The sequence below is a fragment of the Centropristis striata genome, chromosome 13, assembly GCF_030273125.1.
Source record: "Centropristis striata isolate RG_2023a ecotype Rhode Island chromosome 13, C.striata_1.0, whole genome shotgun sequence".
NCBI lineage: Eukaryota > Metazoa > Chordata > Actinopteri > Perciformes > Serranidae > Centropristis > Centropristis striata.
In genome coordinates, this window is record NC_081529.1 from 30526234 (window position 1) to 30647250 (window position 121017).

Genomic DNA, 121017 nt, shown 5'->3' on the forward strand with positions numbered 1-121017 from the left:
ACAACTCACCAACTTGTTTTTGAGCAGACAACTGGCTTCCTTTGTTGTGCTAACTTACATTATTGCCCTAAATGTCAATAATTTATATTTCCAAGTTTTACCAACTTAAATCACTGTTTTAGGGCAAAAAAAACAAGTTGGCTTTTTTGCAGTGCAGTCATCATGTTTTTTCAAGCTCCTGACGATGTACATTGCGCTTACAGTCACCCACACTTTTCAGACTGCTGGAAGCGCTCTAACGACTCCTGCACCAAGGAAAGACTGCTGTAATTTGCTCCTAATTAACATGTTGAAATGATGTGATTTGATGCATTCTTCACAGCTGAATCACACAGTTGATTTACGGTGCATGACACTGGGGGGGGAAAAAGCTTTAATTTGATCACTGCCTTGTTAGTTTAAGCAACAAAAAAAACTACATTTGCTTGATTAGATTTCTCTCAGCTGCCTCCGCAGTTTGTATTCATGGACCGCTTTCTAGTGCTGCCATATATGCTTGTTGGCACAGAGCATATGGTACAGAAGTACACATTATAGCCTCGCACTGTACAGTACACGCATCAGGCATATTTAACTCATCTTGACAAGGCTGTTAATTTCTCTGAAATCAGGCACCGATTCCAACGGCTCTCTCTATCCTCGTCCCCTCTTCCCTCCAAAATGCCCAGCTGTTGCCACAGTAGACAGCTGCTTTCGGGGTAGAACGAATCTCAGCTGTCGAGCGGAGTTGTGCAAGGGGGTTGGTTGATTTTGGGGGGTTGTATCCCCTCAAACCGATGACACTCCTCTCCCTACTCTGAGTTTGGGTGGAGTGTGGAAAAATGCTGACAGATAGCAGATTTAGGGAGAGAAACCAGAGGCTACAGCTGTCTGTGTGTTTACAACCAGAACTGCTCAGAAAACGGTGAACTTGGGCGCTCTCGGGTCAAATAACATACCCAAAAAGTCCACGTAGAATAATTTCTATAATATTTGGCAGTTGGTAAATAAAAGAGGAATAGCATATGCTTGGTACTTTCATGTTAGATTGAGCTAAGCATTCATTTTTGCATTAAAAGCTCACCACAAATAATATTTACCACAAAAGAGTCAGTCGCCAAATCAGTAAGAGGTGAACATACTGTCAGATTTTATCCACTGCTCATAAACTGCCTCAAACATGACTCAGAGGCTGTTTATTGCTCTGCTGTTTCTCTCTGGATTAGCTTTCAATCTGTTTAACTTGTATATATTAAACGGAGCTGCCTCTGGAGAGCCTGGTATTATCCACGCTACAAACTGTAAAGGTCAGAGGTAATACAAGCTCACTCCAGTCTCCTGTTGTGGGGAGCAAACGAGGTCTCTGGGCTATGATCTTTGAGAATATTCTAATGAGGCCGGACAGCCTGGCGCTTGATCAGAAAGCCAGTTGTATCAAACACAAATTTCATATTGCATAACAAACTAGATTACAGAGGAGGGGAATAACAGCATCCCATTACTGGCCACAGAGGATCAGGGTTTAACCAGAATATGCTGCTGTTCTTTGTTGCAAATGTAGACAACATGTGGACCCCGCTGAAGACTGACATCGTCCATGTTATAGAGAGACGTTTGAATTATGTTGTAAATTATAACGGGTGTGTGTAAGAGTCACAGAGAGGCCAGTGGCCATGTTTTGGACTGTTTTGCTTTGATTACAAACAGCTTATTGGTGGAGGGAGCTGAACTGTAGCCTGTGCAGTGGCCAACCACTAATAATAAAGACCTACTGTAAATGTATATTACGGTAATTATGAATATCGTCACACTGTTAAAATAATCGCCCTTTCATTTTTTGTCAAAATTGGGTTTTTTTGCCTAAATCATCTCCTCATAGCCACCTATGGTAAAATCACCTCCATCCTCAGTTGATCAGATCATGTGATTTTACCCCTTTAAGATAATGGCCTATGTCAAGTGTGTGACTTAAGCGGATTTATTATGTTTAAGTCGAAATAAAATGTGACTTAGGCAATTTTTTGAACATGCCTCTGTGACTTAAGCAAGATATGGTAACACTTTATTTTGAAGCTGTCTACATAAGAGTGACATGAGTGTGTCATAAACATGACATGGGATATGTCATGAACATTAATGACACTTTGAAGTAACATTAATGCTCATGATACTTGTCATGTCATGTTTCTGACAGGCTTGTGTGACTCTTATGTAGACACCTTCAAAATAAAGTGTTACCATATCTTGCTTAAGTCACAAAGGCATGTTCAAAAAAATTGCCTAAGTCATTTATTTCCCTTAAGTTACATAATTTACACACAGTGTTATTACTATGCCAATAGCCATCCTTTGTTACATCCTTTTTTGAGTGAAATGATCAATAAATGTCATATGTTACACTTTTGGTGAAGTTTTTTGTGTTTCCAGCAAAACTTGATAAAATGAGTTAGCTGATTATTTTAACAGGGTGACGATATGAGATGTGCATCTAACAGCAGAACTAGATACATGTGACATAATTTGTTGTTATTGCCTCCAATTGTTTCCTTTCTGTTGAAAACAGTGACCTAATCCATGCTTATTTCTGATTTAACACTAATAGTTCTATAATAATTCATTTTATTTATTTTAGGGAACACAAATCGTCAACACTGTGACTAACTTATACCATAGACTGTATATAAATAAGACTTATACTCTAATATGCTGTTCTAGCTGTGGCTTTCTATCTTATATTCTTATATCGCCCTCTTGTGGTGCGTAATTGAAATCACATCCCCAGCACGTTCCACAGGTGGCTGCTCGGTTTTTTTTCTCTTCCATTTCCGCTATGTTTCTGCACATTATATAAATAATGCTCATACTGATGTAAACAGATTACTTAATGGCTTATATCAGCCACATATGTGACAATTTCTTCTCTTTTAATTACAAATGAATGGACGGCACCTCATATTATAGGTATATAATGTATATAATAATACCTTTTTTTAGTCTTCGTCTACAGCTGCGGCTCATACCTGCTTAATACCACCTAATAAGTTAACCCTTTATTTATTTTACACAAACACATTTTTAAGTATCTAATTATTATTTCATTCAAATGAATATGCGCAAAAGTGGCTATTATGTGGCAATCACCATAGTAATGCGTTAAAATCTTTAAAGTATGTGTTTTATTGGAAAAAGATGTCGCTCTAAATGCATCATATGCATCTGGTTTTCAAGGTTTATGACACACTGATTGAACGAAACACACATGAAGAAAAATATAAATGAGAATAAATCGCTACTTTTATACTATGAGATAAACGCAGCTGTTTTGCAGCGTCCCCCCCCCCCCCCCCTTTTTTTTTTCTTTATTGATATCAAACAGCAAAATAATGAGTTACAGAAAAATAAACAATGCAAAAAATGAAATAGAAATAAATAAGATAAAAAATAGAGGAGTAATTAAATGGAAAAGAATGAAGCAAAAACAAATAAATAAATAATAATAAAATAAATAGACGCAAGATTACATGTTAGTTAAAGACATTGAACGCAATAAGTGCATATGTTGGTAGTCTTCACAGCTTTTTTGTTTTGAAGACAGGAGAGTTGAGATATACTGTTCAAACTCTGACTTCAACAAAAAAAAAATTTTTTACTTGCATTTTTGATATGTGTTATTTGGCAAAAAGAAAAATTAAATGTATAAGAAAATATGCATCATCATCCTTCTTTTTGTGATCAGAACAGCCAAAGCTTTTTTTTTTTTATTTTTTTTTAGCGTCCTGTGCCCTCTATCGCCCTCACACAGGTCATACAGTTACCTTGTCAACAGATAAGTCACGTGGTCAAAGTTGGCTCTGTCTCCACTCTTTAATAACGTGAAGCTGAAGGGCTGAGGCTGTTTCTTACCAGGCGCCTCGGAGCTTTACGCAGTGCAAAGTGCAGCGCCTCTGTGTCCTGATTGTTGCGCTCAAGGTGGAGTTTTCTGCCACATCACGTCTAATTGCTGCCGCTACAGCGCGCAGTGCTGAGGCTGTTGTCCTGAAAAGAGCAAGCTGTCAGCAGCAGGAAGCGGCTAAAAAACAACGGAAGCTAGAGTGGTTGTTGATTTTTTTTTTTTTTTCCATTTCGGGACAATTTCACGTGTACTCTGAGTGGAGAAGGTGTGGAGGAACATGCATTCAACGCGTAGGTGAAAGAAAAAAATAACCTGCTAATTTAATTTCTTCGCTGCCGCAACTTTTAAGCCCACGGGAGAACTGTAACTAAGATTAATTGGAAATTAGTTTTGAAATTAAAAAAAAAAAAATGTCTCGCAAGAAGGCTGCCAAAGGCAAAGCCGCGACTAGCAGCCCGTCTGCAGGCAGCCCCACCGGGAAAGGGACCGGGAAAGCTGCGAAGAGTAGCCCGGGGATTGTTCAGATGAACGGCGTGGTCCATCCCAGCAGACCCTCCATCAGCAACAGCAGCGAGTTTTATGACATCGCTTTCAAGGTAGGCTGTCCAATGCATGCATAACAAACAATAACTCACATAAAAGTAGGCTGTCATTTCTATCATTTTTCCACCAAGTGGTAACACAGAAATAGTGACAGATTGATATGGAACAACCCAAAGAGGTCATTATAGGCTACACATGCATATTAATAAATCATCATATGGACACTTTTTGGCTTTTGTTTCGACAATGCATGTATAAAAAGAACAATGCAAATAGTAAATCTGTTTGTCGTCTACTTTATTGTTTGCCGGTGTCGTTTTCCTGTCCATTGTCGCTCGCTTTACAACCTTTATTCATTAAACAGCAGCGAGCTCCTGACACCAGCTGTGTCAATAGACGATCGATAACCTGGAAAGGTGCACACAGCCGTGCAACAGCCAGCAAACACATCATCGGGCAACTGGTTGGATGCTTGTTTGCCCCTGCAACATATATTAATGGGGTTTGCATGTACAGAGAGAGATTTGTGTGCTTTTTTTTTCAACCTCTTAATGCAATGTGAGTAGAGAACTGTCACCTCGCCACAACACAAACACAGAATCACACCCACAGATTCTCAGTGTGTACTCCCAACATAGCTTCAAGGGACTTGTGCCACCTACTCTGTGTTTTTGAAGCAGCTGTTTGATGTCAGTGCATGATATCTTTGTATTGCTCTTTTTGCAGAACAATTTGAGTGATTGTTGCATCCAATCTAGGGCTGGGCGATATGGACCAAAAGTCATATCCCGATATATTTAGGCTGAATATCGATATGCGATATATATCCCGATATTTTTATCTGTAAAGTGAAAGCAAATGCTCAGTCAAAGTCACATATGACATGTCACAAGTAGTTTTAATAAAACTGTTTATTTAAGTGGACATAAATACTGTAGAACAACAGGAGTACCTTTTAAAAAACAAAAAAAAAATCAAAGCTCCATAAAGTGCAGATTTAAATAAAAAAATCTTAAAGAAAAATAGCCTATGAAATTTAATAGGCTGATCTTTTTCTGAAATAAATGTATTTATATGAGAAAAGAATAACAAATATTACAAATAACTAAATATGACAAACCCTAGTAAGATGCAGCATTTATATATAAAAGAAAAAAATACTGAACTATGTATGAACTATATAGATATATGCAATATGGTCTAATTCCATATCACATTTAAAAATATATAGCGATATATCTTTCATATCGATATATCGCCCAGCCCTAATCCAATCTACTGTGAACTGTAGTCAATCTTTTTTTTTATTACTGTTTGTTGTGATTGGACTACCAGCCAATAAATTAACGGTTGCAGAAGAAAACAACTTCCTCCACCATGAGCCTGGGGTGAAGCAAGATATACTGCTACATACCTAATGTAACTTTATTTAGTTATGTAATCTAATGAGTAGGAACATTTTCAGATAGCAATCCAATAATATTCCTTTCACATTCTCTCTAGATCCAGCTGTAATATTTAATTAGATGTTGCAAGGCTGGATCAAAAAGATCCCACCTGTAGCTTTTAGGGCACCTTATTACAAATGGAGCTTTGCCGATATTAACCTAGGCTGCATAAGAGCTGCAATGATTTTAATTAATTAGTTGTCGATTATTTTGATATTTTATCAATTGCTTTGACTGCGTTTTTAAGGAAAGTCAAAAGTCAAAATTCTATCTTATCTTAATTGTGTATATTTGATGGGGTTTTTTTCTCCATAATAATAATTTAAAAAAAATATTTGTTCGGCCCTGTTCAAGCTAGGAGCACAAAGTGATTCACATATATGCAGAAAGAAATCAAACAAACACATGAAAAATACTTTAAAAAACAGCATAATATACAAGCACACAGTTAAGATTGTATGTAAGACATTTACATATAAATCTTCCAAAATAAAACAACAGAGCTGTATTTTGTAAGACAAATAAGACTAGTTGTATGACAGTAAATATACATTATATAAAAAATTATATTAATAAAAATTGGGATTTAACCAGTTTTTGCCTTTTTTTTTCTCCGATTCACATATATGCAGAAAGAAATCAAACAAACAAAGCAAAAAAAATAATACTTTAAAAAAATAGCATAATACAAGCACACAGTTAAGTCTGTATATAAGACTTTTACATATAAATCTTCCAAAATAAAACAACAGAGCTGTATTTTGTAAGACAAATAAGACTAGTTGTCAGGCGAAATGACAGTATGACAGTAAATATATATTATATAAAAAATAATATAAATTGGGATTCAACCATTTTTTGCCTTTTTTATTCGACCAAACAACTCGATTCATCTGGAAAATAATCACGAGATAAACCAACAATAAAAATAATGGTTGGTTGCAGCTACATACTGTATCCCTCTTTCACATTTCTTTGTGCCATGTAACAGCATTTACTCTTCCCTCTGATCGCTATTCTGCATTGAGTCAGTCAGGAAATTGATTGCATTTTATTTATAAAACCCTAAGGGCAGAGAGAGACCAGGTGCCTCCTCCTGCACACAGAAAACATTTAGCTCACGTAGGGCGGATTCATGGAGAAAGAATGAGAGAAAAGATAGATCAACAAAAGGAGCATTGGGAAACAGAGAGTGAGATCATCCATTTTACTCTTAGCTATATTTTTTGTATCTGACCCCGTTACATCCCTTCATTCCTCTGTCTTTCACCTCCTCTCTGCTTCCTCTGTGCACCCAAGGGACGCTTGTGATTTCCAGAGTTTGGGGCATCAGAGTCCCTCAGTTAACCTGATAATAGTAATCACATCAATCCTTTAACTGCATCACAGCTCAGAATGGGAAAAAAACCCAGAAGGAATGAAGCCCAAGTGTTTTGTATATGGGCACACATGCATGAATGTGCATATAAGATGGTTGTATGTGGACCTTTTTTTAAGCCCATTAATTGCAAATATTCCACTCAAGCAATTGTACCACATGCTGTGTGTAATTGCATGTATATGCATATGAACAAATAGGTATGTGCATATATTGTTTCTATGTTTTTGTCCTCTCCTGACTAGGGTTGTCACGATACTAAAATTTTCAACTCCGATACCAATACCATTTTTGATACCACAAGGATAAAAACAAAGACAGTAAAATTTAACAGAAATATTTTTTATTAACAAGAAAAATGCAACATGTAAAAATTAACAGAACCACAGGTTAACCCTCTGGAGTCTCCAAAAGCGTCAAAGCATGACTTCTTCATCACATCCAGACTAGAAAACAAAGCAGTCCAAAAAAATACACAAGAAGACACAAAATGACAAAAAAAAGACACAAAATGAGAAGACAGAATAACCAAAAAACCCCACAGAAGACAAAATGACCAAAAAAGACACAAAAAGACTTACAAAGACACGAAAAGACATGAAAAGGATTCAAAAATGGACAAAACAGCCCTATAAGACTCCATAGAGTTAAATACTTATAATAAAAAACAGTTGTGCAAAAAGAAACTGCAACTATGATAACAAGCTTCAGATACTCGATACTTTTGAAAATGAGTATTGTATCTGGATACAACGTTTTAGTATCGATACTTTTTTGAGTATCGATACTTTTGACAACCCTACTCCTGACCTCATGCTCCCAATATTTGTCTGTATGTATGTTTGTGAATGTATGTATATATTCTTAAACTGTAAAAAAAAAAAAAAAAAAAAAGATGGTTGTATGCGTTCACACTCTCACTGAAAGACTGAGAGGACATCCACTGGTGGCCATAATGAGCAGTCACACACTCATTCACTGGCCAGGCACCAGGATACCAGGACTAATTTAGCTGAATGATTCAAATGTCCTCGATTTTTTTTCCTGAGGACAAATAACCAGACACTGATATAAAATTAAACATATGAGCAAAAGCTCCTTCTTCTTCACGTTCCATCATGTGTTTTGCTAGTTATTCCAGTGTTGTCTGACAGTTACCTTCATCGATCAGTCAGTCTGAAGTTTTGTCCCTCGCACCTTTTTGGTTGTACATTTTTTGTGCTTCTTACTTTAGCCCTCCAGGCATTCCTGTCTGAGTTTCCCCCTCCTGTATTCCTGTGCAGGTGATGCTGGTTGGAGACTCTGGTGTGGGGAAAACGTGTCTACTGGTGCGTTTTAAAGACGGAGCTTTCCTGGCTGGCAGCTTCATCTCCACTGTTGGCATTGACTTCAGGGTGAGTTTAAATCAATGCAACTAAAAACAAACAAGCAAAAAAACAAGAAATCACCCACGTGCATGCAAACACCCTGTCAGGTTTAGTACCTTTCTGTAGAACGGGGCCATAAGTACTAATGGGATCTTTTCAAATTACGTGTCTTTAAATGCCCCAGAGCTACCAGTGGTTCCTGTATTATAAGTCTTACAAGATAGGATATTGATTTCTTAAATTAGTATGACATGCTTTAGTTTTTTAGTCTCCCTGGGTGATAATGGTGTCTCTCGTGTGCCAGTTTTGCGATCCCACATGGGCAGCCAGGAAAGAACGTGTCCGTCTTTTCTAATGATCACACTCAGGTGTCCGAGAGACGGAGACAAGTGACCGCTCAGAGCAATACTCTGACCCAGAGCAGCACAAGAGACAGTCGCCCCCTTGAGGCTCTCCAGTGACCTCATCCTCACCTCATGTCAGCAACAGCCCTGGGTGTCCGCTGAACTACTGCTGTCTAGTCACTAGAAGGCTATTTTTATCTCTCTGTCTAGCAAACCTTACTCTTATTAAGTTGTTTTTTACCTCCACCAAGGAGGTTATATTTGTGATTTGGGAGTTTGTTGGTGTGTTTCTGATTGCGGAAAAACACATTTTCATGATATATGGTAGTAGGGTGTAGCATGGGCCAAGGCAGAAGCATAGACTAATAGTATAAAATATGGATTCTCTGATTGGCTCAGAGTGGTGGCTCAGTTTGTGTTACCCCTTTTGCAGAAACATTTGAATCATTGTTCATCCAACCCTCTTCCAATTCTCTTAAATTTAATTAACTGTTAACTGTCGTGTGTGGGGACTACCAGTTCTACAGTACACAACATCCCTGCAGCCAATGAATTAAAAAAAATGCAGAAAAAGCCACTTCCTCCAGTTTCAACCAGGGCTAAAGCATGATATATTGCCACATAAGGGGTGTTTCCATTACAGTCCAATACCCGGAATGAGGTGGGTCTCACTTGCCGAAATGCCCCTAATTTGAATATAAGCCGTCCTAATCGGTCGTTTGACAGGACTTTTTTTGGCACTATCGAAGAGCAGGGCCATTTTTCTCCCCTGAAAAAAGCCTGGTTGCTGATTGGATAGAATGCTAAGCAGGATGTGACATAGTACTCGGCGCCAAAACAACACGCACCATTTGTAAAATCAAGCAGTGTTGTCGCTATATTTAGCGAATTTTCAGACCACCCTAGCGACTATTTTTCCAAAAAGTGACTAGCGACAAATTTAGGGACTTTTTCTGGTATTATTGGAGACTTTTGGAGACTCGTTCTTACTCTTCTTAACGGGCCGCGGGGCCGTCGGCTCGTTGAGAAGACTAAGAACGAGTCAAAGTGGCACAGTCCTGCAGTCACAGAGCCGGAGGGGATGTTGACCCCTTAGCGTCACAGTAACAGTTAGCTCTGTAGTAGTACAGTGTGCATGTGCTGCTGCTGCAGGAGGTGTTCACTTAGCGATCTCTGTTTGTTTGCAATAAGCACCGGACACTCTGTGCACAGTTAGGTTAATTCACGATCACGATTTTTATGATCAGCGGAATCGCTGTGCATAATTAGCCATGCTGGTTTGTTTATGATCAGCGGTGAATGTTGTGCACAGTTATCGACGGCGGCCACAGTTGCGTCTCCCGTGTTTAATCTGTCGCATATGTGATCACGGATCACAGTCGAAACTGTCGCTAAGCAATTACCCGACAATCGAAAACCATACGTCACCTCCAGAGTCTCGTAAATCCCTCAGGGGCTTTTTTTTGTAATGTAGACACACAGAGTGAGCGGTCATTTGAGAGGGCGTGGCCTGAGACTTTCCCGGCGGCCACTCTTCCCCCTAAAGGAAACACGGCTATAGAATCGTGCATTATAATATCCTAAACTTTTCACCTTTCACATTTGGCCCAGACAAGCAATCAAATCAATTTAGAGGTGGGTTTTACTACTTTACAACTTTTTTCCTCTTTTCATGCCAGTAGATGTGCTCTACTAAGTTGTTTTGAAGCCTATTAGGAGCCTTTTGGTATGTAATAGCGAGGCAGTTTTGCTTTAACTAACCCCTGAGGTCATTTTAAAGTGCCATAATGCTGCCATTCTTTCTGCTCAATGGGAACTCTTAATGTAAGTTTATCTTGACTTGTCCCTCCACCTATCATGGTAAATTAACTTGTTTTTAAATGCTTTTAAAAGTTTTGGAGTAAACACCATTACATAAAGTGTAAGTGCAACATTAGATCCTTTATTCTCTTGGGAGGCAGACTCTCATGAGCTGCCACTGTGTGTGTCTGTGTCTGTGTGTGTGTGTGTGTGTGTGTGTGTGTGTGTGTGTGTCTGTGTTAAACTAAAGTAACCAACCATTGTATAGCCCTGTGAGTGGGCTGGATGAGTTTGTGGGTGGATGAGCAGTTGATTTATTTACTTATGTAACGTCTCTTATAACACTGTGTCTGTGGTCCCGATGTACATTTAGGCCTATCTAAGCAAAGCAGAGGCCTTCATCAGCTATATTTGCCCGCTGCATTTACTACTAATGGAGGAAGAAGTACAAAACTCATAAAGTTTGGTGCTTAGTCTGCTCTTTTGTCATATTGACTTATTATTGAATTGCAGTGTGGCACAGAGCTGCGTGTCATAAATAATATCATTATCATCCCATTCTCTTCTGCATGGTTTCTTGTTGAATGGTGGTGTTCACAAGTGCAGAATGAACCCAAAAAGCCATGAGCACATTCTTAGAACCAGACGTAACGCACAGTTTATGAATAAATACACGCTACATTGCGCTTTATGTGACTGCACAAATCCTATAAACAGAGTGTTTGAGAAGTTGAGAGACCAGTTGAGTAGGAAAACATGAAGAGGCTCTGTGTTTGTCTTCCCATGGAGGATGAACAGAGAGAGAGAGAGACAGGGAGTGATTATTATTTTTAGCAGGAGACAGTTTTGATCCCTTTTTAGTTGGTGGGAAAGACGGACAATTTGCTTCATATGGGGATTTGATCCGGTTCCCACTTCAAAGCTGCAGCGAGATGCGAGATGTTTTCTTCCCTCTCTTGTTTATTGTAGTCTCATCTAGTTTAAGCCTCAGCATGTTCTCAGGATTACAGCTCTGCACTGGTGCCTTGTTAGGCTTAAAATACATGGAGGCAGAATAGGAAGTATAAAGGCAGAATAGGAAGTATAAAAAGACATATATTCATAGAAAAGGAGAAAAACAAGACAGGTGAAGGTGAGATTTTGTAATATCTTTCTCAATCTCATTCTGATTTATAGTTACTGCTAAACCCTTATAGTAAAATAACTTGATTCTATGTGGCTATTTGGCCCATTATTGCACATATATAGACCAAATTTGGTTAATTGAAACTAGGGCTGGGCGATATGGACCAAAAGTCATATCCCGATATATTTAGGCTGAATATCGATATACGATATATATCCTGATATTTTTATCGCAAAGTGAGAGCAAATGTTCAGTCAAAGTCAAAGCCAAATATGACATGTCAGAAGTAGTTTTATTGAAACTGTTTATTTAAGTGAACATAAATACTATATAACAACAGGAGTACCTTTTTTTTTTTTTTTTAATCAAAGCTCCATAAAGTGCACATTTAAATAAAAAAAATATCTTAAATAAAAATAGCCTATGAAATAAAATAGGCCAATCTTTTTCTGAAATAAATATATTTATATGATAAAAGAATAACAAACATTACAAAATAACTAAATATGACAAACCCTTGTAAGGGGCAGCATTTATATATAAAGAAAGAAAAAAATGGAACTATTTTTTTATATCAATATATCGCCCTGCCCTAGTTGAAACTAATTTCACCTCTGTAGCTTGCTAGTAATCCAACATAGAAGCAGCTCTGAATCTTTTTCTGCTTGATAACAAAAAATGCCCAATTTGCATAAAAATGGTGAAAGCCATGACGTTCAGGATTTTGCTGAAACCAAATATCACCAAAAAGAACTAAAAGCACACTTTCAAAAACTAAGCTGCAGCATGTCTAGGTCATCAGTTGCCCAGTCACCACATGGGCAAGTTGACTGGGATCTTTGTGCTTTATTGTGCAGCTCATAAAGTTTTCTGCCTGAGTGCAGGTGATTTCTTCTTCTTCAATCAGGAGTTCATAGGCCGTATGTGGAAGGCGTCATGTGGGTGTAAAGGACTCAAAATATGGCTTTTTGCTCTCTGAGTGAAAAGGACTTCTGATGTGTTCTTCAAGCTCCAGTTCACTGTTTACATTCTCATGGACTAGTGCAGAGCCCATATGAAGTATGTGTTCCTATAGTGGGAGATTAAGTAGATTTTTCAATTATGGCCAAATTAAGTTGTGTGTGAAAGTGGGATGTACAATGAGGTGTAATACTCTTGTGTAGTGTTAATATACAAAGTGTATATTGGGTAATACATGGATGTACTTTAAGATATAAAGAGACACAGAAATAGTTTTGAATTAATTTTGAGAAAAAGAAACTTAATCATTCAACATGGTTAGACATATATACACACACAGATATAGGAGGGTTTACATGCAGCACAAACAGATGGATGTGAATAACAGAATTTGCACATTACATGTAGACCACTACAACATCTGCAAATCCATAAAACACTTACTTTTCATAAGGTACCACACCATCCAGCACATACACATTGAACATTGATATTCGCTGGAAACTATTAGAATATTATTGGAAAATCGAACCTTGTAGCGCACTTTTAAACTCTGAAAGATAGGTAGGCTAAATAGACTTACAGATGAGATGATTCCAGCGTCAGCGAGATATGCCCTAGACCAGGGGTCTCAAACTCAAATTAACTGGGGGCCGATGGAGGCAGTATCAAAATGACCAAAAAAAGACACAAAATTACAAAAAAAAAGACACAACATGACTGAAAAAACACTAAATTACTTAAAAAAGGCACATAATGACAAAAAAAGACACAAAAGACCAAAAAATACGCAGAATTACCAAAATAGACACAAAATGACCCAAAAAAGATACAAAATGACCAAAAAAGATACAAAATGACAGGAAAAAACTATATTACTTAATGAAGAAACAAATTTACCAAAAAAAGTAATTAAAGGGACCTTTCACACACAACATGGTAAAGTGCCATTCATATAAAACTCACATTAAACTTTCATATCAAGGTGAGGACCACAAAATATCGTCACAAGAGCCACAAGTTTGAGACCCATGCTGTAGACACACACACACACACGCACGAACGCACGCTTCTTGCTTTTATAGATAGATATTGATTTGTAACATGCATGGACACACAGGGCACAGCAATCTCATGGCACTTGAATGTTATGAGGAAATTTTCTTCTCTGCTTTCTCCGTTTCTTTCTGCAACATAACACATCTAAATATCTTATGTCACCTGTAGGTCCATGCCCTGTTAGTAGAAGACAGCTGTGTAAAATGAATAAGGAATAGCTCTACAGGGCTTTCTAAAGTGTAACCAGCAATGACCTATTAAAAGCCTCCTCTAAGCTTATCTTTTGTATCTAGGTCTGATGCAGCAGAGCTCAGATCCACAGATTCAAGTCAGACAGCATAGAAACAAACTGCACATTTACACTTATTGACTGGGATTTTTCTACATTTAGTTGTTTAATTCATTGCTATCAGACATGAAGACATTAAACCCATTAACACAAAGTTATTTAGAATTATATTAGACATTTATATGTACTTAGCTTTCATAATATGCAATGTCAAATCTTTCCAATCTGAAAAATTAGAGGCTAACACCAACAGCTTGATGCTCGTGAAGACAGATTCAAAGCTTTTTCTTGGTGTCATTTCAGAGCCCTTTTTTCCCATTAGTCTGACAGGAGAATGGAACCATAATTCTGTTTTTTGGCTCAAAGTTGACAACATACTTTGGTCTATAATCATCATGAATACACATTGTGTCATTTAAAAATGGTCCCTTCTTTCAACAAATCCCATGAAAAGACCAAAACCAACATTGCATTGACACGCTCAGCTCATTGATTTATACGACTATTTTCTTAAACCACAGATTAAACCACACTTTGTGTTTAAATGAGTATTCACAGCAGCATTGCAGTGTATGTGGGAGTCAAAATAAATATGATATATTAAAATAAATGTCATTGCCCATGTTTAGCCTGATGTGTGTCTAACCATTCTGCATATTCTCTGCATTGTGTTCAATAAATGAAGAATTAGGAGATCCAGGATTTCCACAAAAGGCACTTTACTGCAGAAAAGAAACAAAAAACAGCATACAATGTGATGATTGGCGTGGTGTGTTCTCTCAGCTCTCTGGTCAAACAGAAGACAGATTTTCCTTTTACATATTAACAACATTTCAACCTACACAGAAAACAATTTCAATCAAAACAATTGAAGCACAAACAGTCCACACATATTATTACACAAACATAACAAACTAATCTCCATACCTGCAGTGGCACAAAAAACAAAAAACAGCATACAGTGTGATGAGTGGTGTGCCCCCTGACCCTAGATGGCTATTTTTATTGTTTGTTTTATTGTTTTTATTGTTTGCTAAGAGTCAAGAGTAATTTTTTTGTATTTGGCAACTGTTGAGATTTGCAATTCACACTTCATTTTGGATTTATGATTGATTTTTAATTTGTTGTACGTTTATTTATTTATTTATTTATTTATTTAAAAGACTAAAAAATCATAATTTCTATATATTTTTCAGTATTTTGTAAAATCATCAAGAATATTGTTAAGACAAAAATACCCTGAAATATCACAATATTCTTTTAGGGCCATATCGCCCACCCCTAGTCTATTTAGATAATTCTTGTTAGTAAGAACCATTCACTGTTGTTTTTGGTCTTTTTGATGGGATTTATTAATAAAAGGAAAAAGTAGACTTACCCTCTAACAAGCACTGTATGTTTGAGTACTGAGCATTTATATTGAGATTTAGACTAATTGACAACTATTTCTGTTTGAAAAAAACCCTCTTTGACATACAGCTACAGTGTTTGGCTGGAATTGTCCATGGTGCTGAACTCTTCCTGCAGGAGGGTGTTCAGCTAGATCTACATAAAGTGCACCAGGTCTAACAGTCTGTGACCAAACACTTGAGATATTTAACATGTCAGCCAGTTATCTTAATCTACTGCAATCATATTTTCAAACACCAAGTGGGACCAATTTCAGTCTTCTATGTTGTAATTGTCTACATCAATCATACTTTTCGTTTCCTTCATTTTTTTTCCTGCCACTTTCCTCCATGATATGTTATTTGCTAAAAATAATGTTCGATGTGTTGTTTATTCTTTTAAATGTTGTCGCCTGAAGGCAAACATCTTTTTCTCAAGTAAGTCCCACAGTTACAAAGAGTGGCAGGGAAGTTGGAGAATTTATCTTAGCTGTTAACATAATGAGTCCCAAATGTTGTTTACTGAAAAACTATTTTGGCAGCTTCAGAGAGGATTCTTTCTGCTTTCTTTTGGTTTGAAATGTCTTTGTTTTGATCAACAAAGCTTAAGAGAGCTATTTCTTTGAGAGTCAAACAGAGCGTTAATAAGAGACAGAAAAGGAGAAGGAAGGAAATCACACCAGGGAGACGAAGAAATTAAAGCTGCTCAGAGAGGAAGCCAATTAATAATATTACTCCAACAAGCTCTCCTCATTTCCGATGTGGTGGGAAAAACAACATTTCTTTCTTTGTTCCTCTTTACAATTCACCCCACTCATGACACCAGAAAGCTGTAATTCTGTAGTCCTTCAGTTGACGTAAATGCCTCGTTGGGAGAAGAGCGGCACTTCTCACCTCGGCTGAGAGGCGAGGGAGCTGCTCCCAGCTGTCAGTTATGTCTGCTGCACCCCGAGTGACAGACCTCTTATGCAACCACAGATTTCACCTCCCTGCACCCGGGAAAACATGGCTTGTAAGACTCAGGAAGACATTCTGAATGATGCTTGTGAGGATGGATCATCAAAATTTGAGCTTTTCAGCCTCAGAGGGTTGGCGGTTTTAGTCAGTTGTTTGGTTCAACCATTTGTGTTCTGACTATTCGATGGATTACCATGAAATTCATGGTTCCCAGACACTTAAGACTTAGTGATCCTCTGACTTTGAGCACATTGGCACCACTGTGAGGTTTGTAAGTACGTTTGGGCCGGAGTAAAACTTCTAAAAAAAATGTTTTGATATCAAGCAAAACACAAGAACAGACCAGTATACCATATCTTAGCACTAGGTGTCACACTTGACTCAGCAGCCGCTCTTGAGTGAAACATAATGAGACTGAGAGAGGCCATAAATGAGAGTGTAGCGACTCCATTCCAAATCAAATCAAATCAAATCAATTTTATTTATATAGCCCAAAATCACAAATCACAGATTTGCCTCAAAGGGCTTTACAGACTGTACATGGTATGACATCATCTGTCCTTAGACCCTCACAGCGGCCAGGGAAAAACTCCTCAAAAAACTCTTTTAAAAGGGGAAAAAGAAGAAGTGACCTCAGGGAGAGTGACAGAGGAGGGATCCATCTCCCAGGACGGACATACGTGCAATAGATGTCGTTGCACAGGGCAGATCAACAGAGTAGAATAGAGCAGATAGAGGTTGAAGGGGGAGAGTCATCATTCCACCTGATGACTGTAATGCACCTCTAGGTTGGGTCGCCAAGCACTAATAAGCAGAAGATAAAGAAGCAGACAGTGAAGCTCACCACTTTCACCCAAAACATTTTCCATATAGGTGCAGTTTTAGGTTTCTTTGAGACAAAGTCTGTCATGTCTCGTCTCGTCACCACAAAAAACACATTAACTTTCTAGTAAACCATACACACTTAGCTTCTTTCCACCTCCTAACGCTACTGATTCATGTTAATGGCTTCAGCTTTGCAGTAAATTGCACATGGCCTGTCAGACACTGGAAGCTACATGATATCATGTAAATCATGTTGTCATATTGCACTGTGTCCATGTCTTCTCCTGAATGGGTTAAAAAAAAGTAAAAGTTGAAAAATTGCTTAAATTAGCCAGATAAACTTTGTGGCTTAAACTGGTTTACGCTTGTACATCAGACTGGGTCAACAACTAGAGTGAGTTATGAGTGAAATGACTATGAAGAAAAAGCCTCTTATTTATCATCGTGTTTGCTTTATTCTCTGACTATGTTCTTGGCTACTCTCCAAGGTTTCCAAAAGTCCTTCATTGTGACTGTGTCTCAGGTGATATTCACTTGCTCTGTCTTCTTGTTATTGTCAGTTCAAGCTGAAAAACAGCTTTTTCTGTCTCTCTTTGTGTCGCTCCGGGGCTTTAGTGCTTGACCGTGTGTGTGAATTTACATGACACCCTCCTTGATTAAGATGCATGACCATCCTTGACCTCAGTGACAGTCTCTCCCCTGCTACTGCTTGATGTATGAACAAAATGTGCAATATCTCATCTTCTATTGGCATGTGCTGTGCACGGCAATATGAAAATTTACCCAATAAGTTAGTCATGGATAATTTTCCCCCTGAGGAAGAACAGATATCTTGCATTCTGGGGATATAGTCAGTTATCACAGACCACACTCTGCAGCCCGGGACATATGAGACAGCACAACACTACCTCCTTCTCCAGTGATTTACTTCAAGCACTCTTATCTGGGAGTGGTCCATAAAATGACCCTGACAGGTTTAAGAGACATGGATCACACCTGGCATACTAATTCATCTCACCCTGTTTGTAGTCTGTATTGTACACAAGACCTTTATCTTAATGATTCACCCTTGCAGCGCTACATCACTCGAGTTCATCACTGTGTAGAGTTGGCAGAAGCAAAATCTGAGAGCAACTGTGCTTCACATGCAAGGTTCAGGCTGGGGTGAGGATTGTTTTTTTTAGCCATGCTAGGGGCATGGCTCGAGGGATGTCAATATCAGTTGGTTGGTCGATGCAGTACTGTGGTCCAGACTCAATATCTCAACAACTACTGGATGGATTGGTCCGGTCTGTACATTCATGGTCCCCAAAAGATGAATCTTTATATACCTGCCACAGTACTCTGACCCCCATGTGTCACAAGCATGGATTGTTAAGTGTAGTAGAGGTAACCACACTGACATCACCAATTGGTTTGTAGACTACTGTTTTGAAGCCTTGTGTTTGGCATTTTCTGTCGCCATCTTGTTTTTTTGGAGCCAGGACTGACCATATTTGGACAAGAGGGTTATTGGGCATGGTCATTTTTGGCTATGGAAAACAAGCTTAAAACAATACACACACCGGAAAAAAATTACCAGCTGACTCCTTATTGTCTTTAAGTACAACCGAAAGCCGAACAAGACATTTTTAGGCGACCAAAATGTTGCTATTAACTTTCATGAACTGAACTGTAAAAGGGTCGAAGTTCTAAGACAGAAAAACACCTAAAACAAGTTCATAGATATCTGAATGTAGACGGTGCCATGTATGCAGTGCTCCACCGCTATCCTGACTGGTAGTGCTTTATTATCTGTTTTACTCTAAACCAGACCATAATTGATGTCATGCTGTATTGAAGATAACAGGAAACTACACTATAAACTCATTAGGAAAATGTTTGCTTAGGTAATAAATCAAGTGAGAAATGGAGTCATTTTCTACATATGGCGTGTTTCCACTGAGTACTTTCTGAGTACTTTTTTGAAAGCGGTAGAGGCAGTGTTTTGGCTCCGCCCACTATTGAGTTCCCCTCAGCTTCTTTTCCCATACAGGTACATTTGTAGCGGCTAACCAACGGAGTTCAAATGTGACAACAGACCGACGCGGCAAGCAGTGTTGCCAACTTAGTGACTTTGTTGCTATATTTAGTGGCGTTTCAGACTCCTCTAGTGACTCTTTTTCCAAAAAAGCGACAAATCTAGCAACTTTTTCTGGTGTTATTGGAGACTTTTGAAGACTCGTTCCTACTCTTCTTACTGAGTTGTAGGTGCCGTCCCAAAGCACTCACAAGCGGCCCAGTCCTCCCGCAGCAGTCTCTTCCAGCTGAAGTCAGCAGAGCAGGAGCTGTTAACCTTTCAGCGTCCAGTTTGAACCAGTCTGCAAATGAGTCACGCATGCACGAAATCGCCACTCAGTAGCGGCTCAGTAGCGGCAAACTGAGCCACTAACCGATGAAGTTTGGCGGATCCTCTCTCCCAAGCCACACCCATAGCGGCCCACTAGGGGGAAAAGTACCTAATGGAAGCGCATATACACGTCTATACGTACAATCAAACTCCTTTTTCCAACCTGTGGAGTCGCTCCTTACTGGCCAGTAGCAAGAATGCAGGTTGAAGGCACTTTCTCCTTGGCTTCACTTTTATGGTTACAAGTTAGACCAGAAGTTTCACACCTCAGAGTTAAAACTTACAAAACCAAGTTTCCGTTTTTAAGTGCAGCATGAGAGTTTCACACATAACAGACAGCCCCATTGATTCAGATTTCACTTCTCTCTGATGTTATTTTTGGGTGTAATTAGTATGTATGTGGGGGTGGGGGCTATGAATCAGGCAACTGCAGAGTCTTCACTAACATTTTAGCTGTCTGATTTTAAGATAACCTGGAGCGGGTTTGCATTTCACCACTGTGCTCCTGTATTTAGGAACATCACAGCCTTAAAAGTGAGTTTGGAATAAATCTTCGACCTTCAGTTTGCAGTATTCAAGACAACATGCTCCCCCCCATCCTAATTAACCAGGATCAAAGCCAAATAATGCTGATAGGAGGATTCTCCAAAAATAGAGCACCTGCTCTTAATTCACTTATGTATCTTTGCACATTAATGAGGAATAAAGCTAAAAACAGGAGCTACAGAGGGATATGTGTTGCATTATATGTGTCCAGTGACCTTCATTCTCTGAGATGAACTGACCAGTTTTTGTGCACCAGCCATGAGCAATGACTGATTTATAATTTATCTATTTATTAAGAGAATAGACTGTTGAATAATTTAAATACGTCCAGTCTTATTATGCAGGCAGTGCTCAAGTTTGGCTTGATAAGTGTGTGTGTGTATTTCCATGGCAGTGAGGATGGGTGTGTTCCTCCTGCCAGGGCAAAGGGAAAGAAGATGAGACAGAGGCAGCAGCAGGGAGGTGGCAGGAAGGGTTAATCGAGTCACAAAGGGGACGAATCAGCTGTAAATCTTACAGTCGAATAACCACAGAGAAGAAAACACCCACCAATACATGGTAACCTCACATACTACATGAAGGCATAATGAGGTGTCGAAGGTGTTCAGACTATTCTTGCATATATTGTGTTATAATGAGGAACCCAGTCACCTTAAAGGATATATTATATACATGGAAGGTAGCAGGCCTTTTTCTATGTATCTCATTTACGGGAGATTGTAATTTGGCTGTGAGATTGCTTTGAGCCATCACCACAGCAGAGATAGAGAGACTCCCTCATCCAATGGCACATTGCAGTGACTGTGAATTCTCCACTCTCTTGGTCTGCAGTTGATTTTAGACGTACAGGTACATCTAAAAAAATTTGAATATCATGAAAAAGTTCCATATTTTTTGTCAATCATTTCAGAAAGTGAAACTCATACATTATATAGATTCATTGCGCATAGAAGGAAATATTTCAAGCCTTTTTTTCTTGTAATTTTGATGATTCTCGCTTAGAGATAATGAAAACCCAAAACTCCAGTCAGTGGTGGCCAGAAAATTACATTTTGAGTGATTTTTTTTTGTGGTGCAAAATGGCAAAGCTGTTTCCTTTTGAAAAATCTGCAAAAAAGGGTTTCAATATGGCCTCCTGGAGGTCATGTGACAAATAAAGCATTGCTATTGGTTCCCTATACTCTTCCCTCTTTTTTTAAGTATTGCATCACTCAAAAACATGCATGGTAGAAATTCGACAGGCCAAAAATGGGTGTGTTGTCTGAGGGCAACACCGTACCATAGAGGGTTAAAATCTAAAGTCTAATTGTGGATCTGGAGAATCGTCACACCCCTAGTTTCCTTTTCTTTAGGAACATTCACAAAACAAGTCATGCATTTAATGTTCAAGGAGGCAACAAATGTCTGTCTGCGGCTGTTTCTCCAACATTGTTGATGTTCTTTGTCAAAGCACCTGAAATTAAAGCTGTAAACATTGATTTCTTGCCTGACCTCTGACCCCCATAATGCCAAGCCAATCATCCCACCTGGACATGCCATTCATCACGGAGGCTGTATTTTCTGTGTCGGTCAACCTCTGGTGAACTGTGTTCTGGTGGTTTCACTGGAAGACTGAGCTCTTGTTGTGTGGTCAATAGCATTGATAACAGTTTAGTGGCTAAATGGGCTGAAAATGAAGAGAGATTATCTCATTTTTATTGACTATCCAGGGAGATGATGATCAAAAGCACACATGGAGAAAAAAAAAATGTCTGCAGCTTCAGATACTTCGTGTGATGTTTGCTAGGTGAAGACATTAAATATGAATCTTTCCATCAATAGATTATTGATGGCGGATGGGGATCTGTCTCACTTGTGTGAAACCGTGAAGTGAGATGCTGTTGTGGTTTCCGTTCGGTTGCATTCAGTCACACATTCAGCGGCACATTGAGTGGCTGTCAATGACACATATGCACACACACTATACAAACCCACACTGATAACAGTGCTCAACAGATGTGGCAACTGTTAATGAACCAGGGGAGATCCAAGCAGGCAGCTCTTGTTATGCATCTGTTGCTCTGTTTTGGCATTGTTAGCTGTCGCTCTTACATCACTGTTGGCAAATAATGTTCGTGGAATCTGGCACGGTCTGCTGACGAGTCACCATGTTTTGGGATGCAGGCGATCTGTTTGAACGCAGGCAGTTTCTCTGTTAAGCTCAGAAGTCATTTGCTCTGATGCAAACAGTGAGCAAAAGGCTTTAAAAATACACTGAAGAGGAGAAACGAGCTGATAGCTTAGCGTAAGCTTTTACCAGGATGGGTTCATATGTGGAATTAGTCGATTCATTCTGTAACTTTTTTTAAAAGACTAATGGTCGGTCAATTGCTGCAGTTGATGGTTGCAGGTTCTTAAAATTTACCTTACAATAAATTGCAGTCCTGCAAAGTAGCCTACCTACATTTACTCAAGTACTGTACTTTTCAGGTACTTGTACTGCCATAAAGAGCAAATGAAATACATTTTTGTAGGCCGACCCCGACGTTAGCATCACCATGGGGTCTACTGAGAATTCGCCTATGGGATTTCTGCATTGGATTTTGGATCATTGCAGAAAATGAGCTCTGTGGCAAGCAAACGTTTCTGATGCTTACTTTTTTTTGTTAAGCAGGATAATCTTCACAAATGAACACCACTTTTATGATGTTTGAAGCGTTAATGCAGAGGACAGAAGTCAAAAGCTAACATGCTAAATCGAACTACTCCGCAGCCGCATGACTTGAACATCACTACCATTATGCTTCAGACGGTCTCTGACAAGCTAACCAGCGGTTTTTCGCAAGCTAGCATAAACCCTTTCTTAATAAATTGATTATCTATCTATGAAAGCAAGAAGTGTGTGTGTGTGTGTGTGTGTGTGCGTGTGTGCGTGTGCATGCGTGTGTGTCTAGGGCATATCTCGTTGACCGTTAGTCAGACTGACCTAAGATTTCGTTTGTGGCTTGCGCATGGCACGAAGGTGTGCATCCTCAATTTTGAAGATTTTTGAATTCATTTTTCAAAATATTATATTACGTAGGAGGTGTTGCGGCATTGCACTGTTTCTGATCGGACGCCCTTTAGGGGAGCTCCGCCCCCTTTTAGGGGAGCACCGCCCCATTGTGTGATAGGCCTACACCTGGTCAGTAACACAATTCACTCTGGATTTCCACCCTGACTCATCTCATCTGTAAGTCTATTTAGCCTACCTATCTTTCAGAATTTTAAAGTGCGCTACAAGGTTCGATTTTCCAATAATATACAAATAGTTTCCAGCGAATATCGATGTTCAATGTGTATGTGCTGGGTAGTGTGCGTACCTTATGAAAAGTAAGTGTTTTATGGAGTTGCAGACGTTGTGGTGTGGCATGTAATGTGCAAATTCTGTTATTCGCGATTAGCATGCTAAACGAAGATTTAGCTTTATTCACTTCTTATGTTGCATTACTATGTAATTCAGGGATGACATTCATGTTGCTTGGCATAATGCCAATAATCATTTGATATGAGAAACTTACATGCAATATAGTTTATCAGCTATTTGGGTTCATGTTAATGTAGTTTTTGTGCAGCACACTGCGTATTGTGCTATCTCACGATTAGCATGCTAACAAATACAAACTTCCTACGGGCACTGCACTAGTTAACCTAATCTACAATCTACGAGAGTTTGAAAGAGCACTGAAAAGCACCACTTGAGGCTGTAAGGTTGACTAGTGATAGAGTTCCCATTCGTGTCTGCTAAAAAATGCTAACTTACTTGCGCGTTAAGAACTCATTCCTGTAGCGCCCTATATTTCCATTTTAAACTGCAAGTTGCAAATTTACTGAGATGAGGATTTGTAATGGAGCAGTGGAGAAGTACAAATCATGGGGAGCCTGCTGCTAAATGAATACAGTTTAACAACTTAATGCTTCATCTACACACTCTTTCTACACTAATCACAGTGTCGAAAAAGCACATTGCCATTGCCTACTGTTTACATCATGTCGTTGCTATATTTCCTTCAGTAAAGGATCTGAATGCTTCTTCCACTACTGGTAAAATTAATATTTTGGGGGGAGTTGGACATAATCCATTTGACAGTTAGATGACATTTGATGACGTCGCCTTATGCTGTATGCTAGTGTGGAACTCAGCAGATACAACTCCAAACACATGCGCATGAACACAGGGACGCACTAATGCAGGCTGAGTAAGACATCGTCCTTTGCACCATTGACTCATGAGCCAGTCCATCCTTAGCGATGGCACTCTGAAATAGATTAAATTAGGGCGAGCGTGATATGAATCACTTTCTCTTTACTTTCATCTCTGACTGGAAAAGACTCAACTTGTGTGTGCATGTGTGTATCTGTGTTTGTGTGTGTGTGTGTGTGTGTGTACATTATACACCCCCTAACACTCACTGCAGGTTGTTCTTTGCATCATAGCTGATGTGTGACTTTCAAGACGTTTTTAGAGTACATTATCATACAATGCATTTAAAAGTGTTCGCTAAGTGGCTGAAAATGTCTTTGTTCACACAAACATGAGGTCATCATCTTTAGACAACATGTTTTTGAGAGTGTGAGTCATGCAACAAGTGGATGTTAGTCATCACATAATAACTGCAGCTCAGTTGGAAAACTTGATTCACTTAAGTCCAAGTGCTTTTGATTTCCTTCTGTACAAAAATAACGTTGATTTTGCAGCTTTTTTGGAGTCACAGTCGAAGTAGAGAGGTCAAGCTTGTTTTGACAAGTTGAAGGATGCTGGTAGTGTGTGAGAGTCCCTCCACCTGTTGACCAAAGGGTGGTCCAATGATCAAAGAGGAGTATTTCTGATGCAGAGGACACAGAAAAGCTGTGACTGTATCATAGAATGTATAAATAATGGACGTAGTGACCGTGGCGTCACCCGTTGGTTTGTGGCCCGTTGGAAGCATCAAGTTCAGCGTTACACTCGTCGCCATCTTGTTTCCGATACGGGGAGCAGACCATATTTAGACTTTGGAGGAGCGAGAGGGATCTGATCACTGACTACAGCCTCTCTACACCTCAACCTGACTGAGGGAAGCCGCTGCTAATCCATGTTAGCATTAACTGGAGCATTAACTGGGATGTTAAAAAAAACAAAATGTATGTTTTTTACCTGAGAAAAATGAACAGTGAGTCCTTGGAGTGTCTGTTAGTCCAACCAAACGCTGAACAAGACATTTTTACTGAACACAACGTTCAAATAAACTGTCATTAACCCTATAAAGCCAAGTGTATCATATTAGATACAATTATTTTTGAGACCTCTACATCATCAAAAACCTGATGTATACATGTGTTGAAGATAAACAAACTGAGTAACAAATTGCACAAAAATACCAGATGTAGCAAAAATGATATGCAGGTTCCACGAATGGATCAGTCATTGCTGCATTAAAAAACTTCATATCAGCAGATGTATGATGTTGTGTTATATGGAAAAAAATATGTATTTTGCATGGTTGAGGAAAAAGGAAAAGTCAAAGTCTTAATAAGTTAAAAATGTTAGGGTTTATATGTTTTTGTTAGTTCGAGAAAAACAAACTGTGAGCAACAAATTGCACAAAAAGACCTGATGTATCAAATATGATACAAATTAGAATTCATATATGCAATTTATTTATTTCTCAAAATTCGTCAGCAGGTTAATAAGTACTCAGTTTTTACAAAAATTGAATTTTCTGGCAATTATTTCATGGTTCAGGCTTTATAGGGTTAAGTGAAAATACAGTGAAAGGGTCAAAGTTATGAGACAAAACCGGTAAATGTCCTTTTTTATATCTATATAATGTTATCAAAGTTAGATACGTCCCAAATCATATGATTCTTTATCTTCTATTTTCTTCTAAATGAGGCCATTATTTTAAACTAAATTGTCTTGAAGACGATTTTTTACTAGCGATTGAGACCATAGTCTTGTCCTAAAAAAAATTCTTTAATAAATCAAGTGAGAAGTTTTATCATTTTGCATTTAAAATGAATGGACAGAAATGTTTTTGCAGCCACACTTAGCGCCCCCTGCTGGAATTTTCGGTAGAATGCAGCTTAAGGCACTTCCTGGTTTGCCTCCCTGCTCAAACCCAGATGTTGTCGCCTGGACTGAATGTTTAGATATTGTACCTGTGGTTAATTTTAGGGCTTTAAAGAATGTCCTTAGCACTGTAAGTTATCCATATCGAGACAAGATTTACTCACTGCACACCGCATGTTGAGTCCACAGATATAAAACACCAGATGTGACTTTCCATAATGACTTTTCATTCTGGCACGGAGCCATATGGCAGCTGTCTTCCCTGGGTTTAGTTGTAAACTTGCTATAATTGGAAAGAGGTTCATGTGGTCTTTATAACCCTTGTATTTTTCTATTAATGCACCTCATAATAATTTTTAATGACAACTGCTATTCATTCATAGTAGATGAATTCAAGATAGTTGTGCCTGTCTATAATTAACCAAAAAAACTGATTTTGATTATTATTTATAGCTCAAAAAGAACAAATCATGCATATTATCTCATAATTGTTCATTTTTATTTCAGACAGTGATTTTATTTATTTTTTCAATTTTGCCTAAACTTAATATTGAAGTACTGTCTTTGGTATTATATCATACTGAATGACTAATACACTACATGAAGCAATATTTCTTTTTTTTTATGTAGAACTCCATAATAGATTCAGTATTATGACCTAAAGGCAGCCAAATATTGTAACACACACAAGAGAGAAACACACCTACTGTAATAATAATATTTATTAATGTCATAAATTGTACAAGATGTATATCTTCATCACTCTGCCTTTTAAGTTGCATGTATTCATGTAAAGCCTTTATTATTTTATCCTTTAATATCACTGATATAACTACCATATTCATGTGATGTATTTCGAAATCTAGTCCTATTTTTATCTCATCTAAAACAGCAGATTTCCCATAAACCCTGTCACTCTCTGTTCAGTTCTATATCTGTGGTTGAGTCTTTCCTTGAGAGAAAAGTTTCAGATACCATCACGTGAGTCTGTATGTGTCTGTGATGCACATTTTCGAGAGCAAGCAGTGAAAAGAGGTGGAAAATAGACAGCAGGGAGAGAGGCAGCTCTGGCATGTGAGAGCACGATAACGGACCCATCATAAAAATAAAGCTCTGACTCGATGATTACATCTCCCTCTGAAAGCTTCCGCTCCTCTTTGATACTTCCTCTGTCACTGTGCATGTCACTGACAGTCCATCGCCCCACAGTTGACTGTCTTTATGCATCCGTCTCTCACTTGTCTCCTGTGTCTATACATTTTTTTTTTATAGTTATAGTTTGTATAGTTGATGGCTGACTGATTTCTCCATTATCTACTCAGTCCCGCCTGCCAGCCTGTCTGCACGCCTGCCTTCTCTGAGTGGGTGCAATTAAAGTGCCAAGCTTCACCATGCCATCAAGTGGCAGTAATGTTTGCTATTTTTTTTTCTTAAAAAATTTAATTAAGAAGAGACTACAATGAGAGCTAGAGGCGCAGTTTGACACCAAAGACAGGCTGCACGTACTGTATATGTGACCTTAACTTTAGAGAGATTTTCATAGTCCCAGACTAAAAACTGAAAGTCTTTAGTAAATCTAGGAGTTTTACTGTAGTCATGACACACTCCCGTCATATTCATGGTTAAGTTTAAGGTAGTAATCTGCTCTGTTTCATATCAGTCTTTTCCTAGTCTTGGGTTTGGATTTAAACATATTAAACGTGTTTGATATTATCGCAAGTCGCAGTGACGTAACACAATCACCAACCAATAGATGAGCGGGGGAAAGGTCCCCGGTTCCAGACCGGCCAGTAAAACCACTTCCACAGGAAAAAGGAACATCACAACAATGCCTCAATAAAAATATAGTGATGTATAAATAAATGTATACATAAATAAGTAATAAATAATCAGTGATTAATGTATGATTAACTAAATGAAAGTTGATAGAGCTGATAAATATAATTATTCAATTAAACACATTATAATTAAATAGGACATAAATGTATATCATGAATTCATTTCTAAATGTTCCTTTCCTTTATTCTTCCTTGAATCTATTTTTACTGTAAAATAGTCAATTTTTCATGTCAGAAAAACAGAAACCCTTTTTCAGCTCTGTGAGGGGGCATTTTGTGGTGTCTTCTCTTCTTTTTTATTCTTTTTTATTTTTATTTTTTTCAACACAAACCAATGCACACACTAGAGCAGCTGGAGCCAAAAGCTGCTTTTCCTCCATTTTGTAAGTTTTTACTAAGAGCATGATGAGGAAAAAATTGCATGGTAGGAAAAAAATGCTAAAAGAATCTAGTTGTAGTCTTGTAAATAGTTACCCTGCAAGATGCACACTTGCAGTCTGTCTAAAACCTCAGTGTGAGACTAAAAACTCTAAACACTTGTCTTTAGACGTGAGCAGGTGTGAGCTGATCGTTTTCCAGGAGTCTTTTACAAATCTTTTCAGAGTCTTCTGATGTATAGGTAGCATTAAAGTTTAATTTCCTGTCTCTTATTCTATAATTTGCTGTTGTGTTGTATTGTGTTTTGTTGTGTTGTGTTGTGTTGTGTTGTGTTGTGTTGTGTTGTGTTGTGTTGTGTTGTGTTGTGTTGTGTATACAAGCCCCAGCCTTTATTAAAAGTTGTCAAGCATTCAGATTCAATCATCTGTTTGTCCGTGTTTGTACATGCATGTGTGAATTTGTGTGTGTATGTGTGTGTGGGGCTCACTTCTGCCCAGGGAGATGTTTGTAATTAATGAAAAGCAGCTTTGCCACCTGCCGCTCTAATGTCACTGGGACCCAGAGAGGCGAGCCCTGAGGAGCACCATGAATATTTAACCACGGTATGAAAGAGGTGGGAAGTGACTTGTTGGAATATGGGAGCATGGCTGGATGGTGCAGAAGCATAAAGCAAGAAGAGATGGATGTTGTTCAACAGAGAAACGAGGATAAGATGGAGGAAATATAGATCTGGACATTAGGTAATGATATTTAGGACTTAACTCAAGTCTGATCCTGTAAGCTGATCTTATGAAGCCATTTGCAATTCTCTGCATTGAATTATTGGTTTTAATATCATCTGAGAAACTCATTTCACTGCTGCAACTGTGAAAGGCAATAATAATTATAACTAAATGATGATGATGATAGTCGATAATAAGCAGATGAAAATGAAGGGGAATATATATTTTATACCTTTAATTATGCAACAAATGACTCTCAAATCATTTATTTAAAACAATAAAAAGACACATTTCCCCAAATTGGAAACAAACTCACAGTTTAATGGAGTTTCACATACAGTTTTTCTTTTTTGGTTTAACATTTTGGGGCAAATGCTTTCATAAAGCACATTATGCACAAAATGCTTGTTAAAGGTGCCATACACTCGGTGTTATAAAGGAAACATGCTTTTTGGTTGCATTCTTAGCATTTGTCAAGTTTTTTCATTAAAAAAATAAATCAGTGCTTGAACTGTGTTAAAGCTGTATTTATGCCACACAGGTACATCTAAAAAAAAATTATTACAAATATTTTTTGTCGATTATTTCAGAAAGTGAAACTCACACATTATATAGATTCATTACGTGTAGAGTGAAATATTTCAAGCCTGTTTTTCTTGTTATTTTGACGATTCTGGCTTAGAGATAATGAAAACACAAAACTCAGTGTGTCAGTATAAAATGAGAATATTGATCATCAGTGTAATGTGATGGTCCTGGGTCAGTGGTGGTTTGGGGCCATGTCCTCTGCTGCTGTTGGTCCACTGTGTTTTCTGAAGTCCACAGTCAACATAGCAGCCATCTAGCAGGACATTTTAGAGTCTTCATGCTTCCACAAGCTCTTTGGAGATGCTGCTTTCATTTTCCAGCAGGACTTGGCACCTGCCCACACTGGCAAAGGTACCAAAAGCTGCTTCAATGACCATGGTGTTACTGGGCTGGACTGGCCAGCAAACTGGGCTGAACTCAACCCCATAGGAGTCTATGGGCTGTTGTCAAGAGGAAGGTGAGAGACACCAGATGAGCTGAAGGCTGCTATAAAAGCAACATGGTGCTGTAGGCTGATCTCCTCCATGCCACCAAGTATTAATGCACTAATTCATGCAAAAGGAGCCCAACCAAGTATTGATGTATAGAAATGAAGATACTTTTCAGAAGCATGACATTTGTGTTTAAAATATCCTTTTTTTTATTGATCTTATGTAATATTCTAATATTCTGAGACACTGAATTATGGGTTTTCATTATCTGTAAGCCAGAATCATTATTACAAGAAATACAGGCTTGAAATATTTCACTCTGTGTAATGAATCTATATAATATGAGTTTCACTTTTTTGAAATAATTGACAAAAAATATTGAACTTTTTCACAATATTCAAATTTTTTGACCTGTATTACGTTCTAAACTTTGCAAAACTGGAGAGAATAGCAGTGCCGATTTGCTAACATATATTAAACAAAAAATAGGCTTTACCATATTATGTCATATAGACTATTGATCCATTTGATGACCAGAGAACATGCTATATGTGAGATATATTACGACCTTTGCTGAGATGGCAGATCTTAGCCCAGCCCTAAAACGCGGTTAATGATTTCAGAAAATGTGTCTCATCAGTTGAGAAAAACTGTAATAAATCTGAGCAACATAAGCAGTGACAGATTTGCTTTGTAGAAGTCTGTGATGATGCTGGACCAAAATAAATAAAACCGCTTCTCTGAGAAGACGAGGACGGTGAAGACAGAGGATGAAGCATTTTGAATTTGGCCAGGCTTACAGTCGCTGTGTTTGCATGCACCGTGTGTGTGAAATGTGCTGCATACTGCATGTGTGTTCATATATTCATGTCTGAGTGCCAGGGGATGAAAAAACTGAAGATTTCATGAATCTGAAGGACAAGAAATGCTGGATTTCCAGCCAACAGCCTGCACCGCAACCTGTGATTCAGAACCACACATGGTCACGGCAAACACACAAGCATACTGTACACTGTTGTGATGCTGTTTGACTTGCATCATGCCAGTGTGTGAAAAGATCCTGGAGAAGAGTATCAGAGAGGTCAAGGCTCCCCCTCATGGCATTCAGCTGAAAAATGGATCTGTGTTACTGCTGCATGTGTGTGTATGTACAGCCTAAAGGCGCGATTCGGTCAAGTGTTACAGGTAAAAGATCAAATATAAACCAGGCAGCTTTAATCTGAAGCATGGTTGATGTAAAAGAGAAAAAAATCTATTTGATCCATGTAAATCAGGAGCCCTGACTTTTTGAAAAGATCTCTGAGTCTTAAAGTTAAAGGCTTTACTCGCTTTGTTGCACGAATCTGGAAAGTTTGCCAGTGAAAACAATGCCGACAGGTACACACTACAAGGTGTTCTCCGTGGTTTGTATTTTTACATCCATAATAATGAGGCGCCAGGTAATATTTCAATCCTTGAGTTTTTGTTTTGAGCCCCCTGCAGCAGCCCTCTCGCTCTTGAGTTTCGTTCTCATAGGAATGAATGAGGAAGGTTTTTTTTGCAGCAGCGCAGTTGTTCTTGTGAAAGAGCCCTAAGGCCCACTGCTTTTTTCAATTAGTCTGTTTTTTCGACTTCACCGGGTCACCCGAGTGAAAAAGTCAATAACAAGAAGGTTCCGGCTGTTACACTCAAGGCACAGTCAGAAGTGTTTTTGAGGAAGCAGACTTTTGCTTTTTCAGTCACAGTTGGGGCTGAAGAGAACAAAATTGTAATTTTTTGTACCCAGCATAACCTCCCAGAATTCCTGAAATTCAATCAACATTAAACTATAGTGGTAAAATAATATAAAATAAAAAACAGCATATATTTTAAAACTCCTACTTGAGCACTCTTTTGTGCAGAAGAAAAGAACTAAATAAAAATAAAATATTATTTCTAAAGTTTCCTGCAAATTGAGCAGACAGGCAATTATCACCAGTTGAAATCATTGTTACCACATGAGCTAAGGTCAGCGAGTATAACCCGTCAATGAATGAATCCCATAGTGTATATAGGTTTTGTGTGTGACTGGTGTAAAGTGATTTATTGTGCTGTCTGTGTCTCCAGGAGAATACCCTGTGCATCTTAATTGAAACTATTTGTAAAAAAAAAAAAAAAGTGTCTTGTGGTTTGAAAATGCTGACGAAGCGGTTACCAGGACACAGGAGAGGAGAAGAGAGGAGGCCCATAGAGTATCATGTATCAATAGCAGGATGTTACTACCAACTCCTATAGTGACAAAGTGTATGCTTTAATTAAAGGGACAGTTCACCCCAACAACAATTTTTTTTTTCTCTCTAACCTTTAGTGCTATTTACCAATCTAAGTTCTTTTTGTGTGAGTTGCTGAGTGTTGGAGCTAATTTTGAAATCATGCATTAAAGAAAATGCGAAATAGGGACATTTCCATCAACTGGTTTAGAGCAAATAAACAAAGCTGCAGTGATGGACTTTTGTCAGAAGATGGCGGTGTAATGTATTTCTGTAGTAATCCGTCAGTAAACAGAAGAAGTAGAGATTGCGTGAGAGAGAGAAAAAACTACGAAAAAGAGGTTGCTAATCCATATGGCAACCTCCGGGTCTGAGCAGGGAGGCAAACCAGGAAGTGCCTTAAGCTGCATTCTACCAAAAATTCCAGCAGGGGGTGCCACTTGTGGCTGCAAAAGCAAAATGAGAACTTCTCACTTGATTTATTACCTCAGAATTTTTTTTAGGGTGACACTATGGTCTCAATCACTAGTAAAAAATATTCAAGACAATTTGATCTTAGTAGTTCAAATAATGGCCACATTTAGAAGAAAATAGAAGATAAAGAATCGTATGATTTGGGGCGTGGCTACCTTTGACTGCCACTAGCAAGGCGAGCCGTCATCAGGAGGGAAGCAAAACAATGCATATCCACGGCAACATGTCAATAAATTTAGCGGTTTGGTCTCATAACTTTGACCCTTTCACTGTACATGTATTTTCACTTAATGACAGTTTATTTGAACGTTTTGTTCATTAAAATGTCTTGTTCAGCGTTTGGTTGGACTAACAGACAATCCAAGGAGTCGCTGTTCATGTTTCTGAGGGGTCAGTAACATACATTTTGTTTTTGTTTTTTACTAGCCAAAACCATGTCTATGTGCTAATCAGACAACTTCCCACGAGAAGTCTATAGGAGTTGGATTCAATTAGAAAACTTAGAATTGCTCTTTTTTTTAAGTCAGCCTGTCTTGACCGGCAAAGCGTAAACAGCTGATGAATCATGTGAGTTAAAGGTTCGCTACAACAAAACTTATTCGGAAACGGCGTTTCCTTCTCCCATTTAGCACATTAACTATTTTTCAAAAAAGACAATTACCACCTCAAGCAAACGTTAAAACTTCTATTTGGTGTTTCCATCCAGCTTTTCTCAAGAAAATCTTCAAAATGTGCTCAGAAATGTGTTGATGGAAACACTACTACAGTCTCTTTTCAGAAAGCATGACCCTGCTCGTCAAGGCAATCCACAGACCTTGTTGTGAGCAGATTCATGTGGGAACTATTTCCTTTCTTCCAAACTACACCTGCTAATTTGTCTCCTCCAAGCCCCCACCAAGAGCAATGTGCATTGAAGCCAATGTTTGTGGTACCCAACAGTGGAATAACAATTTCCAGTTCCAATTTACACTACCTCCAGCACGGCGATATAGCTGGCGGGTGTTATTCGGTAGAAAGAAAATAGTTCCCACATGAAACTGCTTACAACAAGGTCTGTGATCATCTTGAGTAAGCGGGTCAGGATTTCTGCTTTTGAGTTTTTTAGATGTATTTTTTTGGCACTTTAGAGCAGTGGTTCCCAACCTTTTTCTTGAGGGAGCCACATTTGTAAACTTTGGCAACCCCCCATTGTCCATTGCTTCTATGAAGCCGAACTCAATGTAAGTTTCCTGGTACCCTCTCTTTTTCTTTTTGACATATTCAGCATTTTAGTCTCCCTGACGCTTCGCCATTTTTCCATTAGCTCTGTGTTTCTGTTGTCAGGTGAGGTTAACCGCTAGGTGAGGTTACCGCTAGGTGAGGTTACCATTAGGTGAGGTTACCGCCAGGTGAGGTTACCACTAGGTGAGGTTACCGCTAGGTGAGGTTACCGCTAGGTGAGGTTACCATTAGGTGAGGTTACCGCCAGGTGAGGTTACCGCCAGGTGAGGTTACCACTAGGTGAGGTTACCACTAGGTGAGGTTACCGCTAGGTGAGGTTACCGCTAGGTGAGGTTACCGCCAGGTGAGGTTACCACTAGGTGAGGTTACCGCTAGGTGAGGTTACCACTAGGTGAGGTTACCGCTAGGTGAGGTTACCTGTGTATACTGCAGTAGGGAAGTTACACATGTACTTATTCTCACGATATAGTCTTCATTTTTAAACTTTCCTATAGGGATTTTTCTGTTTAAATAAATGAATAAATGTTTATTGTAGCTCTTATTTACTTGTTTTTGTCCCACTAATGAATTAAATCCTGACTCATCTAATTTAACACATTAGATTTATTACATCCCTTAAAATCAAGGGGGCTTCGCGAACCCCAGTGGATCTTTGGCCCCCACTGTTGGGAATCACTGCTTTAGAGCACCAACCACCTAGTCCCATTATATTCTACAGAAGGCAGACATCTTTCGGCCTAAATCTCCAAAAATCAAAAAACTCACACCAAAAATTTTTAGTAGGACTAGAGGAAAAACATTTAAAATTTTGCATTTTAACATGTATTTTTAGATTGGGGGTTGAACTGTCCCTTTTAAATGTAAATTTATTTACATTTTGCCATCACATTACAAAGATAACAACTCTCATATTGTTTCTGACTATAATAATAACTTATTCCAATACAATAAAGGGTCACATATGGCCATGAATTATTACTGTGAGCTACTTGAACAACTATTCCTCCTTTGATAAATACTGGAGAGGATCTTTTGGCCCGATTTAAAAATTTCCTGACATCAAATAATATGTCCACTTGATGTTGAGGCGTGACTATACAACAGTATGCTGATTATGATTTGAATCAGGGCTGGAGATTACAGAAGCAAGCCTGCCTGGAAATGGCTGTGTCAGGAAAGAAGTGCTTCTGCGAATCAGTATTTGGCCCTTTTCTGCATGAGATTAAATGAAAGAAAAAGTAGGATGGAGAAGAAGGAAATGAGACAGGATGATGAGGATTGGTCATGCTTTAATTGGTGTAAAATGGGTTTAAGCAACATGAAAATATAAACCTCCGAAATGTTGGGTTTACAGGATTTTAACAGCAATGTGAAAACATACCAATGCCATGCCAATTGCGGCCCTCGTGACGATATTTTGTGGCCCTCATCTTGATATGAAAGTTTAATGTGAGTTTTATATGAATGGCACTGTACCGTGTTGTTGTGTGGAAGGTCCCTTTAATTATGTTTTTTGGTAATTTTGTGTCTTTTTTGGTAAGTCTGTGTCATTTTTTTGTCATTTTGTCTTTTTTAAGTAATTTAGTGTTCTTTCAGTCATTTTGTGTCTTTTTTGGTATTTTTTTGTCTTTTTTTTGTCATTTTGTGTCTTTTTTTGTCATTTTGTGTCTTTTTTAAGTAATTTAGTGTTTTTTCAGTCATTTTGTGTCTTTTTTAAAGTAATTACATTTTTTTTCTGTCATTTTGATACTGCCTCGAGCGGCCCCCAGGTAATTTGAGTTTGAGACCCCTGATCTATCAGGTATTTATTCACTGGATAAGGAAAAATAGACATTCCCATCTTGTTTGATCTGCAAAAGATTCTCCAATTGAGAAAATATATTGATATTGTGATATAAATGGAAATAAACTTCAACGCCCACCACTTATTGTGAACCGGGCAATTTTCTCATCATCCGGCTGATAAAATCCAATGATAATATGAGTGTCTTTCTGTTAACAGGGAGGGTGAAGGGGTTGATTGTGTTTGTTGGTACAATGTGTGCATACGTCTGTGTCAGCATAGCTTAGAAAAGTTGACAGCTGGGAGTTGAGTGCAGAGTCGTGCTTCTCTCTCTGCCCTCAGTTCTTAACTTATTCCCCTCATTGCTTTGATTTCTGACTGTGTGTGTTGAGGCCAGGCAGCCTTATGCACCACTGAGCTCTGAGTGCAAAAGAAAAGAAATCGAGGAACACTGTCACCAAACTTCTCTCTCATTATTTTTCATCAGTACAGTGAATTTGTCTTGTACACAACGTTTTTGTGGCCATCAGAACCTGGTCTCACAGGAATCCGTGAAATAGCCACAGATTCGCTTAACTCAAAATCCGTGGAATAGCCACGGAATCACTCAAATTTCCGTGAAACTGACACGGATTTCGCTACAATGCAAGTTAATGACAGTCATATCCCGTGGCTATTCGTGGTCCAAGTCACGTCACTTTTAAGGTCCCGGTGGTCAGAACAAAAAATGGCGGACAGTTCTCTCATTTTTAGTGAAAAAAAACAATATTTTGACTTAGTTTCTGCATAAAAATGGATTTTGATCACATTTCTAGCGAGAAATATAGGTTTTATTTTCTAAATATTCACTCAGTGAATGTACATAATCACTTTGTATGTTGGAATAGCCACGGGATATGACTGTCATTAACTTGCATTGTAGCGAAATCCGTGTCAGTTTCACGGAAATTTGAGTGATTCCGTGGCTATTTCACGGATCCCTGTGAGACCATGTTGGCCATCATGCTGCTGTTCTTTACATCACGCCGCTGCTATTAATGTTTTATTGGCTCACACTTCACGGGCCGCTCTGAAAGCTCCTCGCGCATTTGTAATTTATGATTCCTGTGAAGTGGTGTTAGTCATTCTGTACTGACTGTACCTTCTCACTTAAATGGCTAACATCCAGTGTCTGACTTTTAAATAGAGCAGTTTGTATTTGAAGATGGGTCCTGTTTGTAATTTTTGCTCAGGAAATTAAATTGACCTGAAAATGGTGCAAGCATCCCAGCCGTCCCTCTGTAAAGTGAAACTACAGAGAGCTGAGTTGTTGAAACTTTGAAAGTAAAGTGTTGCTGGAAGTGTGATTGACAGCCTGTAATCTCCAACACCTCAATACTCCGTCTGACTACAGTAGACTTGGTCGTATAAGCTGCTCAGAGACTTTTTTTTTTTTTTATCCCGCTCGGTCCATACTCTCTGTATTCATTACATTCTGTTCTGGCTGATTTCAAGTAATTCCTCTTAACAAATCCGACATAATTATCAGTGCAATCAAGCCAGACTAACTACTCAAAATCCTCACAACGGTGCTATCATGAGCCTTCTTTTTCTGGGTCACTAAATATTTATGAAGCCTCCGAGCACATTGTGGGTTGTTTTTAGTGACAACAACAACAGGGAGGAAGTCTTTTGAGACTCTGATTCCTATCAGAGCACATTTACAAACTACGGGCTCGACTGCTTCGTGAATATGTATGAGATTCCTCCTCTGCAACTCTCAGGGAGGTAAATCAACCGAACGAGTCAACAAAGACCGTATCTATGTCTAAGTGCTCTGCTGGCAGATTAGCAGCATCTTGTCAGGGTTGACTATCTTCTGTTTCTCCTCGGGGATCAGGGGATAAGAAGGTCAGCAGCGGCTCTCAGGAACAACTTAGAGGGGGTTATGGTGGGGGGGGCTTTCAGCGTTGCCGTGGCACCAGGTGATGTAATCCAAATTGGTGTACGAGGAGGCCTGTATGTGGGTCGCTGAAAAACATCTTGACCTCATATTTTCTACAGCAGTGACCAGCTCTTAGAAAATGGGAATAGATTTGTTGGTGATGTGAATGTTCAGGATCTGGAGCCATAATCTGATCGATTATATTGAGCGATTCTTCCAGTAAGTTTTTGCCTCCCTCTGTTCGCCACTTATTAAAATATATCTCAACAGCCATTGGATTTATTTTATGTTTATGGGCCCCAGAGGGTGACTCCGACTGACTTTAATGATCCACCTACTTTTCCTCTATAACCACCACATTTTAGTTTTTTTTTATTCTGTGAAATATTTCAACTATTGCATGGACTGCAATAAAGTTTAGTCCAAATATCCATTGTGTTTAAGGATGAGGATAATTCAATTCAGTTGTATTTATGTAGCCCAAATCTGATTGGTTTATTCATACATGTGACACCTAAAGCAAACCTATGAATACTGAAGATTTAATACAACCCGTTTGTCCACTGCACCCAAATGGTAACACTTTAGATAAGGGGAACACATATTCAACAATAATTAGCTGCTTATTACCATGCAAATAAGTAACATATTGGCTCTTAATTAGTCATTATTAAGTACTTATTAATACCTAATTCTGCATGGCCTTATTATACAACCAGTAAGCCATTAACTAAGAGAATTTGCATGCTAATAAGCAACTAATTAATGCTGAATATGTGTACCTACCTACCAAATTCTGCACTATTTAAGTAGCTCAATTGGAGCTGGACACCCTATATTCGCCATGCACTTTAGACCGTACATTATAGATATTATCATTTAAATAGGGTCCTAAGTCTTGTCTCAGCAAAAATGTCAATCACCCTCTTATTGCTGCTTCGCAGGAGTGACAATTTGAATAAAAACAAAATCTTTTTGAACTGATGTTTGGATTAAACAAAGATTCTGAAGACACTACATTAGAGTCAGGGAAATTAAAATAAGCATTTCTCACAATTTTCTCATATTCTATAAAAAGGTGTTGAATCAAGAAAACTAGTGCAGTGCCCGTAGGAAGTATATATTTGTACATTACATGCCAATCTACAACATCTGCAACTCCATAAAACTATTACTTTTCATGAGGTACGCACACCAAACAGCACATACACACTGAACATTTATATTCACTGGAAACTATTTGAACCTTTAAAACTCCGAAAGATATTATTTCAATACAATAAAGGGTCACATATGGCCATGAATGATTACTGTGAGCTACTTCAACAACTATTCCTCCTTTGATAAATACTCGAGAGGATCTTCTGGCCTGATCAAAATTTCCTGTCATCAAATAATATGTCCACTTGATGTTGAGGCGTGACTATACAACAGTATGCTGATTATGATTTGAATCAGGGCTGGAGATTACAGAAGCAAGCCTGCCTGGAAATGGTTGTGTCAGGAAAGAAGTGCTTGTGTGAATCAGTATTTGGCCCTTTTCTGCATGAGATTAAATGTAAGAAAAAGTAGATAAGTAGGTAGTAGTAAGTACTTTAAAACTCCGAAAGATAGGTAGGCTGAATAGACTTACAGATGAGATGGGTCAGGCGTGGAAATCCAGAGTGAATTGTGTTACTGACCAGATGTAGGCCTATCACACAATGGGGCGGAGCTCCCCTAAAAGGCGTCCGATCGGAAACAGTGCAATGCCGCAACACAACCTACGTAATAAATATTTTAGAAAATGAATTCAAAAATCTTCAAAATCGAGGATGCACACCTTCGTGCTGTGCGCAAGCCACATACGAAATCTTAGGTCAGTCTGACTAACGGTCAGCGCACACACACACACACACACACACACACACACACACGCTTCTTGCTGTATAGATAGATAATAGATAATCTGCAGATCAATGAATATTGAAAATATGTATTAGATGCTTTCCTAATTTTCTCCACAAACTGTGGAAGTGTAGCATCAGTCTCACAGTGTGGATCAATAACATGTAATGGTCCTCCAGGTGTTAAAACAGGAGTGATGTTGATCAATGAGGTGAAGGGCAGAGGGCACAAAGCAGGCCACACCTCTCCTCACAGGGTTACAGGTCAATATGTGTGCTCAGGGAAGTCGGACCCAATTTGTGCTGTAATGATAGATAACAATCATTTTTAGAGTCTTACAACAGATTTAAATTCTCAGCTGAGCCCAAAGGCATAAGGCACATTTGATCGTGGGCAGCCGCACTATACATTTATTACTCAAGTTATTTTTGACTTGAGCTGACTACTGCCATCATTTAGACTGAATTTAATTTGATGGCAGGTTGTTCAACCTTTGTGCATCTGGCTCTGAAGAGGAAGTCATCCTGTGACCTGAGAAACTGCATGTCCATTGGGCTAAGCCTCTCTCTGCTCCGCTGTGTGCTGGAGCGGATCGAAGCCGAGATCAGAGGAAAGTCTCTATAAGATGGCGAGACGGAGGGAGACGAGGAGGGCAGAGGGGGTTAATCCTCTGGAGGAAAGAGGCAAAGGCTTCATCAAAAGGGGCCAAAGTGAGGTGGAGACATGCAATATTGATGGAGAGAGGAGAGAGTGGATGAGAGGAAGAGACGGTTCAGCCAGGTGTCTGACCACAAACTGACACGCACAAACCTGAGCTTGTTTCTTGTTTGACGGTTGAAATACGTGTTTAAATTTAGGCACTGTCACTTATGATTTCTTGCTTTCATTTCCAGAATAAAGTCCTCAACATTGATGGAGTCAAGGTGAAGCTCCAGGTAAGAACTAAGAATTCATCCTGACCATCATCTAACTATTTCTACACAGTTTCAATTAGAGCTGTCGCCGAAAGAAAGGTTCCAACCAAATAAGAATCAGGCTCTAACCCAGGGGTGGGCAATTCATTTTCGAACCAAAACTGAACTTAATTCTGCTCAAAATTAATTTCATTGCTTTATAAAATGCAGTGAATTAAATGGGTTTTGAGCTGCTACTGGTAAGAATACATGTTAATGTGGAGTAAATCAAATATAGCAGTAAAAAAATTGTAAAAACTCCAATCATTATCTCACTTTCTCATTTATTTTAAACACAACATGCATTCAAACCACAAACACAATACAGAGTCTGTATGTTATGCAGTAAACCAGGAATTTAATAACTATATGCAAAAAGCAAAACAAGGTGTTTTTTGTGGAACACGTTTTTGTGCAGGTGCCAGTGCATGCACAGATATATGTACACCCCCTTCAAAATAAAAGCACTGCAGTTGTATTAACTGCTAATTTTCCGGGTAGCATCATGCGGGCCAGCAGGGACAGCACGATGTGGCCCCCGGGCCGCCCGATGTGGCCCCCCGCCTGATTCCTAGGTCTGCTCTAACCCCTCTGGTCACCTGTCAAATCCTTTTCTCCAACACCACCTGTCCCCAAGAAAAAAAAACATTTTAGCTTAATTTAGAGAACTCGTACCCATACGGAGAACAACTCAGCATCGTGGTATGTTTGATATTTCTCACAGAGCAAGTAATTATGTGAATCATCCTTAATGATCATAATTAGTGGTTGATGGAGGCTGGTGTAGTGGGCCTTTGCTCTGTAATGTATTCACTTGAGGTTAATTGGCTCAAAGTCAGTTTGCAGAGCACCCTGTAGCCTGTAAACACGGTGAGGTAGAGTTATTTTTCCTCCACTAATTGCCGTTCTTCATCACCGCCACTTGGATCCTTCAAGTGACGGTTGCCGCGGGCGGCAATCAGGAGCCACAGAGCTGACACGTGTCAGAGAGAGAAATAAGAAGAGAGGGTCCAGAAAACAGGCTGAAGAATATCTACAAAAGGGAAGTGAGGGGTGCAGTCAACCTGCACAGGTCTGCTCCAGGGAGAGACAGAAAGCAATCGCATTGGAGCCAAATTGTGATGAGACACAGCAGTGACTGATGGACTTAATAAGCCGTAGTCCACTGATGTTGGACAAACAGACGGACCACAATATTCTAAATCAAGACCCAGACTGAACTAAAGATTTGGAATGATGTGAAAAATAATAATTACACTGTGCTGTGACCTTAAATTTACACTAAATAATACTATCTAATAGGGCTGGGCGACATGACCTCAAATCAATATAGTAATTTTTTTATTTTACCTCAATTATAATTAATGAATGATTATTTTTTGTTGTTTTTTGCCCTCTTTGTTCACTGACATGGTCTCTATTGTAAATATGGTCAACTATTAAAGCTGGGATGTTTTTTTTTCTACTGAAAGAGAGCATATCTTTGTGATTTTAAAGAAATTAAGGAAACACAGACTTACTAGATTTACTACAACTATTTTGTGGTTATTTTTTTAAGATTTCAAACTGAAATCAAAGCATCGATTGAAATTAAAAAGACACATTTTAGTTTTAAAGTAGAAATCAACTTCTATTAACAGTTTAAAAAAAAAAGAAAAGAAATAACTTGCACTTCTTGAAAACAGTTTTTCCGCAGTGTTTACATTTGACTTCCTTTTGTTATGTGTCGTCTTCCCTAAAGCCTAGATGTGTCCAAACAACGGACATGGCATTTTTCTGGAGTCATATGACTACACGTGACTCCGCCCCAAAAATAATTGAATCAATCGTCATGAGCAAGATTGCGTTGGTTAGAGGTGCTGAATGTCTGTTTCGATACATTTTCTATTATTTCCCAGCCTTAGTATTTGTTACATATAAACAATGTAATGAATGACTCTCTGTAATGGAAATCAACCAGTCAATCCAACTTTATTTGAATAGCACCTTTTGAACAGGTGAGTGCTGTTCCAAGTGTTTCACAGGCGACTAACTAGCTGTTAATAAAACAGAAAAAGTGACAGTAAAAACCATAAAAAAGACAAAAAACTGTTTAATCATTTTAAACAAATGCTTGCAAAACAACAAAAACAATGACATTGAAATAAAATGGGCCGTAATAATTATAATATTGAAAAATAAAATGAAGAAGAAGAAAAAAAAGAAGAAGAAATATGAAGATTAAAAAAAAAAACAGCTTTGATAAACCCGCTGTATGCTTCCTGCTCAGCACTAATTGGCAGAAAATATATAAAACTTTTTCCAAACCATTAATCAGGTGGAATATGACTCCCAATTAATTCTACCATCACAGATGAATATATAGGTATCTGTTTTATGTTGCTATGTCAATGTTGTGTTTACAGCTTGCTACGCTTCCTCCAAGTGACCAAAAAAAAAATCAATGAATGCAGCCAGTAGAGATCTTTTTCAGTGCTGATTTCATAAGACAATGGGCTATTCAATAGTCCTGCGCATCTCATTTCCATATTCCAGACTTATCCAGCAAGACCAAATTGAATGAGGGTTTGACAATGAGCTCCATCGGGATGGCTGAGCAAACACAGAACTTATTAAAAAGATAGAAACTTCTTTATCTATTCAGTGATTATCTTCCCCTCTTATTCTCTGCAGATCTGGGACACAGCTGGACAGGAGCGGTTCCGCAGCGTCACTCATGCCTACTACCGTGACGCCCACGGTGAGTCACTCACACACAGATACACACTTGTATAGATTGTTGTACAACAGAGGAGTTTGAAAGTAATCTCTGTTTACCGTTAACCCCTTCAAACACTTGACATGTGACCAAGGGCTGGGCGATATGGACCAAAAGTCATATCCCGATATATTTAGGCTGAATATCGATATGTACAATATATATCCTGATATTTTTATTGCAAAGTGAAAGCAAATGTTCAGTCAAAGCCAAATATGACATGTCACCAGTAGTTTTATTGAAACTGTTTATTTAACTAAACATAAATACTGAATATATATATAAAGACATTTTTTTAAAATTAATAATTAATTAATTATCATTATTTTATTTTTTTTAACAAATTGATATATGCGATATGGTCTAATTGCATATCACATTTAAAAATATATCAATATATTTTTTATATCGATATATCGCCCAGCCCTAATGTGACCTCATATGCAGATTATGGCTTCATAATAGTGCAATTTTAGTGTTATATTTTTTTTTTTTTTTTTTTTTTTTTTTTTTACCACCTGATGCATGGAGTTTACAGTAGATTACAGGTCATAGCAGATGGAGAGACATCATACATACATTTAACAAACTTCCTGTGCACACAAAACATGCCAACTCGATTATCTATAACGTTAACGATCGATTAATCGCTGCATGCATACATGGTCAAAATAAAAGATACATATTCAGTACTGTGCAAAAGCCTGTTTTGATAATGGACGCTTTTATTTTGAAAGGACGAAAAGAGACTAGATCCTGCCAATCGTAAAACTAACTCAACGTAGATTAAACTGTAAAGATAACGTCAAGGAGTTTGATGTTTTTATGTTTTAGCCCCCGAAGAGGCATGAGGTTAGTTTTCACAGTAATTTTGCATATTTAAATGTGTTTTGTGTTTAAGCCTCTGAAGTCCAGGAGATTTTGGTTCAAATTTCTCAACTTCCTATGCATTCATTTCTGTCTCTGTTTAGCATCCTTACATCACATGCATGGCTCCTTTTTCACGACACAAACTTGGCTATCAGTCAGATTTTTCATTTTATTTTAATTAACAAAGTATAAAGCTGTCAGGAACCTAAAATACAAACAAAAGACACAGGTGTCTATCGAAATGTACCATTTTTTTAACCATTTATACACACAAAAACAGCAAAAATAATAATAATAATAAAACTACAAAACAGTCTATTTGCATGTAAATTAAAAATAGTAATAGTTTTCATTGTAGAAAGAAAATTCACATTTTAAAAATGGTCTAGAAACATAAACGTCACACTGTGAAAGCTCCTATGATTGAACTTTAACTGGCTTTCTCAGCTTGTCTACATATCATATATAAATAAAGTTATTACTGTAAATAAAACATGTGTAATTTCAATAAATAGATGGACTCCAGAGGGTTAAATAAGTTTTGGAACAAATTAAACCTAGTAATTCATGCTAGCAAGGTTTGATACAGTAAGGTAGTTTTGCTCAAATTAATACTCTTGTATTTCTGTGTGTTTTACAATTGTTATTCCAACTTTCAGTTTGCAAACTGTAGCTTTATCCAACTTAATTCACCGCAGAACTGAACGCTCGGTCGTGTTTCTGTTGAGTGAGCACTGATTTCTTAACGACCATTAACCGATCATAGATTAATTATTCCCATCCTTAACAGGTACAATAAAAAGTGAGTTTTTGGAGAACTCTTGTTCAGACCTGCTGTATTGCCTTTAAAAATATAGTTTTCTAGCAGTGACAGTTCACTGCTGGGTTAGTGTCGAGGTGTAGATTGTTTTTCTTTCACTGTGCAGTATAATCAATTGAGGTTTTATAACCTCTCTCCTGGATGGAAGGACAACATGTTCTTGATTCATGGGACTCTTTTGATGATCTGTAATCAGTAATCAAAGATGGTGGTGTGTCTGTGTGCACGTGTCTATGTCTACTTTTTATTCATCAACATTTTTTTATTACCCATGCAAGTTCATTTAGAAAGCTCTTAGTGGCAACACGCCATTGGTTTCTCACAAAGCTGGTAATCAAAGCAGAGCTGCTTCTGGGAAATTGCTTCAATCAAATTCACATCACCTGGTGTACAAGGCACAAAAACATGAACCTTGAGCAATAAAAAAAGAACCATTAAGGTCTGATTAGTCATGTTCCACCTTTCTTTAACGGTGCAGGTTTAATTATGTCAGGATAGTCACACAAACAGTGTCTGTTATCAACAGTTGGGATGGGGATGGCATTATTTGCACCCCAAAGTCTGTTTTCTCATGATGTTATTCCCAACACACACACACACACACATACACACATCACTGTGAAATATCATAAACACACCAGGCTTAATTAAAACGATCTGTAGTGCATGGTCTTAACTGCCTGCCACAAGTGCATTTACGGTGTGTGCAACTCCACTTTTGCTAGTGAAATGGTGCATAATCTGAATGCAAAGTAAGGTGCAAGGAGCAAAGGGGTTGTATTGCGTTTTGGGCATAGCATAAATAAAACCAAGTGTCATCTCCCATTCTCTTTAAAAGCCAGATTTGCCTGCACCTGGCGCATCGCTATGTAAATAGTGGATTCAGCAAATTGGAGAAGCAAGTGGTTTTCTGGCTCAATATCTCCCAATCCTCTGTCCCATTGAGCAAATGCACAGATATCTCTTTTACCTGAGGAGCAGGAGCGCTGCTGCACATCCCTGTGTGTGTGTGTGTGTGTGTGTGTGTGTGTGTGTGTCTGTGTGTGTGTCTGTGGCCAATGTTTTCTCATAGAAGTTTCTTATGATTTCCCTATGAAAAGTAACGCACATTAATTGGTATGATATCTTTTGAAATATGGTCGCAGTTTTAAACATGTTGTTAATGTTTTGAAATGCAACTTCCATAACTTTCAGCACCAGAACAACTTAATTATGTTTTTTTTTATATCTATATAACGTTATATATAACTTTATTTTCAAGTTGCCGTGGATACGCGTTGTTCTGCTTCTCTCCTCATGACGACTCACCTTGTTAGTGGCCTGTCAATCAAAGGTAGCCACGCCCCAAATCATACGATTCTTTATCTTCTATTTTCTTCTAAATCAACATCAAATTGTCTTGAAGAAGATTTTTTACTAGTGATTGAGACCATAGTGTTGTCCTAAAAAAAATGCCTGAGGTAATAAATCAAGTGAAAAGTTTACTCATTTTGTAATTGAAATGAATGGACTGAAATCTTTCTGCAGCTGACGTCATCACCCCCTGCTGGCATTTTCGGTAGAATGCAGCTTAAGGCACTTCCTGGTTTGCCTCCCTGCTCAGACCAGGAGGTTGCCGCCTGCTTGAAAGCCAGGGTTTGTTTGATCCGTCCTCCTCCGGAGGCAGTCTTGCCTGCCCTATATGGCTTTTACACTAGGTGGCTGGATCAAATTTTATAGATAAGCGATGAAATTTTAGTGCCTTGGTGTAGTGAACCTGCCTCAGTAGACATATCTTACTATAAAAATGTGCCCTTTAAATATCGGAAAATACTGCGCCATTGACTTTAGACCGGGATTTTGTCTTGACACTATATTTAAACTAAGAAGGGGTTGGGTGTCATAAATGACAACTGTGTGGCTTTGCACTTGGTTTACAATAGGGCTGTATGTGTTTAAGTGAGAAGCAGCTTGATAAGAGATTAAATGTGTCTGGAAGAACTGAAGGATTTTATCTTTAGACACACAACAGCTTTCAAGCAGGACTGACTTTTCTCCAAGGGAGCTCTACTTAATATGCACACAATGTTGCAGTGTGTATTTGTCATTCTCCTCATACGTATGGAAAATGCATCACCTGCTTTGGTCTTGTAATCTCTGGGCGGTCGGGGTTCCCTGTGCGATCAAAGGGAAGTGTTACTGTGCTACCAGATCTGTGTGACTGTGTAATCTATCCAAATGTACACAATTTATGCGGGGAAGAGTTGCGTTTGCATGATTAGGTGAGTGTAAATGATCTGTGTTTGTGCATTATCTACATTATGCATGTCATGAGTTGCCGGTTAGCCTGCATAATTATACCAAGATTTATTGGTAACGCTTTATAATAAGGTCCTTAATAACCATTAATTAACAAGTAATAAGGCATTGTTCTCGCTTTAGATCCGGTAGTTGCAAAAAGCATAGTTAACTTATAGTTAACTTATAATAGATGAGCAATAAAGTATATTTTAATATCAATAAGCAAACAAAATAAGATTAATAAAGGCATGGCAAAGACATAATGGGTGGGTCATGGGTGTTTGTAATGCCATTATTAACACTTATATAAGCTTATAAACACACAATAATCTTAATAAGCATCTTGGAAGGACTTACAAGGGCCTTATTACTTGTTAATTAATGGTTATTACAAGGACCTTAATATAAAGCGTTATCGATTTATTTGTCTATGTCTCCTGGAAGAAAGAGACCATTAAGGACTTTTAGCAGGTCCAGTTTCAGACGTGACACCTGGTATCTTGCCTTCCTCTGAAAACCAAATCTTTGGAGTGCAGCCTTAGACAGCTCAGTGTCAGGATTTTCAATTACTTTTTCCATCACTACCATGAAGCATATCACAGAATAAGCTCACAAAGCTGCACTGTCTATACCACAGAACAAAGTGTAACATCAAGGATCTCCACACATCATATCAGATCGGACACTTTTTTAAAAATGCTGATCACCTTCTCACCTGTGTGTTCCACGAGCTGGAGTGAGAAAATAATTACAAATAGCCTCTGGCATCTCCAGGATAGGATCTGAACATCAAACTTTATTGGTGGCCCTTGTAGGATTTATGAGAGCTTGGCAGGCTCATGTAAATGAACATCTTTTGTGCCGACAGCAAAACCACAGCAAAAAGCACTCCGCTCAACACTTGAACACCCATAGATACCGAGTCTATAAATGTTGCTGACTGTGATTCACAGCAACTTTGTCTAACCTGAACAAACTCCTGTTTCAGCAACAGACTGTCAGTGAGCTTTTGAAGTCTCTGAAGTGTTGTACAAAAGGCTCAGCTACTTTGGTTCCCCCGCCTTTCAGCATTGTGTTGAAACATGAGCACGTACATTTTGATCTGACTGCTTACCTTCACACTGTGTGTAAACTCTCGACTGTCAGTCTCTGTGCGCGTCTCATAAACTCTGAGAGCAAACTCAAGTTTCTTTCTGCAAAGTGTACTTTTGTCCTTGCTTGCATCACAAGCAGTTATTGCAGGTTTGAGGGTGAGCACATTCACTTTTACCTGTTTTAAGCTGTATTACACTGTACATCCGTCTACATCAGTGTCTCTGTGAAACACCAGCCAAAGCTTAGCCTTAAATAGTTATAGCATAAAAAAAATAGTATAGCATAGTATGTATCTCTAGCCCTTTGAGACCAACGGGAGCGCAGGCAATCCTAGGAGACATTATTATCTTTGAGTGGCTGTAGTAGCTTAAATAATGCTCCAAATTTAGGCAAAATTTTGGTGAGGGGAAAACTGGCATGGCCATTTAAAAAAGGGACTTCTCACCTCAAGATATCTGAGGGAAAATTGGTTCCATGGGTATCCGAGAGTCTCATTACATGCATAATCATTTTAATCCTGTGCCATTCGGAGCAAAAAACTTTTTTGCACATTTTTTGCATGCATCTTCCTGCTATTCTAAAAATGGTGGATTTTATCATTTCTGCATATTGGGGTGAGATTGCATGGAAAACTGGAAAGCTGCAACTGTTGTGGATTACTAAACTCAATTATATTAATGTGTGATGATGTTGGTGCCCATAGTAGCCATTTCATTGTAGTGAGAGCTATTTGGTCACCTGGTGTGACCTCTAGGATATTTACAGCCTCATGAAACTTTACAACCACAAACTAGAGACATAGAGCTTTCTGAAGATGTATAGCTGTTGCAGGTATACTGACGTTAAGGGGTTTCTGAGCAATTCCCCGAACAAAAGTGCTTGCCATCCAACTGCTGGAAATTGCAATTTTTACAGAAATCTCCAACATGTCAGACATTTTTTATATCATGTCACAGCATGGATTTTTTCCGATGTTTTGAGGTGTTACTCAGGATCTTCATGTGGTATTTTGGAGGGATTTTTGGTAGTTTTTATCAGTTCTTAAGTGGTCAAAAATTTGGTGAATTTAACAGTGTTTTCCCAGTAGTTTCCCAGTCCCAGTAGGATAGATAATATTTTATGTCCCATAGATAGCACTTGATTCCTACTGAACATAATGTAATTTTTACTTGTTAACTAGCACTAACAGCACAATATATGCAGTGAAATTATCAAGATTATTGTCTTAATTCTTCATAACTACACCTGCTGATCTCTGATGGATAGTTTGACATCTTCTGCACAAGAAAATACTTTCTTGCTTGCTCAATATAAATGCCCACTGTTGGAGAACTTTACCAGAATCTAGCACCATTTTGACAAATTTAGAAACACTAGTGCATGATGCAAGTCTGACAACAACAACTTAAGCTTTAAATAATAAATGATGATAACTTGAGGCCAGGAAGCTGCACTATGTTTAATGCCAACGGCTACAAATCAGATTCTGCTCACGGGTCTGAAAAACACCTGAGCTAGCCATGTGTTTATGTACTGCTGTAACAGCAACAACACTGATGTTTAAGCCAATGTCAGTGACATTATGAAGCTCTGAAGGATTTGAAGATTGAGCAGAAGACTGCCATGAGAACTTTTATTAGCTTAATCTAGGGCTGGGCGATATGGACGAAAAGTCATATCCCGATACATTTAGGCTGAATATCGATATACGATATATATCCCGATATTTTTATCGCAAGTATTACAAGTGAGAGCAAATGTTCAGTCAAAGTCAAGCCAAATATGACATGTCATAAGTAGTTTTATTGAAACCGTTGATATAAGTGAACATAAATACTGTATAACAACAGGAGTACTTTTTTTTTTCAAATCAAAGCTCCAATATTTTTCTAAAATAAATATATTTATTAGGGCCAGGACTCGATTAAAAAAAAATCTAATTAATTAGAGGCTTTGTAATTAATTAATCGAAATTAATCGCATTTTAATCGCATATAAATATTTGACCTGAGAACAGGGAGAAGTAATTTTTTTCACATGGATTTTTAGTATACCATTGAATAATGACTGAATACATAAGCTTAAGCAACAAAAATATTGTTTATTTTTGTTCAAGTCCAACAGACCAGTGCAATTTTTGCCATTAAGTGTAGCAATAGCATATTTAGAAATATAGTTAATTAACGCGTTAAAGTCCCGGCCCTAATATTTATATGAGAAAAGAATAGCGAACATTACAAAAGAACTAAATATGACAAACCCTAGTAAGGGGCAGCATTTATATATAAAGAAAGGGGGGGGAAATAACTATATTGATATATGTGATACAGTCTAATTCCATATTACATATAAAAATATATCAATATAATTTTTATATCGCCCAGCCCTACCTTAAACACGTTGAATCCAAGATGAACTATCATGAATGAATGAATGAACTCAAAGCAGAGCTGAAGATAATTGAAGAGTGTGGGAGGGTGGAGGGACTCTGTGAGTTAGGAGAGGCTCTGGAAGAAGAACCAGAGAGAGGGAGAGGATTATTTTCGATGTTGGAGAATATGCATTGTATGCGCTGTGTGGGAGAAAAAGTGTAGACAGCCATCAGATATTTTTCAGCCTTTTTTGTTTGAAAATTCACTAGTCTACTCTCATCTAGTTTCAGTTTCGAGGATGTTTTTCTTTAAAAAAGTTTTTATGATTATGTTTGTTTTGCTTGTTTATGTGTTCTGCAATAGAAAAAAAAGGAGGATGTTGGATAGAAAACATTCTGCAAAACATTTCCCATCAGTAAATGCATCTAATTACCTGAGGTACAAAGGAAACAATGTGATGCTACCTGTTCTGTTTATATCCCCACATAGGTCTCATTTCACACTGTTTTGCACAATCATTTATTTGTCCCATCCCAGATTAATGGAGGGCTCTCTGCCCGGGGACAACAGGGCATGTGTTATATTTTTGATCACAATATAAAGAGAAAATATCCTTCTTTTGCTCGGCTCAAATGAAATTAAAATCAGACACCCACAGTGCAATCTTTTTTTTAAATGCTCCTTCTTTCACTCTTTGATTTGTTTGTTTTCACCTCTCCTGTAGAAAGTAGTCCTTTAAAAGCTGCTTCGTCAGCAGCACCTGAATGCTGATCTACAGAAATGAACTATTTAGAATATTAAAGACATTTATAAACGCATTTATAAGTGCAATTACTGCTTGGTTTTGAGTTGGATTTTGTGGTTTTTATATCATAATTTCTTTGAAATAAAGCAAAATTGAAATCTAAAACTTTGTCACAAGATAAAACAAACATCAAGGGGTTCTTTTTTGGTTATAACTCAATTTTGACCAAAAATGTAGCTGCAGTTAGGCTTTGTAGGGCAGAACATTATAAAGACCTTTACCAGGGAGACAAGTGGGACTGGGCTTGTGTTACAGTAAAAAAAAATAAAAATTAATGTATGCTGTATATCTGAGAGAAACTAACTATATTAACATCCAATCAATCTGTATCAGTAGGACGTCTAAAATTTGACAGTTTATGATTATTTAGCTTAGAAATCTTTCTTTAATATTTCCTAGTTTCCCTTGATTATGATTTTGTTTTATAAAGAACTACAGGCTTGTGTTATTTATACAAATCAGTTAATCAAAAATCTGATTCAAATGGTAAAGTGTTTTAACCTTTAATGTTTTAATTTGAACTTAATTATCTGGTTTTTTTTAACAAGCAGCACATTTGTATTTGCTTGAGGCTGACTTATAAAAACGATTTGGAAACTTTCCGTAAACGCTTAATTTCATAATGTTTGATGATGTACTCACACGTTCTGCTTCATAATACAATATCATTTAATGCAAATCACTGAAGCTCAGACCGATAATTAAATTTAAATAAAGATTTATCCAACCCATGGTGCACGAGGGAAACCAAAAATGAGAACAAATTAAAGAGTTACAAGGAATGTAAATGAAATCACGGTTATGAGATTGAAAATGAACCATTTGTGTGAGTGAGTGTGAGGAAAAGACACACAAACTGTTTTCTGCAATTCCCATTACTGCTATTTCATCTTTGTTTTTAATCTTTCCTCTTCATTTCTGTCATTGTTTTCACCTTTAAAGTGTCGAACACATTTAGTCTTTTTTCCCGTTGTTGTTGTATTGCTTTTCATTCCCTTTCGTTCCTCCTCGTCTCATCAAGTCTGCACTGACAATCTTTGTTTGTCTCGTCCTTCAAACCTCAATTTCCCTTCTCCCGTTTGCCAGTAAATGTTGCGTATAATGAGACTTCTTGATTGAGCCCCTTGTTTCCAGCACTCAAAAGAAAACAGAGTTTCTGTGTATTTTGCACAAAAATATGCAGAAATGACTGATTTGGTTTCACTAATAACAATTGAGGCTGACCTTTACAGATGCTGGAGCATTATTAATAGAAAACAGCTGAATGCTTAGCACACCAGCACTGCAAAAAAAGAAAAGTTGAGTGAACTCAAAATTTCAAGGCAACAAACTTCGATAAAATTTTAAGTTGGACAATTAAACTAAATATTTTAAGTTTTGTTTTTGAGTCTGCTCAACTCTGAATTTAGATTTTTGTCAACTCAACTGTAAGTTGTACTAACTTATAATTTTACATTGTAATAACTTTTAATCCTTACTTCTGCTAACTTCTGCAATGTGCTGAATTGGCACGATTGTAACGCCGCTATGAAATGTCAGCTAAAGTTGCGAGCACAATTTTGAGTTAGCATTGCTACGCTAATGTCTACTCTTGTAGCTGTAACAAGCAGTGCCGCTAGCATCAGTTAGCCACTAGCATCAGTTAGCCGCTAGCATCAGTTAGCCGCTAGCTTTCGCTAATGACCAAATTTCACCGATTTCCCGCATTTCACAACAAAGAAATAAGAGTTAGCAGAACTATTGTCCCTTGTTTTGAACCCCAACTTAAAGATATAAGTAACAACAACTCACAAACTTGTTTTTGAGCAGACAACTGGCTTCCTTTGTTGTGCTAACTTACTTTATTGCCCTAAATGTCAATACTTTATATTTCCAAGTTTTACCAATTTAAATCACTGTTTTAGGCCAAAAAATACAAGTTGGTTCTTTGCAGTGTGGCAGAGAGCCGTGCATGAAACATTTGCAGCAGTTAATGATTGTCTGTGTCCTGAGTTCAACTGTTGAGTGATAACTGATAGCAGAAGCGTTAGAAACACCTCCAGGACAAGTCTCGCAGACTCAGCTTTATTACATAGCTGTCAGTCTGCATCATGCTCAGCTGCACAGTCGCTCGCTGCCTCTCAAATACCTGCACGCTCTGGGCAAACTGCTCCGTAGACAGATAGCAGGGAGTAGACTGAGACATAGTTGCCATTAAAAGGCTCTTTCATTCATATTTTCACATTTTTGTGTCATTAATGTTGTTAGATTAAATACTTGGAAAAACAGACATGTATATTACTACGACATACTATCATAATAATATATTAAAAAAATATTTAAACAATTTGTAATATTTGTAATGTGAATATAATCCAATCCACTTTATTTATATAGTACAATTTTAGCAAACACAAGGTTTTCAAAGTGCTGCACAAACAATACATAGATAACACATTACAAAGAGATGTAGAAAACAATAGAACAGTAAAATGCAATAAGATGAAATAAATTAGAAATAAATTAAATAAAATCTAAAATGCACAAAATAAAATGTGCATGTATACAAATAAAAACAAAAATTCATAAAATCATAAAATTAACACTAGGAGTGGTTTTATTTTTGCCAGCTGCCGTAGCTGGAAGAAACTGGACATCGTGGAACGAGGTACACAGTAGCACAGCGCTAATAGGCTAACAGTTAGCTCTGTAGCAGTACAGTTTGTTTACAACAAGCACATGACACTCTGTGCACAGTTAGTGATGCGGGTTAATTCATGATCACGATGTTTATGATCAGCAGAGATGATGTGCATAATTAGCCATGCTGGTTTGTTTATGATCAGCAGCGGACGTTGTGCACAGTTAGCGACGGCGGCCACAGTTGCGTCTCCCATGTTTAATCCGTCACATATGTGATCACGGATCACGGCCGAAACTGTTGCTATTCGATTACGCGACGATCAAAAACCATACGTCACCTCCGGAGTCTCGTAAATCCCTCTGGGGCCTTTTTTTGTAATGGAGACACGCTGAGTGAGCGGACATTTGAGAGGGCGTGGCCTGAGACTTTTCCTGTGGCAACTCTTCCCCCTAAAGGAAACACAGCTAATGTGAGCTACTTGTATAACACACTTTAAGTTGAAAACATCTTTTTTGTTTAATCCCTGATGCTTTCATCCAGCAGGGCCATCAGCCGTACAAACACTGGCATTAACCTTGCTGAGTCAGTGCCTTGCTCAAAGCCATTTCAACAGGGTGTAAAACAAGTTGTACAACTGAAGAACAAACTGAGCCTGTCAGCACTCTGCTGCTGCTGCTACCAGCCTTCACTCAGGATGATTGACACTGTCAACATATGAGTCCTGTTGGAGCAGCCATGTTGGCAAACACTGTTAATGATGTGTGGAAAAAACAAAGCTGTTTTATCAAATTTAGCCAGTGTCCCCAGCTTAGCCTTTTGGCTTCAGATTTTCTTTACAGTGCAATAAATTCACCACCTAAAGTCTTAAATCTGGTCTGGCTGATTGTGATGCAGGACTTTGCCAGGCCCGAGAGAGAAGACTCAAATTAATCAGCCTGGGGCACAGAGTGAAAATGAACTCTTTCATAATTTAATTTGAAGGGGGGTTGAGACATCAAGGTAAAATATTGAATTAATCATTCGCTGAGAATTATTTCCACCAAACTGTTTCACAATATAAAATGATTTGCAGTCAATGAATTTTATACGCTTTTCTCTGTTTCCCTTCAGCTCTGCTTCTGCTGTATGATGTCACCAACAAAACATCCTTTGACAACATCCAGGTAGGTGACTGTTTGCTGCTGTTTCTTCTATGAAAAAAATCTGTTGTTGCACTTAAAAACCTCCTGAATGTTTAGTGTCAGAGCCAGAAGCTCTCAATTTCATTCTCACTTCTTTTTTTTTGACTTTGCATGAACAGATATAATTATTCTGTCATAAATGTGCAAATGCCAAGCCTGACATGGTGAATTTTAATTAATCCCACCAGAATACTTTTATAGATTGAAAGGCTGTGGCTGCGGCCACCAGTGCTGCCCTGAAGGGCTCAGTAACATCTGATGGGGCTTCGTAATGCCAAAGTCCTGAGCTTCATTTTCAGTGCCATTTCTGGCAACATCATTAAACCTTGTTTTTATCAAAGTCAGGCCATGTGACAGATGGTTGAACAAGGAGAGAGTGATCTGAAGAAAAGGGGGAGGGAAAAACAGCAGAACAAATGGGAACAAGAGGAATGAGGGAGATTGAGTTTGATGAAGAAGAGCCCGGTCAGCTTTTAGCTTCCATTCTGTGAACCACAGGGATTTACCAACGCTCCTGTGTCCATCTTTCTCTTTCTCTCTCCACTGAACTCTGCTGAAGAATATACGATGCTGAATGTGACTTGGCATGGCTGCTCTCTCTTTTAAGATCAAATATTGGAAGTCAGAGCCATCCACACGTATAGGTGTGAAACAAACTGATCGTTTTAATGCTGATTAACATGCTGATAAGATTATAGAGAAGATTAGAGTTATAAAATCTGTGATGAATGCTATTTTTCAAAGTCTAAGATGATGTCATTAAATGTCTTGTTTGGTCAGTCCACAAAATCCCAAAGATACTGGGTCTCTCTCATATGATATAAAACATAGAAAAGTAGGAAATCTCCATATTTGTGAGAATGAAAACAGAATTTTCTGCCATTTTTGCACAAAAAAATTGATTAATTATCAAAATCGTTATTTTTCTGTTGATTGACAAATGGATTAGTTGACTAATCATTTCAGTTTTAAACATGAATGATAGTAAATTTGTTAGTGCTCATGTAAATCGTGGTTGGAAAGAGTGGGTGGGTGATATCTGCCCTCTCTTAAGCTGTGCCTCCTCTGCTGTTTTTCCCAGAGCGCCTAACCTCCAAGTTTATTGAACTGAAAATGATTCTCTTCTGCTTTTGACCCATCCAACTATTACAGACTCATCAGAGCCCAGAGACCGTCTCCAGGCGTGAGGAGAGGTTTTGGGTTTTTATTTTATTTATTTTTTTAAATTGACTAAAGGATAGTATACAAAAGATGGCACATGCAGATGCAAATATAATTGAAAAAATATATAAACTACATAAAATGAGACTATTAAGGACAATTCAATTAAAATTTCCAAAAAATAGGAGAATATATTAGCCTGGCTAACGTCAGACTAATCACAAATGAGATTATCGAGCGCGCAAGGCAGTATGGGTATACCCAGGCTAAGAATATATATAAATTATAAAAAAATAAATATTCAGGAAAAAATTAAAAAAGTTAAGTTTTTTTTATGTTTCATAACTGGGTGATTTGGAAAATGTGTGCTGCGAATAAAAAAATGAGCTTATAGAATAATGAAATGAATCAAGTATTATCTTATCTGAAAAATCACAGTTAGAAACAATATATTTATGGTTAAAAGAACAGACAGAGGTACTAGCTTAAAAAAATGTGACTGCAGATCTGCAAATTTTGGGTGGATATTTAACAATGAGAAAAACCTTTCTGTAATATGTTTACAAAAGTACATTAAAAATCAATTTCAGTGAATGTGCCAATAAGATAATAAGCAGGGAATATTCCATGTAAGGTCTTGAAATGTATTTCTTTAGCTTTGCATGATGTAATTCAAAAGCCAAGCCCTTCTCCAGTTTATGTCCTCAATTTCAAAACCTTTTAAACATTATTTTAAATATGCTTAATATTACATTTTATATCTGTTAGTTCACTTCTATCCAACATGAGTAAAGACTGTGTTATATTATGCTCATCATTACTTCAGTTGCTTTTCATAAGATGAAAGTCCAGAGTGCAGTGTCTCGGCAGTAGCAGTAAGATGAAATTTTGGAGGAAACAAAGTGGATAAAAAATGCAAATTTGAGTCCCAGTCAGCCCTGGTGGGGTCCACTCAGAGCTCTCCACTGAGTCCCTGTGGCGCCGCCTGTCCTGCTCGTTGGCACAGACTGTTAAATGTTGTTGCTGTATGCACTCTGACAGCAGCACTGGAAAAAACAGATCAGATCATGAAGGATGAACCTGATAAGAATCACCTAAGCACTCACGCAAAGGAAAACAATCATTAGTGCAGAGGACAGGAGTTTATTTCCTACAAGACCAAATATAAATACACTGAAAGTTAACATGCATGCATAGAAACTTTTAGATAAATAAAGGGGACATGCCAGACAAAATACCAATTTTTTTCCAAATCCATCATCATAAGTTTAAATTTTTGGTGGGAGCCACTTCATCAAGATTGTGGATATGGCAGGATATGGCATATGGCAGCCATATAAAGTCTATGAGAACCAATTTATCTTCCAAGCCACTTAGAAGGTCAATCTTGGTGTGAAAATATACATTTTCTAGGTCAAAGTATAATTTAAAGCTATTGAAAATACCACTAGATGATTATTATAATAGGTCATATACAGTGCATGTATTCTAAAAAAATTTATAACATGCACTAAAGGTGCAAGTGGCTGTGGTGCTCATGCATGAAGGCTCACTGGAATAGCAAAGATCTTTGTGATTGTAAATGTAATAAATGATAAAAGTGAAGCTAATAAAGTTTAAATGTATTCATGTTATCAATTTTTCAGAATACATGCACTGAACATGAACATATCTATTTAATCAAATAATCATCTAGTGGTCTTTTTTTAATAGCTTTAGACGATTCATTGACTCCAAAAAAATGTATATTTTGACACTAAAATTGACCTTCGAAGTGGCTTGTAAGATATATTCGTTCTCATATATTTTATATGGCTGCCATCTCCGATCCGCAATCTTGATGAAGTGGCTCCTACCAAAAATTGAAACCTATGGTGATAGAAAAAATGTGGTGCTTTTGTCCGGCATGTCCCCTTTCTTCTAAAATCTGGTCCTAAGCTGCCTGATATTTGAGCATAGAGCTTTTTTAAAGGTGTTTGATGCAGTCTGACCTACAGAACACAGCGGTTCACAAATCAAATCAGAATCTAGTGTTGGCCACCCAGATATATTCCCTTTATTGATTCAGCTAATTATAAGACAATGAAAATTCAATAGAAAAGGGCAAATGGTCAGCCTGGAACAGGTTTTATTTTTTATCTTTGTGCATATAGACTAGGGGTGCAGCAAAATATTGATACAGGAATATATTGTTGCCAAACTAGCGCCAATTACCTATATTTTTTATCAAAACATGCAGATGCTCCAAGCCAATTTCAGTCACTAGTTTGGGAGTGAATTAGTTTTGTATCTTGACTTACTCTGTTATTCCCACCTGCAGTAGAAAAGGAACATTACAGGATGCATTTGCTGCTATAATGGCTTTTTATTATTGTGTTTTATCCAAATAGGTTTGTGTTAAGTTTGCCACTGAGATGGTTCCCTGGAGTTCTCTTATTTTTCATTTGCTTTGTTTTGTTTATCCACAAAAATTCAAAAGCAAGCTGTGAAAGTATGGAAACAAACAGATAACACCTTGAAGCAAGAGAGGAAATAAAAAGAAATGCAGCAACAAAGCGATTTGAAATGATACAGAGGTGAAGCCAAACATCCTTCCGATCAATAAAACAAATGATTAATACCTTATTCAGTGGTGAAAATCATGTTTTAACAGTCCTGTTCTATTGGAGATAAAATATTTGGGTTTTTTTGCATGGAAAAGCCAGGCGGCAACCTCTGGGTCTGAGCAGGGAGGCAAACTAGGAAGTGCCTTAAGCTGCATTCTACCAAAAATTCCAGCAGGGGGCGCTAAGTTTGGCTGCAAAAACATCTCTGTCCATTAATTCCAATGGAAAACTTCTCACTTGATTTATTACCTCGGAATTTTTTTTTCGGACAACACTATGATCTCAATCGCTAGTAAAAAATCTTCTTCAAGACAATTTGGTGTCAATAGTGTAAATAATGGCCCCATTTAGAAGAAAATTGAAGATAAAGAATCTTATGATTTGGGGCGTGGCTACCTTTGTTTGACAGGTCACTAACAAGGCAATCATCAGGAGAGAAGCAGAACAATTCGTATCCACGGCAACGTGTCAATAAAGTTATATATAATGTTATATATAGATATAAAAAAGGATGTTTACCGGTTTGGTCTCATAGCTTTGACCCTTTCACTGTATTTTCACTTAAAGGAGGATTCGCTGTTCATTTTTCTTAGGTAAGTAAGTTAGATTTGTTTTTTGCTAGCCAAAACCAACATCCCAGTTAATGCTCCAGTTAGTGCTAACATGAATTAGCAGCGATTATTTATCCATTATTTATATACAGTCTATGGGGAAAAACCAACTAAACAGCAGCACCTCTTGTCTGATTTTATGCCCCATATTTATAATTTTCCACCTGTAAAAGTCAATAGCAGTTAGCACCACAAAACAGCAGCTTTTCAGCAACCTCTTCTCCATTACCTCCATGGTGTCACGATGTCATCATACCTGCTGTTTCCCTCTGTGCAGTAAATGTGCCCTGCAGCAGGAGGGGAGGCAATTTTCACCCGCTTTAATTGACACAGGCCATCAGAAAAAAAATGTCTCCTTTTCTCCGAGCAGCACAGGGGCCGTTAAAGAAAGGAGAGAGAGTTTCTCACCAGTCTCCGCCAGACAAATATGATGTGCCCCTGTGGGAGATCTAAGAGGTCATTAAAACAGAGAAAGGTTCTTCTTTAGCTCCAGATGTGAACAGCAGCTCAAGGACACAAGGAGGGGGGTGTGAGTGGACAGGAAGGACATTCATATAAGAGAAGGGAGGACGAGTCACTGTCAACTGTCTGAAATAAAGACTCCAGATCCGGGGAGCAGGTGCTGCAGAGGACATTCACTCTTATGTCTTTATGGTCGGAAACACAGTGTTTTAGGCTCTGTTTCTCTCCAAAAGCCTCCACTTCAGCCATCTGGGAGGACAGACTGTCCCTCACACTGTTGTTGGACCATTCAGTCTAGCTTGCACTGTTTACTGTAATGTGTATGTTGCACCAGTCAGATGGTGAATGTAATGTGATTGTTATTTTCATTGTCAGTTAACCCTCTGGGCCCACTTACATTTACTACCCTTCCAGACCCTTCGGGCTGGAAATGTCCACTTCGAAAGAAAATGCGATAAAAACTTTACAGGTTAATATTTTTTTCTACTTTTTTCTGCATAAACCTCCTAAACAACTTCAGCCCTGCTCAAAACTACCAAACATTCAAATATTTTGAGGATTTAGAGGATAACCCTTTAAATGCCAATTTGATTGCACAATGTCACTGATGTTTTTTATGAAAAAAACACAAAACTGTAGTTATTTTCCACATAATAAATCATTTTTGGCTGGTTCACTGGTTTTTATCAGATCCTGTATATATCAAAGATTAAGAACTAAATTGATTTTAGTTTTTGTTTAGTGCCAGATTTAAAATTTACTATCCTTTCAGACCCTTGGGGCTGAAAATGTCCACTTCCTTAAAAAGACGCGATAAAAACTTTACAGATTAATATTTTTTTCTTTTATTTTTTTTGCATAAACCTCTTAGACTACTTCTGCCCTGCTCAAAACTACCAAATGTTTAAACATTTTTTGGGCATTTTAACCCTTTAAATGCCAGTTTGATTGCACAATGTCACTGATGTTTTTAATGAAAAAACAAACAAACACAAAAATGTAGTTATTTTTCATATAATAAAAAAATTTTGGCTGGGGCATTGCTTTTTATCAGAGCCTTGGATATGTCAGAGATTGACCTACAACCAAGATATATTCAAAACCATGGTTTATTCACTTTTTGGTACATATATTGTGAAAGTATTTCCATTTTATGCTGCTTTATATTTCTACTCCACCATAATACACTAAATGATATTGATTTTAAAGCTTTAGTTACTACACGGCCGCCCATAAAGTTTTATTTAATAATAAATAAAACTTATAAACTGATAATTTTATTTTCAGACACAACCCTCTGTTAATTGTGGTTTCACATTCAAAGTGAAATGTTTAAAAGAGTTTGATTAATAAAGTTTTGAGAAGATAAACATTTTATCTGCCAATAATAAATCACATTGTCACAATCATTCCATGGAAAGAGATTAAAAAAAATACTTTATTCCAACTTCATGGGCAACAATGTGTTTACTTCGCAGATTTTTTTAGATAATCATTACAAAATATAAATAAATTAGGGCCATCAAAGTTGGTTTTAAATAGGCAGACAGTCCTGTATGTTGTTAACTGATTTCCAATAATAAATGTACATACATTTGCATAAGGGAAGTGTATCAGTCCACTCCCATATTGATAAAAGTATTAATTACTTGAAAAATGTCCCCTTTAAAGTACATTGTGAATGATAAAAAAATTGCAATTAATTTGCAATTAACTGTGAACAATCAAACGATTAATCGCAATTCAATAGATGACATGACATCTACAAATTACTGCCACTTAAGATTTCCAAGTAATAACTATATATAACAGAGAAAAGATCCCAAACTATTAAAGTCTTAGCATTTTTGCTTGATAAATGACGAGGTAATTACTGCTGATTGAGTAACTGATTGACAAATCATGACTGCACTAATGCAATGTTACCCAATAGTTTCTACTGTCTCATCCTGACATACTTAATGTGTTCTAGTTCTAGTTATTGCCAGTTATTTGTGGAAAAAATGACACTTTGTTTTTAGATTTCCTGCAGCAGTCTATCTTGTCTACAACTTGAGAATCTGGCCCTTGATATTGCAACTTTTACGTGAAGATCTTCCTGTCTGTCCTCAGTGAATTGGTTTCTTTTCCTGCCCTGAGGCGGTTCATGCCAATCTCTTCCGATACACACTCTAATATACCAAAAGACTTATCACAGCCTTCTCTATTCTGACTTAAAATCTCTGTTTCCTGAGTCTTACACTTCATTGCTGCATTGGCTCAGTTTCACCTCGGGCTGTGGAGGTTTGTTCTTTGAAATGTCTTTTTAATCTCCCAGAGATAAATTTGGGGTAATCTTCGGAGACGCCGTTTGACAAGTCCTTCCCCGGCCTCCTTAGCCTTCCGTCCTTCCGTCCTCAACTCCACATCCACGTTCAGTCAGTGTCTATTACAGTGAGGAGATATGCTGGCGGGAGTGCTACAGATGCCTGCTGGCACACCGTTGCCTAACGAGCACTAACTCATGTTAATGAAGGCTAATGGTGATGAATGCCACTCTGAAGGAGAGGGAGAAGCGAGAGGGCAAATCATTCTCTCCTCCTCCGCCCTCAGGCCCGCTCCTCTCTGCGGAGTATTATTGTCTTCCCAGCTAGGAGACATTTAGGCAAGCAAAGCATTAACGTCATAGCAGCTGTCCATCATCTCGGGGAGAAAGACTAAAGGCGAGAGTCAAAACAATTCATCTTATGCTCTGACCTGCTACATCTGAAATATTAGCTGCTGTCATTAATGTAGTATAATTATAATATAAGTGCTTTAAAGAAGTGTTATCTAACTATAAAAGCAAGAAGTGTGTGTGTGTGTGTGCATGTGGATGTGTGTCTAGGGCAGCGGTCTCAAACTTAAATTACCTGGGGGACACTGGAGGCAGTGTCAAAATGACCAAAAAAAGTCAAAAAATCACAAAAAAAAGACACAAAATGACAGAAAAAAAACTAAATTACTTTAAAAAGACACTAAATGACCAAAAAAAGACACAAAATGATTTTAAAAAGACACAAAATGACCAAAAAATACACAGAATTACCAAAAAAGACACAAAATGACAAAAAAATACACAGAATTACCAAAAAAGACACAAAATGATTTTTTTAAAAGACACAAAATTACTAAAAAAAGACACAGAATTACCAAAAAAGACACACAATTATTTTTTAAAAAGACACAAAATGACACAAAATGACCAAAAAAAGACACAAAACGACAGGAAAAAAAAGAATTACTTAAAAGAGAAAAAAATTACCAAAAAAGCACAAAATTACTCAAAAAAGGCCCAAAATTATTTAAAAAAGACACAAAATTACCCCAAAAAGACACAAAATTACAAAAAAAGACAAAAAATTATTTAAAAAAGACACACAATTATTTAAAAAGACACAATTATTTAAAAAAGACACAAAATTATTTTAAAAAAGACACAAAATTACCAAAAAAGTAATTTAAGCCATTCATGTAAAACTTACATTAAACTTTCATATCATGGTGGGGGCCACAAAATATCGTCACGAGGGCCGCAATTGGCCCGCGGGCCGCGAGTTTGAGACCCCTGGTCTAGGGCATATCTCCCTGACCGTTAATCAGACTGACCTCAGATTTCGTATGTGGCTTGTGCATGGCACGAAGGTGTGCATCCTTGATTTTGAAGATTTTTGAATTAATTTTTCAAAATATAATTATTTAAGTAGAACGTGTTGCAGCATTGCACTGTTTCTGATTGGACGCCTTTTAGGGGAGCTCCGCCCCATTGGGTGATACGCCTACACCTGGTCACACTGCAAAAAAGGTGTGTCTAAAAAAAAAGATAAAAACACTAAATCTGAGGGAAATTATCTTGCTGCATGGACAGATAATTTCACTTGACAAAGTTTCTTAAATTAAGATTATTAAATCTAGAAATAAGCATGTTGTACGCTTAAAATAATGTTTTAAGAGTTCATTTCTTATTTTATGGGTACAACATGCTTATTTCTAGATTTAACAATCTTATTTTAAGAAATCTTGTCAAGTGAAATTATCTGTCCATGCAGCAAGATAATTTCCCTCAGATTTAGTGTTTTTATCTTGCTTTTAGACACCCTTTTTTTGCAGTGCAGTAACCCAATTCACTCTGGATTTCCATGCCTGACTCATCTCATCTGTAAGTCTATTTAGCCTACCTATCTTTCGGAGTTTTAAAGTGTACTACAAGGTTCGATTTTCCAATAATATTCAAATAGTTTCCAGCGAATATCAATGCTCAATGTGTATGTGCAGGATGGTGTGCATACCTTAGGAAAAGTAAGTGTTTTATGTACTTTATCTCCCACTATACGAATACATACTTCCTACGGGCACTGCACTAGTTTCTATCAATCTAAAGCTCTGTATGGTTTTTTTCAGGCATGAATTTGAAGCTCCAGCTTACATCGGAAGCTGTTAGAGTTGCTCAGGTGTTCCGTGTCCTCAGTTACGGTCAGCAACATGAATCAATCTATTGTTTGTGTAATACACAATGACAAGTATTTGTTGGTGCAAGCCATTGGGGAAGAAATACACAAGCCATTTAGTAACGTGATGAATGTCGTCTTGTCAGTTGTAGTGCTTCAGGGAGACCATAAGAGTCCATTTAGGCCTCTGCTGCAAATCATTTGTCTGGGTTACTCCTGTTAAAAAGCAGCCTGGCTCCTGTGGTGCTATCATTTAAAGCTATAGGCTCATTTAGCATTGATGGGAATCAGAAACATTGTCAAACCAGGACAATTCAGGGCTCTCTGTCTGCCAGCTAACCTGCAGTTCCTGAAACCCATCATTAAGAAAGAGCAACAGACAGCTCTGGTGATCGGGGAGATTGCTCGTCAGCTTTAGATTCGGGGGTTACGCTGCAATGTTGGGAGGAGACTACCAGAAAAATGTCAGCTTTGGTCATTTGTTTAACCCTTTGATGCACAACGTATTGACAACCCTTCTAATGTACAACATGGGTCAAAAATGACCTGCATTCATTCCCGTGTTATTTAATGCTGCTGTGTGTTTCTGTGCTCTATCTTTTGATATCAACTTATTTTATGATTGAATATTCCAAGTATTCTTTAAATAACTTGTTTTTGATAACAACAGATCATTGTTTCCATTTTGCCTCTCATTCTTTATGAAGAAAAAAAGTTTTTGAATTATTACATAGCTAACTACTTAGCTAACTTCTTGGCTAAGTATTTAGCTAAGTAGCTTGCTAAGCTAACTACTTTGCTAACTTTTTGGCTAAGTATTTAGTTAAGTAGCTTGCTAAGCTAACTGCTTAGCTAACTTCTTGGCTAAGTAGCCAAGAAGTTAGCTAAGTAGAAGAGTAGTGACACAAAAAGGGATTTTGTTAAAAAATTAATAAAGGAAATCATAAAATTAGGATGTATGATGATCAAAAACAAACTAATTTAGGAAAACCTGGAATACTGATGATGATAAAATATGATATGATGAAAATAATTTATTGTGAAGATATAGAATACAAAAACTCTGTCGGGTCACTTTAGACCCATGTTGTGCATCAAAGTGTTAAAAAAATGGAAAAGAGACCTATGTTTGCTTTCAACCAACATGTCCCCATACCTAAACAACAGAATGATGACATTAATGACCGTTGTCCAATGATTGCAGTTTTAATGGTTAATGTTGTGAAACAGAACTACACTGTTGGAATAACTTTGTTCTCAGACACAATCTTCTGTTTATTCCTATTTAACCCTCTGGAGTCTCCAAAAGCACCAAATCATGACTTCTTTATCACATCCAGACTAGAAAACAAAGCAGCGTGGAGCCCTACTGTAGTTCTGGCTGTAAACTCCATGAGGCCAGTTTCAGTTTGATGATGGTATACCAAGTAAAACTGGAGACAAGGTTCTTTTTTACAGTTTGACCTACACAACCGTTTTCTAGGCTGCTGTAAACACAAAACATAATATCTCCATACAAGTTTGTCTCTATCAACTACTGAGGGAAACATCTATTTATCCATCTCTTTATTCTTTATTCACTGACTTTGTCATGGCTGCTTGAGCAAAGAATCCCAGCTCTAGTTGTGCTATTTTGTAGCTGAACTTTTTTTGAAATCCCCACAGCGTTCTCATAACATTAGAATTGATCAGCGCTCAGGCAACGATCCAAGTGAAGCAGTCTCATAACACACAAACTCTGTGCAGATCAATAGCCCTAACCTGGGTTAGAATACATTCTCTATTAATATAATAAAACGATTCTTATTGAACAGCCTGGCTTTGATGCTGGTTGTTAAATGGTATATTACTTTGCAGCTGCAATTGCTCTTGCATCTGTGTGTATTTGGACGTGCAGATGCCTGAGTGCTTGATCACGCTTACGTGTTTGTGTTGTAGAAACCTGATAAAAGCAACGAGAGGGATGAAACCTTCATCTGTGTGCCTTCATTCATCTCTCTCTGTCTGTCCCCGGGGCATGGACTGGCTTCAAATGAAATGGCCGCCTGCCTACCTCATAGCTGTTAGTTAAATGTCATGGCAGCACCGCACCAGATGGTGATGTGAGAAAGTGTCAGTAAATAATGCAGTGATATGAATTCAAATAGCATTCATTTATAATCAGCGGAGGCTTTGGCATTTTAGAAGTGAATCATTTCAGGCAAGTGTTGTGTGAAGAAACATATCATGGATTATTCTGCATCGTCAGGTTGTGTACAGGTTAGTGAGGGCGTGACACGCTGTAATCCTCATTCATTAGCTTCTCACTCACACTTCACCTGTATTATGGGCTCCTGTGTGGAACATTGTTAGCATGCCAGCTCAATGCTGCAGCAGATTACTGCCTGTCCTTAACTGTAGTCACATTTTTGTGGACTCCAGAGGGTTAAATAAGTAAAAAAATATCTCGGCACTGGAAAAACCAATGATAGCTTGAAATAAATACAAATATACTTTTTTTGAGCAATAATGGCTTGAATAGCACAACTGTAGTAACATTAAAATAAGCCAGCAGTACTTGAAATGAGCATGTTTTGGTGGATATAAAATGCTTTTGAATAGCATTCAAACTACAAGCAACTAAAACTCTCAATTAGAACCAATATTTTAGGGAACAACTCACCATATTCAACAGACAAATAGCTTGAAAAGCATGAAAAAGCTCACAATGTCAATCATTTATTTACTTACTATTTATTTACTGAATTTCCCCTCGGGGATGAATGAAGTAATTTTGATTGATTTGATTGATTAAAAGAAGCCTTTAAACAATAAGATAATTACATACGCACATAATAATACTACGAATAAAATAAGCACATAAAGCTATGGTCAATATGTAAATTATACTCAAAACAATATAATTAAGATTGCATTGCTAGATATAAGAAGAAAATACTTGGTAAGCTTTGTGTTTTTTGCAGTGCATAGCAAAGTGTACATATGCTTTCTGTGCACATTTCTATTCACTTTGATTTCGGCTGCAAAGACAAAACAGATGGATGCTTATTGTTGTTGTTGTTGTTGTTGTTGTTGGAGCAATTCAATTTCCCAGAAGGAATAAGATAAGTGAAACACCTTAGTGGGTGAATTCATGTCAGAGGTGTGTGACTATCTCTATGGAAATAACTTTTAAATAAATGTCACTTTTTTGTCCTTGTTGCACGTTTTTCTGTTTCACTTTTATAGCTCTAAAACTTCATTGTTGTGGAGAGTTTAGGGGGAAAAAAGGAAGGCCAGCTGCTCTCCATCATCTCGCTGCTCTTTGTTACATAACGCCTCATTTCTGCCTGCTCACCACAAAAGTGCCTTTTATGTTCCTGTGAGTTAGTTGCAACTCTGCAGAAGGAAGCTCTTTACCTGTGAGGGGGCTGACAAAGGTCAAAGCCATTCAGACGCTCTCAGAGCGAAATATGATTTGCCGACTGTGTCTTTCTATCGCCTCTTTCAGCATCAAAAAGCACCCTGATCTATTTAGAGCAGGGGTCTCAAACTCAAATTACCTGGGGGCCGCTGGAGGCAGTATCAAAATGACCGGAAAAAAACCACAAAATGACCAAAAAAAAGACACAAAATAACAGAAAAAACGAAATTACTTTAAAAGACACAAAATGACCAAAAAAAAGACACAAAATAACAGAAAAAACTAAATTACCTTAAAAAGACACAAAATGACCAAAAAAAGACACAAAATGACCAAAAAAGACACAAAATTATTTAAAGAGGACAATAAGTGAAAATTTAATAAAATTACAAAATAAAATTACTAAAAAAAGACACACATTTACTAAAAAAAGACAAAAAAAAATTCTAAAAAGACACAAATTTACCAAAAAAGGACACAAAATGACTTTAAAAAAGACACAAAATTACTAAAAAAAAGACACAAATTTACTCAAAAAAGACACAACATTATTAAAAAAAAGACACAAATTTACCAAAACAGGACAAAAAAATATTTTTTAAAAAAGACACAAAATTACCAAAAAAATGACATTACATAACATTTCCACTTCTTCCAGTAACAACAACACGGCAGATAATAAACGGTCCGGTAGCAGCTGCCTTTCTTTTTGTTAACGTCGTCATAGAAACAAGTGAAACAAAGCTCCAGCTTGCACAATAACATTCATGTAAAACTCACATTAAACTTTCATATCCACGAGTTTTATGACCCATGATTTAGAGAAATCAAAGACACCTTTAACATTGATAAGTGCTCGATCACCCCTTCAGCTTTTTTAAACTGAAAGTGTACAACTTTAATTAATAAAGATTATCAGAGAGGGACAGGCATGTATTAGCTCTATTGTTTCCACTCCTATTACTAACTGAACCAAACCACAAGATATTCTAATTAACTGATGGTGTTGGAAAGAATAAATATTCAAGGCTAGGCAGTTTGGAATCCATTTATGAGCTCAGTTTGAAGAAGAAAAATGTTGTTTTGGGGATAGCCTTGGGTACAGAGCTTTAGATCTATAAAGAAACAAGCTGCATAAAGAGTCTTTTCTGCCGCAGGGAAATATTTGCAATCTTATGATTTTTGTTTGTTTACCATACCACACAGTCACTTTGACATTGTCATTTTTGCAGAAAACCTTTCTAATAGAGCCTAACTGATATGGGAATTTTTAGAGCGATCCCTTATAGGGTGAAAACTCATTGATAACCAATATGGTTGCCGATATCATGATTTTTTGAGCTGCAATGAATATAGACATTTATTATGTGGAATGTGTCCATTTTTTTTACCACTCTGCAAAGGTACCCATAGGGCTACTTTCTCAAACATAATTAAAAAATATTCAACATTGTTATACATTATTTATACATAACACAAACAATATATTAGATTGTCAGCCATTTACATAAATGGTGACTGAGAAAATAAAGAATAAATAGGTATAAAAATAAATAGCTAAATAAACATCATTACTGTTCAGTGTCAGTCAATTGCTATTTGTCAGATTATCTGGGACCCGGTGGCCCAGCACTGTGATCATCTTCTGCATTATTTGTCTTTTGTAACATTTGATTGTCACAGCAACTATTGACACTGCAGCTTCACAGAAAATATGAGATCCCTCTAAAACCCACTTCTGTAAAAGTTTCCCTCTGTTTGCAGATATCAATGAGATGTGTTTTCACTCTTTGGCACAACAGTTGGTCAAAGACAAATTTTTGTTAATATTTTACAGAAGCACTCAAACAAACTCCAGTATATATACCAAAGCACTTTGTTTTTCTGTCACTCTCTATCTCTTTTGTCTTTTCAAAGTGTTTTATCTCTAGCTGGCATGAGCAAATGCAGAGGCGTCATCATTTTTCGTTGTAGTTAACTCTGGCTTTTTATCACATTCCTGCAATCCTTTTATCATCCAGGCAGAAGGACCTTATAGCGTGTGTTTGAAATAGAAGTGAGTGTGAAAATGGATTTCAATTATATGTATGAGTAGAATAGTAAGTGGCCTCTAAAGAAGTGTAGGTGGCTTTTACAAATTTGTCAACACTAATTATACTTATTTTCTCTAATAACAACAACAAATTGAATTTTGGTGGGGAACAGCAATACAACCCTTTTAACACAGCAAGTTCTGATACATAATGCAACATTGGACTGAACCCCGTTGAAAGCTAAATATGACCCTTTTCGACTAAGGCAGTTGGAGTGCTGGTTCGGAGCTGGTGCCTAATCTCGAACCAGTTTCTCGTGTTTCCACGACAAAGAACCAGCTCTCTGTGAGGAAAACTGGTTCCAGATCAGCACCAACTCTTTGCTGGTCTCGACTCACGAACCACTTATAGAGACTGTATCCCAAATCGGACACATCTGCAATGCTGCACTTTCCGGTGTTTTCATGGTCATTTCGAATAAGATCGCCACCACTAGTGGAGGTATAATTGATTTATACATATTTAACAATCTACATGTGAAATGTCATTATGTACATGGAGATTTACATGTCTAATTACAATACGAAAGTAACTCTGATGAGAGAAACGTAAGAAAACGCTTGGGCGACACTTGGGCGACGATCTTAAAAGTACATCTTTATTTTTACTGTACTGTATTTTATTGTGAAGAACAGAAGAATGGTCCGTGTGTGTTGATAACGATGATTGATAATGATGTTATTTATTTGGCTTACCCAGAAACATCCAATTTCCTCCAAAAAACTCAACAGCCCCCATTGTTTTATAGCGAGGAGATACAGGTAGCACACGGCTAATTTACCGGCATTAGCATCCTTTTGCCGACTCTGGTAAACCCAAGGCTAACGTATACATTTAAAACAATATACGGTTCGGAAGATAAGAAGTTAGACTTTAGTTTCACACCATTTCAATTATTGGAAGCATAACATGATCTTATGATATTAGTAGTTAATGTGAAATGTTGATAGAATCTTAGCCGAACGGTGTCCAACTTGGGATACAGTTACACTACTGTGATTTATCTTAAGCCTGTGGAAAAGCAAACAGGTTCTGAGAAGGTTCGCATGTTGAACCAATTGCGAACCGATTGCCCAGCAAAACAACTAGGTTTGTGTTGGTCCAAAAGGGGTAATAGTGTGAAATGTGCATAACAATCCTCCTGATAGAACCAGAAAATGGTCGCTGAAGTTGCTGTAAAAGTTCCATGCCTTCTCCCTCTACAATATGTGTTTGCACAGCTTGTTGTACCAGAATCAATGTGGTGTGAGCACAGTTAATAAGCCTGCAGCATGTCAAGACATTAGCACTGGATCTAAGATGTTGTCGGGTTCATCAAAGCAGAAGAAGAAACAGTGGATCAAAGTAGAGGTAGCTCAGCAGAGGTCACCCTCTTCCCACACAGGGTGACTGTATCAATGTCTCAAAGTCTGTATATGGCTTTAGGTGTTTTCTCTGCTTTTCCACACTTGTTTTTTTCTTTGTTTAACCACAGCCTTTGTTTCTTTCTCTTAAATTTGAAATTTAAAATAGCTTCTGTCTAGAGACAATGAATGCACTTGATAAGAACAGAAAAAAAAAACCAAGTCATCCAAGAATTGAAGCTTCGTTTGACAAAAAAAGCATATTTTATTAATAGAGGAGTTGTGTTTACAGGGCCTGACATGTGGACTGACAAGATCTCAGTTTGATTGACAGGAAGGCTCCGAGCCCTACACCCCCCCGTGACACACGGTACATGTCTCTGGAAACAATTGGCACAGATGCCATGGAGGATATCATGGTAATGAGGATGGTGTATGTGCACACAATCTCAAAATCTGGCACACACCTAAGAGCCTCTGCATCTACATTCCTGCCATGGGGTTAGGTGGTGTGTGGATCAATTTATTTTAATGAAAATGTGGCAAAGTGACACATTTGCAGGTTAATGACTTCTGTTCTTTTTGTCTGCAGCTTTGAGACCTCTCAGCCCGCTCACACTGAATCTCCATTTTGGTGGCACTTGACATTTTACCCACTCTGTTCTTTTCCCTTCGTAATATACTGAAAGCCCTAAATTATTGATTCCCTTTTTCATATTCAGACATTCATAATTCTGAGAAATCCATTTATAAGGTTGACATGCTAGCCGGCACTGGCAGGGTTTGGTGAACTGATTTCATTTACCTCTTCACTTGCCACTCATGAAAGACATAATTGGGGTTTCACCTCTGCTCATGCATGTCGTTTTTACACATGAGGTCTATGGAGATGGTGTCACAAAATGCTACTGAATCAGAAATTCCTCATTCTAAATTTGCAAAATGAATAAGTAATTAAGTAAGTACATTGCAGTGGACCATTTTAGGTTAATTTTGTAATATCCATCAAGACACAGTCAAAAGTAAGCCAATGATTAAGATGGAGATTTATGTAAAAATGTGTAAATTTAGATTATACATGCACTATTTTTGCAAAATTCTATGGAAACAGCATTAAGCAGTTTTTACAAGTTATTGCTTAGGAATATATAAAGTTAAGTCAAAAGTGTTCATCTGCTTATTTGTAGTTCTACAGCATCTTGTACCAGGCATGTAATATTTTCTTTTGGCATTTTCTCCAAAGAAAAATACTTTCACTGTAAATGCTGTGAGCTGACCTTGTTTCATGCTCAGTTCATTGGTATTTTTTTCCCCTTTGTGGAGTGTGTACTTGTGTCTTTGTGTTCTTTGCTCTAAATAATATTAAAGTGATGGTTTGGATTTTTTCTGAAGTGGGCTTGTATGAGGCACTTACTCATAGTCAGTGTATTACCTGCAGTAGATGGCGGTCAGCCCGCCTCCAGTTTGGAGAAGCAGGCACAGAAGCCACTATGTGCAAACTTCCTCGTCGGTGATCGCACACACAGTTTAATTTTTTTGTAAAACCTCATGATAGTAATTCCTGTACTTTGTTCCCGTGTGAAGTAATTAAAGAGGATAAAAACTCTCTGAAGTAGCTGCAGTTTTTCTGACAGAAAACTAAGGCCAGACTGTACGCCAGCATACAAATATATAGTGTACACACTACACACCAGACTCCTTTAACAAAAACACAAATTTCACCTAGCAGAACAAAGAAGTTGCTTTAGTGAGTCCAAATAACTCATTGAAATTGTACAGTTAAATTGATCTAGATTTTTTTTTGAGGTAAGCCTTTTTAGGTTGCTGAAATACATTTTGCTGCTGCCCCTGTCCTCAGCAGTACATTGTTTAGCTTCTGTGCCAGTACTTGTAAGTTGCTATGAGTAAGTACCTTATACAGCCCCACTTCTGAGTTATCCCTTTAATATCTGTAAAGAAGGGACTTCTTCAAAAAGATAAAGAACAAGAAGTTATCCTTGAATCAAAGCAACGATTGTATTCACTTAAAATCTGTTTCATTTGAACCATTTTTACTTATCAAAATGAGAAAATGTTAAATATTTGCCTCGGTGCCTTAGTCTTTTCAGCCACAGTGTTTAATGTAAAGCAAACATCGTAAACACTTTAATTTACAAAAAATCTTTGGTAACGCTTTATATTAAGGTCCTTGTAATAACCATTAATTAACAAGTAATAAGGCCCTTGTAAGTCCTCACAAGATGCTTATGAACATCATTGTGTGTTTATAAGCTTATATAAGTGTTAATAATGGCATTACAAACACCCATGATCCACCCATTATGTCTTTGCCATGCCTTTATTAATCTTATTTTGTTTGCTTATTGATATTAAAATATATTTTATTGCTCATCTATTATAAGTTAACTATGCTTTTTGCAACTACCGGATCTAAAGCGAGAACAATGCCTTATTACTTGTTAATTCATGGTTATTAAGGACCTTATTATAAAGCGTTACCAAAGCTTTTTATCAGGTTTATTAGCCCAGAGCAGTGTTAACCAATGACAGTGACAGGTTCAGGGTCGGTGCTTTTGTTCAGCTTCCACAGCACAAAAACGAATCGGAAAGCATGGAGAGAAGTGAGGATAGTTCCTCTTTACACGTCTCACTGCTCTTACTGTCTGACTGCAGCGTTTCAAAGCACATCAGTCATCCAGACATGTCTCACAGCCGTGTTCGCTGGCAGATAGACGTGTCAGCTGCTCTTTTATAAACATAAAAGCCTTTCTCCTTCTCTGTCAGGCCACAGAAATCAGCTTACAAGGCTGTTGTTTTCAGGCTTATTTTTGTTGTTTTTATGATGTTGAAGTTTTATAACACAGAAGGGACTTGAGCACTGCTCTGTTTTATTAGATATATAACGTTTGCCTTTGAAATCCACAGGAGAGGACGCGTAAAGTACTTCTACAAATGTCAAAGAGCAGATTTGAAAATGCTAATACCAACATTATAAACTCTAGTTTTGAATAAATATAGCTTATTGACTTTTTTTGTGTGTGAATGGTTGCGTACCTGCATGATTTAGTGAATGCACACAGCCCAGACTGTGACAGGATTTCTCTGTGTGTCTCTCGTGTGTCAGACAGTGACACTGTGTCACTCCGTTTAGCTCAGCTGCCTCGCAGAGCTTAAACCTCCTCTCAGGGGAGAAGTCCTACTTTCTCCCTGCGCTGCTCTGGGTTGGCTCAGTGTTGTTGGGAGCACACTTCTCCACTCTGTCTGTTGGTGTAATACTCTGATCAAAGCTTGGCAAGAATAGCATTGTCAACCAAAGCAAATCTGCTTAGACAAAAGTGCAACAGAGGCAAAGTCGGGTCATGTAGAAAGACACTCCGAGGCTCCCTGAAGAATTTGAGTACTGACCTGAGTTTTAATAGGATTCAAAGAGATTCTGTACGCAGAATAAGGATTTTTTTTTTGTCAGTGACAAGAACCCATTGGGGAATTTAAGGACAAATCAGTCAGATTTTTTTTCGGGGTTATTGCTGGATTTCATTTTTATAATCAAGAACACACTACATAGTGATAGAAACATTTTTTTCTACTAAAGTATTTTCCATTAGAAGTTCCAATACATTAATTAATTAATTATCCTTAACTGCTTATCTGAACCATAGACTGTATATAAATAATGGACATAGTCACCATGACGTCACCCACTGGTGGACTGACTGCTGGACTAGCGATTGAGACTGAGAATAGTATTAAATAATATTGAGAATAGTGTTGTCCTAAAAAAAAATCCTGAGATAATAAATCAAATGAGAAGTTTTCTCATTTTGCATTGAAATTAATGGACATAAATGTTTTTTTGCAACAAATAGATAGATAGATAGACAACCATTCATGCTCTCATACACTCCTATGGGCAATTTAGAGTCATTAAATTAACCTAGGCTGCATGTCTTTGGACTGTGGGAGGAAGCCTGAGGACCCGGAGAGAACCCAAGCTTACGCAGGGAGAGCATTCAACCTCTAACCAGAAGAGCAGTAAGCTGGATTCAAACCCACAACCCTCTTGCTGTTAGGCGTCAGTGCTAACCCAGCTCATATACAATAAATGTTATTTAATCAAAGAGTGAGGAAACACTTACGGAAAGTAGGGCCCGGCTAAAAACCTAACTTTAACCAAATTTTTTTTTTTATAAGGTGCATCTTAAAAACTGTAGTGTATGCTTTAAGAAAAACATTAAAAATATATGGTATTTGCATACTAAATAAAAAAACCAGGTGCTTGTAATGACTTTAAAAGTTTTTTTTTCAAAGTGAAATTGGATTTTAAATTTTTAAAAATTGTCCCTCATCCATAAGTTTGAATATTTTGCTAAAATCAATTTATTGGCCAGCTCTAGTCCTGCTATGGAAACATCATGGTTAGTTACTTCCATCCCTGCCTGTTATACAATGTAAACACCGTCTTTGGAGGAAAATAAATAAAAATATATAATCCCACACTGTCAGCCGACCTGACTCGTCTTGTATCCTGCAGTAGGACACAGCCCTGCTTTTTCATGTCAGCGACAACAAAAGAAGAAGATCAGAAGTACTCTCTGCCAGCGACAACTTGTCTCACCGATGTCACGACACAGCCGCCAGCAGCTGTCTGCCTGAGCTTTTATCTTTCTTCTTCCTCTGATACAGATCCTTTGGTCTTGTCTTTCACTGTCACTGTCTGTCTCTCTGTCTTACTGCCTGTTGGCACCCTCTCTGTCTCTCTGTCACATCTGTGGCTTTGTCTCTCACATCAGCCATTGTTATCGTCTCTTACTCAGTTGAGCAGGCAACAAGAGTTTGAGCTGTGTGTGTTTGGCATTTTGTCTTTATGAAATGTAATTTTAGAGTAAATAGAAACTAATTACTTCTCATTCTGTTAATATTGACTGAACAGGTTGCTTGGAAATTTCGTACAAACTTTCAGCTGACATTTTAATACATTAGAGCTCCAGACTACTGAGAACAAAAAACATAGGTGGTGTAGAAAAAAGTTTTTTTGGCCCTTACAAATAAAACAAACTTTAAACTGTATCTGATTTGCCACACTAGTTGGAGAGTTGCCAGATCATGAGCAGACAAATTGTCTGTCCTCTGCCACCAAGCCACGATGTCACTGACATTTGGCTCCCTGAACATTTGGCCAGAAATCCTGATATTAGTCTTGAATAAAAGATGGACCAAGCCCAGTTTCTTCAGCTATGGCCACTGTGGACATAAGAATTATTTGGAGCCTATAGCTGATTAACCCTCTGGGGTCTGAGCCTATTTTCATTTTTGAATACTTTTGATTTTGCCCTTCATATACCACATAAAAAATGTTTACTATACCCATATTTGGTATCCATTTTTTCTTTACCTATATGATCTGACAATTATTTTCTCACTTTAACCTACTTGATCGACATATTGAGCCTAAAAATCATGAAAAATTATACTATTTACTACAATAAAAAAACTAAATATGCTTAATGAACTGTTTGAGGTTGAACTTGAAAATGTAAACATAGGATATAAATATGAAGATATAAAAGGTCAAATTTAAATATAATGAAACTATATTCAAAAAAGTCCCATAAAAACATGATATATATATACACAACACAAAAACACAATATTTATAGCCGTTTTTTTCCTTGTTAGCTGCAACTCTTCAAAACAAACTATGTGTGAAATTACACAAAAAGCTACACCAACGCTCAAATATTTCTGTACTATCAAATTAAAACTATCATATCTTTGGTTTTAGGAATGTCAAAGAAAAACTGGGAGAAAGTTTCAAGTCTGTACTTTGGAGTGAAGTTGATAGCAGAGCTCCATGTGAACTAGATTTTTTTATTAAATGTCACATGATCTGATCAGGATGGCACCATCATAGACCCCAGAGGGTTAAAGCCCATATGGAGAGATAAATAGATTTTTTGAAGAATCACTGATATGTAAATGGTAATTTTGTGCGTGAAGTATTCATAATGCTATTTATTCCCAGCAAGCCAGCTCTTATTCAGATTCAATTAGTTTGAACCCAACCGAAAGCATCCAATCAAGTTGCAGCAGAGAACCATAAAAAGCAAATAAATGCAAATTTTATCAGATTTTTTGTCAATTTAATATAATTATTATTACTGAGTTGATAAAATGGCATCATATTTGGTGAAGAGTGCTTAATGACTTGTTTAGGACCCCAAACTCAAAGCTTAGGACTTGTGAGTGCAAAGACTTGAGACTTATTTTTGACTTGCAAACAATGAGTAATATCTGAAGCTGCTGTTATCTTAGTCACTCACTTTAAATTTAGACATCCTACATGACTCCATTAATACAAAATACAGCACTCCAGAGCCTCGTGTTTCAAGTTGTTGACATTGCACGGATGAGATATTGACAACAGGATGTCACTATTTGTTCAGCCTTTCACAGAGATGGAGTGGCTCTCAGCAGTTGGCTCTTCATTATGATGTCTTTGTTTGTCTGAGTTTGTTTATTCATCAATTATCTCTTTGTTAAAACTGGATGTAAAGTAGATGTGTGTTAAGCATTTTTCAGCCAATTCTTATTTTTATTATCATGGTTCATTTTTAGTTTCCAGCTGCATTCATTGTGTGGAGGGTTTACTGGTGCAGACAAAGCCATTATAGATCCACCAGCACCTACTAATACACAGTATAATACATTAACTATCCTCTCCCTCTCTCTCTCTCTCTCTTTTTATTCAAATGATAATGTCGAAATCACATTTACTGCATTGATCCAGTTTTGCTGTTGAGTCATTCCTCTTCTTTGATCAAAAGATAATAGATCCTCTAGGACGGTGGTGACAAGAGGCATCATCTGGAATCAATGATTGTATCTGTGAAATGACCCCTGGGGGGAGCGCTATGAATAGCTGATGGATATAATTACAGGTTATGCTTTATCAACGGTAATCACAGCATATGGAAAGAATCGCTCAGAGACGGGCTGTCAAATTGAATGTGGGAAGATGAAAAAGTGTGCAAAGGTGGGAGATAGATTAACAATAATGTTCTATAACAAAGGGCCAGCATATAGGGCAATATGTTTATATGTCAATTTGATGGATACAGGTTATCTTATAGAAACAGATTTCTGAGATTTTTAAAGAGAAGCAACAACAGTGACCTAGTGGAGCATCATGTGAGTGATGGGAAACTTTGACAAAAAGGTTGAATTATGCATAAAGCAGGTGATTATCCACATGCAAAGTGTTCCTCATTAACATTTCTCCCCGTCAGCGCTATGTTGAAGAGCACTGGTGATGCAAATTTTTAAAAAACCGACCCCGTCTTTTCTCAGCTATCTCAGCATAGCAGAGGGCTCGCCTGGAACTTTCTCTAAACGTCCCTTAAATGTCCTTTCAATTGGCCCTCCAACCCAGACTGTTGGAGCTCTCTGCCTTATTAAAGAAACTCGGAGCGAGTGTGTGGTCTCTAAAACCTCTCTGACCTCTTTAAATCCAAACCAAATTAAATTGCTCACGTGTTTCAACATTGACTATAAGGAAACACAATTGAGACAAGGTAGAGTTAATCTCAAACTAAAACTCGCTCAGTTGTCCTGCTGCCCTCTTCTTTTGTTTATTGGTGGTTTTCAAAACATTGTTGTGGTGCATTCAATCAAAAAAGACGACTGGAGTCATCAGTCTCATTATATTCCACTTGGGAGCTGGCAAGTGTGACACCTAGTGGTAAAATTTGGTAGTCCAGTCCGGTTCTTGGCTTGATCTTGAATGGTTTGAAAGTTTTTATACCTATCAAATCACCAGTTATGTTTCAGCAGAATTATGGTCAATTTTCATTAAACTTGCAGCATTTATATCACCTAAATTAAAGGTCAGAATGAAGGGGAAACAGCAAACTGTGTCTATTAAAAAGTTCCCTTATTTTATTGCTTCTTTTTCCTTAAAATAAAATTCATCTACACGAACATTTAGAATAAAATCTTATCCCTCATGAGTATTAAGCCTTTTAAGAGCCTTTGTGAAAGTGAGTGACTTACTGCATGAGCTCAGTTTGCAGCATGATGGGCTGGGAGCTGACTGAAATGCAGATCTTTTATTTATAAGCACCTGCGTGTGTGTGAGCAATGGTCATGCAATGCTAATCGTGTGAGCCTGTAGAGGGCTATGCATCATTCTGTTGGATGTGGAGTTGACTGGGTGAAGGCTCGGAGCTGCAGAGTTTGGATGTGGGATGATTTGACTACAGATGAAGAGTTTAGATTAAACCGAGACAGTTTTAGAGTTTGTGTGGGTTACATTGCTTTATTAGAAATGCTACAGACAGCGAACAGGAAAAAGGAAGTTCATATTCTTACAAGTTTTTTTTAGATGTTTTGATTACCTCATAGACTGTATATAAATAATGGACGTAGTCACCGTGACGTCACCATTGGTTTGTGGACTGCTCGTTGGAAGCATCGAGTTCAGCGTTATACTCGTCGGCATCTTGTGTCGCTAGCTTGTTTCCGATACGGGGAGCAGACCATATTTGGACTGTGGAGGAGCGAGAGGAATCTGATCACTGACTACAGCCTCTCTACACCTCAACCTGACTGAGCGAAGCTGCTGCTAATTCATGTTAGCATTAACTGGATGTTAGTTGCGGCTAGCAAAAAACAAAAACAAAATGTACGTTACTTACCTCAGAAAACTGAGCAGCGACCCCTTGTAGTTTTACTGAACAAAACGTTCAATTAAACTGTCATTAAGTGAAAATACAGTGTGAAAGGGTCAAAGTTATGAGACCAAACCGCTAAACGTCCTTTTTTATGTTTTTTATGTCTATATAACGTTATATATAACTTTATTGACACGTTGCTGTGGATACGCATTGTTCTGCTTCTCTCCTGATGACCTGTCGATCAAAGGTAGCCACGCCCCAAATCATACAATTCTTTTTCTTTTTTTTTTACGAGTGAGCGTTTGAGTTGTTACTGACGTAACAAACAAGATGACATGAGGGACAAATACACTACACTATGTGGACCACAAGTAAAGACAGCATACATACAGCACAGACAACAACAAAGAAAGATACAAATGTACAACGATGTGCACAGAGGCATCTCAGGTGTATGTGCGTGCGTGTATGTGGATGAGAGGCAGATGATATAACATATATATAAATATATATAACATGGCTCACATATATATATATAACACAATGAAAATAAATAGGCAAACAAAGCAAGAAGCACTAACGCGAGAAGAGAGGGAAAAGGAAAGAAAAAACATAAACAATATATAATATAATAACACATGGGGACAGGAGACATCACCACACAATATCATACGATTCTTTATGTTCTATTTTCTTCTAAATGAGGCCATTATTTGAACTATTAACATGAAATTGTCTTGAAGAAGATTTTTACTAGTTATTGAGACCATAGTGTTGTCCTAAAAGACAACATTATGGGTTGCTCAGACCCGGAGGTTGCCGCCTGGATTACCTACTGTTTATAATAAAGATTCCAAATGACACATGCATTGTCTTCCTTAACATCTCATCAGCTGTTATTTAACATGACCTTTGGCTGTAGGTGACCCCAGTGAAATCCCTTTACAAACACAGAGTCATCACCAGAATTAATTACAGAGGAGCTGCCGGAGGGGAAACAGCTCCAGGCTAGAAACTACTAAAAGGAAAGGCAGATTGATCAGCAGCCAGTCAGAAATCCAATGTGGAGTAATTCACTGTAGGTACAATTAAGCTTTGTGCTGAGGTGAGGGATATAATTTGAGCAGGATGGGTTTGCAGGTGTCTGTCTGCGTTGATTAGATGCTCAGTAACTGTGAACGAATGGTTCAGGTGCTGTCGGAGCTCATACAGTCACAAGTGCTGTTTGTTCGCCTGTAAAGCTTTACGTTTCCCCTGTGTACGTACTGTAGTTAAAGCAGGCTGGAGCAGACAGTGTTGATTAAACTGCTGAGAGGTTGTTGCAGTAAATCTCACAGTATTTCTCTTTCTTACAAGCTAACTCTCGTTTTATCCCTTTTATCTCTTTGTCCTTGCGTCAGTTTTTTTTTCTTCCTTTACCTATTTTCATCTTCTAAATGCCGGAGTCGCTGTTACTTTCCTCCTGCTCTTTTTTTCCCGTTATTAGATTTAATGCTCAGACTCGACCTTGACAAGTCCCAGACAGGGGTTTTTTTTCTTCCCGGAGCCCTTTTTATATGTACTACATATTTCTTCTTTCTTGTCTCTTATCTCAGGTTGATCCTTTTAAGGTTTTCACACTCAATGTCTTTCTGATTGTTTAACAACTAATGCCTTCTGTCTCTCTTGTCTCTTTTTCCCTTTGTTATTACCAGGCATGGCTGACTGAGATCCATGAGTACGCCCAGCAGGATGTGGTGCTCATGCTGCTTGGAAACAAGGCAAGGCATTAAAAGAAAGAAAGAAAGAATTCTTCAATAGTATACTATTGTTTGTGCTAAACTAAACTTTGGAGTATAGCTATTCCCTTTTTTTGTCTTATTAAAAGTTTACTTACCTGAATAACAATTCTAATTTTATGTAGGTAGCTATTTCGTATGAGAGCTTTAAATGTGTAACATATTAACATTGCAAACTGACTAAAATTATTGCTTCAGCTTAGGCTTACGACGTGCTGCTATGACAAGTGGCTCCTTCCAGCCACTAAGATAACGTTACAATCTTTAACACGCTCAAAGTTTTTCTTTTAGTATGACTGTTTTGACTATAGATAACGCTTAGCAACCTGACCATTGAATTCGCCACATAGCGTTAGCTACAGTGGCTGTATGTGTTGTCAACTCATCTAACAAGGCGCCACAGGAATGAGTTCTTAAACCTGTCAGTAAGTTAGCATTTTAGCGTCCTGGCGTCTATCCTCTCAAACTCAATGAGGATTTTGAAACAGTTGGTGGTTAGATGCTTGAAATAAGGTCTGTGGTTAACACAAGCTGAAGAGGTGTTCCGGTTTTGTTGTACGACATAAAATACATTACTAAATACCCCAACATATGAACTTTGAAGTCCTTGAAAAGGCGGTTGCTAACAAGTGGCTAAATGAGACTACAGTAGTTGTCAGGGACATTAAACGTTATCACAACAGACACCAACAGGAACTCTCTTACTATTCTCACAGCCTCTAGTCTTGTTTTTTTAGTGCCCTTGCAAACTCTTGGAGAGTGTAGATTAGGTTAATAAACAATTTATTAGGCTACAATTTTACTAGCTTGTCAAAACAGCTGGTTAGCTTGTCGGAGAGCGTCTAAAGCTAACGGTGGTGACGTTCAAGTCATGCAACCTTGTAGTTTGCTACAGCATAACGTTAGCTTTTTACTGTCCGCTGCGTTAATGCTACAAACATCATAAAAGTGGTGTTCATTTGTGATTATCCCAAATCCAATGCAAAAGTCCTAAAAGCTAGTTCTCAATATAATAGAAAAATACGGAATTGAATTTGTTCTCTATAGTAAGTTAGCAAGTTAACGTAACATTAGCTAACATAACATGTCTATTTCATTAGAATAAAAGGAGAATGTGAAGAAATCCTAAATTCATTAACTCCTCCATAAACAGTATTCCTGTCTGAGTTACATCAGATGGTTTAATCTGCAATGGTTTTCATTTAGAGCCCATTAAGTATTTAAATTAGGTCCAAACTAAGTGGTGATAAATGTGTGGACTAACTCTGGTAATATTTTAAATGTTTTAGCAAATAATTAATCTCCACTAACAAGTAGCCTGTTGTATATGTATTTAAAGTCTAATAAAGCTTCTTCCTCTGGGCTGTATAGCTCCATTGTTCCCTAAATCAATTAAAAACACTTCAGTGAGCCACACTGTTGCCCTGGGTGACAGGTTCTTTTCATTATGGGGAACGTGGGAACTAGTGTTTATTTTGAGGCAATGCCACATACACCGCTCTGCTCCCAGGAAGTACTCCCATGAGCCCCAAACAGCTAAAAATAGTCCACAACAAATAGAGTATTTACTTCTTTTTCAACCACAGTGCCCAGCTGTTTCAGGGAATTATTTAAACCTTGGAAATGTGCATTTTTTAAGGATGTTTGTCTTGAATAGGAACAATGGACTTGGGGCTGAGTGCCACAGACAGGGACAGGAAGTCAGACAGTAATGTGATAGACAGAATAATGCTCTATTGATTGCAGTTTATTGTTTGTTTTTGTTTTTTCTATACTGAAACTCTCATGAGAAACTGTACTCAGCTCTAATAATCACATGCACAGTATAAAGCACTGCGTATGTTCATGCTTCAGCCTAATTATATTTGGTACAATTATTCTTGTTCATTTCAAGACACAAACATCTGATAAAATTCCAACCTGCTAATTTGCAGACATCAGTGTCAGTGTATCAGAGATATATTTTTTTCTATAACTGCCATTCACATCCCTCCCTTCTAAACAGAGAACAGATGTCTCTGCCTTGGAGCTCTGTCTTGTTTCAGTCCCCCACACTCCATATCAGCGCCTAATTAGCATCCTGAGAGTCAATCCTGACTCATTAGCTGCCATCAGACCTGAACACCAGGAGCGGCTTGTATGTAAACTGTGGACAAATGGAGAGCAGATCTGCAAAGTGGGCGGGCGGATGTTGTGGTTGTAGCGGTGATGAAGGTGTGAGTGTGACCTTGTTTGTCTTGTCTCACCAGGCTGATGCCACTCATGAGAGGGTGGTGAAAAGAGAAGATGGCGAGAGGCTTGCAAAGGTGACTTACTGAGAATTTACAAATATATGGATGACCAGATAAGATTTTTGAACTGGGGGGGACGAAGCTGTCGGCAAATGATTTCAATTCAATGAGTTATTTTTCCACTCCATGCCTTAACCATTTTATTTTTTTTTTAAATTAAATGAACTGTAGTGTAAACAACAACCAACATATTTACATAAATAAAAAGAAGTTTGTACATGAAATTCCCAGTGCAGCCAAACAAATTTACTGACTTGAAGCTGACTTAATGAAGGACCAAAAAACATCTCTCCTCCTTTCATTACCCAGAAAGGAGGGGGCATGTTCCCTGAACCCTGGAGAACATTTTTGTCCTAAAAGCCTAAATTTGGTGTCTCTCACACTTTCTAATGCCACTATTCCATCTTAATCATTGCATATTTTAATTAAATATTGTAAAGGGGAATAAGGGTTCTTCTATGTTTTTTTAAGGCATCATATTTTGACGGTCTTCTTGCAAATTCTGTGGTGGACTCTGCTAACACATCCATGTGCTCTTATTTTGAAAGCTACATATGTTTGCTTTTATTTTGAAGGTGGGTTTAATACGGTCTTACCTTAACGCCTTATGGTGTGTTTAATTTACACTAAAAGTCAGAACTTGTAAGTCGGAACTTGGAGCTTGGAACAACATTGAAAATTCTGACATTCTTGTAGACCTTGAATGCACCATTACCTTCCGGACTCAGTGTGCGCTGCAATGTAAATTAACTAACGGAACATTAATCCTCTGTTTTACCGGCGATATTTGTCACTGAAAGTGACTATGAATCTGGGGGGGGGGACATATCCCCCCGTCCCTAGTGCCATCTGCACGCATGCAGATGCCACAAGCTACAAAAAGTTAAACACATCTTTTAATTCTAGTGAAACAGGTCCTCGTATGTGACCAACAGAGGCAGTGATTTCTCCTTTTATGTAATTTTCCAAAGGTTTATAAATGGCTGATGGAATTTCTATCACAGATGGAAAGATTATGAATATTATAGAAAGGTGGGATTATCTAGTGATTTATTTCTGCTCAGTGAGGAAATTGTACCACCTGCAAACCAAAAAGAGATAAGACAAATAAGATTTGCCCTCCCCTAGATAATTAAAGTGAAACTTTTCGTTTCACCTCATCCAGTGGACTTTTCCCGGCAAATGAGCTCGGAATGAAGCCAAGCACCGTTTATCTGCATATACTAGCCACCCTGCAATGACACAAAGCCAGTTAAAAATCAGTTTGACGTCAACATCTAATGATCAATATTTATTGTGTAGATTCCTCCATGATTTGTCACGTCTATAAAGGTTTTATGACCTTCATTTACCGTGTCAGTCATAATCACTTTCATAGTCTCGGCGGCTGCAAATACAAAGCAGTGAAACCAGGAGCGAACATTTCCTTTGATCAATCTCCCCTGCTGTTGCTTCACAGCACGGCACACAAAACAAATAGCAGACAGCCAAACGATTCTCCCCAGAAGTGGGAGCAATAAAGTGCAACTAAGTAACTTAAGGCTCAGTCTGGGCGGGAAAAAAAGCACATCAGTTATCATCACTGTGGGCTGAGACAAATTCCCCTGCAGAGGAAAAGCTGGGAGACAAATTTATCACAACTGTGCTGGATTTATCCAAAAGTAAACTAGTTCACTTTTGTGCTGGGAAGTTCTGCTGTAAACTTCTGTGTAATTTTCATCCTTTGTAGCATATTAGAGAAGCAGAAACCTGTTGATAATTGTTAAATTACTGTACATATCGTCACCCTGTCAAAAAAAATCGCCTAACTCATTTTTTCAAGTTTTGCAGGAAACACAAGATACTTCACCAAAAGTGTAACATATGACATTTATTGATCATTTCACTCAAAAAGGATGTAACAAAGGATGGCTATTGGCATAGTAATAATACTGTGTGTAAATTATGTAACTTAAGAGAAATAAATGACTTAGGCAATTTTTTGAACATGCCTTTGTGACTTAAGCAAGATATGGTAACACTTTATTTTGAAGGTGTCTACATAAGAGTCACACAAGCCTGTCAGAAACATGACATGACAAGTATCATGAGCATTAATGTTACTTCAAAGTGTCATTAATGTTCATGACACATCCCATGTCATGTTTATGACACGCTCATGTCACTCTTATGTAAACACCTTCAAAATAAAGTGTTACCATATCTTGCTTAAGTCACAAAGGCATGTTCAAAAAATTGCCTAAGTCACATTTTATTTTGACTTAGGCATAATAAATCCCCTTAAGTCACACACTTGACATAGGCCATTATCTTAAAGGGGTAAAATCACATGATCTGATCAACTGAGGATGGAGGTGATTTTACCATAGGTGGCCATGAGGAGATGATTTAGGCAAAAAAAAAAAAAAAAATTGACAGAAAATGACTCAGGCTATTATTTTAACAGAGTGGCGATATGTTTAAGTGTAATGGATGTAAATGGTGATTATTTTCAATAACTAATTGTTTTAACTCTGCAGGAGTTTGGAGTTCCCTTCATGGAGACCAGCGCCAGGTCCGGTCTCAATGTGGAGCTGGCTTTCACTGCTGTGGCCAAGTGAGTATAATTCTCTCTGTGGATCCATCTGATTTTGTATATCTTGTCATTTTTATCTACTGAATATTGGCATGCTGAATTATAACAATACAAAGATATGATAGCACTTTACTGAACATAAGAAATTTGTTAGATGTTAAGGTTGTTTTTTTTTTTTACCTCTGGGATAGTTACAAAAAAATCCTCTTTTTTTTCCCTCCAGACATAAAAGTACTTGTCTTACAGGTTGTTTCTTCACATTTGGTAATTCCAGAATCTATGAATATGCAAATATTTTTCACTTCAAAGGGCTGTGTTTAGTGGATTAGAGTCTACAGCCAGAGTATTCAGTGTCACAAAGGTGGCTTTTTTATTTATTTATTTACCTGATTAGATAGCCATGGTAATATATGCTGCTGATTTAACCAGTTAATGTTCAGAGTTTCAGCTTGAAATTGGCACAAAAAAAACTTCAGTCAATAGTCATTCCTTCAGAGAATCTGTATCTGTCTGTTATAGACTATGTTAAATATGTGGATTTATTTGCATATGAAATGTGCCTTTAGGGATACAGTGGGTTATCACTGGGGCAGTACCCATCTAAATTACAGCTATTGGACTCTTGACATTGGCTTGGGAATAACATCTGCACCATTTTGGCTGTCAAAAAGGTGCCTTGATGTCCAATAATTAGCCCTATCCGAAAAATACAATTCATTTTCTCTTCCACATGGTGCAATCTACCTTAATGTACCTCCAAGGACTAATTATTGGACCTCAATAAACTTTGCATATATTTTTGAGGGCCAAAGGTACATACAGCATATGTTCCCAAGCCAATGTCAAGGGTACAACAGCTGTTTTGCTTCTAAAGGTACAAATTCAGCACACTAGTTCTGACATTGTAGGCATTTAGAGTGCATCGAGCATTTCTCTCTTGACATCTTTCCAAGAGCTGTGATGCTTTTTGTTGTGATAACTTGAACATTTTTCAAGGGTGGAAATAGGCAATCTATTTGTCCGGCAGTAGAGTCCAATGATGCAGCAATGTAACTTAAAAACTAAATAAAGTACGAAAAACAATGCAATGATAAAAAATTGTTGTGCTTACAGGTACATCTAAAAAAATTAGAATATCGTGAAAAAGTTCAATATTTTTTGTCAATTATTTCAGAAAATGAAACTCGTATATTATATAGATTCATTAAGCATAGAATCTCATAAAATTATAATTTTACATGAGATGAATAAAAAAGGATATTTTAAACACAAATGCCATGCTTCTGAAAAGTCTGTTCATTTCTATCCATCAATACTTGGTTGGGCTCCTTTTGCATGAATTGGTGCATTAATACTTGGTGGCATGGAGGAGATCAGCCTACAGCACCATGTTGCTTTTATAGCAGCCTTCAGCTCATCTGGTGTCTCTCACCTTCCTCTTGACAACAACCCATAGACTCCTATGGGGTTGAGGTCAGCCCAGTTTGCTGGCCAGTCCAGCCCAGTAACACCATGGTCATTGAAGCAGCTTTTGGTACCTTTGCCAGTGTGGGCAGGTGCCAAGTCCTGCTGGAAAATGAAAGCAGCATCTCCAAAGAGCTTGTGGAAGCATGAAGACTCTAAAATGTCCTGCTAGATGGCTGCTATGTTGACTGTGGACTTCAGAAAACACAGTGGACCAACAGCAGCAGAGGACATGGCCCCAAACCACCACTGACCCAGGACTCACATATTGAACTTTTTCACAATATTCTAATTCTGAGATAATCTAATTCTAACTTCTGAGACACTGAGTTTTGTGTTTTCATTATCTCTAAGCCAGAATCATCAAAATAACAAGAAAAACAGGCTTGGAATATTTCACTCTATGTGTAATGAATCAATGTATGAGTTTCACTTTCTGAAATGATTGACAAAAAATATTGAACTTTTTTGTGATATTCTAAGTTTTTTAGATGTACCTGTATAATACAGATTGTAAAATTAGTTTCTGCAGCAACTTAAGGCATTAACTGATCATTTGTGTTTATGATGGCTCTGTTATCCTCTTTGTTTGTCTCAGGGAGCTGAAGCACCGGTCAATGAAGGATCCCAGTGAGAAGTTTAAGCTGCAGGAGTACGTAAACAAGGAGATGAAGAGCACAGGCTGCTGCAGGTCTTAAAGCCTGCAGTAGTCATTCAATGGATCTGAGTGTGTGTGTGTGTGTGTGTGTGTGTGTGTGTGTCTGTTTGTGTGTGTGTATTTATGTGTGTGTGTGTGTGTGGAATCATTCATGTCCATATCCTTGGTGTTCATATCTGGCCCGATCACAGATGAGGAGTCAGTTCCAGCGAGGTATAAATCTTTTTGCCCTTCTCGTTTCTCCCCTCTCAACCTCCCTGTCTCAGTCCACATGACCGCCATCTGTTGCATCCATCTCACTGCCCTGCTCTATTTTGTATGTCCTGCTTTTCCTCATCCACCTCCCTCTGCAGCTGTGAATGTAGCCCCAGGTGGAGGTTTGCAGAAAACACTGCACACCTCAGTTATTAACCTATTAATGGACATTTCTTCCATAATTGTAGCTGCATGTTATTTTAACTCCAGCATTGAATCGGACACCTACCTTTGCATTACTTTGTGTGGTTACTTTATTGTGAAGGGATTTATTGCACAATGAATTTATGGTTTTTGGAAAAAATACATGTTCATGTAAAGCCATTCATTTCTCACATCCATTTAAAGTGACAGTTGACATTTTGGTTGAATGTCTTGGTCGGTGTGTGAATGAATGTTCATATACTAGATATATATTCGTATACAGTAGTGTTCAATATAATAGCAGTCCAATGTGACTAACCAGATTAATCCAGGTTTTTAGTATATTTTTTATTGCTACATGGCAAACAAGGTACCAGTAGGTGCAGTAGATTCTCAGAAAACCAACAAGACCCAGCATTCGTGATATGCAGCTCTTAAGGCTGTGCAATTGGGCAATTAGTTGAAAGGGGGGTGTTCAAAAAAATAGCAGTGTCTGCAGTTTTTGTGCAAACTTTTTTGTTTCTAGGATTTAGCAATCCTGTGAATCACTAAACTAATATTTAGTTGTATGACCACAGTTTTGTATAACTGCTTCACATCTGTGTGGCATGGACTCAACCAACTTGTGGCACCTTTCAGCTGTTATTCCACTCCAAGATTTTCTAACAACATTAATTTACATTTCTTGGTTTTGCTTCAGAAACAGAATTTTTGATGTCACCCCACAAGTTCTCAATTGGATTAAGGTCCAGGGATTGGGCTGGCCACTCCATAACATCAATGTTGTTGGTTTGGAACCAATATTTTGCTCGTTTACTAGTGTGTTTGGGGTCATTGTCTTCACTGCAAAAAAAGAAAAGTTGGGTGAATTCAAAATTTCAAGGCAACAAACTTCGATAAAATTTCAAGTTGGACAATTAAACTAAATATTTTTAAGTTTTGTTTTTGAGTTTGCTCAACTCTGAATTCAGATTTTTGTCAACTCAACTGTAAATTGTACTAACTTATAATTTTACACTGTAATAACTTTTAATCCTTACTTCTGCAACGTGCTGAATTGGCACGATTGATGATGAAATGTCAACTAATGTTGCGTTTTATACAGTCTATGGGTATTACACTAATGGCTACTCTTGTAGCTGTAACAAGCAGCGCCGCTAGCATCAGTTAGCCGCTAGCATCAGTTAGGCGCTAGCATCACTTAGCCACTAGCTTTCACTAATGACCGAATTTCACAGCAAAGAAATAAGAGTTAGCAGAACTATTGTCCCTTGTTTTGAACCCCAACTTAAAGATATAAGTAACAACAACTCACAAACTTGTTTTTGAGCAGACAACTGGCTTCCTTTCTTGTGCTAACTTACATTATTGCCCTAAATGTCAATAATTTATATTTCCAAGTTTTACCAACTTAAATCACTGTTTTAGGACAAAAAATACAAGTTGGCTTTTTTGCAGTGTTGTTGAAACACCCATTTAAAGGGCATTTCCTCTTCAGCATAAGGCAACATGACCTCTTCAAGTATTTTGAATCTACTGCACCTACTGGTACCTTGTTTGCCATGTAGCAATAAAAGAAATATACTAAAAACCTGGATTAATCTAGTTAGTCACATTGGACTGCTATTATATTGAACACTACTGTATATAGTAACGTGCGTTGTGTCCATGGTTCAGTGTTCATGTCAGTAATTCAACAGGCTCTACGGAGCCAGTTTAGCTCACCAGCATAAACTCAGTCCAAGCATCTCCATAATTCAGATGTGGATATTTGGAAATATGTCTTACTTCTAGTACATGATGTTGCTATTTTGTATAAAAGGATATGAAGTACAGAATAGCATCATTAGCCACAACAATTATTTTATTACAGTAAATTTGAATTCATGCTTGATGCAAAAATGTAGTTTAAACAAGCCTTCAGAAAAATGGCAATGCATTGGTCACAGAACCCAAAACATTTGGGGGATTTTTCCAATATTAGAAGATCAATGTTGAGTCTAATGCAACCTCTTTTCTTGATAATGAAACGTGTTCTTTACTTTTGAAATTTAAAATATGATTTGATGAACATGATGTAAATACCTTCTAACACTTCTGCATGTAAAAAAAAAAAAAGGTTATGATTGAGAATAGCACTTTAGGTGGAAAATAAGACTTTAAGACTGGAGATTTTAGGGGGATAATGGAGAAATTAAGACCTACAGTATGTTGACAATGTTACCTAAAGTATTGTATATGACACGTGTACATTTCTTTATTTTGAATGTTGTATTTGAAGTCAAATGTGCAAACAGGCTGCTTTGTTTTGCTTTCCATTCATAAATATATAAATGGGGTATATAGTGCTGTTTTCTTAAACATTTGAACAGTACGTTTCTTATATAATCTGTTAACAGTATTTAACCTGTTCTTCATAAAAGAAGCATAGGCCTCTTTTTATATGACTGTTGCTTTGGTAGATTCAGCTTAGTCATAGAAACTGGTACTCTGTACAGTGTTTACTGTACTTTTTCATGTTTTTCCAATCTCGATGTTCAGAGTAATGCATTGATTTTTTTGGTTTTACTACTTTTCAGTGTGCAACTTCTTTCTTGTAACTGAAACTTAACTACAATAAAAACAGAAGGTAACGTGGCTTTAACCCTTTTTAATAGTGACGACATTTCAGTTTCACTTACAGATTCTCCTCCTACGACTCCACGGTGAGTTCAGAGCACGAGTTACGGAAATCATTTGTGTGGTGGTGATTTAAAGGGGACATATTATGCAAATGTTTGGGTTTCAGATCTGAATGACTTCTTGAATTTGGTGTTTTCTCCTTTAGGCAGCCCACAAAAAACTGACTAGATGATCTTATTTTACAGTTTGTGGGTTATTTGTTACTCCAGATACCAAAATGTATGTGGAAAACAGAACCTGGTCTCACAGGAATCCGTGATATAGCCACGGATTCGCTTAACTCAAAATCCGTGGAATAGCCACGGAATAACTCAAATTTCTGTGAAACTGACACGGATTTCGCTACAATGCAAGTTAATGACAGTCATATCCCGTGGCTATTCCATGGATATTTTTTCCTATTGGTTTGTTCCAAGTCACGTGACTTTCAATGTCACGGCGGTCAGAACAAAAAACATGGCGGACAGTTCTCTCATTTTTAGTGAAAAAAATCAATATTTTGACTTAGTTTCTGCATAAAAATGGGTTTTGATCACATTTCTAGCGGGAAATATATGTTTTATTTTCTAAATATTCACTCAGTGAATGTACATAATCACTTTGTATGTTGGAATAGCCACGGGATATGACTGTCATTAACTTGCATTGTAAGGAAATCCGTGTCAGTTTCACGGAAATTTGAGTGATTCCGTGGCTATTCCACGGATTTTGAGTTAAGCGAATCCGTGGCTATTTCACGGATTCCTGTGAGACCAGGTTGGGAAAACACTGACGAAAAATCGTCTTTTCATGAAATGTCCCCTTTAATGTCTTGCTCTGTGACACCTAAGCAGGGCAGACACATGCTCACATGGTTTATTTGACCCCAGCTCTTCAAGTTTGAACAAAGGCATCGCTGCCCCATTGTAATACAAGTATCCTCACACATTTCTCTTCAGTTTAAAACTTTTCCTCTGTCTCCCTCTGCTGGATACATTTTGCCACATTAATAAATTCTACAACCCCGATTCCAAAACAGTTGAGATGCTGTTAAAAAAATTAAAAAAAACAAAGCATCAGATTAACAAAGTCAGTATATTTTATGTTCAAACCGATAAAATGTTGTCTTCGTAAATACAGTATGTCATCAGCATCCCAACTTTCTTTAAATCTGGGTTGTAAACTGAGTCACAATTTTTAGTTTTACAAAAACAAGAGAAATAGACAAGCCAATTCTAAAATGTGATGAACATTACACAAAGCAGTTTACATTCAGCTGATTGAATACGTGCTAAAAAAGCAAAAATAATTTATTATACCTGCAGTGCTTGGCACTAACTTTACAAGCTGCATATTAGACGGTTAAAAAAATAAATACATTGACACTTAAATATAATTTCACTCAGACATGGAAATCAATGCATCTGCAGACAATGTATATTATCCTTCTTATTGACATATTATAGTCAGATAATGTTTTAGTCTGCATATAACTGGCCAGAGTGGCTCAGTTTGGACACTTGTTGGAATGCAAGATTAATTCAGTCGTATTAAACATCTGAATAATATAAGTATTCATACTTATTGAGAACAAAGGAAAACACCTGTTGGCATCAAAGCAGCAACAATTCTGATTACAATAATAACTTTGACACATTCAGGTCAGGATAACTGACCTCTTTCAAGTATGTAAGTCACATCACGCAACAAATGAGTGAGTTAGGCCAACATTCAGTAGTTTAGGAGTGATTCGGACTGCCTAAGACAGGGATGGGCAACTTAAATGCTGGAGGGGGCCACAATTTTTCATCCACACTACCACAGGGCCACATATAGGACCGTGCACTTAACCAGATTTGATGAAACTGCAATTTAAAATATGTTTACAGTGCAGTAACTTAACATATTTCATGATCCAATGCATGAATAACAGTATAAATAGGAATACAAGAGGTTTGAAGCAAATAAAAAATAACCAGTTACTTAACACTTACTTAAACTTCTTGTTAAAAAACAAGTAATCTACTTTTATTCCTTGTTGCAGATGCAAACCAAATTGTGAAGAGTATGCTGTTTAGATTTCAAGCTGACATGACCAAATGTTCTGGTAAAATTGGACAGAAAATGTATTTATACTGACCATATAAACAACAAAAAAGCACATAAAAAAATAATACTAATAATAATAACCACTTACTATGATTTTTTTTTTAAACATTAATTGCAAGAAGTAATTTTGTGCATTTTTACACTGCACTTTTAAGATTTCATGCTCAAATGCATGTAGTTGTACTGAGGGCCACTTCAAGTAAGGGTGCGGGCCGTATGTGGCCCCCGGGCCTCCAGTTGCCCATCCCTGGACTAAGAAGTTGCTCTGGTACATGATGTAGGTGACATTGAGCGTGATGGCTGGTAAAGTAAAGGAGTAATGGTAACTTTCTCACCAGGTTTTTTCTCTTTCACTGTGAAGTCTCTAAAAAGACTTCCATTATAAGATATCAGGTCCTTCTCTTCCTGCAGCTCCGCTCCCTGCACTAACAGCTCTTCAGACACTTGTCATGGCTTGTGCTTGAAATAGGCTTCAACTGCAGAGAGAATTAAAACACATATCAAACTGAGAAATTGAGCAGGGCAAAGTAAGGACTCGAGTTGCAGTTGGCTTCTTGATTTACCTGCATACTCCCGAGGCAGCATTGGTCTGCTGATAACGGTCTGAAATGCAGCGATCCAGTCTTTCTGATCCTCCTCAGTCTCACAAGCAAGCAGGAACCTCCTGTCTGGGGTCACTATGGTAATGCCAAACTGCCAATGGTAGCCCTGAATGTTGGGAGGGAGGCCGGGAAGCACAGTGTAGCTGTTTTCCCTACTACCAATGAACACCTCGCCTCGTGCATAGGCATCCTGGACGCAGAGGGAGAACACATGGTTAAGTCATCTTGAATGTAACTACAGCTCAGTGTTAATTAATGCAACAAAAACAGTAAGTTTTCTTTAAAAAAGCGCAAAAGCCAAAATCTAGATCTGTCTACATGCATAGCCATCTGTCTAAAAGAAGAAAAAAATATTTAATATTGAGTTTTTAAATGCACTGTTTCTATTATAAACAAGACTAAAAGGGGCATAGCAGCATCTGCTGGTCACAGTGTGCAACTACAACAGTTTGCTCATGACATGCAGCTTTAATACCAGTGGATCTTTGAAGTACATGAGCCTCCTGTCATCCATTGTGAACCATCTTTTCTTGAAGCCCTCTGTGTGCTGTGGGACAGAAACAGGAGAGAGTGTGGCAGCAGCTCAGTTTGTAGTTTCAAATCTGAAATACATAACCCTGGGGCCGGATTCACAAAAAAGTTCTGAAGATAAAACTTAAGATAACTCTTAAGAAAAAAAATAAGATGTTCCTAAGAATGATCTTCAATGCTATTCACATATTTTTTTTCTGAAGAACTGTTGGATGATTCTCATGAAGCCAGTCTAAGTTATGTCTGTGAAGATTATAATGACATACTTTATTAAACTAAATATATTTCACTTTTATATGAATGAACAATATAGCCATAATGAGGCACAATTCATTGTTTTGTGTTAAAATAATATTTTCTATATTTTTAAACATATTTTTGATTCACAACATTACTGTAATGCATCCAGATAAAAAATATCATGGTTTCCCCACACTCACATACAATTAATATTTGATAAACTTTATAAAAATAAATTTACATTTGTTTAAAAATGTATAATTTAACAGAATATAATGGTTTTTAACAACGTATAAAGAATGAAATCTGAATGAAAATTGATGAGGAAAAAATGGTTAAATGTTACGGTAATGATAGAATTGTTTGCATTAAAATATGTGTATATTTTAATAAAATACATTTTTGTGATACCAGCTACCCTTGAGCATATTTAAGTGCTTGCCAAAGAAAAAAAACCTTTTGTTGTTTTTTTATTTAAAAATGTGTTACGGTAATGAAGTTTGCTCACAGTGCCTCTTACAATGTCAGAAAATACCTTAATATTTTTAAATAGAATATAAATTCACATTAAACAGTGACACAACATTTTGTTGTGGAAATATGCAACCTATAAGTTATGGAGGTATTCTATTAACAAGTGTTGCAGAAATCAGTAACAGCTTAATCCTTTACCTTTGGACCGGTCTTCTCCATGTAACCCTCCTTCATGTAGTTCCTGGATAGTTTTGGCAACAACTAGACAAAGAGCAAATACAGAGTCACTGATAAACTGCATGTATGCCCCGCCCCCCACCTTTCCTTCAACATTTTGGATTAAATGGTGTTTCAAAGCGTCCACATAGGAATACAAAATAAGAGTGATTGAATAAAAGTCTGAGACTTTCTACTTGATTTATTACCTCAGTAAACAAGTCTTTAATACAGCATGATGTTCTTTTTGTAAATCATGGTCTGATTTAGAGTAAAATGGACAATACAGCAGTGTATGCTTAAGGACAGGGCTACAGCTTGCTACTATGGTACACTGTTTTTATTCTTAATATGTTTCCCCTTTTATAATGTGCTTTTAGTTTATGGTCGTGTCTTATCCGGTGTTTAATTTCACTAAAAGACACCGTTGATTAGGTCTTTAAACCTCTGAAGTCCAGGAGATTTTGGTTCAAATTTGTCAACTTCCTATGCATTAATTTCTGTCTCTGTTTAGCATCTTTCAGTCTGTCCTTACATCACATGCATGGCTCCTTTTTCTCCACACAAACTTGGCTATCATTTAGATTTTCATTTTATTTTAATAAACAAAGTATAAAGCTGCCAGGAACCGAAAATACAAACAAAAGACACAGATATCTATGGAAATGTACCTTTTTTCTTCTTCTTTTTTTACCATTTATACGCACAAAAACAGCAGAAAAAAAATTAATAATAGAACTACTGAACAGTCTTTTTGCATGTAAATTAAAAATAGTAATAGTTTTCATTGTAGAAAGAAAATTCACATTTTAAAAATGGTCTAGAAACATAAATGGCACACTGTGAAAGCTCCTATGATTGCACTTTCAACTGGCTTTCTCAGCTTGTCTACATATCATATATAAATAAAGTTATTACTGTAAATAAAACGTGTATTTTCAATAAATAGATGGACTCCAGAGGGTTAATATATTTAAAAGTTTTCATAAAAGTAATCCACTTCAAATAGACAAATAGACTGGAAATACTTTAACCAGCCCATTAAATAACCATTACTTGTAAAAACGTTTTAATTGTAGATAGTAGTCTCTGCAGAAAATATACAGAAAACATGTTTGTATGTGTGTGTGCATGTACTCACATCAGAATTAGAAGCTCCAGGAAAAGCCACCTGTAGGTAGTGAAACCTGGCTGCTCTGATGGCATTGAACCAATCCACCATTTCCTTCAGGACAGGACATAAGAAAATTACATTTTAAAACATCATCCCCTCACACAAGCACACCATCATTATGAGCTCTGATAGCCCATATTTACCTCCTACACACGGCACTCATTACTTGAAAAGATTAGCATATTCTCATAATATCATTTTATTATGCTGTATGAGTTATGTGAAGTCTTTAGCCATTATTAACCCATAAGAACCCATGGTGACACCTGTGTAACAAACACTTTAAATCTTCTATAATCTCCCATATTCAGCTTTATGCTTCACATTAACTCATTAAATCCCTAAGTGACGTATACTCAACACCCTGGTGTGGTGGTCATGTGACTGTGACAGGAAGTGACTTCTCCAAAAATGTGGCTGTGACTGGAAACTGGTCCTGTATTGCATTTAACTTGTTCTCACCATATTTCCTGAACAAATTAAAGTCATAATTTGATATATGTTATGGAGATGCAAACTAAAGGCAAAATGCTTATTTGTTTTTATTTATCATTGATTTATTATTATTTTGTTACTTATAAAACAAATCTGAAAAGTAATTTGTTGTTAAACAGGACTATTAATGTCACAATTTTGATAAATGTTGTGGAGATGGAGAGAAAAATGCAAATTTGTGTCTCTGTAAGCAGAAAATGTGTCTAGTTTTATTTTAAAATAAGAAATATCATACACATAAATACCATAAACACCCAATGTGACACATATGTCACATCACAGATCTTTGACATTGAGGGGTAGAATTTTTGAAAAAACATTATAAATGTGTTTTATGTGGTCCACTTTGTCTGTGGTATATCCCCCATAATTTTCCTTTCAGGATTACTGGGTCTGGGTTCTTATGGGTTAAGGATAATAAAAGTAAACTTCAGTTACACAGAGTGTAATGACAAACCATTTCCACTAGAGGCACACATGCCTTTTCCTGCATCCTCACACTCCAGTTTTTTTTTTTTTTACTCCACCTAAAACACAGAACAGAGAGACACTGCACCTCACCTTTCCATCCTCGTGGTAAACAAAGATATTCCTAGTGCTGTTGTCCTTCAAATAGGTTATCTGCAGGCCGTGTGCCGTGCCGATTTTCGTTGGCTGGAAAGTGGCATTCACAGTATTGATCTTCATTATGGCTTTGGGCTCTCTGGCCTGCAAGAAGACATTTTTAGAAGGGAGATAGTCGATATTCTTGGCTCTCCTTACAGCCTTCTCAAAATGCACTGAAGTAAATGGAATATAAAAGGATGAAGTTTATCACATCAGGGAAACAATACAGAGAGAGATTGTTTTTATCATGATTTTTAGAACAGGAGATGATTGTGTTCCTGTACTTATACAGCCAGTAATAAAATATTTCAAAATATTTTGAAGTGGGAGTTGAATGGGATCTCCAGATAATCAGGACATTTATATGTTTATCACAGATCAGCATATCAAGTATAGATTAGGACCATCCAAAGTTGGAGAAAACACTCACATCGTGCTTGTTGAAGTACTTCAAAACACCTTCCCGTTCGGACAGAATAAATTTTCTGCTGAGGTACTGCCCGTTGTCTCTGCCTCGTTTCCATAGAAACCCCTCTCTGTAGCCTGCCAGGAGGGGAGCCACCAGGGTCCGGATCCCGACAGAGCAGGAATACAGACAGAAAACAGAGGGAAGGCACAAACTTTTAACAAAATACAAAACCCCAAAATCTAAGAAACATATTAACATGTCAAGGGACATTGTGAGTATGCCGCAATTATATTTTATTTAGCGAGGAAGCAACGTAATGTGAAAAAGGCACGTAGGTCTCTTGTCTGGTGTGCAGGAGGTGTGTCCCAGTTGATGGAAGTTGTGTCCAGAAGGTTTTTTTTGTTTTTTTAAGCCTAACCCTGATCTTTTCCCCTAATTTTAGGGTATCATTAGCTTGTTTAAACCTGCAATTGTGATGTAAAACAAGAGATTGGGAAATGCCAACAATGTGTTGCAGGCACATGTTGAAAACAGCCCTATGATATCATACAAATCGTGATGCAAACATTTTCGTAGGAAATCATATAAACTACTTCATGAGAATTCTTGCTTAACCCTCTATGGTACGCATTATGATGCCAGTTAGGAAAAAAATGTTTGGAGTGGTTTTTTTGTCTTAAAATAGACTAGATAAACATAATCTGAAGACATTTTTATTTATTTTTTTATAATAGTAGACTATGGCCTACAGTAGGGATGGGCAACTGGAGGCCCGGGGGCCACTTACGGCCCGCACCCTCACTTGAAGTGGCCCTCGGTACAACTACATGCATTTGAGCATGAAATCTTAAAAGTGCAGTGTAAAAATGCACAAAATTACTTCTTGTAATTAATGTTAGTCTGCTGTTCTTCCACTGAAAAAAAAATCACAGTAAGTGGTTATTTTGTATTCCTATTTATACTGTTATACATGCATTTGAGCATGACATATGTTAAGTTACTGCACTGTAAACATATTTTAAATTGCAGTTTAATCATATCTGGTTAAGTGCACGGACCTATATGTGGCCCTGTGGTAGTGTCCATGAAAAATTGTGGCCCCCTCCGGCATTTAAGTTGCCCATCCCTGGCCTACAGGGTATAGTAATAGCCTGAACTTTACTACCAACATCAAATATATCTTTGTTAAATTGTAAAGATCAAAACAAAATTATGATGAATGGTATACTTTTCAACATTATATAAATACCTAAACACACACTATCAACATCTCATGCTGCCATGCTGATTCCATAATGGTTCATTTTTCCCTCGAGGCAACACAACAATTTTCCATAATGGTACGTTGGTGCCTCAGGGCAACAGTTGCGTTTTAACAAGTTCCCATTATTTAATTAGAAAATAAATTGCATGAAACCATCGAAAATGAAGGTTTACTCTCCTATTAGTAGGAATATATTTTTTTTCCAGTTGGTATTGAGTGCTTTTTTGTGGTGCAAAATGGCAAAGCTGTTTCCTTTGGAAAAGTCTCCAAAAAAGTGTTTCAATATGGCCTCCTGGAGGTCATGTGACAAATTAAAGCATTGCTATTGGTTCCCTATACTCTTCCCTCTTTTTAAAGTATCGCATCACTCAAAAAGATGCATTGTAGAAATTTGACAGGCCAAAAATGGGTATGTTGCCTGAGAGCAACACCGTACCACAGAGGTTTAATACTTAGTTGTTTTTTTTCTCTGCTCCAAATCATTTAATTAGTTTGTAAACTTGTGAGCATGCAACAGTGGTCATTCATGAGTTTGCAAGATCTTTGAGCATATAACATTACACAGGACACTGACTTAAACTCAATGCTGGCAGAGACTGAAAGTGCCTACATTACAAAGACCTGTAATACTGGTGTGTGTGTAAATGTGTGTGTACAGTTTTAGCTTATGTGGTCACTGTTCAGATCAGCCCAGCAATGGTGGGAGGAAGCACCGCTGCTTTTACTACATAAATAATTCAGCCTTAACTGATGGCTTCCTCTACAAGCCTGAACATCACTAAAATAAAAGCTCTTACACAAACACTTGATTAACCACCACTAATGCACATTTCTCAGAATTTGCATATTTCTAAATCAGTGCCAGTGTCTAAGTTTGCGCCGTCATTCTTAATCTTTTCTAAATATGTGATCTGAAACACGCCCTTCTCACACACACACACACACACACACACACACACACACACACACACACAGATCTTGTTGGCTTTGTTCCCGGGTCTGTTCCTGACACTGGCCTCTCTGCCCAGACCAGCGTGAGCCAACAGAAACAGCACTGCAGGAAGAAATGCATCGTCATTGCCCTATGCACACCCAGCAAACACACAGATACACAAACTTACTTGCATGAATCAGCAATATTCAATATTCAACACAACGAAAAAAAAAAATCCAAATATCTCAGAACTGAACATCTAATACTATAATAAATTAGATCTCAATCCAGAGTCAGCAGATTCAAGTAATCTTGTTTGCACCACGACAGAACCTTAATTTAGACATAAATGGCTTAACTTAATGGTTTTCTACTTATTGCATGTAAATCTCAAATAGCAGACTCCATTAAAGCAACTAAATTGACAACTACTTCAGTTGCAAGAAAAGGCACAAAAAAAAAACATTTCCACTGAGATTAAAATACCTCATTCAAATGCTGGTGATGATGGTATGAGCTAAAATGATAAAAAGCAAAGAACCAAAAGATTTTGAGAGGAAAATGTGCCAGAATTTTCCCATATTATTTTGGGAAATGGAGCTGAAATTAACAAACACTTTAAACTTTGTCTGTTGGTCCACCTGCACCATTGTCTCTCCTTCCATCCATCCATCCATCCATCCCTTTCCTTGCCTCTTTGTACAGTAAAAGTTGTCATGGTGTGGGCTGCACACAGCAGTAAACTTCTCATAAATTATTCATGAGTCAAAAAGTTTTGCTCCACTGCTGAGAGGAGGAGGGTCAGCAACACAGCAGAGAAGAACAAGTGAATTCATTTTCTTCAACGGGATGTCAAAGATTTGCAATTACTTGGGAAAACCAAAGCAAGTTTTGGACCTCAGTATCTGTCTGTCCTCAGATCCTCTATAGATTGAGAATAGTTTCTCTTGTCCTAAAATCCAGGAGCAATGTTATAGAATACTTATAGACAAAAGAGGCCATTCTTCCTCTGTGGCAGAGACACATAGCCACATGCTCCCAAACCTCTGCACAGCACAACACAAGGGGCCATTGACTGAGCGGGAGAGAGACACAGAGAGGAAGAGTTTGACAGTCATGAGACCCGGATAATAATGCTTTATCTTGTCTACCTTAAAGTGAGATTTTGAGTCTCAGTTTTGGCTCTTCAGTGGAGGCACTGCTTTACTGCAAATGCAAGAGGTTTCTCAATTGTAACTCTGCGGGAAAGTAGTACGACTCTAGTTAAAGGGGAACTGTGCTGTGTTGTAAACTTACCGCTGTGGCTGTGGCTCAAGAAATGACGTCACTCAAAATACAGTAGGGCGGGGAAGGTGTGAACTTGCAGTAATATTCTTAACAAATAAAAATAAATGGCCACAAACCATGTTCTCTATCACATCACCGAAGTTATGTTGCACAACTTCCTGTTTCTGACACAGTCGTCACAAAGGGAAACAGTCACTTGAACCTGATAGAAAGCATATTCAGCAGCCATCTTTATCAGGAGAGCATATACGACATAGAGACATGTCTGACTGTACTGACAGCAGCCCGTTTTCACCTTAGACTGTCTAAAGCCTAGTGAGAGGCTGCAGCAGAACTGTGAGTTTCTCAAATCTAAATCTTTTGAAAGTTGTATTTTATGTCTATAGTTACAGTCCTGAACTGTGTGCCCATCTGAAAGATTTGTAATCCAGTCTAGATACACATTTGTGGTATTAAGTGCTGCATGGTCAGTTCATTTTCCCTCTGCACATTTTATTCTGTGCTATAATGACTGCTTTGTAAACTTTTAACACTTAAGATCATAGGAGCTGTTGTCGTCATAGTTAAAATATCCATTATTGATTTGCTAAGGCCGTCAGGTTGGTGCCACTTTCTCTTTTAACCCGCTGTAGTCCATCTATTTATTGAAAATACACGTTTTATTTACAGTAATAACTTTATTTATATATGATATGTAGACAAGCTGAGAAAGTTAAAGTTCAATCATAGGAGCTTTCACAGTGTGCCATTTATGTTTCTAGACCATTTTTAAAATGTGAATTTTCTTTCTACAATGAAAACTATTACTATTTTTAATTTACGTGCAAATAGACTGTTTTGTAGTTTTATTATTTATTTTTCTGCTGTTTTTGGGTGTACAAATGGTAAAAAAAACATTTCCATAGACACCTGTGTTTCTTGTTTGTATTTTTGGTTCCTGGCAGCAAAATACTTAATTTTAATTAAGTAAAGTAATTAAGTAAGTAAATAAAATGAAAAATCTGACTGATAGCCAAGTTTGTGTGGAGAAAAAGGAGCCATGCATGTGATGTAAGGACAGACTGAAAGATGCTAAACACAGACAGAAATGAATGCATAAGAAGTTGACAAATTTGAACCAAAATCTCCTGGACTTCAGAGGTTTAATGAAGCTGCATTGGGCAATTGGTCAAAAGACATTTGTCATTTGTGACACAGGCACATGATTCAGTACAGAAATAAGATAAGAGATAAGTGTTATGCAATACACATTAAGTGGGAACTGAGGTTAGAGATCTGATAAGGTAAACCATAAAAAAAAGGCTGAGACATAATTTAGCTAGGCAGAAACCGAGGTGGGTGTGAATAAGAAAAATACATGACGGTGAAGCAGTAAAGGGGGACATATGAGAAGCTGGAGTGGGACAGCAAAGGTTAGTTTCCTTCCCTTGATGACCAGCTCTCCTTGTCTCAGCAACATAAGCCATGCTGACACATCATCTATCTGTCTAACTACGACCTCACAGACTCCCAGTCTGACTGGCAGGCTAATTGGGCTGGGCCATGTAAATGAGCGGTGGGTAATGGTGTCTACTGGGCCATGAGTTATTCATTATTACACCCTGTGACTGTGTATTGTCATTAGCAGGCCAAATATCACCTCCACACACACACTGATCCCCAACAGATGCAGTACAAGTTCATCACATCCAGAATATAGTCACATCCACCCCCACTTGGGTAACTTAGGGGTAATATTTGACAAATCATCGTCGTTTGACACCCATGTGAAGCAGCTGACTAGTTCTTGCTTTTTCCATTTGAGAAATATCAGCAAACTGGGAACAGGAATTTCAAATGCTGAACTTGAGATGCTAACAGGGCCGGTTCTAGGCAGCATATATGAGGGGGCAGTCAGAAATATGAAGGGGGCATCATGTGTACAGATCAAGCTCCAGCACTTTTGTTTTTATGCTTATAGTAACGATGGTTTCTTCATTGAAAGGGGTTCATGTGTCCAACCCCAACCTGGAGAAGTGGATTGCACTTTGTCAGGCCTCTACCTTCAGACCTGAAGACTAAGCTCCTGCTGGTTTAGCTCTTAAGGTCACTGAGACATGCAAACCCCCTGACCACAATAAGGTGGCAATCCCTCAGGTTGGGAATAAAAATTAAATAAATTAATAAAATAAGATAAAACATCCTTCATCCAGATTTCAAATAACAATTGTGTATCTTGTGTCCCTTTTTCGGCTGATTTTTCCGCTACTGCAGATCATTTTGTCAAATTGTAATGTATATTAATGTCAACATGGTCTCACAGGAATCTGTGAAATAGCCACGGATTTGCTTAACTCAAAATCCGTGGAATAGCCACGGAATCACTCAAATTTCCGTGAAACTGACACGTGACACTACAATGCAAGTTATAGTCATATCCCGTGGTTAATTGTTTATTGTTTTATTTGGATCCCCATTAGCTGCAGCACAACTGCAGCTATTCTTCCTGGGGTCCGACATATGATATACAGTACATACAACTTAAATTAAAACAAACTTAAAGAATTAACAATGGGGATTGTGAAGAAAAAAGAAAAAGAAGAAAAAAGCACAAAAAATAAAACCAAGAAAATAAAAGACCTTAACCCCACGAATCCCTCCTCCTCCATGGGTTCATCATCAGTTTCACCCAAGAATGTTCGTAATGATAAATGGATGATGCCGTTTCCCTGCAGAGTATTCACTCAGTGCTGAATAGGTGGTGCTGTGTGAGACGCAGACAATTATTTGTTTTCCTGAGTAAGCAAGAAGAATAATATGTTTGTGCGCATAAGTGTTCAGAGATGCATTTAATTCTTACCTGCTGAGTAGGGCTCCTGCCTCTCCACAAGCTGGAACTCCTTCCTCTCGTACTTGGCTCGGATCCATTGTTCCCGCAGGAGTCTGCAGGATAGTTAGTGTTAGACACTCTGCTCTGCCTTGGTTTAATGTTCTTGGTCATGCTTATGCTAATTTGTTGGAAATGTCTCATAAACAACCATGGTTGTCAAGGCAACAAGCCACATTTCATGTAAAGTCTGAACAAAAGCTGTCAAATATTCACATTCATCTTATTTATCATTATCACTTGTGTTTCCCTTGTCTTTTATCATAATATCTTTTGTACAGCTTTTGCTTCCTCTTTTTTTAATCGCCCATATCAATCATATTAAATTAATTTATTTCTAATCTTTCTGTCCCCTTTATAATTATCCTCAACATTCACAAAGCATCAGGTATACATATAAATTAATATAAATATGCATTTGTATGCATCTTTACCTATACTATATATTATATATTACTATACTTAATCAGCTATGTCATCTTCATCAAATTATTGTAAAAGCTTCCTTCCCTGAATGCTCAAAGTCTTTTCGCTTCTTTATTTGTGCTGCCTCAAATACAATCAGCCTTTATAAACACATACAGGTCCATTCTAGAATAAACTTGACAGCTCAGTGTTTGGCTGTTGTGTATTGTTATTTATGTCACTGGGCGGTTAAGAAAAAACCCTTGAAGTTAACTGTTGTTTCCTGTTCTAACTACAGGAACTGGGCATTCTTATCATGTTTCTGCATGTCAGCCTGGCCACCAAAACCACACGTGGCCCCCATTTTTATAAAGGATGCATCCATCTAAAGAACTGCAGACTTTAATATACCATTAGTAATATTTACTTTGTCTTTGCACAAAATAATTGTGACGGTGTGCCAAAAACTATTTTTAATAATAATAGACAAATGGAGATTGATTTGAATTGAGATATGTTAAATTGGGGAACTGTATGGACATATCGCAGGGGTTTTCTACCTGGAAGTTATTATAAAAGAAATATTATTACAGGTTTCATATTTGCAAAAGTTGCAATGGTGTTAATCACTGATGATAGACACTTAGACCATCAGAATATTACTTATTTCCTTAATTTGATTAAATATTTTCACTGTTTTTATCAGCCTTTCTTTACAGTATAACTTATTCCAAATATGAACTAAATGGTCCCCACCCCAACACTAACACTCACGTGCATACACACAAACCACCCCTTATTTTCTCATTAGTTTATTTTAGTATATCTTTGTATTTTTTTTTATTTACTTTTATTTTTTTGTTGTTGTCGTTAGTTTGTTGTTTATTCCTTTTTCTTTGAGATCCTCATTTGGGAAATACCAGTTTGCCTTGTATATATGTTTGTCCGTTTACCCTATGTTTTGTTATTTACTTTGTGAATATACACTGTAATAAATTATTCTGTAGTCATTTCATTTTACTTAATATATTTGATCAAATGTATTATATATAAATGCGTCCTTGATTTTGAGGCAGTTGTTTAAGTAACTTTAATATAAAATGTTTGAGATGGAATCTACTTATTTTGATCACATTAAATATAATCTTTATGTGTATGTAATCCTAAATCAAGAGAATTTTGAATGAATCCAACACAATAGATTTAGTCAGTTTTTAATTGACAAGCACTTCCTGTTAAGTTGTTATTAACTCAACTTGTAACGTAGTTAGATTTAATTAATCATTTTGCGTGCAATCTGTTGCCTCAATTGTATTGCGTAGCTATTGTTTGTTTTGTTTACAGTGTATACCTCGGGGGAAAAATTGAGAAAAAAATGCAAGGTACAATATTGTAAAGAAAACGAAATGACTGATTATGTTTGTGAAAGTAAGAAGCCTTGCAATAAAGTATTTAAAAGAATCCCACTTATTGTGTCATGTTTTAGTAACTACACCTTAACCTGTTTTCTTACAAAGTCATTTCATCCTAAACTACCTTTTAGCTACAAATGGATGTGTATGACAAACTTAACCACCATGGCTGTTCAAAATCTGGACAAAATCAAGATGGAGGAAAGGAAAAGTTTCCACAGTATCCATCTGTGCTGCAGATAGAAATCATTCTTTCGTTTAGAGGTGATCAGATGTTAGAGAGTGGAGGAAGGCACATCACTTACGTGCAGTCTTTGTGTGTAGGACAGTAGTAGAAGGCAGGAACTATCTGTTCGTATTTAGCCTTGGCAGCATTGTTACCCACAGAATCCATAAACTGCAGAGGAGAGGGAGACAAACATGATGTTTGAAAGAGATATCTGTGTATTAGCGTCTCCTCAGTGGCTTAATGGCTGTGAGCGCATGCATATTTGGCTGATGTGGGCAGGTCACACACACAATTATAATGAGGTGCATGCAGCTGAGTGTTTGTGTGTCTGACTCCTTGCCCAAAGGGAGACAGCACTTCTAATGTGGTTGAATCTTCTTGTGTCTCTGTATTTTTAACAGAGAGGACACTGCTCAGCATGCATTAGCACACAGCTAGCAAAGATCACACATAAATGCACACAAACATACAAATCAAAGGAGAAATAAAGAGCTAATGACAGAACATACCACAAACCCAAATAGCCACGGATTCGCTTAACTCAAAATCCGTGGAATAGCCACGGAATCACTCAAATTTCCGTGAAACTGACACGGATTTCGTTACAATGCAAGTTAATGACCGCGGCTATTCCAACATACAAAGTGATTATATACATTCACTGAGTGAATATTTAGAAAATAAAACTCGCTAGAAATGTAATCAAAATCCATTTTTATGCAGAAACTAAGTCAAAATATTGATTTTTTTCACTAAAAATGAGTGAAATGTCCGCCATGTTTTTTGTTCTGACCGCCGGGACTTTGAAACTCACGTGACTTGGAACAAACCAATAGGAAAAAATATCCATGGAATAGCCACGGGATATGACTGTCATTAACTTGCATTGTAGCTAAATCTGTGTCAATTTCACGGAAATTTGAGTTATTCCGTGGCTATTCCACAGATTTTGAGTAAAGCGAATCCGAAAAAAAGCTAGACAAGTTTTTCCACACATAAAGTGTTTGTAATCTTTACTCAGGCTGTTTCCAAGTAATATTTATTTGATAGAACCACTTTTTTTTTTTAATGAAAATACACAAGTAAATTGCAGATTCACTGATGTCCCTCAATTACATTTTACTTTACTTAATATCAACTAATTAAGCCAATGAACTGGTTTAGTGAATATTACTTGGAACGAATGATTCAATTTACATACAAAACTGAGGTCACATAATAACAAACAACCACTAAGTAATGCACTACATGAAACACTGCTATTTTAAAGTAAAAGCACTGAATTCGTATTCATATTTTTTTCAGTGTACACATGCACACAAATATATTGGTTGTATCTGCCAGCTGCTGGCTCATGCCTTTCAGGCTATGCTGAAGTGAATCTGATGACTTGTCCTATTCTTCCAAGCAGGGATGCAGGCAGAGAGTGATGTTCACAGTGGAGTGGGGTGGGCTGGTCGAGGGCGAGGCCAGAGGCTGCAGATGTTACCTCAAGCCAAGTTTCGGACTTATAATCAATGGCTGGTCTTGGGTAATGGGGGGTTCTGTTTAATTAGTTTGTTTACGTTGTTTTATGATATATTTTATATATACTTTTTATATGCTTTTTGGAACCTGGTCTCACAGAAATCCGTGAAATAGCCACGGATTCGCTTAATTCAAAATCCATGGAATAGCCACGGAATCACTCAAATTTCTGTGAAACTGACACGGATTTCGCTACAATGCAAGTTAATGACATATCCCGTGGCTATTCCATGGATATTTTTTCCTATTGGTTTGTTCCAAGTCACGTGACTTTTAAATTTCGTGGAAATCTACCTGGTGTGAATGAGTGTGTGTATGAAGGTTTGGGTTCTGCTCTGCATTCTTTATGTATGTTATCATTTACTTTTGTCTGTTTGAATTTTATTGCAAAACTTGAAAACTAATAAAAATATTGTTAAAAAAAAAAAAAGACCACAATAGATTAAAGAAATCTTGGGTTGGCCAGATTTTCCATGCAGGTTTTAATTCCAGGTCATGTGGCACAGCAATCATAATTCACAAAAAGACACTCTTCAGTGCCACAAACTATAATTATATCTGACCCACAAGGCCGTTTTATTATGGTTTCAGGGTCTCTCTATAATCAATGGCTGGTCTTGTCTTTAAAAAACACAGGGCGTTTTACTATATTCAGGATTTGTTCTTACCTCCACCTCAGAGGAGCTCCAGGGATCCAGCAGGACAGACTTCACCTTGCTGATCTGAGCGATGTTTCGATGAAGGCCAGAGCAGCTGAGACAGACAAACACTCCCAGGGTGTAGGACGCCCATTGTGGATCTGCAACGCAGCATACAGACACATGTAGATGCATACAAAACTATCTAGAGCTCAAAATAACCGAACACACTGAAACCTTTCTGAACTTCCTTCTAACATACACTGATGAATCCGTTATATTTGAAGCAGATTGACCCCAGTGAACAGCAGATAACCAAAAAACGACAGATAAAATGTGTTTGTTTCCTGTCAGTCTTCCTTCCTGTCCATCTTAATATAAGCAGGTAAGTACCTCAATAAGTAATCTGTAGTAATTTGTCTTTTTGCATCTAAAAGAGTAACTTTATCTTCAGCAAGGAGGTTATGTTTTTTGGTTTATTTTTGTCTGTCTTCAGCATGATAATTGAACAGCCATAATAACAGCCAGTAATCTTTGATCACAGCTAATCAAAATTTGTGGAAACAGAAAGTCAGTCAAGATCTGGATCGTATTAAGGTTTGTGTGAGTGCAGACTATGTGTTCTAATTTTTTCACTGGTGGCTGTAGTGCAGGGGTCTCAAACTCAAATTACCTGGGGGCCGCTAGAGGCAGTATCAAAATGACCAAAAAAAGACACAAAATTACAAAAAAAGACACAAAATGAGAGAAAAAAAAACCTAAATTACTTAAAACAGAGACAAAATGACCCAAAAAAGACACAAAATTACTAAAAAATAAAAATAAAAAGACACAAAATGACAATAAAAACTAAATTATTTTAAAAAGACACAAAATTACCAAAAAAAGACAAAAAATTACCCAAAAAAGACACAAAATTACAAAAAAAAGACACAAAATTACAAAAAAAAGGACACAAAATTACAAAAAAAAGGACACACAAGTACCAAAAAAAGACACAAAATTACAAAAAAAGACACCAAAATGACTGAAAAAGACACAAAATTACCAAAAAAAGACAAAATTATTAAAAAAGACATAAAATTACCAAAAAAAGACACAAAATTACATTACATAATATTTCCGGTTACAACAACACGGCAGATAATAAACGGTCCGGTAGCAGCTGCCTTTCTTTTTGTTAACGTCGTCATAGAAACAAGTGAAACAAAGCTCCAGCTTGTGCAATTAAGGGACCTTCCACACACAAAACGGTAAAGTGCCATTCATATAAAACTCACATTAAACTTTCATATCAAGGTGGGGGCCACAAAATATCGTCACAAGGGCCGCAACTGGCCCGCAGGCCGTGAGTTTGAGACCCATGCTGTAGTGTGAGAGTACTTGACACCACTGATGGTTCACCTTGAATCACCCCAGCAGGGAAGTGTTTCATGTTACATCTACCCATGTAGACAAACTCTACACATTGACTCCTTAATACAGTATTTACACAGCAAAGGGCCCACATTTACTGCACTTTGTTTCTTATCTTTAATCATAGGTAGACGCATTAATATAGCTAGAATATGAATATGTATGTGATGTCTACATGTTTGTATCTATGTTTTACTGTATTTGTGTTTTTGACATATGCATTTAAACAGCAACTGGACATTTTTATTATTAATATTGTTTTGCATATATATACTGGATATTCACACATTTCACCCTTTTCTGCGTACAACATGAATTACTACTTCTGTCCTGCCCTTTAGAATCAAATTCTGTCCACACTCAATGTTAAAATGTATTTATTTTGGGGTGCATGTGTTACTGTTCTTACTTTTTATGTTATAAGGCCAATAATTGGTTGTCAATGTCTTAATATGGCTGCTTAGCATCAATCCCTGCTCTGACATAAAGTTTAAAAAAAACTGGGGGAAAAACTGACTCATGCAACATGTCACCCAATTATGTTTTAGCACTCATGACATTTTACTTTGTTCCCAAGACATTCAGTGAAAGGTCAGAACATCTTACAGCTCAACCATTTCTTTGAAGAGAGACAAGAGCGGAAAGAATGTGAAGCATGGCATTTATTATTTCCACAATACATTTACAGCATGTTCTTTTGATGCTTAGACTTATTATTTTGTTGCAGGTTCACTGTAAACAGTACATCTTACTAAAATAGTTAAGTACATAACTTAAATCTAAAAAAAAATCACTGGGTTTACTCATTTACCTGAATTAACTGAAATTAGAAATTAATAACTGATGTAATAACTTTTTTGTTTTGAGTGCTGCTAAAATATGGAACATTTTAAGTATTATTTATTCCAGTGTGTTCAAGTGACTTATTTAACTTAAGTGTAGCTATATCATTTTTATATATAAAATTCTGTAATTCATTTTTATGGGTATGTCTTTTATGTTATTTCTGTTGATTATGCATAGCCCAATTAAAAGTAATACTTACTGTGACATAATGTGAATTATGACAGTGTTAAGATTTAAAGTTAATCACATAACATTGGCACATGAATCAATATAAGCTTATCAAACACATTTTCACTTAAATTACTTTTTTGTATGTCTCTAACACTGTAGTAGCTTTTAATATGTGCTATCTCTCATTTAGATTTGAGAAACCCTGCTAACTCATAATACACATGTCACAATAACTCTAGACATATGAGTTATCTTTACTTACATAAAAGAAAAGTGTTTACTTGATTTATTTAAGTTACTAAGCTTAAATGGTTCAAGGCAATCGGTTTCCTTTAACAGTTTAAGTTGAACTAACTTGTCAGGTTTTACAGTGTTCATAAACAGAGAAGAAAGAGTCACAGCAAACGTATTGGTGCCAACACAAAAACAGCTCCTTAGTTCAAAATCTAACCATGTTGGTTATTTTGTAATTAAGCCAGAGAACTGTGGCAGTGTCAGGTGGTTGGTATCAGCGTGCTGCAGCCCGTCAACCATTACTGATGTAGACTGAGTGAGCACACGCTGCAAAAAAAATAGCAACAGAATAAAAATAAAACTATCACTTCCTTGTGCATAATCACAAAGCTGCACACATGTAGGACCGTGCGTCTGTACACAAGAGACAAGAGGCTGGTGTGATATTAGCCACTCCCATCTCCTCTGCATTATGTGGGCCTGTTGTAGTTGAGACAATCACCCGAACAGAGAGGCCACGCTACGCTCCAAGACAACAGGAGGCACACAAAGTCAAACTGACAGTTAGCAAGCAGACGCTGGAAACACATTTGGCATGAAAGACAAATGTAAAGTTTCCAACTTAACAATATTTAATCAGTAAATAATGCTGCAATGTTTTGATTGTAATAAAAATGGAGGTATGTCAAGACATTTAACCCTTTGATGCACAACATGGGTCTAAAGTGACCCGACAGAGTTTTTATGTTCTATTTCTTTGCAATAAATTATTTTCATCATTCAGTATTCCAGGTTTTCCTCAAATAGTTTGTTTTTGATCATCATACATCCTAATTTAATGTTTTCCTTTATTCATTTTTTAATAAGATCCCTTTTTGTGTCCCTACAACATGGGTCAAAAATGACCTATATCCATTTTTTAGCTAAGTAGCTTGCTAAGCTAACTACTTAGCTAACTTCTTGGCTAAGTATTTAGCTAAGTAGCTTTCTAAGCTAACTACTTAGCTAACTTCATGGCTAAGTAGTTAGCGCAAGCTTAGCCAAGTAGTTAGCTAGGCTATGTAGTAATACAAAACCTTTTTTTCTTCATAAAGTATCAGAGGCAAAATGGAAATATAACAACAGATCATTTGTTATCAAAAAACAAGATATTTAAAGAATACTTGGAATATTCAATCATAAAATAAGTTGATATCAAAAGATAGAGCATGTTGGACCCATGGACCCATGTTGTGCATTAGAAGGGGGGTCAATATGTTGTGCATCAAAGGGTTAAGATGTTCCTTCAGCTTTTGGAAGTTATATGTATCTGCATTTAATGAATGAAAATATAGTTGCAGCACTAAATATGAGCATCTTCTAAGCAAGTGATTTTCAAAGTAGTCCGCAACACTCTGCCAGGTGTTTCTGAAAACCCCTTAAGATGAATAAATGTGAAATTTGTTATAGCCTTATAGCATTTATTATATGATTGAGGGCCCCTTGGCTGCTTTGAGAGACTTGAATGAATGGACTTTGACTCGGCTTAAATATTTCAAACTCTTGAACAGCATGAAGAGCTCAGTTTTTGAACCAGGAGGAATTATACATTAAACCAACTAGATCTTTGTCTTTTTTAAAGCAACATGAGTGTGATTACACAATCCACACCTGTTTGCTTGTGCCATTTCTTGCCCTTGTTGTATGTCTGTGTGCTGCACTGCAGACTGTAAGTGCAAACCGACTAGGTGTGACCATCAGGGTGTGACCACATGTGTACATGTAAAAAGGAAATCAACACATGAATAAATATTTGGCCCTTCAACCAACAAAGGACACATTTAAAAGATATCCAAATAAAAATAACTTTAAAAAATACAGGTTTATGTAAAGTATTTCAGGTCAACAAGTTTCACATACTACTTAATTCAGTTGCTGTTTCAGTAGAGTCTTGTATGGGGGTTTTCATTATGTCAACTGTTGTATATTTCATAACCATGCCTAGACCACATCGTGACTGTCTAAGAAGAGAAACTAAACTAAACGACCTTGCGAGACAAAACTAGAGGAAAGTCAAAATGTTACACCCGCTTAGTGGGATATTATAAGCGTCAAATAATCAACCAACCAGCCTATATCAGAAAGAAATAGTCGTGCAATACGCATGACAAACAGATTTAAGGAAGACAACTTAAACGCGTTTGTCCATCATCTGTCAGTGACTTCCTCACCTGCAGCTCCGCAATCGGCACAGTTTCCATTCCCAGGTTTCCCCAGAAGCTGTTTCACCCGCTGCCTGTTCTTCTCTCGATCCGAAGCCATAATGCAAACGATCCTGCCCAGAATGATGCCTGCTCAGCGGCTGGAAACCTCCAACTCATGCATCGAAAGTAAGCTCGCCGCCGGGACGCGCTGGACGGATTTTTTGTAAAAGTAACACGCCTAAACTAGTAATGAGAAGGCTGGCATTTTTGGGCGAAAGGTGGCTGAAGAGTGAAGCATGGTCGGTCTGTTGTAGAGACTGTAAAACCCCTCACAGACACAACAATCAATGCGTTTATGTCTAATGTCTGTTCTTCTCTGGAGGGAGACCTCCAGCGGTCATTGAGATGCTATGAGACGCGCACGACACTCCCAGAGAGAGGAAACTACCTCCTCCTTCACCACAACACTGCCTAATATTCAATTCATCTTAGCCTATATAAATCACAAGGTTTACATTTGTCTTCCATATATATATATATATATATATATATATATAGTGAATTTGGGTAATGTGGGACACTTTTTGCAATTTTGACTTAGTTATATTTTTCTAAATTTAAAAATATTTTATGTAATTTCAGTCACATGACACCCATGGTAGACCAATAGTAAATGTTTTGATGACTATATTTACTTTAAGCAGGAAATAAACTAGCCAAACCTTAAGTGTCCCACATTACCCGAATGCACCCTATATATATATATATATATATATATATATATATGAGATATATATATATATATATATATATATATATATATATATATATGAAGTGAGTCTTAAATGTGAGCATCTGCTATGTTGTTGTTGTTATGATTATGATTATTATTATCATTGTTGTTGTTGTTGTTGTTGTGGTGGTGGTGGTGGTGGTGACTGAATGGTACAAGCTTGTTAGCAATTACAGTAAATTTTGGTTTTAGGCAAATAAAATAAAGTTTATTCGGCTCCAGAGGTACAGGCTTATCAATCACATTAGTCACTGTTACCTTCCTCCAAAAATCATGAACCTCTCGGCAGCGTGTTCAGGGAGCACAGGTCACAGTCTGGATGACAACTTTATACGGAATCTCAAAAGTGGCGTCAGATAGGCCTCCTGACACAGCTTATAATGAATCAACTCATGGTTTGGGTTTTTGGAAGCGTGCAATGTGTTCCCCCAGACCTTTTCTCAATTTATGTCCTCCTTTGCAACAGCCAAGTCTCTAGGCCACGGGTCTCAAACTTGCGGCCCTCGTGCCGATATTTTGTGGCCCTCACCTTGATATGAAAGTTTAATGTGAGTTTTATATGAATAGCACTTTACAGTTTTGTGTGTGGAAGGTCCCTTTAATTACTTTTTTTTTTGGTAATTTAGTGTCTTTTTTAAATAATTGTGTGTCTTTTTTTTATGATTTTGTGTCTTTTTTTTAAATAATTGTGTCTTATTTGGTAATTCTGTGTCTTTTTTTGGGTCATTTTGTGTCCTTTTTTTAAATAATTGTATGTCTTTTTAAAAAATAATTTTGTGTCTTTTTGTAATTTTGTGTCCTTTTTTGTCATTTGGGGTCTTTTGGGCCATTTTGGGTCTTTTTTAAATAATTGTGTGTCTTTTTTGGTAATTCTGTGTCTTTTTTTGGTCATTTTGTTTCTTTTCTAGGTAATTTAGTTTTTTCTGTCATTTTGTGTCTTTTTTTGGTCATTATGTGTCTTTTTGGGTCATTTTGTGTCTTTTTTGGGTCATTTTGATACTGCCTCCAGCAGCCCCCAGGTAATTTGAGTTTGAGACCCCTGCTCTAGACCATGCCTTGGCCAGGGATAGCTCTTTCTGTGTGTTTGAAGTCATGTAGTTGATGACCCCTGGGTTCAGAGTGTCTGCACTGTGAAGGCAGCATAATGCTTTCCCTGCTGTGAACACTAGAGGGCAGTAGAAGCCAATGTTTTGCTGAACAGAAGTTTCAATTAATCTCCACAGTAGGAATGAGCATGGAAGATTTAGTGATTCAAGATATACAGTAATGTGCAGAACTATTAGAGTGCCATTGTTTGTAAGGATAACTGAAATGTTGTTGTTTTTTCTCCCCTTTTGACAGATATAAAACGGACAAAAATGACACCAACTTAACCAGCTGGAATTTTAAGTCAGTCAGAGTGTTTGTGGTTTATCAAATGAAAAGATGTGAAGTTAGCAGCCAGGAAGAAAGTCTTGATTCCAGGACCAGAAATGAAGGAACGTTTATATATCTTTATATCAGTGGTGTAGTCTACGTGATACGCCGGTATATGCCTTATAAACTCGCTAGGTTTTTTTTTTTTTTTTTTTTTTCATATATCCACTTGATGCGTAATCATAAGTAACACCATCATTTTGTGACAGTTTTCACATGTTGATTAATTCATAAAATAAACTCAGTCTGTGTTCACGTGATTTTTAGACCAGGCTTCCGGTGATGAAAACAGCAACAGTTTTATTTCGCGGGCATTCTCGGCACAAAGGAGAAAATCAGAGAGTGAATTACATCGATATTAAACAAAAAAAAAACGCCAGACAACACTTTTGCAGTGTTTCCCGAATCGTGCCACTGAATCCACAGACGCTTCTGTGACGGAGTTAATAATAAATTTGATTCCACTTGCCACATAAAAACTCGTCTCTCAACACGCAAACTTGTTTGTCCCATAGTAATTAAACGCAGCACCCCTGTGGTTTAGGGTGGTGTACCCCGGGGGGCAGCAACAGTCGGACCTTCGTGGCTCCCTGGTAGGTGCACGAGCTATTAGCTCCGTCATTTTTCCATATTAATTACGTAATTTTCATTACAAAGGGGTGGTTTAAGTTGTACTTTTTTGAACATATAGCTCCCTTACGGTTGAGTCCGTCCTTTTTCGTAAAAATTGACGGTGTTTTTCTTTTCTTTTTGTTTACAAAATGGCTAGTGCCACAAGTTAGCTAACGCCAACCGACAAGTGAAATTAGCATAGCAGGTGATTGTTGGTATATTTAAATATATTATACCGTTCATCAGTACATTCACTACCATCAGCTGGTTTCACGGTGCTTTATTCGTGAACAATCTACCACTGTGGGCCGTAGCCAACACCAAAACAAGCAAACCAAATTCTGTCATTGTCATGAACTGACCAACTTTTAGCTCTCAGGACATCCCCAGTTCCCGCCCACCTCCAAACAACCCGTTGTCATGGGAACGACAATGACTGACAGGCTTCTCAGCCCGAAGTGTATGTAGCGTTCATGAACATCAGGGAAATCACAGAACTATGAACGGTTGTGTCCAACCAATCACAGAGCCAGCTTTCCTAACTGATATGTGCAGTCTCATTGCATCCTTGTGTCTGATGCTGCATCCTAACATGTTGATAACATACCCTACAGTATACATCTTGTTGAGAGCATCCTAAAAGTCTGGGTATGCTATCAACATGTTAGGATAGTCGTGATAGTGCTTATGAGGTGTTGTTGTAAGATGTGTTGTTCTGTGACAGTATACCCACTGCAAAAAACTAGGCTACACCACTCCTTTATGTAATGAATAAAACACTCAATGCACTTAGCTATTAATCTCACCTAAATCACATTTAGTCTTTCTCCTCAGGTACACTAACATTTCTGATCTGAGAACTAGTGGTAATTTACCTAAAAGTAACTGTGCGCAAAGACCTTTGATTCTGCAGTAGTCCCCTCAGGCCTGGGGATCTTTACATCGCTTACAAAGTGATTGTTTAGCTGAGAAATTCAGTGGAGATTTTAGAAGCTAAAAGATATTTCCTTTAGGAGTTTTTAGAGACCAAACAGTGCTAAAAAAGCATATATAAATATAACCAAATCAACCCCTCTAATTAGGCAGCCATATGTGTAAATAATAAGGATCATAATAGACAGGATTTCTTTCCAAGCTACTGTTGGATCGCTGTGGATGTAGCGCTCTGTAACAAATATAATAGTAACTCTGAGTGACTCTGCGTCCCTGTTCACCTCCAGTACCAGACCAGCTGACCAGACCTTTCCACGACCCTGCTCACTGGTGACAGCTGCACCCAGTCTCTATGGAACAACACACCATCCCAGAACCGGCCAAACAACGGCTCCTTCAAGACAGACGGGCAGTCAGACCAGGTCTTGAGCACGACCTGACCCAGGTAACCCTAACCCCAGCCACCAGAGCCGGCCCGTGGCATAGGCCATAGATATATATATATAAACACTAGATGGCGTCATAGGCATCACATCATAGTCTACCTCAGAGTTGTGGTTATGTTCCTGCATACTCAAGAATAATTTTAATACATTTTTATATAATTTCACTTGACAAGATTTTTTAAATTAAGATTATTAAATCTAGAAATAAGCATGTTGAACACTTCAAATAATAAATTAACTCTTAAAACAAGATAAATTAAAGCTGCAAGCAGCGATGAACTGGCTCGAGCAGAGTGCACTGCAAATTATTTGTTTCCTACCAAGACAAAAAAAACCTTTAGATTTACAAGTGTTAGCAGGGAAAGAAAAAAAAGTGTAACTTTCACTATTTTTTATAAGTAGTTGGTACTATTATTTCTTAATACAAAAATAATCCCATTAATTTAAATGCAAAGCAAAGCCTATTTAATAGAAATTATATAATATGTTTGTAATGTTACAACATTACGTCGCCCCACCAAACCCCCCCTACGCACGGTGCACCCCCTCCCTTCCCTACATGCTCATTAGCACGTGCCCTCAATGATTCTTTTTGGAAAACGGCCAAAACTGTCCGGTGCCCAGGGAAGAAAAGAAGAAAAGAAGAGGAGGAGAAACAAGACAAAGACAGAGGTAACGTTACATGAAATAATTTGTCTGTTACAGAACGTTATAGTAACCTGGCTTTTTAACTTTAAGCTACATGATTCGCTAATTGCTAATCAATAAATAGCTTGTGTTAACTCTTTTAACGTCAGTTAATATTGTGGAGGGGCTAAGTTGTTATGGAAAATGATAATGTAGGTAATTACAGTACTCCCACCTTACATTCCTCTGGGACATTTGTAAATATTAGATTGTTTAAGCAGGTGTTTACATCTGTTTATATTTTTATTGCCTTCTGTTTAGCTAACGTTTGCCCTGCTGGTAATAGTCACTTTTCCACCCCTTTATATATTATAGTTGTAAGCCGAGTTGTTAAAGTGCACATCATTAATGTTAATTAAGCAATATCACATGAGAGGGAATGCTGTTTTGAATATCAGCACTACTGTGATTTGGTCAAAGATAATCATAACATAACATTCTCATATGATATATTATACGGCTACTTTGCATTCTGCTATTCAGCATTTCACTGTAATGATGACAATAAATTGAATCTAATTGCTTATCAGTCAACATCATACATATATCTCTTTATTTTTTCATTTATATTATATCATTTCATTTTATTCCTGGAATCATGTTTTGATTGTTAGACTGTAATACTTAATGGTGTCACGTACTCCTCTCTTCAGATGCGCTGTTGAAGTTGACATGACAAACATGGAACTCTTGACCTTGCTGCATGAGAATAAGCAGGCAGAAATTTACCCCAACATGTGGGTTGAACTGAGAATCTCTGCCACTCTTCCCGTTACAGTGGCTGCTGCTGAAAGAAGCTTCTCTAAGCTCAAACTCAAAACTTACCTGAGATCTACTATAATGCAAAAACGTCTCAGTGGACTTTCCATCGTAAGCATAAATCATGTGGTCTGAAATTAGTTGTCATATGATGATGTTGTAGATGACTTGGCTGCAAGAAAGACTAGGAGAGTAAGGCTGTAGCAGGTGATGTGAGGTTGATGAGGGGATGGTGTACAGTCATTTGTAGGCATTCTAGTTAATGCAGTATTAAAAAGCACAAATAGAGAACTCTGTAAGGTCCCCCTTTTTGTAATGTAGTTGTTAAAGTCATTACTGGTTTCTTTAATATCTTGTTTTGTGCAGTGCCTTATTAATATTGTATTTTTAATTTGTTTTATGCAACTTGTTGACACGTTTTATTTTGTGTTTCGTTAGATCTTATACTTTATGTAGGCTATTTATGAATGTACTGTATGTAAAATGATTGTATTTCATATATTCATTTTTTATTTTTTGTATTCATTTATTTATTGATATTTTTTATCTTGTTAACTATTCTGATTGTGAGTTTGCTTTCTTTTGTGAGTATATACACTACACTGGCGATGCAAGGGGGGCGGCACCTAAAATCTTGCCTAGGGCGCCTGATTGGTTGGGGCCAGGCCTGCCTGCCAGCCACCCAGGTGTGCTCCACTTGCCCCAGCACAACAACTCTTCTGTTTACTCCGTGTTTACCTCTTTAATCTAGACTCTTATTCTTATGTTGCAGTTTTCAGACTGTTTTACTGGAAAATTATTTGTATGTGGATGCCTGATATCATTCCACTGCATTCAACACTGGAGCATCACCAGCAGTAACCCTGAGT

General features: G+C 37.4%; 2 protein-coding genes across 2 annotated transcripts; one reads left to right on the forward strand and one right to left on the reverse strand.

Moving 5' to 3' along the window:
* The first annotated feature begins 3886 nt into the window (after nucleotides 1-3886).
* Nucleotides 3887-92206, forward strand: LOC131982743 (ras-related protein Rab-26-like). The gene is made up of 9 exons (XM_059347321.1): nucleotides 3887-4467; nucleotides 8524-8634; nucleotides 40728-40769; nucleotides 43461-43527; nucleotides 55521-55573; nucleotides 82103-82168; nucleotides 84436-84492; nucleotides 86997-87073; nucleotides 89115-92206. The coding sequence occupies exons 1-9, from the start codon at nucleotides 4282-4284 to the stop codon at nucleotides 89212-89214; spliced, it is 759 nt and encodes a 252-aa protein (XP_059203304.1). The 5' UTR covers nucleotides 3887-4281; the 3' UTR covers nucleotides 89215-92206.
* An 890-nt stretch (nucleotides 92207-93096) lies between these two features.
* On the reverse strand, nucleotides 93097-114891 carry LOC131982742 (arf-GAP with dual PH domain-containing protein 1-like). Its single transcript, XM_059347319.1, has 11 exons — nucleotides 114530-114891; nucleotides 109683-109813; nucleotides 107564-107655; nucleotides 105415-105497; nucleotides 99112-99224; nucleotides 98637-98783; nucleotides 97548-97631; nucleotides 96389-96451; nucleotides 95421-95492; nucleotides 94907-95135; nucleotides 93097-94819 (listed from the first exon to the last, which is right to left on the reverse strand). Exons 1-11 carry the CDS (start codon nucleotides 114618-114620, stop codon nucleotides 94791-94793), a joined length of 1134 nt encoding a protein of 377 aa, XP_059203302.1. The 5' UTR covers nucleotides 114621-114891; the 3' UTR covers nucleotides 93097-94790.
* Nucleotides 114892-121017: the final 6126 nt, after the last annotated feature.

What these genes read in the sequence shown, in the direction of transcription:
- LOC131982742 (XM_059347319.1), bottom strand. Translation starts at nt 114,620, where the DNA reads ATGGCTTCGGATCGAGAGAAGAACAGGCAGCGGGTGAAACAGCTTCTG. An exon ending in GGAGCTCCTCTGAGGTGGAG is followed by an intron (nt 107,656 to 109,682) that starts GTAAGAACAAAT and finishes TCTCCTCTGCAG; the next exon opens with TTTATGGATTCTGTGGGTAA. An exon ending in TTTACCACGAGGATGGAAAG is followed by an intron (nt 97,632 to 98,636) that starts GTGAGGTGCAGT and finishes CCTGTCCTGAAG; the next exon opens with GAAATGGTGGATTGGTTCAA.
- LOC131982743 (XM_059347321.1), top strand. Translation starts at nt 4,282, where the DNA reads ATGTCTCGCAAGAAGGCTGCCAAAGGCAAAGCCGCGACTAGCAGCCCG. An exon ending in TTTATGACATCGCTTTCAAG is followed by an intron (nt 4,468 to 8,523) that starts GTAGGCTGTCCA and finishes ATTCCTGTGCAG; the next exon opens with GTGATGCTGGTTGGAGACTC. An exon ending in CTACTACCGTGACGCCCACG is followed by an intron (nt 43,528 to 55,520) that starts GTGAGTCACTCA and finishes GTTTCCCTTCAG; the next exon opens with CTCTGCTTCTGCTGTATGAT.